The 125,717-nt window shown below is 32.1% G+C and overlaps 3 protein-coding genes across 9 annotated transcripts; 2 read left to right on the forward strand and 1 right to left on the reverse strand.

The window, feature by feature from the left end:
* Nucleotides 1-6,620: 6,620 nt before the first annotated feature.
* LOC148621334 (protein madd-4-like) lies at nt 6,621-81,425 on the forward strand. Of its 6 annotated transcripts, none has more exons than XM_088575521.1 (18): nt 6,621-6,645; nt 40,244-40,516; nt 64,972-65,148; nt 65,421-65,654; nt 66,142-66,289; nt 66,634-66,763; nt 67,298-67,508; nt 68,498-68,657; nt 69,419-69,451; nt 70,348-70,441; nt 70,728-70,858; nt 71,421-71,525; nt 72,336-72,465; nt 75,243-75,453; nt 75,920-76,726; nt 77,094-77,282; nt 78,611-78,758; nt 79,889-81,425. In XM_088575521.1, exons 2-18 carry the CDS (start codon nt 40,457-40,459, stop codon nt 80,017-80,019), a joined length of 3,099 nt encoding a protein of 1,032 aa, XP_088431647.1. In that variant the 5' UTR covers nt 6,621-6,645; nt 40,244-40,456; the 3' UTR covers nt 80,020-81,425. The 6 variants fall into 6 exon arrangements, with proteins under 6 accessions (XP_088431647.1, XP_088431648.1, XP_088431646.1 ...); XM_088575522.1 differs by lacking the exon at nt 6,621-6,645 and adding an exon at nt 10,829-10,850; XM_088575520.1 differs by lacking the exon at nt 6,621-6,645 and adding an exon at nt 24,741-25,082.
* Nucleotides 81,426-93,241: 11,816 nt separating this feature from the next.
* On the forward strand, nt 93,242-96,710 carry LOC148621335 (protein toll-like). Of its 2 annotated transcripts, none has more exons than XM_088575524.1 (2): nt 93,242-93,367; nt 94,257-96,710. In XM_088575524.1, the coding sequence occupies exons 1-2, from the start codon at nt 93,363-93,365 to the stop codon at nt 96,484-96,486; spliced, it is 2,235 nt and encodes a 744-aa protein (XP_088431650.1). In that variant the 5' UTR covers nt 93,242-93,362; the 3' UTR covers nt 96,487-96,710. The 2 variants fall into 2 exon arrangements, with proteins under 2 accessions (XP_088431650.1, XP_088431651.1); XM_088575525.1 differs by lacking the exon at nt 93,242-93,367 and adding an exon at nt 93,671-93,720.
* A 17,076-nt stretch (nt 96,711-113,786) lies between these two features.
* On the reverse strand, nt 113,787-116,529 carry LOC148621336 (uncharacterized). The gene has a single exon (XM_088575527.1). It carries the CDS (start codon nt 116,516-116,518, stop codon nt 114,275-114,277), a length of 2,244 nt encoding a protein of 747 aa, XP_088431653.1. The 5' UTR covers nt 116,519-116,529; the 3' UTR covers nt 113,787-114,274.
* Between the last annotated feature and the right edge of the window lie 9,188 nt (nt 116,530-125,717).

A 125,717-nucleotide genomic window follows, 5' to 3' on the forward strand; every position in this document is an offset into this window, starting at 1 on the left:
GAAATATATTTTTTGGGGCAGTTTAGATGCGATTCGATTCCCCATTGTGATTTTACCCAATCACATTTTATACATTTAACCACGCCAATCATTAAATTATAAAAAAGACCTTTATTTGGTTTGAGGAGTGCATTTGGGACGAAGATTTTTTCGTATATAACTTCTTCAATCCCGAACAAATGATCTTATCTGAATGTATGAAGTACAAAATATTCCCTTTGTTGTAATTGTCTTGTCATTCTTCGATAATTTTTGAGTTGTTGTCTTATAGGTATTTCCCTTACACATATCATTCGAGGGTGCTGTGGATGAGGGAAACTGTTGGTAAAGTTTTGTTGGTAACCAGCATTTATTCAGTTTTCCTTGATATCAAGATTTGATGTTATTCTTTTGTAATATATTTCGGCTTACACTGTGCAACCAAAGGATAGCTTATAATCTTTTCATACTAGAAAGCAGGGAATGAAAATCCAAATATGAATTGGAGGACAAATTTCCGAATTTTTAAATTTAGATAACACACATAGTCTATAGACATGTACATGTTCGTTGTAAAAGACTATAACATGATATAAAATTTTCTTCGCAAATTAATTCCCTGTGAATGAAGTATTCCGAAACAAAATGTAAATAGACGAATTAATGAATGAAAAAGACAAGTGCTACACAATTTATCTTGATTGTTTGATATTTTTACTCCCCAAAGAAATTGAACAATAACAAACTTGCAGATTGTTTTGGCTGAAACACTTAATTGATGTTCAACTCAGACAGAATAATCAAAGGAAATGTATCCCTTTTACTGTTTATCATAACAAACATATTGAAGGTAGAAGCTTGTGGTCTCAATTTGAAAGAGTAAAATGTTTTAAAAAATAGATGATGATTGATAAGGAAACTTTAAAATAAATAAACACAGATGCCCCTGTTGGATCATGCATGGCATAACCTGCTCATATATTTGATAGAAATATTTATATCTACAGGTACAAAAAGGTTGAATGAATCGAAAGTGCCATGCGAATCCATCGATTGATGTAAAGAAACAAGCACAAGTTGCCATACCTGAATATAAACTTTCGTATAATAACCCTTTAACTTTACAATGATCAAATAAGAGCTTGGAATTAACATATCGCAGTTAATTAAAAAACCAAACAAAAGCAAAACCATCTGATTTACAGTTGTATCCTTAACATCGTTTGTCACGAATAAGATCTGCAGCAACAGTCATTTTACGTAAATCAAGATACAAATGGCTTATCTTTATCAATGACGAAATGCGAATATAAGTGGCAACATCACGCACGGACTTTCTGTTAGGTGACGGCATTGTTACCTCTTATGTTAAAATAATTAAATACAGACATAATAACGTGTAGCGATCACAAGAACGGTCACCAATATTTCTGTTTCTTGGGCAAAATTTTACCATTTGTCACATTCAAATAATATTTCTCGATTTTCCGGTAGTATATAAAACATACATTAATTTCTGTTAAATTGTGTTATCTGTTAGTAAGACACAAGTTATTTTTTCATATAGTATCCAGGATTTAATTTTTTTTTTTTTTTGGGGGGGGGGGGTTAATTGAATCAAATGCCGTGCAAAGCAAGGCAAAAAAAATATTATGGGGTGAAACCGCGCCTAGTATCTCCATCCTCTTTTGATTAGTTTCCCATCGTCTCTATACTATATATTATTACAGCACATACAATGATGATATTCAGTGGTTATGCTTTGAATGTCAATCACCTGATAAACTGCATCGGGTAGATAACTGGACAATTGAGAAGGACATTTTATATTCCCGTCCCTTTAAAAATCTCTTCTTTTCAATTCTTACGAATTTCATTGGATGATTGTCATTTAGTCAAGGGAAGACCCAGGGACTCTTTCCTATGGACGACATCATTGTATATGCTGTAATTTTAATATTGATATACTTCTCGTTAAATCAACTGAAAATACAAAACTTATTAAACCTTATCTCTCAGTGAGGTAAAGGCATAAGACCAATCCGTCATTTTGTTTGATATTTAGACTATTTCTAGCTAATTGAACAATAACAATTCCAAACATTCCTTTTCAATTAGCCTTAATAAGTTTGAACATAAATCAGGAAAGTATTTCCTCGTTTTCTTGTATCAGCAATCTTTCAATGTCGTAAATATTGTAGTAAAAATGTAACTTCTTATCACTTATTGAAACTTTGATATATTGTAATACACCTGTAATCATTGCATTTTTGATTAAAAAGTAATATTCACTAATTTGTACAGTGATAACAAAAAGTAAAAAAAAAAATCTACAATTAATGCCATTTGCAGAGGAGTCAAAGAAAGTATGTGAAATTTTTACTTTATTCATTTGTCACCAAATGGATGGCGAAACCGGCATGGCCTCAAAATATTCTTTTACTGACAAATTGGGATCTTCCTTCCGTTAGGGGCTTAAACTATGAGATCAGACACCGAATTACTTTTGTTGCTTATTTTTCTTCATTTGAAAGACGCTATTTACTCTTGCTGACGTTTTTCATATTGTTTTATATGTGATGTTTTCGTCCTCTTTTCTTTAAACTCTCGTAAATTTTCATTTGACTGTTCTTACCTGCTAATTACATACTTTTAGAATGTACTTAACAATGAAATTACGTAATCTCTGCCGTCGAGGTATTGAGTACAAATGCCAAAGACTAAAAAGAGACGTTTCTACCCACGATTTTAGCTCAAGATTAGATAACTTTTGAAAAATTTTTTTTTTTTAAATGATGGATTGTTCGACTTCCTCCTCAATCATGGTATAAAAACCTAAATCTGATATTTGATAATTACCCACTGTTGTAACGTTATAAGATTCCTGTATCATCATGCATTATATTTTGATCGTATCTATTGTAACTGGAGGTTTTAGTGCATGTAGAGCTAATTAAAATGCCATTCTGAACAATTATGTGAAACCAGACGGGATGTATACAGGATGGAAAACAAATATTTTTTTTGACAATTCTAGGTAAAATGTAAGCTGTTTTGAACAAAGAATGGTCTATTTTCATGGTATTAATTAAATTATTAGGATACAGTAAATTGGAAAATTTTGGATGTATTTTTTTTAAATTTTTTTTATTTTGGCATACATGGCGCATGTCTTAAAAGCGCCAAATATTCAACACCCAAATATGGTGACTGCTACAATTTTCAATGATAAAATTTCGAAACCACCATAATTAAACACACCAAAATAAGACACCCCTATTTTGTGATAAACCACCAAAATAACCCGAGGTCCAAATATCCCAATTTACGGTAGCTCCAAAATATACGAAAATGTGTTACATCATTAACTTATGTTCACAGCATGAATTTATGAGTTGCATAATATGTTTAACTCTTGATTCATTTTTACAGGTCATTTTTTTTGTTTATAATGTCATTTTATTTAATATCGTTTTCTCTGTTAAAGCGAAAGTTAACCTTTTCATTAATTAATAGAATAACTTTAAATTAATTTAGCCGGTGAAATTAGTATTTCCATCAACTTGTTCTGTCTTTTATTTGTTATTTTCAATCTTAGTCTTTTTTGGTTTGAAAAAGATAAGGAGTGGCACTTACATTCAGTTGTTCTGAAGAGTTCTAGTTCAGAAGGGCACGTCCAGATGTGTTTCATCATGCTAATTTATTGAGCCTGCATATTAAAAAAGAGCTAACAACCAATGCAATGTAATATTTTCTTTCCAGTTAGACCGTCAATGGTTAGTTATATCGGATATTTTGTCTATTTCAAAAGAAGTATTTTCATTTGTATATAAATGAATATAGTGATATAAAGTGTAGAATATTTTTATGTTATATAAGTGCAAAAGATAATAACTTTTTCTGCCATATTTGAACTACCAACCTAAACTATTGCATTTGCACTTTACGATACATTTAATATATAAAGAAAATCATTTTTAAATGCATAAATATATATTTTGATATAAAGAGAAGGGTGTTCGAATTCTTTATCAAGTTTAGAAATTCTATTTCATAAAGGTTTTATTATGTTGTCATTATAATGATAGGTATTGGTTAATAGCACCAATTTTCTTTAACGTTGACATGCATATAGCAGGAAAAGGGTGTTTAGTACTAAACACTTTTCTTTTCAGATTAATCATATGTTATAGATTATTATATGATTAAATGGCAAGAGTGCCAAATGGAACATTGTAGAGAATCCACTTTGTCATTCAGCTATTAGTTTGTATATTTGTATAGTATTAGAGAATGAAAAGTCTTAACTTTGACACGAACTTTTTTGATAACCAGTATTTATAAATATAAGGCTTAATTTGTAAAATTTGAAAAGACATGCAGAGACATCTGAATCTAAATAATGGTCGAAATGTAAAAGCAGTAGACATGAAAGATACACGCACACACTGTATACAACGGAATAAAAATACGTATAAACGATACTGGAGAAAAACTAGACAGCAGACACACAAATGCAAGTTAAATCCCTACAAAAACCAGAAGCGCCATCAGGAGTAAGCAATACCTGCTCCTCTGGTTATTTTGTGCTTGTTAACAAAATATTAAATACCCATCAACCATACGTTGATGACTTATTTATATAATAATATTGTTTTGGTTCAGAAAAAAGAAAACAAAGTAGATTGTTATATTTAAGCGATTCAGAAGGTACCGTATGCAGTGAAACCTGTCTAAACCGAACCCAGATTAAACCGAAAACCCGTCTGAACAAACAAGACATGTTTAGAAGTCCCATTGTGTCAGTCCAAATGTATTTTGAACCTAGATGAACCGAACACCTGTCTAAATCGACCGAATTCTACTGTACAAACGGGGTTCGGTTTAGACTGGTATCACTGTATTACCCATATAATGAATAACTTTTTGACTTAATAGCAAAAAGTATCAAGAAGTGGCAATACCAAAAATACAAACGAGGAGAATCATTGGGATTGAACTCAGTTGTTTTGGAAAGGGTTTGCATTTCCTGTTACAAGGTTTCTATATTATGCGTTGGATGGATTATTTCTCTTCATTACAAAATGTATTTTCTATGAAAGAACTTTAGCCAGTTGAGAACATTTTTTTTATTCTTCGTGGTTTGGTCTAACCACGATTTTATATTGCCAACAAAAGGTAAGATTACCAATGGAAACATCAGAGCTCTACTAAAACCCGTGAATGTGAATTTAATAAAAACTGATAATTTTTTATAAACACGAATAATGATACCCACGAAAGAAAGTACATTCTAATTATACCTTTATCATTGACAGGACGAAAACAAAAAATGATGAATTACTTCAAGTTGGCAAATCATTTTGCCTCAAAATGTTCGGAATTCTGGAAATCTTGTGTTAATAGAATAAGAACATGCCTATAGAAATATTTAGCAACTATCTTCATTTATTGTTTATGTTAATTGAAAGATTACGAGATGATTATATCCTTATCTCACTATTATGTAATCAACAATTATACCCTGTTGGTAAGTTATACGTTTGAAGTCTTATTTCAAAGGAAAAATAAATATATTGCGCCCATAACAATAGCTTTTCTTGCCAATGTATGTTAAGAAAAAATACAATGAGTGCTAACACCTGAAACCACGAGACGAAATAAGCATTAAACCTTAGCATCTATTACAGCATCATGTGTAGTATATTGACTTTGGAAACGCAATATTGCATATTATCTCTTTATCAGAGAAATGAAGGGCAACACGATTAAACAGCCCTCATAATATAAATAAAACAGGGCGGTGTCATAAGAGGTACAAGTATCATGAAAGTTATAATATATAAACCAGATATCAAAGTGTAGAATCATATACTGAATAAATAAGGCAGGTATGGGCATCAATAATTAAGAAAAATGAATTATATAGTAGACTGACGTTTCTATACTTGAACGTTGTTGCTCGAGGTCTATGATAGTATGCCCAGTCATTTAAGATCGTACACTACTTATGTCAGTAAGGGCACACATCTACTGTTTAAAGAAATATTTATTGGTCTTCATAATACTTGATTTATTATAATATTTGGAATCTGTGCGTTCGAGCTGCTTTATTAGTCATGTTCGATAATTTCCATTATCGGACAAGATCATTTCTAGATATATTAAAACTCATTAATATGATGGTCAATTCTTATTTTTTGCTTTAAATATTCTTGGTGTGCATTATGATTAGAAAGCCTTGTACGACTTATCAAGTTAAAAATCTATCACTCTGTTCAAAAGGATTGAAAGTGTAATAGAAGACGAAACCTAAGGTAAGCCCTCAACAAATTGGTGACAAGCCGCACAAGTACCCTATTCAATTTCGTATTTTACCACAATCAAATGTGAACTCTAGTTTTATTAGGATATTCAAAGGATGTCAAGATAAATTTTTCACTTTTACGATACAAGCTTAAGACGAACCCATTTTTTAGTGTATTCATTATCAAACATGTACATTCTGATATGCACGTAATAAATACTATAAAAGTAAGCGTGAAACATATTAAGGGCAGGTTCTTTATATTAGAATCAAACTATCTGAAAGTTGCCTTACTAAATGATTAAGAAATACATTTGTGAGTAAAACAAAGTCGTCTTAATATTTACAGAATTGAGGAGGTATGTTATTTGTTTTTCAAGAAAATATTGTTCTGATGCGCTGCTTTTACTTAGTTCAGTGCAAGAATACGCCTTGATCTATCGATTAATATTAATTATAAACCAATGCACGTGCAATAATTTCTACAAATGTTTTCGAATATCTTGCAAGTTCGTTTCGCTTAAAATTTATTTGCCTTTTTAACGTTTACGTTATTATGTACTTTTATCTGTTAATTTTTACGTTCTTTTCTGTGATTCAATGATTCGACTTTATTTTGTATTCCCATATCCCATACCCTACCGGTGCACCTACTCCATGCTCCCAGTTTTTAGTGGAGTCCGAGTTGCTCATTTGCTTTTGTCACTTTGTATGTATGATTTTAGTTACTTTATGTTCTTTGTTGTGTATGACTGTTCTTTGTCTCTGGATGATATTCTTTTGATTACCGCTATAACCTTGGTTCCCTTGAATACTCTTTGAACATGACGCAGATACTATTGTGTACTAAGAAGGATTCTTTTAACATTCAAGTGAAAGTTCAATTTGTGTGACACATAACGTCCAATGTACAGCTATATTGATTTTTGTGATCATACGCAACTTCTTGATAATTAAATCATAAAACGTCACAGAATTACGACCGTCATATTGAGAACAGCTTTTTTTTTTTTTTTTTTTTTTTTTTTTTTTAAAGAAACAATCTAAACGTGGAAATTTGCGCGACGGATGTAATTTCGCGATCAGGAAATGTCCGCAAATGTAACCCCCTCACAATAATGTCATTATTTAATTCCTAATGACATGAAGACGCTTATTGAAAAATTAAAACCAAAACAAAAAAAATGATTTGACACAACACCCGCAAAAAATTATGCATTTACAGTATACCATTGACTATAACGACTTCTACTGTCAAATAATTGAAGGGCTTCTTTTCTAAGCATGTAATCTGCCTGAAAATTATGTATAACCATACTAAAAATACTTAGTTTATCAAGTACTGATTCATTCCTTCATTGAAGCGAAGGTTTGGATATTATTTGAAAGGTTCATCAGACCTATTACGAATGATTTTTTAAAAATCCGTTGTTGAGTGTAACCTTTGTCTGTCACTACTTTGTAGGAGGTCTCTTCACCATTACAAACAGGCATACTGAGAAGCAATAAATGATAAATTTGCGTTATGAAGGATAAGCTATCATCTCGGTTGTAAATACTAATGTTTTTCATACTTAAGATGTCGCATATTCGGAATCAATTGCTTAAGTCCAATGAATAAACTTAACTTAAATCTATAATATCCACCTAGGAGAGCTGAGATAGTAGACAAGAATCAGTCTGAAAGTATTAGTAAAAGGCTACACGGTTTAAAAAAAGTCGCATAGTTGCCTTTTTTAATTTATTTTTAAACTGACACTCTATGCATTTACTAAACCGATAGAGTGTAAGTGATAAGATTAGAATCATTCTTATAAATATGAGGACCAGATATGTATATATCTATATGAAATAGAGAGAACCCAGTGACGGAGAACGATCTTATAAGTAAAAGAAAAGGAAAAACGAACATATACATTATAAAACAAATTTTAATTACTAAAAAAACCCCCATAAAATCCAAAACGAACATGTTCTCGAAAACAGTATATACCAATTCATAGGCAGACGTTTCTTGTAATACAAATTCAATATAACAGTAAAGCTGACTGAAAGCCAAATTACCCACTATTATAACTATTCTGTAAATTGTCTTAATATAAAACTGCAAGAAATAATATATTTTACTTCCGCTCCATGTGGTGTATGTTACAAGCAGTTTAACATGTTGATTTTTCTATGCATAACACCTCCTCCCCCAAATGTTTTCATTCTTACTATTATCTACTATTAGATTTTGATCGACTCGGAAATGACTAATTCTGGCACCAATTAACATGTGTACTTAGCTGTACTAGGCAACTTTTCACCGAACCTTAGATATGTATCAACCATATTGAGATCCAGATGTATATTATCTACATCTACTTATAATAATTGCAAATAATGGTTTGCTTAGTTTTTACTTCCACATTTTTGACGACTTTTGAGTTAGAGTTATTCTATTAGCAAACAAACCATCGACATCTCAAGAACATAATTTAGTTTTTTTTTTGGTATATATTCATTTAAGTTACTTGATATTATGATAATACCAGTTGATTGTTCAGCTTTGCACAGCGAACCATTACACATGAGATTGTTCTAAAGTACTATTCACAATTATAGGGAAATCAGTGTTTTTGTGTTAACGTATAGCGCAGTTAGAATGGATTTACATTCAATTGATTGAAATAAAAACGTATCATAACTTTTATCAAATTTTGGAAAATGTAAAAAATAGATACTACTTTAACCCTAGAATACGAAGAATAGTTAATTTTGAAGAAGTTCTAGATGTAAAAAAAATGAAATATATATATATATGACAAACAGTATGTCCGTATGATTGTACGTTCATTGCCTGTGTGTTCGTTTGTTTATTTGTGCATTCTACAGGTCCTCTTAAGGAAATTTAAGTATCATTTGGCCGCCTTAGTATCAGTTTTATAGAACTTATTGAACCGACATAGAAGATTTCGTATATTGTATTTACTGTCGAAAAGAAATTAACAGCGAGTAATGAGGCTAACTATATACCTCGCTGTAAAAGCGAGATTTGTGATTTCGTAAGTTGAGTATTCCATTACAATCTGTGTTATTGAGGTTACTTGAAGTTAATTGAACAATAACATTCACATGCTTATTTCTTTGCACTTATCCTTGATTAATGTTTATCCGAACCTAATTATAAGTGTAAAATCGTTACCAATGTATTATATAAGCAATCGTATGTATAGTTCTGGTAAATAAGACGCCTGAACTCTCATTACTTCATGCTTTACTTAATTGCGGTCGGCTAATTAGGACTACTACTACATATACTTCAAAGAAGAGCAGGTTAAAGGGAGACAAAATGATAATAATTGTTTATATTTACTTTATGATGCATATAAACAAAAATTGCAAGTATTTTGAGCCTCAGGAGGGTCATGACGGAAAATTGAATAATGGGAACTATTACGATAGTAATTTGTTTTAACATAAAGGTGATACACTTACAAGCTATATCTTGAACTAGAAAATATCTGTCGGCAAATAACGTTGCATGAAGTGTGTAAGTTAAGTCTTGTGGGCATAGGTCACCTAGTAAATTGTTCGCCGTAGTGCAATTCAAACATATTTTAGGATTTTATACACGTATCATAATGCTGAAATTAGTTCCTTAACATTAACTGTATTGTTTAGATCGAATTCCTGCATTTCAACAGCGGATTTTAAAAAATGCCGTTGTGCATTTGAAACACAAGTTAACGAGTTTAAAGACAATTAAAGTTTTTATTTCGATTTGAATTGCGATGGAAATATTAACTTATATATGAACTAGAAATACTTTGAGCATACTCAAAAGGGGATGCATATCTACATATAGTCCCAAGACTTCATATAAATTTGGTTAAAACCCATTGAGCGATTAAGGAGGACTTGCGCCTACAATAATTGGGACAGACGAACAAACAGGCAGACAGACAGACTGGCAGACATTAAAGAATGCTGGGTCGATTCAATCAATTAGTTCTAGTTTCAGTTGAGTTATAGCTTCTTTCATTGTTGAAAATCGATAATTTCCGTTCAATTGGAATACTTATCTAGATTCATATGATTTGTATGTAAACAAAGCAAAATCCGCATGTTTTATATAATTTTTCTTTTATCGTGGGATTAACAAATTATTCGTTAAATGCATACATATATTTATATATGATGTAAGATCAGAATTAACTTTCAGAGGAAAAAAACTGTTTACAACATTGCTTAATAAACGCTTCTTGATAAAAGGAGAGTGAAAACGAAACAAAATTGAATCTTTTGAGTGTAAAGTACAAGCAGAAAATTGATTGCACAACAATTACATTACAAAGTTAACTTAAATGTCAAGAATATTTCTTAAGTCACGGATATTAATCCAATTTATCACATTAATGCAAACAAATATACACACTGAGAAAATATAACTGTTAAGTATTAGTTCGCGATACTTCAGTTGCTACACTTAGGGAATTATAAATTGACCACCTGCGAAACTTGCATAGTCGTAAGCAGGTATTATTGAACGCACATCTGTTTTACTTGGATTTTGATTAACGTAAGTATTTTTTTTCCAATTGTTCTCTTAAACTTTCATTTTGTTAATGTAGCAAACAACACTCATAAAACACACATTTTGACTATAATTGAATGTTAATGATTGGCGTAATGATAACTTGAAATCACCATTTTGTATGCCACAACTTCTGGCAAGAGAATAAAAGCTGGCGATTTTTAATTTATCGTTATTACCATAGTAAATACATGTATGACGTCATCAAATGATATCGTTATTTATGATGACGTATGTGTGTAGTGAAGTGATCGTATATATATAAAGAATAGATAATATAATTCCAGCATCATTTAATTTTAATTTCACTTCAAACGAACTGCAAAGGTTACAAAATACTTCAAGTGTGTACGGATCAATAAGTGTTCAATTAGAATTAAAAGACCGGTTTGAATTCGCATGCGTGTGTGCTGTGCCACCAAATAAACTGGTAGTCAAATTCACAATGATTTGTAAAGGTAACATTTGCGACGGGTTATTACGTCACAAAAGAAAGTACATTTTTACTTTGTGACTTATGACTATTTTTGCACTTACTATTTGTGTTTGTTAAAATGTCTTTAATAGGTTTCGTTCCTTGTATTGCATATGGTAGAATTTCTAGGTGCTGTATGTGGCATCCTATTTTGATATTTTGGTTTTGAACATTTCTCATGTACGTATTACTTTTGGATCTTAATCTTCCTATGTATTTAGTTTTATTACTCCTCGAAAAATGTGCACAGGTATTTTGTATTTTCAACCCAGAAATTTTGTTGTTTACGTTTCCAATTTTTATTGTCCGATTAAAAAGAAAACAAATTAATAATAAACATTTTTCACACATTTTTAATTGCAATTTCGCCTATAAAGGTTAGCATTTCACTGATTAAGCAGTAATGTGAGTGGAATTTATTAAACATACAATGAAATGAACCGATTTTTTATGGCTTGACAATTGTAATCTGAAATTAGGTTTCACACCTGATTTTTATCGTATTGTTAATAAATGTAATTTTTTTCTATGGGCGTAAGAAAAATAATTTGCTATAAACGACAATTGAAATTTCTAATATGTTTTGTCTATTATTAAATTACTACGAACTATTTCTATATTATCTTAACCATTTGACCTCTCCATCTCGTTAACCTAAACAACACTTGCTCGACACACCATATGGACTACCTTAATTGTGAATTTGATTTATGGTTTCATATTTTAGTGTTTTGACTTTTTTGATTGAATGACAAACACCTTTTTATAAAAGGGTACATATCTGGTTTCATGATAAATTACCGTGTTAGTGTTTAAAATATTCTATATCCAGAATTATGTTGTTGTGAAATCTAACCCTATCATTTAAACCTCCATTGTTGCTTTAACCGTAACCCTCGCTCTTTCGTTTGAGCTCAAGAGCTGGTGTACTTTTCTACCTCATCGAATATAAAACCGACTCCATGATGTTAATATATAATTCCACATACAACTGTACGATCTTCTTCGAATATCGGCTTAGAAGAAAAGACTTTCAAAATCATTTTGCTAAAGTACGATGACTGTAGAAATTCCTTACAAAATTTGCTTGAATAAATAAAACTGAAAATCAATATTTTTACCTTTTCTGCTGAACGACAGCATGGTGGATAATTACTCACACATGTAAACAATTTTCTTACACTTTTGTAGTAAATTACATATAGCATTTTACGTACAAATTTTTAGCTTTATTTTGACTACTTCTGATCATAATACTCACATATAATTCACTTACAATATATACATTAAGGTTCTTTGTGTTTTTTGGTACTACATGGGGGAGGGGAGTGGGTTAGTGAAACATTAAAACATTTCATGAGTTTTCTGTGTTTCTTCTTTTACATTTGATAAAAGCTTGTTGTATTGCGCGTCTAATAAGACCAAAAATATAAAAAATCAGACATAGGACTACAAAGAAATGGTAATTTTTTATTATGCCCCTCAGAGATATTTTCCCTAAATTACATAAAATGTCAATATTAGTTAGTCATACCAATTTGATATCTATGATAATCCAAGAAGTTGTAGTACTTAATATCATCGATTGTTATAAAAAAAGGACAGATTTCAACAATTAATATCATGCCTTATTCTCCACTGTGTGATTCTTAGTTTGTGCTGTATGGCTATTTGAGTACTTTGAATATCCAAAGCAGTAACGTAATGTATTTTAGGGTTTTACTGATAAAAATCTGTTGCTATGTTGTTTTTTCAATATCTAGTACAACGTACCTCTTAAACTATAGCCAGATTACCAATATCACTATACTGATATTATGTGAAAATGGAAATAATGACACGGAAAGGAAATTTTCATCAAATTATGCATTTCTCTGAAAAATGCCATAACTTAGCTATTGGTCTCACTAACAACTTCTAACATTTCTATTACTTTATATGTAAAAAAAAAGTAATTTTCAAAGTTTCACTGTGAATTCCCAGGACAAATGACATATTTAAGCTGCATACCATAGCGAAGCTTTGAAAATAAGGCTTTCAAAATCATTCGGCTAATGGTACGATGATTGTAGAAATTCTTCACAAAATTTACTTGAATAAATAAAACTGAAAATCCACATTTTTACCTTTTCTGCTAACTGACAACATGGAGGCAAATATTCGCACATGTTAACAATATTCATACACTTTTACAGTAAAATGCAAAGATGATATTAAAGTACACATTTTCTGCTTTATTTTGACTACTACTGATCAGAATACACAAAAATACTACACTTACAGTGCATAGATCTAGCTTCAGTGTAGTTTTGGTACTACATAGAGGGTGGCCATTTTAATCGGAACTGCTTAGTGGGATCTTGAGTGAAATAATACTTGAAATATATATATATATTCTTTGTTCTGTTTTCCTTTCATACGACGCTACAGTACGTTCTGATGCAAAAAAGGTTCTGAAAACAACAGTTTGTAAAGGAGTAATCAAGGGAACCAAGGTTATAGCGGTAATCAAAAGAATGTAATCCTTGGACAAAGACCAGACATGGAAAACAGACATACACAACAAAGAACATAAAGTAACTAAAATCATACATACAAAGTAACAAAAGCAAATGAGCAACTCGGACTCTACTAAAAACTGGGAGCATGGACCAGGTGCACCGGTAGGGCATGCGCCCTCTGTTTTTCTAGAAAAACGCGCCGAGTTGCTAATAAAAAGTCAAGCCCAGGGTAGACAAACGAGGAAAGGAAAACTATGACCTGTTGAGTAAATCAGTTTTCACGGTGCAGATGGATACACCATAACGATCCACGAGTTCATGATGACGACCATAAAACTTCAGTAGTGATGACTTCAATCTTGAAGCAACATAACCCTGTTCCAGAAGCCTATTTGTTAGAGTTCTAGCGCGATACAAAAAGACTGCGTAGTTTCGGCAAGTTGTGATATGAACACTCCATACGCAGGTGCTAAAGATACACTTGTATTACTATAATACAATTAGCGAAAAGTGTGATGGCGAAGGGGCGGCTAATTGTATTTTGAAAATGAGAATGGAATTAGTTAAAATGTAGGAAAACATTACTAAATTTTGTCCATGATAGGAGGTTAATTTTTCAATGTATATATGTACACACACTACACACTGTGAATGATATTGCATTTGTGTTGTTTCTTTAAAGTTTCAGATTTCGCTTATTAAATACAGTCTTCAACATTAAGGGACAGAAAGTAGCTAAGGTTAACATGCTAACTATTCAAAATTGTTTTATCAACTTTCTCCATAAGGTGTATATCATCAATATATAAAGAAAACACTTTGTCAAGTTAGAATAATATTAGTTTTTAGTTATTGATTACACAAAGTAGGTACCCCTAAGCGTGACATACGGACGAACAGACGGACAGTGTGCAAATTTGGAGAGTAGTTAAACAAAGTAACCCGTAATTGTGACGGACGGACGAAGTTGAGCTGCTACTATACTTGCTTTGCCTTTGGTGATTCAGATATAAACTTAATTTAACAATATTCGTATTTTCATTAAAACGTACCCTAGATATTTCAACTTTAATCAAAAGTTTTAAAGTCTAATTAAGTAGAGTAGCGTAAAAATGAAATTTAAAAAAAATTAAACTATTGTATAACACATGTATGCACATTATAATGATAATACTGCTGCTCTTCCCATCAATGCTATCGATTACTTTTTGTTATCATTTTGTTATCATACCTTTTTGACCTATACATTACTTGGTAAACACAAACTTTAAAATACACAGGGACTACTTCAATTTTGATTGAATACTACTATCAAAACTCTCTGTGATGTGTCATTAAATCACTTAAAATCATGACATGAAATGCATTCCCTCTTCAGGTCGCTTATGGGTTAGGATGTTGACTACTCTTAGTGTAATGATGGTAGCGGATTAGAAATGTTGTTCGGAGTGTTCAGTCATGACTTTTAATACTTAAGAACTTTTCTTTGTTGCAGTCTTCTCCGTAATACAAAAGAAAACAATTCGGCGGTTTCCGTTGCTTTTCTATAACTGACAGTCTATGACAGACATGTACACGCAACGGTGTCCATCATGGGTAAAATAGCCAATCGCTACTCGCAAAGTAAAAGTAGTCTAATAAAGTTCAGAGGGTCAATCAATAAATAAATCCAACCTTTTGTACGCAGGTCCACATCTTTGTATGACAATATATGTTAAATACTAAAATTATACAAAAAGTTAAGGCTTAATCACTATATGACAGAATAGTCGGGGATATTACCGTTAATCGAATGTGGTTAATCGGTGCCCAGTAATACGACACATATTTTATGCAAATTACTCATCGACCTGTTTTGTTATTGCACAGCTCTTGGCTGTTAAGCGGAATACTTACGTCATCATCTATTAAAGTTCTGTGATTTCTTCCACTCGCTGCGCTTCACTCTTCAAAAGACGGAGTTTCTCACACTCGTGGAAGAAATCCTAGACCTTCAGTAGAGACTATTGGAAAAACCTGTTACATATAAAGGATATTGCAAACTACTCAGCTGTCTTATTCAGTTGTTGTTGTCAGCATGTTTTATTATTATTTAGAAAACTATTTTTTGTTTGTTATCAAATTATTTGCAGTAATCTAAAACCCCCTTTTGATTGAAAGCGGAATTTATGAAATGTGAGGTATGTATTATTTTTCGTCTTAAACTTTTTATGTTTGTCTGAGAATTTCTTCGTTAGATTCATTAGAATACTTTCAGATGGTCTTTTATACGAATCATGACACAAAAATAAGAATCTTGAGTCGTGTTTCAACTTAAGTAAAAGAAAATTACTGGAAAGCGTAACTTATACCGTGACATCTCTTTGCCTCACCGAGGATTACTGGAGTTCAAAGTGTAATCTTGTGTCCATCTGTCCATTAAGCAGATGTGAATTTTATCTTATTCATAGGAAATTAGGAATGTCCGTTCATGTTACACCTATAGATCAGAACAAAATGCACTACTAAATCATACATCACATGAAGATTCTAAATAAATCATGATTATTGTCACATTTACAAATTGTCAAAGTTTAGATGTTTTACATGTTGGACCCAATTTGACGATCAACGACATTATGTATAATTAGTATTTTTGGAATTTAATAACCACTTGGTCGATGCCACAGCTAGTGGACCTAACATCACTGAGAGTATTCCCTAACCCAGTATTCAGGCTTGGCTGACCCCGAATTAATTTAGATTTTATTATACACATTTATCAGATTTTGCAGTATTACAAATTTCAAAGTACTAAAAACACTGAGCCTTCATTCCCTGTATACACCTAGGTTTTGTATTGTGATATCCCTACACATTCGATTTTAATGTTGTTGTTGAGATGCTACTCTTAGAAACACGTGTACAGCGTATCGAAATTTGCAATTTATAAATTTGGTATTTTTGTATTTAAGAAGCTAATAGAACGGGCATGCGTCGACTTCATAAGTTTCTAAAAGTTGTCATAAATCGGATCACGACAGCATGGAAACTTCTAAGCACTTAGAATATATCATATAAGTAAATGTTGACCTGAAAGAAAAGTACTGTAAACAAATGAAAACTATTGTGTGCACTAATGAATGCCATTATGGCATTTAATTTAAGTCAAATATGCTATTTTAATTTTGACGACTTTGAGAAAATCTAACATTGTGTATGTAAGAAATTCAATAATTCAAATGATTGCATTTTTTTCGAGTAGGTTGCAATTTTCGTAATAATAAAAATATTACAGTGATTTTTAAATGTTCAGTAGTTTGTTGGAGTGGACGATGGATATAGTTGCATCTACAAATTTTATGTAAAACAACTCAACAGAAACTGATTCAAGATTTCTGTTTGAAATACATATACGTTGTAAACGAAATATTCGGTAATGGATGATGATCTATGGGGAATGTAGCAAGGAGGCAATTCTCTTTGGAATATATCATACACAATTCATAAGTGATGTCATTTAGTGCATCATATAGTAAATAAGGCGTCAATCAATTTTAACAAAGTAATGCATACTGCGATAACATCTTCGTGAATTTAACTATATTACCTGCCAAATTGATATGTTAAAAAATGTGCCAAAAGTTGTAAATTATATTTTGTTATGTATCGGATATTAACATTTACATTTAATTGGTAAATGCATATATTTAACAAAAACCTTGGAAGCTAATGAGTTTTTATCATAAAAATGAAGTCAATAAAAGAAAATAAAGGGAAACAGAATTCGCGTTGTTATTAAAAAGGACATGATCAGAGATAACGATTAGACCAAAAAAGATACCCACACAACAAGGAACATGAAATAACCAAAATAATACACAACTTCGAAAAACTAATATATCAAAGAATATATATAAAAAAAATATTAATAAAAAAAAAATTAAAATTAAAAAAAAAAAAAAAACGTGGTGCATGCAGTTGATACTTAATTGTTGTTCGTATATTTTATATTTATTTAAAGACAGTTAAAATGGCTTGTACGAGTGTTTCGTCGGGCCTACGTTGAAATTAAACAACCGGATTTAAACTATATGTGTACACTGTTTGTGTATTACTTTTTCATTAACCAAATTGTGCCAAATATTACGTAAAAAAAGGAGTACGCTATGCACCATCGTGACTTTGAACATCAACACAATTGTAATTAATTACAAATAACATCAGATAATAACTAACAAATTGCAGGTGAAAATTGATGTTTTACATCAAATGCATGTTGGAAGTCTCAATTCTATATCACACTCGATGTTATTTGGTACTAACCTGTACTGTAGGTAAAGAGAAAGTAAAATATATAATTTTGCAGAAAATATTTTACTCAGATATACAGATTTCACATTTTCAAACAGAATTTACTATTTATCCTTAATGCTGTATATTTAAACAATAGGAAAATAGGAAAATTTTGTCTTCGTACGAGTACGATTTATGCAAATCTTTCTATGAGACCTTGAAAACGTTGCCCTTTAATGATCTTGCTTTTAAGTTCCATTGTTGTTTGATGAATCAACGCACACACTTATATTTGTACATTGACGTCCATATGGCGGAGAGGTTATCTAATAAAAAGTGACTTTTAGACGGATTTTAGATAATACTGTCATGAAACTCACAGGGGCGATTTGTATTTTAGACACTAAGTCAATTAAATGTTTACCTATAGAAAATACCGCTATATTGTTTTCACTTTTAATATTTCTGTTGCTAGCATACTGTTAGTAAAGTCGTGAATAGGAGCGAGGATTAGTGTAAAGATCCATGTTATTATTGGGCAGACTGTGCCTGGTTCAATACAAATAATGATACATATATATCCCATTTATAATTATTTATCGCTGATATGAATGAAAAGATAATGGAAACATAAACACATAAAGCACAACAAAAGAACCCGCATCTTTTTTACAAATACGATGTTTAAATCATCATGTGATTTTACCAATATTACAAAAAAGGGATATTTAAATGACACAAAGATATTTAAGGGTTATATTGGTATTACCACCTGACTGTCCTTTACATGGATGTGTACTTTGACCATTTACAAGACACGTATTCCACCTTGATTAGGTCATGTTTGTAGTTTTCATCCATTTGATATCCAATATAACACGTGTTAGATGTCATAACATTATTTTGGTGATGAATAATTGTTTGCAGTGTAAAATATTACTTTACTTTTTCAGGTTAGGATAAGGTACCAAATCTAAAAAGACATATAAAGTATTCAAAAATATGCATTTGAAGGTGTGAAAGAAATATCTGTCCTCTCAAATATATGATATATAAAACAAAACTGAATATAAACTATTATGTTTTACGTTTTTAATATTTTATTTACTGATTACCATTTGTTTTAGCAATATAGCAAGATAAGCACCATATCATGAAATACATTTCTTTTTACGTGAATAATGATCTGACAACCTACAATTACAAGCAGAATTACTTACAAGGTGGTAAATGTACACCAATTTCTAATAAATCTTCTTTCATTAGCGTTTTAGATATTCGCTCATGTGAGAATAAGGTGCAGGTTGGTTGCATTGCTTGTTTATGACGATTAAATAACCCTTTTTAGGTTATTCTATCTAGCTTAGTTAGGGAGTTTTTCTTTGTTGTAAATAAACAATTTAAAACGCCAAGTTCCACAAAATGACTGACGTTTGTTTTTCTCACTCATCGCTATATACTGACCTTTTGGAATCGTGGGGAAAATTAGATAAACTGTTGTTTTACAGTCTGATAAGGTCAGGTAAAAGTATTTAGGTTTCTTCTGCATTGCAAAATTGCAAAAAATGTTCAATTACTGAGAAGGCTGTCTTCAGAGTCTGGGCGATTTTTTAACGTAAGACGATTACGGTTGAACTGGCCAATTCTGTATGATTAATGTAAGGTCACGAATATTTGAAAATGGCATACCAAAATCATCAAAGCTCTGAAGTATTACTTTTCATCAATGTAACCTAATCTTAATAGTCCTCAGTCTGTGAAGTATTTTATGATCCCGAAGTACTTGATAAATACAAATCATAGCTTCTCCTGTGTTATTTGAATTTTCATCTAAATACATCGTAAAGTTTATAAAAAGAAAATTATGATGTGACAGAACAAACACATAAGAAAAAAGGGCTATAATTAAATTTGACTTAAATAACAATATCAGTTTTCTGTTTTGGTCTTGATAAATTTTAGCCAAAGGTCGTAGGAAACATAAAAATCAAAATTTGTATTGTATAAGATTATGATCGGGTTTGGATTGTTCCATGGTTTAAAAGGGTTCAACATGTACTGAAACTGACATAAGTAACAATCGACAGTCAAGCAATGTTAGTCATTAATGTGTCTTTGTGTCGCTATATTACTTAATGTTTGATTTTAAAGAATTGTCAAAAAAGTTCTGTTACCGTGGACTTTACTACTTTTGTTGTCGGGGACTTTCAGAACTTACTCAAAGATGCGTTTCACTTGCTGAAGGTTTCCTGGTGTGATCTGTGAAAGTATTTACTATTTTGAATTCAGGTTATATGAAGGAATATTTGTTACGTTTCACCATATCGGTTTTTTGTCTATAAATGAACTTCAGAAGTCGTCTTATGTAGACATGTACTTGAATATATCATACATTTGAACAATATCTTGCATGTTGAAATAAATAACTTTCTAAATGGTTGATTATTTATGGTTGCAAAGAAATTACTGAAGAGAAACCGACCAATTCTTTTTGTGTTTTGTTTTTATAAGCATCAGATGCATATAATTGAAAACTAAAACAAATTTATGACGTAATTGGCAAGCTTAATTCAAAACATGGATTCTTTGATCTTATGAACGCAGGTAATGAATTTTTTGGATATCTGATAATAATTACGTTTCGCATATAACAACGTGCAATTGCAGACAAATTTGTTAAAAAACTCGAAGCTGTTTTGTATTAAATAATTCTGTTCATAGGCAACGAATACAAAAGAGTAATCAAGGGAACCAAGGTTATAGCGGTAATCAAAAGAATGTAATCCAGGGACAAAGACCAGACATGGAAAACAGACACACACAACAAAGAACATAAAGTAACTAAAATCATACATACAAAGTAACAAAAGTAAATGAGCAACTCGGTAATTCTTGCCAAAAGGGGAAACAAATGCCATAAACTGGAAGTAGGAAAAAAAATAAGTCCCAGTGAATACAAATCATATGCATAAGAAGTGTTCAAATGTTATTCTTTTAATTTACTTTAATGAAACAAACGAGTTATATTTAATTACAGAAGCATCTGAAATAAAATTTATATTTAAATATATATGATAAAGGACAAACATTTGTACACTACTCATTTTCATACATTTTGTACTGAACATATTATTGACGAAAGAAGACTATTTTGTAAATATATGTAATATGAAGTTTCTGTAAATCAAACAAAATTAAACTGATTTTTAAAATCACGCAATTTGCCAATGTTTTTTTACTCATATTATTTTTTACAAGATTGAACAAATAGGAACATTTGAAGATTATTTATTAAAAAAAAAAAAAAAAAAAAAAACCGTCGTATTTGGTGCAGTAAGTAGGATTTCATCGTAAAAACGAGTAAATTGTACATCTTTGGCCTTGTTTGTAACTAGGCTGAAATATATGTTAGGTACAAAGTTAGATATATAACTTTGTACCTAACAAATATCACATTGACTATAGTCGAAATTATGAGACTGTGAAAAATAAGCCAACAAGTTCATTTACTGTAGATGTTTTTCTTCTTCCAAAACAGTATTATGCAACTTTAAACATAGATGCGTGAAAAACTTCTTAACAAATTTTTAACTCATGGTAAACTTTAGTATATGTCGCAAATTCCTGATGAAAAGATTTATTAATCTAGTCATAGTTGTAAACTAATTACACAGGTGTCATTTTAGTGAGTCGTTTCGTAATTATTTTTGAGAAAATGAACAAGACTACTTTTGCATAAAAGCTATAAAACTGGAATGTCAGTATTTGGTTAAAACTGAATTTCCACTTGGGAAGCTCCATTGATCATGTATGATGCTATGCATTTATACTAAATTGGAAACAATATCGATAATAGAACAGTTGATGATAAAAAAAAATGCCCAAAAATCTCATTTCCTTTGTTCTGCGTTTTTCCTCACCACTTTTATCTATCCCGGACTTGACTTTTTGTTAGCAACAGGGTGGATGTTAATAGAAAAGCAGAGGATGCTTACCCTACCGGTGCACCTGGTCCATGTTCCCTGTTTTTAGTGGAGTCCAAGCTGCTCATTTGCTTTTGTTGTTTAATATGTTTTATGTTTAGTAATTTCATGCTCCTTGTTGTGTGTGTCTGTTCTCATCGTCTGGTCTTTGATTTACATATTTCCGCTAGGATCTTGGTTCTGTTGGTTACTCATTGCAATCCATGATTTTGCATGTATCATTTTATTTATTTTATGCTCATTTTTGTGTGTGTCTGTTCTCATCGTCTGGGTCTTTGTCTTTGGTTTACATATTTCCGCTAGGATCTTGGTTCTGTTGGTTACTCATTGCAATCCATGATTTTGCATTTATCATTTTAGTTATTTTATGCTCATTTTTGTGTGTGTCTGTTCTCATCGTCTGGTCTTTGTCTTTGGTTTACATATTTCCGCTAGGATCTTGGTTCTGTTGGTTACTCATTGCAATCTATGATTTCAGTTTAGTCTGCATATTTATGTTGAAATCTAGCAAGACAAGACGTCTGGCGTATGACATTAGATAAGACAACACGTTAGGTGTTAACTGCTTGATTGTCATTTACCATCTGATATAAGTAAAACTAATATCCTAGTTATTTTATTTTAATTAACAGAATATTAAAAAGCATTGTGTAAATAAATGACATTGTCAAACAATAATAACGCACACATAGGGCGGCTAGACCTACCAGGAACTCTTATTGCGAACATGATAAATCCTTTAATTGTTTGTTACAATAACCTTATAATGGAAGAGTGTCAGATTTATTAATGACAACTCGAATAGTCTATTCGGCCATTTGTTAAAATATCTTCAAATAGCTCCATTTTAGATTAATAATTCATTAAAGTATAATGTGAACTTTATTTCAACAGACGATGTGAAAAAAAGTTTGAAAGTAAATATCATTTCTATATTTATTAGGACTGGGTTTTCACCATTGTTGGTTAGTACAAACGTCTCTGATGCTTTTCGTCAGCAAAGTTGTCAGACTTACGAAACTGAAAACCCCTAACACACTGAGGATTTCTCACTTGTATGTTACATTGTAGAGCATCTCGGTGTTAGATGTAACTTCCTTTTTGATTTTGTTTTTGGGTATGATTACAAAGTGTACGAAAACAATTTATGTATAAACGTCTTCATACGTATTTGATTTTAATGCTGCTGATAAGAGGCTATTCTTTGAGACACGTTTACAGCATATGAGAATTTTGCAATATATGTTTGATTGGTATATGTGTATTTATTCTATTGCCGACAAATGATACCCAATACCGAAATTAATCTAGAGTTAGATTTAAAAAAAAGGATATATATAAACTTAATTCAATTCGAGTACATTGATCTTTTTCAAATATTCATAACATTTGTTTGTGGAAAGCAAACCATGAACTGTACTACAAGAGTAGAAATGATAATTTGTGAGACAATGATTAAGTATAAGCGTTTGTAAGAATTAAGAAATTTTGAAAAATCAGAAACATGCATATAAAAAACCCGCCGATCTCACAATGTGTTATCACTCATGGATGCTTTCTATATTTCAAAAGGCCATTATTTGATCTCTGCATCATTGGCTGTGAAAGAGTAAACAAGGGAACCAAGGTTATAGCAGTAATCAAAAGAATGCAATCCAGGGACAAAGACTAGACATGGAAAACAGACATACACAACAAAGAACATAAAGTAACTGATATGATACATACAAAGTAACAAAAGCAAATGAGCAATTCGGACTCCACTAAAAATTTGGAGCATAGATCAGGTGCACCGGTAGGGTAGGCGTCCTCTGTTAGAAACACCCGTCGAATTGCTCATAAAAAGTCAAGTCCGGGGTAGACGAAAGAGGAAAGGAAAACTATGACACGTTGAACAAATTAGTTTTCATGGCGTAGATGGATACACCATAACGATCCACGAGTTCATGATGACGACCATAAAACTTTTTGAGTGATGACTTCAATTCTGTAGCAGCATAACCCTGCTCCAGACGAAGCCTATTTGTCAGAATTCTAGCGTGATACAAAGTCTGCGTAGTTTCGGCAAGCTCTTGCATAACGTATGAGTTGCGATATGAACACTCTATACGCAGGTGCTAAAGGGATGTTGCCACAGACGAAAGGAAAGTTGACAATTTTGAATGAAGTCATCACGTTTGTCGTAAAGTTCAAGTTCTTTGGGGTAGTTGCGATGTATCAAATCCCCAGAATTAGGATTGTTTAAAGATAATACGTCATCTATATAGCGGAAACTGAGATTAAAAGATCTAGCTAAACGATATTCTTTCTTTCGGATCAGATCAGCTATAAAGTCAGCCTCATTAGAGTGAAGGAATAGGTCAGCAAGTAGAGGTGCACAATTTGTTCCCATTGGAAATCCCCCAAATTAGGATTGTTTAAAGATAATACGTCGTCCATCTATATAGCGGAAACTGAAACTGTAACTCCAACATGCAACGGAATTATTGTCGTCCTTGATTCTGATGGTGCAAATAGTCAAATTTAACCATCAAAATGATGGGTTTTCATACCATGTTTCACCCACTGCCTGATTCTTACAGAGACTGACCCTTAAATTAGAAAGCTACATATACTCAATAGATTTGTCATAAGACGGCAAAGTGAACATAATAGTGTGTACATTACAGTTTCCATACTTCAAGTTCGGCTATATTAGTTTCTATGAGATATGAGAAGCTGTTAAGCTAATCGCTACAAAAGATGTAAAGAAGAAATATAATAAGGTGATTATTATTTCTCATGTAAAATAAAATCGTGAGAAATATCGCGGTTTTGTGGAAGGGAAGATTAAAATTGTGGTAATGAATTAAGCATTTTTTAATGAAATTACCTCAACTTGACCTTTGCTGATTTTTTTCCGTTTTCCAAGTGAAGCGTTTACTTCGATAGCGGTGAAAATATAGAAAGGAAATTTTGACAAAAAATTATGTTGCAGTTCAAGGTAAGATTCTCTTTTTTAAATTCTTTTTTAGTAAAGTTGTAATTATTTTTTTACATCATGAGAGGATATATTTTTCATACTGGCTTTATAATTATTATTATATATCTACCATAACTAGTCGACTTATAAAGACATATTATAACGCTTGAATTTCGGATCACTTGTTCAAGGTTTTAGTTTTTCACTGTTTCGAATTCAGTTCGATAATCCTTTGTACAGTTAGTTAAAGCTTATATGGTAAAAAAAAACATGTCGGAAGATTTGATGGTGTTTTTACGGTATCTTCAAATCGGAGCATTTGAACCAGAACGTTGTCAATAAGGAATAACAAGTCATCTTTGATCATAAGATCTTACATAATGTTTACTGTTTTATTTTGCGCTATGTTATCATGAATCATTTTGTGTGTGAAATACCTGATATTCTGGTTGCATTTCAACAATCCAAGTCACTCCGATAAGTTTGTTTCTAAAAATATTGTTTCATGCAGAATAGATCGAATATTTCGTCTTAGATACATTAACAATAAATAGTACAAAAAATAGAAATGGTTTCTAAATAGGTTCATTAGGTTCCTATTTTGCTTTGTCCTTTAAATGCTGCTTTATGAAGCAACACAATTTCCTTTTAACTTGATAGATATAAACTACAATATAGCATTGAACTTATCATAATGCTCAAATATTTTACCTACAACTTTTATTTTAATTTACAAAGAAAAAATGTATTATATAGAAACTTTTAAAGATAATACTGTGAGAATTTTAATGAAAAGCAAACAAAAAACTAAGCTTTTCTTAACTACATAGAATAAGAAGCATCTTGCCAATCAACCATTTGGTGCTTGTGTGTCTTTTAAGACAAAACAGAAGCGGTAACAATCATTGTACATTTGTTTGTAATTAATGTTCTATGCAGTAATGTCATAAAAATAAGAATACATAGAAAGTTTCGTGTCGGTAATTGCAAACTTTTAATACTTACATAAGAAGTGAGAAAAACATTTTTACTTCGTTAAATGCTTCGATGAGGTATATCAATTCTTCAACGCGTATTGGTTAGAAAAAAGAATTTAATATTACATTTATTCATTTCGCATAAAAGGAAAGTTGATGTGAATATACAAACATTAAACGAGTGCATTGAAGCCAAAATAAATAAATTGTTGAGATAACATTTGATACCTGCAGTTACCAAATGATTTGAATGTATGAGGGACTTCGTGATCAAATTGAAATAATCGTGTGTTTAGCATGACTGTTTAATTGGATTTACGGTAACAACGTAATGATGGTGTAAAGGTATGTTTTGTTTTTCTTTCGAATGTGAAGCTAGTTCGAAATCACGGAGCTTAAATCTAATCTAAAAGTAAGGAACTTATATGTTGAATTAGTCAGTAACAAGTACATATATAAGTTTTGACAGTGAACCATACTGACGCTTTGTAGGCATTATCAGTAACATTAACACGATCGTTGACAGTTACGCACCTGTTTGTATTGTGTATTTTTAATAAGGAAAGTTACGTTATTGAATGGCAGAAATAAGTAGCCGATCCAGAGGTGTACATACAAAAGGGGCCGTAACAAGGGGCCCCAAATCTTTTCACAGGGAAAATGTAAAAAAAAATACGCACAATTTAATAGAACAATGCTTAATAATGAGTCTCAGTGACAGTTTTTATCAAATTATAGTGTTTCTGTGGACTTTACAATGCCAGGCGGCCCCTTTGAACCCATCTATAAAAAAATAGTTTTTCGTTAGTTTTGTTTAATTACGGTCAGCCGTTTAAGTAAGATACTAATACTGCTAATGAAAATGTTTCATCAAAATACTAAACAGAATGATTACAACGCTTTAATGTCAAGACTGCATTATAACAACAATTAAATTTCCGTGTTGAAAGCCCTGGTAACCACTGAACAAATGACGATCGGCGAACGCAAATTGTTTAATTTTTATCTCGCCTATAACACGGTTATTTGAAATATCGTATTCTTGTAGATACATATATAATTTGGTTGTATAAATGTTTATTTTAAAGTATAAGAAAGGTGTTATTACTACCGCTTGGAACTATATTAATGAGCTAAGGTTCTGGCAAAGAGAATACATTCTGCGATTCCACTGAGTTAACGGTGCTAGATTCCTTGAAACATACAAAAGCGTTTGACAAAAACGTTCCTTTGAATAAAACAATAGCCCTTTTATAGCAACTTTGAGAAGCAGCGAACACTACATTTAAATAAGTCAAACTATCAACAAGTTTTTAAGGTTTGATAAATATAATTCATCATAGGAATTCTTATACATTAGCGTATCATGTAAATTTCCCTTGATAAAACTTGACACTAAGTCTTAGGCGATTTTTTTTTATATCACAGACCTCTTACAGATGAATTGAGAGAATAAAATACAGCCCACTACATCCAAAGCCTAATTCTTACATTTATCATCTAACAAATAAGATGTTGAAAACAAAAATGATACGGTTTAAAAGGATACGCTTACTAAATACGCCTTGGCTATGTTTTTAACTAGGAGACAGATTGTCCGAAAATGTCCATATGACACTCATAATTCGCTTCATTTTACCATGTCAACCGTGAGAAGTTGTTTCTTGTCATATGTTTTAATATTACTCTTATAAAGACTTTGATTTGAAAGATAATACAAATAATAAGCTTATCCAACGTGTATTAAATTCTTGACGATTATATATAAAATTACAAGGCCATTGAAGAAAAATGTGAAATTTTAACTGGTATAGACGATTGAAACAAGTCATTTGGAACGAGGCAGATGTATTTGAATTTTCCTTTTCCGAAGAAGAATAACAAATCTAGCTTTATTAAGCCTATATCTAAATTTATGTTATACAAGTACAAAACGTAATCAAAACCTGAACAAAAAACCCTTCAAATGGTTAACAATGATGCACCATGTTCACATACTTTTAGTGGTCTAGATTGTTTATATACTCAGTTTCGTTTTAAATATTTCTATAAGTTTTATTCATTTTCAAAGCTTTGCCATAGTCTAAAATTTAAAGCGATGGGTTCCTAGATTTACTTTATTTGTATACATTCCATACTATTTTACCGGTTAACATTTAACCTAAGGTCAATCAATCAAAACCTTTACACAATACGTATAACCTGGTCGGTTGTCTGTTTCAAATGAATAGAAGTAAATAACTGATTAGCACCAGATAATATTCTATTGAGATAAATTCCTTGTTAAATTGGATTTTATTTCGAAAGATTTGAAATGATATTACTGATGTCATTGGCTGATTAAAAGACACTCATACATTTACGAATCATTCATAATGTCAAGTTGAAGGACAAACAATAAATATATCATTTGCATCTTCATCAGTTTCTTTATAAGGGTGTATACTCGTGTAGTCGTTTTAGAATTTCTTGTCATAAGAACACGATAGTATTATCATATTTTATCGTAAATGTATCAAAAAGCCAATTATGATAAGTAACATGTTAGCTATACAACATCCTTACAAATATCCCAAAACAAATTTTCATCTCGATATGGGCATGAAATTCAAATTTGATTTACGGTGTTATATTTTTATAACTTGTCTTTTTTGACAGGATGACAAATCAGCATTTTAAGACTTTTTAATGGCATACATATCTTATTTCAAGATAAACTAGTCCTTGTTGTTTTTCCCTTGTTAATATTTAGGAACAGACACTGCATACATTCCTTGAAAGAGTAATCAAGGGAGCCAAGCCCAAGGTTATAGCGGTAATCAAAAAAATGTAATTCAGGGACAAAGACAAGACATGGAAAACAGACATACACAACAAAGAACATAAAGTAAAAGTTCATTACCTATTGTTGGTACAGTGTTGATGCATTTGTCACAGAAGAGATAGATGCTGGTTTCTTAAAAACAAAAATCTTTGCTTTGCGCTACTTAAATCAAAGCACAATATGAGTAAACAATTTTATAAACCCATATTTTATTATTTTTACACGCATTGCATGCGAATTACATTTAAAAAAAAAATCTCATGGACTGCCAGCCACATAGTACATTCTTGTACGTTCTTCTAATTGCTTATTTGCATTTGTTACTTTAATTTTGTATGTATGATTTTAGTTACTTTATGTTCTTTGTTGTATATGTCTGTTTTCCATGTCTGGTCTTTGTCTCGGATTACATTCTTTTGATTACCGCTATAACCTTGGTTCCCTTGATTACTCTTTAATGAACATGCATATTATAAATCCTTTGTCGTTTTTGTTTACCTGGAATGGTCATCTATCAAGTTCCCAAAATAATAAAAGCCATTGTTATGATAACATCCAAATAAAATTATATACTTAAAGTTAAATTTTAAGAAATTTTAAAGGACCTTGCCATCATAGCATGATAGCATAGATTGATTTGAGACTAATGCTAAAGAAAATATATCATGAGAAATGATAACTTTTTGTTAACGTCTAATGTATTTTGTATAGAATTAACAAATTGGTTCTCTTTGGCACAAAAATGTAAGTACGGAATTTATTCTTGAGTTGTTGAAATTTATTGTTCGTCTACTTACTGATACTTACTGATGTGCATTTGAGGTGGCATTCATAATTTAATTTTATCAGCTAAACAAATTTAAACAGATATGAAATTTCCATATGTCAAGGAAAAACGGTACTTTCGGGTTAAATTATAACTTATCTAATATTGGAGAGTACCTGGCGAGTTTTGATGACTGATACGAATCTTTATGTTGTTGGCTCTTGGATATATTCCATTTCCAATTTTCACTTTTCTCGGAAAACAACTGAATTTTACTTTTTAATTACATTCATATGTATATACGATTTACGTTACGAGTTGTTTTGCTATAAAACGAAACGAAATTAAAATAAATCCGCTGATTCAGTTTCATTCATGAAACAGATAAAAATATTAAATCAACAGCCTTTAAAATGAGTACTTGAAATGACCATAACAAAGTATTAATCTTTTATACAGCGCCAATACGAATACATAACCCGAGGTAGTTTAACTGAACCGTATAATAGGATAGATAAAATGGACATTAATATGATTGTCTATCACACAGCTCAGATCAGTATATAACATTTCAGGCGTATCTGCTATAAACACGAAATATAATAATTACTTTACTACTTCACCCTCATTACTGGACTGATAGTCAATTAATTTCACTGTCAAAAATGACGAGCATGGTAAATGAACCTTCTTCTTATCTACGGGTTACTAAGGAGTATATTTTATTATTTAGTATATTTCAACACGAATCAATCGAATTCTTCAAATTTGTCTAGTCTTGTTATATTTACATTATCATGTACAAAGGACATTACTTTTTATAGTTTATGAAGAAACTACTTTATTGTACATTGTACATTTGTTTACAATTATCTTAATTGTTTTCGATAAAACATTATCATTTATCCTATTATGAATATTTTAACCAGAGTTTTAATGATACTTTTTTTATATTTAAACAAATGTTTTACTTTTGTACGGAAATTTACTAATTTAATAAACAAAAACTTTTAAAAATTCCGTCAGGTTTACTATAAAGCTCAAGTGAAAATTACCTCTCTTTTCTTTCAGACTAAAATATAAAAACAAATGCAAGATATATTTTGCAACTCTTCTAGTGAGAGAGGAAACACATAATTTATTTAGCCTAATAGTGACATAAACTAGTTCATTGCTGCATATGCTTATTGATTAAGTTAAAAACGATTATTTTAAATGTCAGACATAAGTCGTGAGATACAACTTCTGTAAATGATATCATTTTTTACCAATTTACACCCCACAAATTTTCAACACCCATCAGAAAACTTTAACTGGTTTTGTACAATAACATTTTTGTTTGTTACGTGAAACTACTAATTCCGTTACGTGCGTGAAATAGAAATGCAAACATTTTAAACGACATGAAAATAGTTTGATCAGTCTGTGAAACGACGTGAAATAAAATGAAATGGATATTTAATTGTACATAGATTCTATTTACAAAGCATAAAGTATGTTTGTATGCAAAATTATTTAAAAAGTGCACCATAGCTTGCATATAAATCCTTCTTTTCTTCAAATATAATATACCTTTGATAACTAGATGTCTCATGATCCATCCTTTCAGATTGATACAAATTGGTTATCCATCCGTTTATGGATTTGACAAGTCTGTCACCACCCCGAATGTATCGTCGTTTTGTAAGAGTAATCAATGGAACCAAGATTCTTGCGAAAATCGAAAGAATGTTATCCTGTGACAAAGAACAGACATGAAAGACAGACACACACAGCAAAGAACACAATATAACCATAATAATACGTACAAAGTAACAAAAGTAAATGAGTAACTCGGATTCCACTAAAAACTGGGAGCATGTACCAGGTGCACCGGTAGGGTGAAAGTTGGTTTGTCTGAGCCTTTGAAGCAAGAACAAGAGTGGAATATAACGAAAAACGTTTCTATAAAATATTATGTAAAACTTAAACTTTGACTAAAGGTGCTTAATTGTACATTTTGTAATGTTATAGTTATATGTTTTGTATATCTTTCTAGAAAACAAAACAATGAAAGTTTTCCCACCGATGTACCTGATTTTTATTTTAATTATTTAATTGATTCCATGTTACTCTTTTGTTTTCTAGTCTTTATGTGTATTTTAGAGTAAATTTTGGTTGTCTATGATGTCTATGATGCTTGTTTTTTCTACATTTGTCTAGTAATTGCCTCAAAACCACGAATATTATTGTAATAATGGTCTCCTTTGTTTTACTTTCAGTTTAATGTTTATTTGCAGTATCAAGTTAAAATCGTCTTTTATTCATATGTTTTCTTTTCTTTCATGTAACTTACTATATACTATCATGTTGTATATGGAAATTTTATCCGTTCTGGACAGACACCATATGCCGACAGTGGGTCGGTAGTTGTATGTCGCATACGCTAAGTATATATCAACGAGTCCTTTAAACTTTTATATTTTCACACTATCCTTTCTTTATTGCTGATAAAATGGGATTTATACACATTACCTACAGCAATGTTTTGTTTTAAATCTCCATTCATAATAAACGGAAGCATTTAGATAAATTTCCATATCTAATTTCAAGAATATCACAATCCGTGTTCAATATATTTTTTTCGGATTGGCGCACGATCAGTTTCCATTCGTGCATCAAGTCTTACCATGAAAACAATGATAATAAAATAACTTGAAAACGATGAAAGCATAAAAAAATTCTATATTAACTTAAGTAATGTTGATTGCAGTTCTTGCCCACATGGTATGTCTTAAGATTTAGATTGACACAGGATATTTTACGGTAAGACAAACGTCGTCAATTGACTAATCTTAAAAACGATTTCAAAAGCTTGTCGATTAGTGAATGTCTTAAAAGATTCGCTTTTAATTTTGATATTGGAACAAAACTTTTTAAAGATACCGGGTAAAATAATAGAAATTTTGTTGTAAAATGAACGTTAGTTGATAACGCAAAATACACCATTGTAAAAAAGTAATCAAGGGACCAAGGTTATAGCGGTAATCAAAAGAATGTAATCCAGGGACAAAGACCAGACATGGAAAGCAGAAATACACAACAAAGAACATAAAGTAATTAAAATCAGACATACAAAGTAACAAAAGCAAATGAGCAACTCGGACTCCACTAAAAACTGGGAGCATGGAGCAGGTGCACCGGTAGGGTAAGCGTCCTCCGTTTTTTATAAAACACCCGCCGAGTTGCTCATAAAAAGTCAGGTCCGGGGTAGACAAACGAGGAAAGGAAAACTATCACCCGTTGAATAAATCAGTTTAAAAAAATCTTCATTTTTACGACGTAAACAAACTTTTGTGACCAACCATAAACACTTTATAAACGAAAAGATGCGTTGACAATGCAGTTAATTCGTATGTACATGATATTCAATAATTCCTTAAAAACTCATCAGTTATATCATAATTGATGGGGAATTAATTTATTTTTTAAGAAGGGTGATTGACTTTAAAGTAGTTCAAAGGATATGGCTCATCAATACTTAGAAAAAATATACAGGTGATCTGTTTTGTTTTAGATAAAGAAAATAGCACAAAATATATATAAAAATAAATAACTAAATTAATTAATTAATAAATAAAAACCCAAATACATACAATGCATTGCATACAAATATGATAGTCCGATTTTTATCTATTTATGTAAGATGGACTAGTGACAGAAAGACCCTTCACTTCCTTCTGAATTTTCTTTCGAAAAGATTGTACGTTTACTGATTGTTATGCCAGAGTTTCCCGAGTCTACGCAGACATTTTGTATCGCGCTAGAATTCTAACAAATAGGCTTTTGGAGCAGGGTTATGTTGCCACAAGATTGAGGTCATCAGTACAAAAGTTTTATGGGCGTCATCATGAACTCGTGGATTCATATGCGCCATGAAAACTGATTTGTTCAACGTGTCATGGTTTTCCTTTCCTCTTTCGTCTACCCCGGACTTGACTTTCTATGAGCAACTCCGTGGGTGTTTCTAGAAAAGCAGAGGACGCTTACCCTACCGGTGCACCTGGTCCATGTTCCCAGTTTTTAGTGGAGTCCGAGTTGCTCATTTGATTTTGTTACTTTGTATGTATGATTTTAGGTACTCTATGTACTCTTTGTTGTGTATGTCTGTTTTCCATGTCTGGTCTTTGTCCCTGGATTACATTCTTTTGATTACCGCTATAACCTTGGTTCCCTTGGTTACTTTTTGAATCATCACTGGGGAGGAGCGAAACTCAAAGTGAGTGTAATGATCTATAGCAAAGAAGCATATGAGATACAATGCAAAATTGGATATATTTCAGGCCAAAATAGAGAATATACTTCGCTATTGATCATTTTATATATCTTAGGCGAAAAAAAACATCTATCAAGGTGCAATTTTGACAATATCTTTTTGTTCAATCTGAATGTGGAGGCTGTACAACATATTGCATATTTGAAAAATTGGAACATTAAAAACGATTTAAAATGTTTTGATGCATTTAAAACATTTTGAATGAGATTTTAATTTGGACGAATTTAATTTGAAGGCAGGGAAGTAGGGAAGTTGAATGAATTGAATACATAACCAATAAAGAGATAGTATCAATACGTATATTCAAACTTTGGTCATCTCTGTTAAAAAGTATTACTCCTAGGTTGTAAATGTTACGATTCCGTGGCTTCCATTCAATTTTAACAGTATATTGTTGATTTTGCAGTTGTATTATTCTACTCATTAACATTACCCCCCTTAAGACATAGGGTTCCAACCCTTACAATTCATCACATTTGTACTTTTTCTTGATTCCTACTTCAACACGAATCATTTAATTCTGTTCGTTATTCGTTTTTATCAGTTGATGCATGTATCTCTGGTTTTCTGACTACACTTTCTTACTTAAATGACTGAAATTTACACGCATAATCTATAATTTGCTCCTATTAAAGGAATGAATACTTTAAACCATGGTTACTGTAGATAAATTCATATGATGATTATGTTAGCAAAGTTATTGAAATTGAACCATGAAATTCCTTCTATACTTCAAAGAGCTAGATCTCCACTGATATTGAAGTTTGTTATAACAGGAAGACTGACCATTATGATAACAATAATAACACATAACCATACAATGCCAATAATGCAAATGAGGGGATTACTGAGATAAAATCAAAGTAAAACTCCGAGTTACAAAGTACGTTCCTCCCATAGACATTCCATGTTCTAACAAACAAAAGCGACCCCACATAAGCGAAAGCTAATATTTCGTTGAGTTATGATGTAGTTTTTTTCTGTCCTTCCACTTCACATGATTCAAATCATTCATCATCAAAGAATTGGGAATGTACTGACCAGTTAGAAAAACATGTAGTAAACACAGTATTGATTCAATATTAAGATTTGTAATTATTTGACAATAAGTAGCCAGTATGGTCGCTACTGTTCGTAAAATACAGTAATTATATGTTTGTTATTCAAACTCTACAATAAAACAATCCTTAATTATCATGTTTGATTTCTGATGATTTGATGATTATAACCAATACTAATAATTACGATAAATTAAGGTTGTTCACAGGTCTATTTAAGAATATCAAGAATTTTAAATCTTTTAAGATCTTTCATGATATAACAGTATAAGATGAAAAAAATATATTAATCAGTGTGCTCGTTTTTGAGATATAAGTATTTGAAATTTTGATGGAAAAGGGATTTTTATAGATTGTCCATAGGTATTGTTTAAGAAGGTCTTATCTATTTAAACCACTGAAGAAATAACAAAGATTGTATAAAACTTTTCATATTTCAAGGTCTGGTATTATTGAAAGAAAAGTGGGGGTCACTTGGCAAAAAATATTAATACAATGAGATGAATAAAACCAGAGTCCGAAAATCTAACAAAGATGACTTATCATGACCAGTAAACGTCCTTAAACCCATTTCTCTACTTTGAACGTAACATGTTTCTTAACGAATTAATTTCACAATTGTTTTGCCACGACAAATACAAAGTGAGAAAATTTGAACCTGCTTAAATCATGTTAGTCTGTGATAGCAAATGTATATTGTATTTTCTCTAAGAAATTAATTAATTTTTCGTTTTTCTGCCAACCTCAAACTGAACGCTATTTTATTTTCATTCTCTTTTATTCATATCATTTATTTAGTTCAGTGACAACTTGTATTGCTGATGTGTTGTATATCTTTTCCACAGCATCTGTATTTATTTGGTGGTGTGCTTAATTTTTCGGATGTTTGCTTCCGTTCCCTAACACTCATACATGTAAACATTTGAAGCTTAGTCTTATTATGTAAGCAATATCTATTGCACAATCAAGAGACCGGTATATCAGTCGATATTTTTGTTAAAAAAATTGTTTCTTTAAATGTTCTCACACCTACTTATTACGTGCAAATTAACAATAAAATATCATTTACATAAAGGCACTGGTAGAATTTAATGAAGTTTAAAAGATATTTAGCTAACGAGATGCATGCCTTGGTGTAAATTATCGTTCAAATCGGTCATTACGATATTCAACTGTGTCTATTTAAAGACAAATAGTAGATAACACTTTCTCCTTCGTCTATCCGGGAATTGACAGTTTATGAGCAACTCGGTCGTTGTTTATTGAAAAACAAAGGACGCTTACTCTACGTGTACGTCTGGTCAATGCTTCCAGGTTTTTTATGGCCCCGGGTTTTCCTATTTACTTTTGTGTCTTTGTACGCGTTCTTTTGGTTATTTCATGTTCTTCATTGTGTATGTCTTTATTCCCTGTCTAGTCCTTATCATTGGAATTTATTCTTTCGATATCCGCTCGAATATTGGTTCCCTTAATTATTCTCTCATCACATACTAATACATTAATGTTTAACAGAACTTGAAAAAGAAAAAAAAGTTTACTATATAAAAGTTGATACTAAGGTGTAAAAAAAGTGATATAATGAAAGGAAAGGGTCTGATATTTTTTATTTCTGCATTTGTTTGTTTTAATTTAAAATCGTCACCGTCAACATATAAGAGTTATGAAATACGTACTTTCGTAAAGAATTATATTTTATTAATAAAGAGACTTCAAGAAAGAAAACTTTTATCGTAGAATGAAGTGCTCCAGATATGCAGCAATTTGAAAATAGTTGTGGATCAGAAGTTAAAATCATTCAAGAGCTGTACTGATGTTACCTAATCACTATCCTATTGTATAAATATTGAAGATACTATTTGCGACAAAACCGATTTAAATGTCAATCCCAGTAAGAATCATGCAGTGGGTGAAACATGGTATGAAAAATTTTGATAGTGTAATTTGAATATTTGCACCATAGGAATCAAGGAAAACAGACAGGATTTCCCATATCATGCTTGACCATTGATTTACAATTTCCTTGAAATGCAATGAACATTTCAAGGGCAGATAACTCAGTCAGAAACCTCATTTTTTAAGATTCTGTTGAAAAATTTCTAAGAAAATACATGATCATGATGCAGAGATCAAATAATGGTCTTTTCAAATAGAGAAAGCACCCTTGAGTGATATTTTATTGTCAGATTGGTTGGGTTTTGACATGCATGTTTCTGATTTTTGCCAGATTCTTATAAGCACTTACACTTAATGTCCTGTTATGAATTTAATCGGTGCTCTAAACCCATTTGTCTATTGACGATCACTCGTTCATATCCCAGTTGTTTGTATTAATTATAAGAGATACCAATTTGTGCCTATTTTTTTTGTCTGTATAATGTATCAAAGGAAAGATGGTTTGCTAACTTTTCTCACATGATAACAAAGGTCGCGAAAAAAAATTACAAGATTGTTTGTAGATACCCTTGAATACTCTTTATTCACTGTAGGTATGGGATATCATTAAACTTTATAACCCTTCTATTTTGGAAGGTAGAAATATTCTAGATTTTTTACTCACTGTCAAATATTTATTTAATGCAGTATGAAATATTTTCTAAACGGTCTATTTAACTCTGTATCAATTCAACTTTAATAGGAATTTAAAATAGAAAAGAATCGTATTCCATCAAATGTATACTTCAAAATTCTTGGGTCTGAATATCTGACAAAAGATGACTGCCTCCCAAAGTATTTTCATTTAAAACGACAAAATATTTTTTTTATTTGAGAATTATTTAAGCGTATTTATATCTTGTTAAAATATGGTTGTTGAGAACTATACTGTATATCGTGACAGTTGAATAGTAACTTAAGATTGAACTGTAGTGAACAAAGGTCTTTAATAACTCAAATTCCTGAAATGTAAGTGAAACAAAAAGTAAAAACTTATTTAACGTAACTTGCTAAGCATAACTGTAAGTGACATGCTATTCTTAGTTCTTCTTTCGAAGAAATTCAATAGTCCAATAGTTGTAATACACTTCAGTTGTACCGCTTGCAATTTTAATGACCTTAAAAACTTAGTGGCTTTTATAAATGATAGTCATAAAAGTATGATTGCTAACAGTTCATTTTTTTATTTAATAATGTTTTCCAAAAGGTTTATTCGCACCAGCTCACTAATGCAAGACCACCTTGTATTGATGGTCACACTACGTATTTTGCGTTATATTAGGTTTTGTTCATCTACCAAAGTATCATTTACCTGTGAAAAAGGTAACCACTCGCTTCGGATTATGTTTTAAATTTCTCTGATAAGCTATGTTAGTGTTTTACATCTGTAGAGTTGCACTGAGATAGCAACTACTTTCGGATTACATTTTACATTTTCATATAGCATGTGAGTATTACAGCTCTTCTTTGAATTTTATTGAAAAAAAAATTAAATAAGAAAATAAAAACAAAAAACAAAATCCCAAACAGAATTATGTAGTAGATTGTCTCAATTTTTGTAGCCACATATACAACTTTGTGGGATTTAATATGAAAATAGATAGTTTTGTTTTGAATATTATTTGTATCATACATATGTTGTTACAAATTTTTAGGTCTTTTTCAAACATTAAACTGCAAACAATTATCATGTGATCAGAAAGGGGTCATATTTTTTTTAAATACTTTGACAACGTCGTTCTGTAATAGGCATTCTTTCATTTCATTTTCATCCGTCTTGACTTTCTACGAGCAGCTCGGTGGGTATATGGCTAGAAGCATGCGCTGCTCACTCTTCCAACGCATCCATTCTTTCATTTTCTTATTATTCGTTGTTCTGGATATAATGGTTTGTGTTTCACAATTTGTTTGTCGTATGTTTCGGTATTATTTGTGTTTTCAAGATTTCCCATCGTTGTAATATTTGGGTTGCCATTTTGTAAATATTTTTCTAATAAGTTTCTTTCAAATATAATCCATGCAGGTCCGGGTGTTAAAAGAATAGGCCTGCAGCACCGCTAAGCTTGTCGTAAAAGGCGACTAAATAGTGCTCAGAAACCTAGTCGGGGGCTAGGCGCTCTGCCCACAGAGCAACTGGGATGTGTGCCCCTGGTGGTGAAATGGGGTACCCCTGGCGTGTTACATGCTGGGGTTGTCTGGCTATAATACGGAAAACCTGACCGCAAACCATAGTGGTGCACCGTGTTGGGAAAGATGTCACGTTCCTCGCACGTTAAAGAACCCTGCTGTGGTATTCGATAGGAGTAGGGACCTTTGCGCTCCGCCACAGGAGGCTAAATTGCACGACCTTACCCATCCCTCCCTTTTTCTAGTTGCAATCAAAATTTGTCGACCCTATTATCCTTGTGTCTCATCCCTTTTTTTCATTTCATCATCATTTCATGTTCATTTAATCATCCATTTCATGTTCATCGTCTGAATATAGCTGAAATATTGCTGCTCGGACGTTAAACCCCAACAATCAATCAATTCAAATATAATCCTGGGTCACCAGTGACGTATTATGTCATTTCATTGACCGAGCGGATATGACGTTGTTTTAAATATTTGTATACGTTTAAAAATATTCAAACTTAAAAAAGAAGTTTATTTTTTTCTTTCAAATTACTTTTATTTCCCTTCGATACAAAAGCACAATAATTTAGTTAATTTAGATAATTTCATCTTGTTTTTTATGTTATTTAATAAGCAGCAATTTATTCATACATTGTACATATCCATCGATGGATACCTGAGTCTGTATTTTTATGTATTTGTATGGTCGCTTATGATATTGACCAGGGAACCAGATTAACTGTTTCCTTTTCTAAACAGTCGATTATTCATTGCCACTGTGTTTGTTCACGAAGAAGTTTTGTCAAACTATGGTGAGTCACAACAGCATCGTAATCACATACTAATGTAAAGAAGAGAACAACCGAACCGAGAAACCAAATTGATAATGTGGACGAAAATACAAATCGTTTATCAAAACATTTTGGCCAGCACACCAAATTTCAGTCATATCAGTTGCAAATAAGATGGCTAATATTCCCTTAACTACACCTTTTTCATAATTTAGCTTATAGTCGATTAATTTCACTGTCAAATATTGAGAGGAAAGTTATTGAAGTTATCAAATAATAAGGTAAGAGTAATATTAATAGCAGAACGTACTAAGTACCATTCAATTTACTAAAGACCCTGTATGATACTTTGCCAAAACATCAAACTATTAAAATGAACACTGAAATATTTGTTCTTTATTTAGATGGATTGTTCCCAGTTGGAGCACAGATTTGTAAACTAACAAAGGATACAATGGTTTTACTTCATTGAGTTTAAAGTGATTGAGAGGATTTTAAGATTTAAAAGACGACAAATGTTAGGATACTATCAGATAGTAGAATGTGCGCTCGATTAGATGATGAAGAAAGGATAATGTGAACATTGACAATTCTGACTTTTAATGTTGAAGATATGAATGTCCTGGGATGTTGACATGTATATGGCAAATGTGTGGATAATTGTTATTCTGTTACAGGTAAGTACCTATAATTGATTTATTGAAAAATAATAATAATAAAATCACTTCTTTTGTTTAATTACTCAATATATTACTGTAAAGATAATTTAAGTGTTACAATGAATTTACTATAATTAAAAAACAAAACAAAACAAACAAACAAGCAAACAAACAAATAAAAAAGATATGGTAATACATGTAGACCTAAAACATCTTGCACACTCTTTCATGGTCGCAATATGGAACTAGAAGACAACAAAAAATAGTAGCCATTAAAAATTATTCCATCAATTGTTTCTTATTGAAAAGAACCCGCTGTGTTATTCGATAGGAGTGTGAACCTTGGCACTCCGCCACAGGAGGTTAAATTGCCCGCGCTACCCCCTCTCCCTGTTTCAAAATTCGTCCACCGTGTCCTTTTACTTTTCATTTCAGCCATGATGTTCATTTTATCATTTCATGTTGATCGCCCGTATACAGTTGTAATATTGCTGCTTGGGTGTTAAACAGCAATTAATTAAAATATGAATTGTAGGATTTTCTATTACATGAGTGACAAAAAAGTTGCAAGACTCAAGTCTTTTTTATTCTAAATAACGTTGCCATAAAAAACGTCTTAAATTTTTTTTCAAAGGTGAAAATCGATGTCCTTGAAGCTTGAAAATAAGCTCTAGCGAAACAGCAAATGCTTCGCCAATAAATTTTAGTAAAATATACTAATACACAGTGGGTATCATAATAAAATCATCGAAAGACGGGTTCATCAAATAAATGAATAATGGCATAAGCTTCCATTCATTCTGGACAATTGTTTGTAGGAAATAAGAATAATTATTCGTTCTGGCATTTGTTTTGCACAGAATAAACGTAAATTCATGGGTCTTATATTTAATGTATATAAGAAATATGACATGAAGATCTAATTGAATTATTAATGTTGTTTGGGATCGAGGTTTTACATGAAAATAATATATCATGTCAAGATAAAACATATCTAAAGAAATGTTCTCGCCAAGATACAACGGTATTACATGCTATGAACATATCATTTTCTCTACAGTTGAGTGATTAAGTCGTTACGCTGTCCTTAAATTATTCTATCAAATACTATTTTCATATGCATGCAATTAAACCAGTGTGAAACAGTTAACATTATTTCCCGAAGATTAGTAGATTTGTAATCAATTTGTAATTCAAAATTATGAAGAGGATTTTTTTAAACTGAATCCCTATAGCAGTTACCATTTATCGGTTGAAACAAAGATGATTCAAAGCAAGTAGAAAATGCATATACATAAGAAATTATTTTCGTAAATAGTATACAATTAAACTATGCTGATTTAGGAATTGATTATGCATTTTACAATGCATTTTTCACATTGTGTTCTTCTACAATTCTCGGTTCAGATTTTTTTTTCTAAATACACATGATTGTTTATTGCATGCTTATTCTAATAGACTTGATAATATCAAGAATAAGAACAATGTGTATCCATCTTTATATTGTTTCAACAAGGTGTTTTTAGTCCTCCTTTAACAATTAACATCAATCTTGTGGGTGTCGAGAATCGTATGTTGTTCATCACGACTGCCTCAATTATCTAATCTCTTAACAGATGATCCTTGTAATTAAACTGCGAATTGGCATTACAGGGAAAAAAATATCGAGCTTGCGAAATAAAGCAAACTACTGGCAGATTGTATAAGTCTTGTTTAAAGGCAATCGTCTTTTCCCCTTCAGACTCCAAAAACCTTTTTGAAAAAAGTATTTGACTTAATTAGATTAGAAACCAAGTAACTCAGGAGTGATTTTAAATAATATAATATTTGTTCAAAACGAAATCTGTAAGTGCTACTCAACGTCCGGAAAATAGAAATGCAAATATTGGCGACTAGCAAATAGATTTCGTGTTGTTAAATCTCTTCTTGAGCCAGTGTGAAACGGTATGAAATAAGGTTTTAATTCTTTATTAATTCATTTTCCATAAATGAAAGCTGACATGAATACACAAACATTTTGAATGTGTATTGTAGCCAAAATAAATAGTTTCTTATGATTAAGAGTTTTATTATAATATGACATACCAGCATCTAAACCACCTTGTTTCATTTAATTTGGACCTACTCAGGCAGTTGATTACTTGTATTCCATAAACAGAAGGTATCAAATTCTATTTAGAATCATATTTAATTTTAAATGATTCGTGCTGGTTATTTATTTATTTCGAAGATTTAAAATGTTTGTTGAGACTGTGAAATTTCTCCTTCCTGAACAAAATGGTAAACATTTTAAGCTATTTCCTCCTGGATTTGACTGAATCTGTTTAATAAGTTTTAGTTATGAGTATGATTTGTGCTGCTCGCTTGGGATGCTCGTTTCTATATATAATTTTGAAATTGTTTGCTTTTTGTGGTAATTGATCTTCGATAATTTCTTGTTACACCCGTAGTGGTATTAATTCAATGTGGATCCTGAACAATTCGACAGATCTTTTTGTAGACAATCAGTTCAAGACTATTATCAGAATATAATAGCATTAAAACCTATGATTTTTCAACACTGTATACTTCTATTCCATACACGCAGTTAAAATCCCGACTTAAATACATTATACATCGTTGTTTTTTCCAAAAAAGATGGTACACCTAGATACAAATATAAAGTTCTTGGTAGAGATTCCTCATACTTTGTAAGAAGTAATTCGAAATCATCTTCCAAATATACATAAGAAGATGTTTACAAAATGCTGGAATTTTTAATCGACAACATATGTGTTCAGAGTGGTGGACGCGTTTTTCAACAAACGGTCGGCATTCCAATGGGAACAAATTGTGCACTTCTACTTGCTGACCTATTCCTTCACTCTTATGAGGCTGACTTTATACTTGATCTGATCCGAAAGAAAGAATATCGTTTAGCTAGATCTTTAATCTCAGTTTCCGCTATATAGATGACGTATTATCTTTAAACAATTCTAATTGTGGGGATTTAATACATCGCATCTACCCCAAAGAACTTGAGATAAAGGATACTACAGACACTGTGAGGTCAGCCTCATATCTTGACCTACACTTAGAAATCGATGGCAATAGAAAACTATTGACCAAACTTTATTACAAACGTGATGACTTTTCATTCAAAATTGTCCTTTCATCTGTGGCAACATCCCTTCAGCACCTGCGTATGAAATGTTCATATCACAACTCCTACGTTATGCAAGAGCTTGCCGAGATTACGCAGACGTTTTGTATCGCACTAGAATTCTAACAAACAGGCTTCTGGAACAGGATTATGTTGCTACAAGATTGAAGTCATCACTATAAAAGTTTTATGGCCATCATCATGAACTCATGGATCGTTACGGTGTATCCATCTGCGGCAAGAAAACTGATTTATTCAACGTATCATGGTTTTCCTTTCCTCTTACGTCTACCCCGGACTTGACTTTTTATTAGCAACTCGGCGGGCGTTTCTAGAAAAGCAGAGGACGCTTACCCTACCGATGCACCTGGTCCATGTTCCCAGTTTTTAGTAGAGTCCGAGTTGCTCATTTGCTTTTGTTACTTTGTATATATGATTTTAGTTACTCTATGTTCTTTGTTGTGTATGTATATTTTCCATGTCTGATCGTTGTCCCTGGATTACATCCTTTTGTTTACCGCTATCACCTTGGTTCCCTTGATTACTCTTTCCCATGTTTCCCGGCTATCTTTAGCCCATGAATCTCCCCTTAATTTTAAACTATGGTTTTCTTTACTTTTTACCTCCATTTTGTTTGTGAACAAAATTCTTGCATTGATGTTATTTATTTTTTAGTAATATCCAATTGAATTGGCTTCGAACTAATTATACGTATTGGGGTCTTTGCTGAAACATACACACATTAACTGAACGAATGCATTAATGCACTCAAAACTAAAGAATGAATGAGCAACTCAGATTTACTAATAACTGAAATAATGGACACGTGTATCGACAGAGAAACGAATGCCTATAAAACTAGCAATAAAGGTTAAAATTCTTAGTAGGATGCATCGAAATAGAAAGCCATTTCATAATTTCTGTTATTAAATGCAAACGTTCAACAATGTACTAAAAGGGTGTCAAGATACCCTTATTATACTCGAGATCTATCATAATTTTAATCACTCTTTTGATATCTATAAAGAAATTTAAAACCTATTACGCCCATAACAAAACATGATATTTTAAGATCAGCCATATAAAGTATTTTATACACGTAATATAACATCCCAGATCCGACCTTCCTTTAATTTACTGCTGTTTACTCATTTGGCATGCATGCAAAAGATTGTTCTGTGTCCTGCCTTAATGCATTTTACAGAAAAAAGTCACCAAATTGCCTTAGGTTTGTATATGCAATAAGATTACTCGTTAAATACTAACTTAAAGTTTACCACTTGATGGCATTGAAGATGCTGTTCTAGAGGCGTATTGAAAATACTACCGAACATTTTGACATATTTGTCGCATTTATGATAAGTAATGAAAGTTGAGTTTTACCTTTTGCGATATTTGTTTCAACCCAAATATAAGGGGATAAGCGAAAAATAAAATGAAATAAAATAAAAAAAACAGGTGAAAAATTAACCAAACAAGCAAACAAAAATTGAGAAAAAGTGCAAAAATTCAGAAGCGACACATTTGTTCTACGTGAACAAATTTCCTAAAAAGAAAGTAAATTTAAAAAAAAGTAACAATGAATAACATCTTAATGTGTTTTATTCGACATGCCATTTTACTCCTCTAATAGGGATACAGGAAACACCCTGTCTAAGGATAGTTGTTGACCAATGCCTCCAAAGGGAGGTAACCCATGTTTAGGGTTTTATTTATGCTTCTTTATTGTAAGTAAGACTTCTATTGTCCTGATCTGCAATAAATAACAGACAACTGTTGTTAATTGCTTTCTTAGGTCAGACAGGATCACCCATTTTTAATGAAGTCACGACAACTATCAATCAGGACTGATTAAGAATAAGTTCCACCGTGTGGAAGTACAACATTTTGTTATCAGATGTACTAATTTCTTATATGAAATAGTAATGCCATTGGAGAGAAAAAAAATACACGCCCAAACTAAATTGGGATGACATTTCACGAATGTCATCTTAGTCATATGGAGGTGGTCAGTGTGGCTAGGTTAATTCAATTAGTTTAACATAAATCTATATAGTCATGGCAGAAAGTATTAAGACATAACATGAATGTCATCTAAAAGAAAATTTTTTTTGCCAATAGTTAAACGTTAATCTTCAAGTTCAGAATTGGAAGCATTACAAATAAAGTATCAGTCTTTGTAAGAGTCATGCAAATTTTATAATATGTGATACATCCCCCCCGCCATAAAAAATACACATTTTATTTTTATACCCGGAAATATATGTTTCATCCTATTTGTCTGTCAGTCTGCTGAAAACATTTTCTAAACAGTTTACAGCAGTGTTTTGGAACTTTGTTTGATGTCATATAACTGCATGCATATTGTCAGGAATTAATGTTGGGACAAAAAATGTAGAAACGATAATTTTTTAAGCAAATTTTGCTCTCAAGCGTTGTCAGTAACTCCTCTTCAATGACTTTCAGGTTTGTTATGAAACTTAATGGGGTGTTAAAGTAACATAATGGGACATGTATACTGTCAGGAGTAAGTCATATTCTGTTACATTGTTGTTTGAATTTGGAAGCTTTAGAAATGGCAGTAACGTGTGCGTCAAAAGTGCTTTATCTTGTCACAATAAAACTGTGCCCAATATGAATCGTATGTCCACTTCGGTCCCAAAATGCACAGGGTTTAACAGGTTGCGAGGTATTAGTCCCTTTAGGGGCAATATTTAGTCGTTATTGAATTTGTTTTGTGGGTCTATATTTTATAATGTACAATTATACATTCCAATCTGCCTTTAGTCAGGTGATATAACTGACTTTAAACATCTAATAGTTTTTACTCTTTTTCAGTGTCATTTACAGAGTTATCACCCATAATTTTGAATTATAAAATTCATTCTATATAATTATCTTCTTCTAACACCAAGGGTTATATGAAAAGCCACATGTTTATTTCTCTATATTAAAACATTTAAAAAAATATCAAAATGTAATCATGTAGGCTTTCCAAACATATATCACAATTTGCATGACTCTTGGCTGGAGTACAACTTCAGTAATTGTCATCCTACCAATCAAGCATTATCAGAATTAAAGGATTCATTTAAAAAAAATCACTTTTTGTATATCAACAGGCGTTTTGTTTTTAAACTGATTTATTCAACGGGTCATAGTTTTCCTTTCCTCGTTTGTCTAACCCGGACTTGGCTTTTTATGAGCAACTCGGCGGGTGTTTCTATAAAAGCAGAGGACGCTTACCCTACCGGTGCACCTGGTCCATGCTCCCAGTTTTTAGTGGTGTCCGAGTTGATTTTGTTACTTTGTGTGTATGATTTTAGTTACTTTGTGTTCTTTGTTGTGTATGTCTGTTTTCCATGTCTGGTCTTTGTCCCTGGATTGCATTCTTTTGATTACCGCTATAACCTTGGTTCCGTTGATTACTCTTACAATAGATATTGTTATTTTTTACCAATGGTAGCAGGCTACTTATTAGTAAGGATGCCAGATCAACAGTCAAGTATAGTTGTAAGGAAACGTGCAACAGAAAATATTTAAAAACAAATGGAATATACAATGTATTAGAGCTCTAAAATATAACTTTGCTCTCCTTTTTATGTATTCAACTTTGATTATTTAGGATAAATCATTCACTGCTGAATGATTGTATAAATTTGAAACTATTACAAAACATTATTTTAACAATGTTTATTCTCTAAATGTTTGTGATTTCAAGCAGTTAAGATCCAAAAAAATAGCCTAGGAATGTTTACTTAATGCATTTGAAGTAAAATGAAGCATACTGCTTTTTAAATTGTATAAACGGAACACAAATGAAAATAATTGTATTAAATGATACCAATTTTATGCTCAAAAGCATTTTACAAAAGATTGTCTATTTAATACGAGACAGTTTGTCAGCAAAAAGATTATGAATTAACTTTGATTTTAATATTGTATTAAGGATTAGGTTTATCCTTTTTTATTTTTGATACTGGTATTATTTGTTGTGAGTTTAATGTTCCAGCTCATTATTTCACCAAAAAATGTGAACACGAATATGAATCGTACGTAGTTACAATGTCATTTTCTAACGTCATAACTTACGGTAAAATGTGTACTTATGACGTTTTGTAATAAATGAAATGTCGAAATGAAGTTAGTTATAAGTTAATATTTAATAATTAAGATTGATAATAATTTTATAAAGCTGTAATAGTTTTGACGCTGATCTGAATGATACTATTCATGACGTGTAAAACGAAAAGACTACATAACATTTAAAATGTATTTGAGAAATCTCATCAGAGGTAAATCCAAGGTCATTTCTCGTTTGTGGACACCTGTCAAAGAATTTGTAAATAAACAGAAATTAGACATAAACGTATGAAGTAATCATGCAAACATTCTAGTTTAAGGGAACACCTGTTTTAATGTCCAATGTAATAAGTAGATTCTTTTTAATAAATCGATTAAAATTTGCCAAATTTTTTATGAAATTTTCCAGGAATTCGATGAAAAGTTGCAAAATTTTGCAATAAATCGATGAGAATTTGCAAAATTTTTGATGAAATTTTGCAAGAATTCGGTGAAAAGTTGCAAAATTTTGCAATAAATCGATGAGAATTTGCAAAATTTTTAATGAAATTTTGCACGAATTCGGTGAAATGTTTTCACCTAAAAAATACTGTAGGTCCATGTGATTGATTTTCCTCTAGGATGTTTTGGTAGGTGCATTGAAACATCACATGATTTATCTCTTGTATGTATCATTTAATATCTCATATACACAAATTTAATATCCTTTTTGTTAAATGTTAAATGTAATGATGCAATTATTTTCACATAGAAAATCTTTGCAAGTAAGCATGAGTAAGCTTTTCTTCCAGTTTACTTTATCTAAACAATGATGGTAATAAACAAAAAGTATGAGATATATAAGAAATTTAGGAAGTATTGTAGGAAATGGAATTTAATAAAATCGCACTTGAAAGAAGGAAGATATACATTGGAAATGGTGTAGTAGTTATAGTTTTTAGTGTTTGAAATTGCTGAAAATGACGTAAACTGAAAAAAAAAAACAAAGATGTCCATCCTTTCAATAAGCCAATGCGAAAATAATTATACATTTCTCCAGTACCGGCCATGTTATATCATGGCCGGAAGAGAATGATTTTAAAGTACGCAAATCTAAACCTGAACATTTAGCAAGTAATATACTATGGTAAACCACCCATAAAACAACCGACTTCGTGTGACCGCTATATTGATTTCTTCTCGTAAGCTGAAATATTGCTATTCGGGCGTTAAACCCCAACAATGAATCAATCGTAAACTTATTGACTTTATTAGAAGTTTAAAGGGAGTCACTTAGTACCTTATAATGTCAAAATGTTCCCATTAAAACAGAAAACGACCCTAATACTTTTAAAGTGATAACACAGCTAATTGTTGAAAACTAACATTAATGAACATTATTTGTACTGGTAATTCCATTACAATATGGTGTGTTGGGATAACGTATTATTGGAAATAAACCATTGTATCCACCGTATGAATCATTGTTCGTTCATTTGACTTTTGTGTCTCATGTTTTTGAAAAGATACAGAATATCCAGAGCAAATTTGAAAAAAAAATTACATTCTAATAAATCACCAACGATTGACTATAGGTCTTAACTAGAGGTCTATATAAGAACATGAAGCACTTTTAATACTCTACAAGAAAAGGTTGCTTTTCCTATTGTTCAAATTTATTTCCAAGGCTGCGTTTACTTGTATAAATCTATCGTAAACTAAGATTATTATATAACGACAGCCATTGCCAGACCCGATGGCCTAATGATCGACAAGTTTGGTTTGTTTCAAAAAAAAAAAAAACCTCATAATAAATAATTGGAGCAACACGCCCCTTAGGCTAGTCTGCGAACCCCCTTTGTTCGAAGTTTCTGGATCCACCAGCGACAAAGAACCAGATAATCGGTTTTATAGAATCACATTTATTAGCCAATATTTATAGAAATTTTTCAAGGTAATTACTAAATCTGTTCCCTTATTAAACTATAATTCAGTAGTGTTCATTATACTTATACAGTTTATTGCACTAAAGCGTCCGCAGATATTTGTTACAAGGCTACAATTTACTAAGAAAACATTTTAATTTGATTATAAACTTACATCAGAAAGAGGACGCTTAACACATCAGTCGGTTGTGGTGATTAAAATAAAATTCAGGATGTGTGTTGTGTATTTAAGACAGCAAACACGATTATGCATTCTTTAAAGGTTAATCCAGGTGGGTCACAAAGTAAGAAATACCGAAGTATAATTGCAATAAAGCCTTTTTCAAAGTTCGAAATAAAAATATTTATCATACTTAACTGATTCAGATGCCCCTTTATGACATTTCGTGAATTTAAAAAAAAAAAAAAACATGACTGTACAACCTTCACAAGCCTGTTTCCTCTTGAGCTCAGAAAATAAAACTCTTATCCAATTACAGTTGACCAACATCTTCCATCGTCTTTGTAATACCTAACATTTGTAAAAGATGAGGGGCAATCTTGAACAATTTGGCGCTTCTACATTAGGCTTACTTTATAACTAAACACCTGTTTTGTTTGTGAATAACAAACTTCAGTGCTTCTACGTTTTTCTCAACTCTTTACAAAAAGATAAAGTTTGTGTAAATACAAAATCAATTTGCCTTCATTTGGTTCTTTAACTGCCATCTTCGATGTATATTTTGACGTAGACACGTATTGTATTTACTTTTTTTTATCCTACTTTAAAGATATTTAATGTTTCTACTCATCATTAAATGAACATTTGAAGGTACTGTTTGATTGGTATTGAGACGTATTAGTATTTCAGTTAAGTTTGCCGACCCTTAAAGGATATAAAAAATTGTTTAGTACGCAAAGTAAAACGCCTTACTATTTATTTCGGAGAAACTATAGAGAAAACGACATTGCCATGTTTTCACTGAGCGTTAATAACTATCTTAAAAAGTAGTTTCATTTTAATCAGATAAAGTTTATATTTTGTTTGCAATTTAGTCGTCACTGAAAAAAAACAATAATAGAAAAAACAAACAAACGCATAGGCAACAAAAAGTAAAACCTAATCACGGTTATATTAATGTGTTACTCGGAAGTTAAATATGGAATTCACTACGCTTTTATTAGTCAAAATGTCCTCCTGGATACTCTCTCGAAAACCTTCACCTTATTCTCATAGTGATATCCTTTATTTTCTACTATATTCTTGCTCATAATTCTCAGCTGCGAATTGTATTACTTTCTATAAAAAAAAACAGCTTTGTCAACCATTTTATTGTAGTAATTAACACCAATGCCTCCTGAAATTAAAAACGGTACAAAACTTTTTTTTCAATCCAATATTAACAAAACACATGGGTAACATTTTTTTTTAAATACTTTAGCTCAAATCAGGTATGGACAGAGTTACAACGCTGGACACGGACAAAAATAAAAAAAATGAACAGTTAATTGGCTTTTAATTAAAGTTATGATATTGATTATGATTAACCTAACTACAGAATAGTAGTTTACGCATCAACATAGTTATAAAGTTAATCTTGCCAATGAATGAATAAATGTATTAACCAATCAATCAATAAAAAATGTTTCATTTCATGCGTATTTATCGTCATCATTGTGATGTGTCAAATAACGTGCGCTTATTGGAAGGTGAATGTACTTATTTAACGGTATGCAAATATGTGAACATTCCTCAATTTGGGTGTTTGAACAGTTCGTCACTTTATCTTTAGTTAACAAAATGCGAACAAACACATTAGTGCATTTGTGCAACCCAAAGTTGTTCTAAATTATTTACAATGCACTTAAGGGAACATCTATAAGGGACTTATAAGTGGGATTTTAAGATGCTCTAAATTTGTAATGTATTTACAGTGTGGGTTTAAATATCAATAAAAAGGATAAGTCAACTTTTCTTCCCTTTGAAAGCTCTAGGCAGAAAACGTATTTATTATACGTTCACGCAGTCTAACTTTATCTCTATGTTTTATTAGAAAGCTTCTATGTTTTCTTTATTTGTTTCTTGACTGGTCTTAAAAAGATTATCGAATATGTAAACGCACTTAGTTTGGTTGCAACCATAGTTCGATATATATATCTCAAATTCGATTTATAAATATATATCGGACGTGTTTTACATAACTATACAATATATCATTCAAGGCGTTCTATTGAGAATATTTGGGATCTTAAACGCAAGAAAATTAAGCCACAGAACCACAACACACATATACGCACAAAGACACATAATTTGTTTTAAAAAAGTAATCCATGGAACCAAGATTATAGCGGAAATCAAAAGAATGTAATCCAGGGACAAAGACAAGACATGGAAAGCAGACAAACACAGACAAAGAACATAAAGTTACTTAAATAATACATACAAAGTAACAAAAGTAAATGAGCAACTCGGACTCTATTAAAAACTGGGAGCTCGGACCAGGTCCACCGGTAGGAAAAGTTGCAAATTTATCCTTCAGATAATAGTATATATAAGTGAAAATTTTTCTATAAAGATAATAAGGAAAAATAATTAAAAACAAATATGCATCATTTGAAATTGATGATTCATTTGAATCAAGATTTACTCAAAGTATCTTCAGATACTGACTACAGTTTGGTCTTTCAAAATAGGAGATAAATAAATAAAGAATAAACTTTTCATCCTTGCAATTTATTAAAGATTAAAGAAAAGGATCAATATTATTCAAACTGAGTTTATGCTCTAAACATCTTTCCAAAAATTATGTACTAATCGTGAATATTGTTTAGGAATATAGTAACAAGAAATATGAAAAATCGTATAAAAAACAGTCGCAAAACAACAGCATTGTCTGACTCGAGACCAATACTTTTCAAACCTTTTAGTTCAAAGTTTAGTAATGAATTAGATGGGTAATACATCATCATGATGGGAGGTAGATGGACCTTTAATGCGTTTACCTTCACATCAATGTATCACCTTACCAATCAACTACTTCTAGGGGTTACCCTTCTCACCAACTGAAATTTAACGTATTTGTTACATTCGATCGGTTACGTGCAAATCACCGGTCATTATTGTTAAGGATTGGAGACAACAATCCTGTTCGTTGACCACAATTTTGATATGGGTTTGGTCGTCGGGTGTCATTTCCTATGCAAACTGATGCTGATGTGAAAGAGCACGCTATTATGAGGGTGTGTACAATGCATGAAGATAAAGATTATAATGGTAATAAAAGTAATATTTATTGTGACACAAGAAAATTAAATTTTCGTCTTAACTTACATTACAATAATATCATTTTAATGAAATCGATGCCAATGACCACAGAAAATACTTCAGCCGAGAAATAAATTTTGGTGGATCTTTTTTACAATTTCATTTGGTCTCTGTATGTAACCTTGACATATGTTTGGGTCCCTAATACTTTTCGAAATTGAAGTTTCTTTCCTACATACACAATGTCAAACTCCCGATATATAGTGATCATTGTGTCTATGCATACGTTTTTGTCCGTCCAAAACTTTTCAGTTACAGTTTTATTCGGTAATTAATTATCACAGTCTTTTGACTGAAGCTTCAAATAGATTTGCCATATACTGGAATTATATTTTAGGTTATTTTATGATCTTCCTGTTTGATAAATTGTTTATAATTGGGCTATATGGTTAATAGGATTAGAAACGGTGTACCCTTTAGTGATCTTTGCTTGCACTTTCCTGGGGGTAGTTAGTGACAATATGTAATAACACAAATACGACAAGCAGCTGATCACTTCAATCTAAAAAAAGAAAGATTTTGTGCGCATCAGATATCATTTTTTTCTATTTTATCAATATTTGGGAGATCAGAATATCATTGCACTAATTATGGAAAAGTATTTTGCTTTGGAATATTCTGATCACCATTAGTGCGGCATTCGATATGTTGTCTAAAACAATCCTGTGATTTTGTTTTTAAATTACGATATATCCGGAAAACCTCTTCTTTTTTACAAACAGGATAGCTATCTTTCAATTTTAATACAAACCCATAGTCGTCTAGACAAATCTGTTGCATTAGCTGTTAACACAAGTACTCATTGACTGTAATGAAGATTTGATTTATATGGTTACAGTCTAGTCTTTTCACCCCCTCGAGTAAAAGAAAAAAAAATGTCATTTTGAATTATTACTTTACTTAGGGATGACATAGCTAAAGGTTAGTGCACTATTTGATTTTGTCAATCTACACAATCTACTTTTGTTCAATTACATTTTAAAATCGTACAATTGTTAGGGTTTGGACAAAATGGGAGTAATAAGGTAATGAAATTTGTATTTAAAAAAATCCAGCAAAAGCAGTTATCCATTGTCACATTAAAATTTCCTTATATATTTTTTGACATACATATGAAATAATCATAACATAGGAAAAAATCAGTGGGGTAAAATTTACCATGTGCAAACAATATATCATAAGATCTGCCTGATTTTTACATGGACAGCCTAATAAGATTTATTCTTCGTTATAGAAGGGTCACATTGCACAAGGTCATTTACATACCACTTTGTACTGTCCATTCGTTAAATAGTGGAGGAGATATGAACAATTTTGTTTCTTTCTACACCACTCCAAGTCATCACTTCACAAACCATCATGGATCGTTACGGTACATTAATCTGCACCATGAAAACTGATTTGTTCAACATGTCATAGTTTTCCTTTCCTCTTTCGTCTACCCTGGATTTGACTTTTCATGAGCAATTCAGTGTGCGTTTCTAGAAAAGCAGAGGACGCTTAACCTACCGGGGCACCTGGTCCATGCTCCCAGTTTTTAGTGCAGTTCGAGTTGCTCATTTTCTTTAGTTAATTTGAATGTGTTTTTTCGGTCATTTTATGTTCTTTGTTGTGTTTGTCTGTTTTATGTGTCTACTGTTTTACATTGTTCCTGTATTACATTCTTTAGAATTCCACCAGAATCTTGGTTCCCTTGAATACTCTTAATAAAAACAGTTTAATGTAATATGTTTTTACATACATCTATTTAATGTTCATAACTAACTATCTATAATTCGACTGAAATATTTCCTTTTCGTTCATTTAAGTTATCTTGAAATTGCTACTTTTGCTAACTCGATTCCACAATTTAGCTGTGATTGTACTACAAATTACACCATCTTTCACCATTAAGTCTAATGCCCACAAAATGTTTTAAGCATTTTAAAATCTATAAATTATTAACTCTACATGCGCCTACTAATCGCATCATTCATAAAATGCAATTTCACAATTCACTTTTGTGCAAATGTCTATCAGATATAGAGATAATGTCTTCTAGAAAACTTAAGATCACATCTCAACCATTATCTACATATCAAGGCGATAAAGAGACAATTTACAACATAATAAATCAAATTCACATTACTTTCGCTTGGTACATTCTGATAATACTGTAGTTCCTACAAATGTATTTTTGCATACTACACACTGTGTTTTGGACAAATTAATCAACAACGCATTTGAAAAGCTCACCAAGAATCTTTCAATTTGTGTTTAGAAGTTTAGAAATAACACCATGAACGAAAACACAAAAGAAAACTTTAACAATGTGTCTAAAGTATATGAGACGGCTTTCTATCTAGATATTTCTATGACCGTAACTTAGATATATTCGTGAAATTGTACTGGGATTTATTTTCCGACAGACATTTCCAGAATATTTTTTTGCAAGAGTGAATAACCAAAATATGTTCAAGAGTGACAAAGAATGCCAATAGAATTAGCGACTGGTTCCGTGTATTAATTAAAAATTGACAACAGTGTTAATTATTTTTATCACTTGGCAGTGTTTTTTTTTTTTTTTGTCTTTTTTTGTCTTTTGTTTTGTTTTTGTTTTTGTTTTTGTTTTGTTTTTTCGTTTTATTGAACAAACCATTCTGATTATTATATAGTATGAAAATCGTTAAAAAGTTCGTTACATTGCGTAATCATAACTCTTTAACCGACTGGCTTTATTTTTGTGTGACTTGGTGATTGAGTACATCATTTTGGTTTCCTTCAATGATTTTTTTTTAAATCTAATTCAGTTTCGTTATTATATTTTAATGGTTATGCTCGTGCAAAGCAAACTGTATGAATTACTAGAAATACATTTAAAAAATGAAGCAACGCCCCATGTGTTAAAAATCTTATCTCATGATAAATGTGACTTCTTGTCTCCGGACATTAGTAGGTACGTCGGGAACTTGTACAATGTTTGTTTATACTGTCAGAACAAGTATTCCCAAGATTATGTCATCAAGAAATTAACATTTTTAATAAATGCAATATACGACTTTGCGTATCATAATAGCTTAAAACAAATAGATTTTGAAATTATCATAATTTCGGTCGCTCCGAGGCTCGTTCCTGATCTTGTTTGATAAAAGATGTATTAAGATGTTTGTATATGAGTAATCCTGTTTAATGCGGGGTTTCATTTTCCATTTCCTGGTTTTAGCAATGGTCTACACATAGACTAGATGTAAAGGGAATCTCCGCAACGGTTCAACATGTAGGAAAGTATTAAATTACACATACAAATATTGTTCTCGTGACATTTATGTAAAACGCGTCGACATCAAACTCAAATGAACCTTTACATGAAATTCGATTGACTATCACGTGAAATTTACTTATGAAATAGCACAAATTTCATGTGTGTGGCAGAGTTCACCGGAAATGCACGGATAGGCTCAATTTACATGAATTTCACGTGAACTCGTCACAAATATTTTTTATCAATTCACGTAAGTCTTGTGAGATAACTCTACCTGTGTTATACATTCGAACAAAGTTATACAAAAAGATTGTTTTTGAAACCTTTATGGGGAATCAATTTTATTCGGTTCGCTATATTTTTCGTGTACATCGTCTCTTTTTCATGTATTCACTTTAGGCCTTGTTTTGGGATTTTGACGTATTTGAATCATCCCAATGGCTTACTCTTTGGTAGTTCTTGCCGATATTTTGGACTAAAAACACTGATTTTTTTCATAGAAATCTGAATACTTTCCAATAAATGTAGAATACCAAAATTACAGCATGCTATAAAATGCTTTGACTTAAATTTTCATCAACATGATGAAAACAACATTGAACATTATCCAATGTAGTTTTGGTCGTAAATTGCCAATTATTTAAAAGGAAAAAACAAACGTTAAAAGTTATCAATCAAAACATTATGTTTAAATCACGAATTAAAGTCATTTTATTTCTAGATTAATATGAATCAAATTTCGTTTGGTAAAAATTTAGAAGTGTTCATGTGTTGATATATTTATTTATTTTTTTTCAAATTTAAAAAAAAAATTATTATCAGAATGTAAACAGGTGAAAATTCATTTTACGCTTCTTATCTAGAGTTAAGCAATTCTACTATTTTCAATATTTAAGTAATTTAGCGTTTTTATCTCAAATGATATTAATGTTTCTGATATACATGAAGGGACATGAGTCATGTAAAATCGCGTTTAACAGAATTTAAACTTTTTGTTGCACGTCGATACACACACACACACACACACACACATATATATATACAACGTCTCAGAATGTGACGACTCTATTTGCTACACTGCTCCATCGGATCAAATTGATACAGGGAAGATATATAAACGTATAGAAAGGTCTGAAAAAATTCCCAACGATGTTAGAACTGTCAAATTTGCGATGCAAATCTTTGGTCGTTCCCTCCGCTGGACTCGAACTCGTACTGCCGTGACATCTATGGCAACACCACCTGCACTAAGTTTCAGACCTATATATGTATATATATATCAATTAGAAACTGAACATTCATCTATCCAATTTGTATCTACTTGACGATTATTGTTTTTTAGTCCATAAACCATTTTTTGTTCAAGTGCATCTCATGCTCGCATAACTTATTTTATAAAAAAAAACAATTTTATATGCAGTTTTATTGTAGCGATGTTGAAAGATTTGGATATACGTTTTGCCTGAACACTGCAATGTTATTCGAGTAACCTTGAACAAAACTGAAAACTCTCCGATTATTTTGTTTCAAACAAGGAGCAGAAGATTATTTTTTTATGAATAGTCATCTGAAAAAAATAGTAGAATAGTTCAAAAATAATTGCATTTTTCTAGAACGTAGAATGAATAGGCGTCTCAAGTATACTAGACATGCACATGAGTTTTACTAAGAGCGAAAAAAATATCGTAAATGTCAGGCGTCGGTTTCACAAAAAGTCGTAAGTGTGAAATTTATCGTAAATTATGACGTCATTACTTACAATCAACTTTACACTTACGACTTTTTTTGTGAAATCGACGCCTGGTTCGGTGCATGGAATGTGTGCATATCGTACATATAATGGCACATAGTAAATAAGTTAAAAAAACAAATCCATCTATCATTAGTTTAAGATATTGCAACTATCAACTTAAATTGTGAAAACAATAGCAACGAAAACAATGTCCTACTATTGTGAATACATTATTCAAATTTAATGTGCAGTTGGTCAATCCACTATTAAGACTGAAAACTTTTAAAACATTTTTGTAAACTTTATCACATCATATCAGGTTGCTAATAAATGATAATATTTATTAAATCCTAATGCAGCACACCTGCAAAATGCATGTTTGATAAATTAGTATAAGATATATTTATTTCATCATATAATTTTTCTGTCTAGATTCAATTATGCAGAAATGTAAATTTATCATATAAGTAAATAAATAGCTTTAAAGAAAGTGTTATAAGTCTTGGTGCGATAAAATTGTTGTTCATGATCCATATACTTCATAAAAAGGACAAAGAATGCTTAATGGTATTATATTTCTGCAACATCCGGGTCCTTAAGCGTAAATTCAAAACCATGGATGGAATAACATAGGTAAGAATAATTATATTAAAAATAGATATTAAATAGCACTCCACGTAAGAATCATGCAAAATGTGATTCATGGGTGAAAAACCTGCATATTTTTATTTCTGATAACCTGTTTAAAACGCCATAGTAAACAGAAAGTAACGTGGTTTTTCGTATAATTGTTGTTCATAGGAGATGAAAATTATATAGAATGTACTGTAGAATTCAAAAATAAGGGAGATAAATCTGTAGTTGAGACCAAAATAAAATAGAAACTATTGGATTTTCATGTGGATTATCTCCTAAGAGCAGATAGATTGGGATGAATAATTATACCTTTCATCATATAGACTTATAAAGCAACTTAATAACAAAAATAAAAATATGTAGCCATTTTTTTTAGGTGTATCACATTTTACAGAATTTGCATGATTCTTAAAAAAGACTGCCACTTAAATATGGTGAAACCTGTCTAAACCGAATTCTTTTTTTAAACTTTAAATATTGTTCGGTTTAAGCATCAGGTATATTATTTACAAAGATTCTCAATAATTTAAATCGATATAAAGGGACTTTCAAAAGTGTTTGGTGAAGACATGTTTACGGATTATTCGGGAAGTGCTTAAGACAGGTTTTTCCGGACATAGAAATTTCTATATATTTGCAAGAAATGAGAATTGCAAGCAAAATATGTGTTGAAATGTGCAAGATTCATTTCTTCTTGCTTTGTTCAGCGAAACTTGTCCTAAGCAATCCCTGAATAAACCGAAGCCTTCTTTTCACAAAATATTCTTTTTTCTTTGTTTCATTTTAATGTGTTTTGGACATAGTAAAACCTAACATTTGTCTATACTGAACGAATTTTAGAGACAAAAAGGCGTCCGTTTCGATAGGTTTCATTACATTGCATTTTTGTCAACAAAAAAAACAAACAAACAAACAAACAAACAAAACAAAGAAAAAAACAAAAAAAAAACTTTTGAGTTATAAAAGAACGTTGAACCTTAACTATCATGAAATATCTGTGGAAGACATTTTATGTTATATAAACATTATATGAATTGTACAATTTATCATATATGCGCCAAAGAAAAAAGCATTTTGCATCTGTAATCTTTAAAAGATGTAATAAAATTATCATTTTTGGCAAAATATGTTGTTATATTTGCATCATTTTTCAACGTAATGGCATTCTTATCAACCAATAAAATTTCATTTATGTTTTAAGTTATGGTCTGATAAAAAGATATACATAGTTGGAATACTTTATTGGACCACGTTAAATCAAATTAATTTCTTAATTTCGCAGTTAAGGTTACAGACCACCAATTCAACCAATGAGCATTTGGAACGTACGCAAAAATAATCCTACGCAGAAATTACCCCTGTTCCTCATAGTGCTGTGAAAGAAGTTCTCATCTTATTTAAAAAATTTAAACAGTTTCTGAAAGGAAAAACATTTCTGTACATTTTATAGGTGCATTTTGCTTCTTGTGATGTGAAGCCTAATCTCCATAATGATTTTTAAATATACCCCTATCTTGTGAAAACACTGGGATTTCCCATGCTATTTATAGACCCTTCACTTCCGGTGACCAGTATTGCACTGCAAGTCTGCTAACCCCACATGCCATTCTGAGGATTGTGAACTGACATATGTAGAATCATGCTGATATATAGTCCTCTGCAGGTTAAAGTTAAGGTAAAGTCCAGAGAAGCCATTGAATATTGTGAAATTAGCATAGAAGCCTATGTGGAATTAGTGGTTTTTAGCCTTAAGTCGAGTGAAATACTTAGTTCAACAGTGGAATACTTCATTCCTGATTAATTACATGATAAGTGTGAGTGTTATTGATTTCAGATTTTCAGTTGAATACAATGAAGCCTGTCGATACCAAAACCCTTTGGTTTTAGACAGGTGCAGTTCGGTTTACACAGGTGAAGGTTGATTTACACAGGTTCAAAAAAAACATTGAAACTGATACGAAGGGAATTTGATAGTAGCTGGTTTAGACAGGGGTTTCGGATCATTTTGGCTTCGGTTTAGATATGTTTCTATGTACCTACCTAATTAATATAATAAGCAGAACCCATTCTTGTACTTATGTAAATTAATCGCTTTGACTTTGCCAATGGAAGACAAAGGCAGTTGGTGGCGCATGTTTTCATCTATTAGAAATCACAAACTCATGTTCTCTAAAAAGGAATTAACTGAAATGTTAAAATGAAATAAAATGACACAGAAAGTACTCGGAACCTTAAAGTAAAGGAAATAACGTTTTTAATTTTTTTCATAATTTAGTTTAAATGTTAGGGAATTTTGAACATAATCATATTCTGAGTCATCAACTTTATATATTATATAAAGAAAATTCCCCGTTTTCTTTAACATCATTAAATACGTTTAATGCACTATATTGAAACGAGAAATGGTGGGATAAAGTTTACTCTGTGACGACCATAATATAGGTTATTCCAGGTGTTTTCATGGACAGGCTCTTAATTAAAACCGTCAAAAAGGAAGACACCTACTACTGATCATAGTCTTGATTTTGAGTATCAGTCTTTGTAAGAATCAAACAAATTCTGTTAAATGTGATACACCCCACAAAAAGGCTACACATTTTAATTTTTGTTATTAAGTTGCTTTATTGGTCTTTACGGTGAAATGTATAATTATTCATTCCAATATGTCTGCTTTAATAGATAATCCACATTGAAAATCCAACCGTTTCTATTGTATTTTACTGTCATTTACGGAGTTATCTCCCTTAATTTTTAATTCTACAGTACATTCTATGTAATTGTTATCTCCTAAGAGCATGGGTTGTATGAAAAACTTCATGTTAATTTCTGTTCACTATAACATTTTAAACAAAATATCAATTTAAAAAAAATATGCAGGCTTTCCAACCATATATCACATTTTGCATGATTCTTAATGGAATGCTACTTAAATGTTTTATGTCTGAAATCTCTGAAACAAAACCTGTTCAAATCGAACTACTTGTGGACTGAAGAATGTGTTCGGTTTAGAAATGAACGGACTTTAAACAGAATCTGGTTTAGAAATGCTTTCGGGCCATTTAGGGTCGAGTTTAGACTAGTTTTACTGTATATAATATGCGTTCTTACTATTTTCGCAGTAATAGTTTGAATAACCAATTCTAGTGCAGTCATTTAACTCAAAATATTATATCAATTCCCACCAAATAAAATGTATGTTCGTCTGTTAATGTTCGTTGTAGTTGCTACTCATTCTAAACTTATGAAACGTTTAAGATATGGAAATTGATAATTTTGTAGATGTACTTGACACAAGTATCATATCATGCTTGCAAAGGGAGGTAATCTAACCTTAGGGTTTACATGTTTTAGACAAGGAAATAATTTGCCAGCTCACCCAAAATTGTTATTACATGTCTTTAACAATATTCAGTCTCACTTATCTGGGAAAAAATCATTTCCATGGCAATTGCTTCCGATTTTTTCATTCGATGAATTTTATCTTTGTTATGGTATGTATGCTCTCCTTAAATTAAATACTTATTGCTTGTCAGTCAATTTGGTACTGTTAAAAAATGTATGAAATAAAAGTAAATACGTCCTGGTAGTAGCCTTAATTGTACGGGATTTCTCACAAACTGCCTCATCAACATTTCTCAATGCTATAAAATCATGTTTGAATCTTTGAACTCTTTTGAAATAACTTACGGTAGGGCAATTTATTTTTTACAAACAAAAAATTTATTCTATTGAGAAAGTGATCTTTTGCGCGTTAGTAAAAATCCATTTTACCTCAATAAATTTTGAATTAAGTCGTAAAATTCTCATTTTTAACAAAATAATTTAGTTTATTTGCTTCAATTTTGTTCGTGATGGAATTTGTACCACTCTATAAAACCTCACGCATTGAAAGTTTATGGTGCATTTAAAGTAGCTTCCCCAATAGTTAATTTATTTTAATGTGCATAGATACGCATTATCTGCAGTTCAAACGAGCTTTGTTAGTCGACATCTACAAATTATTTTCCACAAAATGTGGATTTAATTGTCATTCTCACTACTTATGTGAAATATTTATGCTGGGCATGATGCGGAACTTAATTATTAATACAGAGATCAAACTAATAATAAAAAGCTAGTAAACAAGGCTAAACATTCATAATTCTTCCGCAAATATTTCGTCGACAACACGGGTGATACAAATCATCTTTAGTTATTTTTTTTCTCTTATAGCCTATAGAGCTTGTAAGTCTCGTTCTAGGTCTATTTTTGATCCGGAATTCCAAAGATTGAAAGCGTTTAGAACCGGAGACCGGTTTGTGTTTCGTTTGCTGCTTCTGGAAAAAAAACAATATGGCGCATTGTTATCAGAATTTTCTAATTTTTTTTATTACTATAAGAATAGATCCTTATGAAAACATTACTACAAGATGCCATACACCAAAAGAAAGCCATGGGTTGAATGAAGGGGTTGAAACTTGAACCGTTTAAAAATGAGGGGACAAAGAGCGGTTCGAACCAAGCATTTGCAAGATTTTTGGACAATAGCTTGATTAAATGAGAATGGGTATCGTTAGATTTGTACTACAAAATGTCGTACAACAGAAGGAAGGCTAGGAATAATGTTTAAGGTTGTGAATTAAACCTTCTACATGTAGGAATAAGTGATCAAAGAAGGGCAAGAAACAAACATCTTCCTTAAGTACCGAAGTTAACGTAAGTCTTTGAAATTGAAAGAAAATCTCCCATTTAGGAATCAATTTGTCGCAAAAACATAAATTGAACCATTTTTGTATTTATTTTTCACTTTTAAACCTCGAGGAGGCAAAAATCAAAAATGATAAAAAAGAAACAAGTAAAATGGAAGAAAATCTGAAATTCCGAAAATTCCTATTTCTTAAGATAAGGTCATTATTGTGACCTTAAAAATGAGAATTAAGAGCTTGAAACAAGCAGATATGTTGGATACTTCTATATCTTTAACTATAGTACCCAAAATGTCTTCTCTCATACAGTGTTTATATGAAAAAAAAAGCATTTTGTTCAAGTTGAGAATTTTTTTAGGCGTAGAAGGCAAATTTCAACTAAATGGAGTTGAAATAGTTCAAATATTTATTACATGGGGTCATAGACAGTCGATTTAAACGTTTGTTCAAACTACGGTATTTCAACAAATTGACAAGACCGGGTGAAATAGAAGAAAATCTGAAATTACCTTTCTACCATAATATAATAATTGTAAACAAAAACGAAAAACTGAGCGCCCTTAACTGAGCAGATATATTAGATACATCGGTATTTAATTATAAATGCCATAAAATGCGAGTTTTACTGTGTTGGTATGTTGTGTAATAACATTTTATTTCATACTGAAACCTGTTTTATAGGGATAGGGATAGTATTTTTAATATTCTGGGAAAACTTTAACATGAAAATAAGCTTTTCTTGATTTCATTATGTAGAAAATTAAATAGTCTATCAATTGATACCAAATTTAAGAAGTTTTCATCGTGCATTAACTTGAACAGTCGAATTAATAGGACTTTTTTTACGGAAAATTCGAAAATCCCAGTTCAGCCATTTTTGATAAACTCTGACTATAAAAATCGCCGAAAGTCATCATAGAAGTACCCCAGAAGTTGGTGAGTGGAATGGTACACGGTTAATCATCCAAGCACATGAACCAATGCTTTTTAATGGCAGTATTGTACCAATACCCTTGAATTCATATGACAAACTGACGAGTAGGTGTAAGATATGTCAGAAAGTTATCAATCGTATAATCGCTTCCTGGTTTACAATATATTACTCTACTAGATTATAGTCTCAGTTTGCTATACAGTTTGCAAAAAAAGTCAAAAGGAAGAGAAACACTATTCATTCCAAATCTGCTCTGTGGTTTCCGATGAGAGCGGTGGTGGTGGTGGTGGGGGGGGGGGGGCATTTCTTTTACCCTGTTAATTTGCTCCAAAATGTTAATAAGGTTCTTTATTTTTTATTAATTGTTCTTATAATCGAGAAATGGTTGGGGGACTGTTTTTCTAATATCATCTTATTTGAGATGGTAATAAAAATGGGTAATGAGACCCTCTCAAAAGAGATGTTGGCGGGCTTGAGAAGCTTGTGATGAATTTTATGAGGCCAGAGAACTAAGTGATAAGAGTTCTTCATATTTTTGCATTGCTCTTATAATCAAGAAACGATGGGGGAACTGTTTTTCTAAATATGGATAATGAGGCCCTCTCAAAGAGATGCTAATAGGCATGAGAAGCTTGTGAAGAGGCCAGGGAATCAAGTAATTAACTTTATGAGGTCTGAGAACTAAGTAATTAACTTTGTGAGGCCAGAGAATTAAGTAATTAACTTGTTGAGGCCTGAAAACAAGGTAATAAAAACTTTGTAAGGCCTAACCTCGAGGTTAAATCTTTCAGTTGATGGTACGGAACACAAACGGGTACTGGAGTGACTGGAGCGAGTGGAGTGTTTGTAGCCAATCTTGTGGCGGCGGGGTAACATACAGGGTGCGACAATGTCTCTACCATGATGGTCATCACTTGAAAAGGCCCTGCAAGGGAAAGCATACAAAATACAGGACATGTAATAACCAGGTATGAAAACTATAGTTCCTTGGTATGAACATGTATGTTTTGTTTACACAATCACTGTAAACTACTCTTCATATGTATCGTATCGGTGCAAAAAAAACAGGCACAAAAACTTTAATTGTGAATTTAACATTACGCTATTGACTATACCATTAAATTCTGAATAAGACAAATATATATTGCAGAATGATTGTTCATTTAGTATCCGATGCTATATGCCTTGTCGCCATTTAGAAAACTGCAATTACATGTAATATATTTTTTCCCTATTCCAGCTATGCGAGAAAGGGGCTATAGGGTTACGAAGCTTACAATGTAGTTCTCATAACGACGAAACACTCTATGGTAGAAAACTAACATGGATTCCACATCATGACCCTCTATCGCCATGCTCTCTGTATTGTAAAGCTAATGGGACCGATATCGTTCATCTCTTTTCACCAAAGGTGCTTGATGGAACGAGGTGTAACACTAAGGGGCTTGATATGTGTGTCAACGGTGAATGCTGGGTTTGTACATAATAATTATCATGTGTATCATTTTATAAATATTCTGTTATTAAAAGCGTTGACATTGCGTTAAATTGTAACCGAATTGATGCCACGAATATATTGACGTTTATGCATTTCTGTTGAAAAAATATGGGAAAGATATAATTCACTTGAATTTTAATATTATCGAACGTTCGATTTAACGATGTATTCTTTGGTAGTAATATTTTAGATATAAAGTATTAACATGGATGACCAAGATATACATAATGCATTTCTATTACCAACAGTCGAGCCGCGTTATTTTATTTTACGATCAATCATTTGTAAGTCAATAATAATAGTATGATTACTCAAATTTCAAGCATAAAATTTACAAACAGAGCAAACCAAAGATGATTCATTTCTTGTTCAAATTTGAGAAAAAAAGATATATAATAAAATTCGTAATTTTCCCTTAAACGCTATTTGAACGTTGACTCATTAACCATGCATTTCAATGCAGCCTGTTGGATGTGACCATGTTTTGAATTCTACAAAAGTCGTTGATAAATGCGGAAAATGTGGAGGTGATGGTGAATGTCGACGTCGACACCGACGATTCGATTGGACATCGACAGGTTATGGTCGGTGTTCTGCTTCCTGTGGTGTAGGTAACTTTCATTTTCTGTTCTTTTTACGGTTGCGCTTTTTTTGACTAGTGTATTTCATGTTATCCAAAACTAAAATATGAATTTGAGATTTGAGTGATTTGATTTCAGAGAATTTTTGTGTCGCAAATAAGGTCACATCTGTACATCTGTTCAACTTGTTTAACATTTAAAGGCCCATTCTTTTCCATGTTTTCTTGTTGTCTCTATCTTATACAATGTTCGAAGCTGTATATTTCGAACATTAGAAAAAAAAAACAAACAAACAAGAAAACAAAAATGAAAAGAGAAAAAAATGAAAGAAATAAATTTAAAACTTTTTAATTGCTATGATTATGCATCATCAGGAGTGAGGCAAACCCATTTTGTATGTCACAACAAGAGAAATAGAAGAGTTGTATCAAACAAATGGTGCACAAAGAACAGGCAGCCAATTCCAGACAGACAGGAATGTTTCCTTAAACCTTGTCCTCCTAGGTAATTATTCAAAAATCATTGAATTGCACTTATTGTATTTAGGTTAATAACCTAACGGCCACAAGACCAAAACAAAATTAACAAAAAGCAACGAAACAAAACAAACAAAAAAACAAAACAAAACAAAAACAATAAAAAAAATCCAAATAAATAAACAACCATACAACTAAACACACAAAAAAAAAGAAGAAAAGACAATTCTACATTCAACAAAGAAAGCAATACATGTAAATGGATAAATTGAATATAAAAGTATGAAGATGCAGTCTGTTTAGTGTCAGTAATACAAAAATGAATTATAGATACATGGAACTTTTAATTGCCATATTTAACAACAGAAACAATCTCTATAGGTTTAACGTAAATGAAGGGCATAGTAAAGACAAAAAAAAACCATTTCAACCATTGTGGATGCACTGTAATGTCGGACATTTTTATTTCATATATTATTATAATAAAACAGTAAAAATTTCTTTCCTCCACGATAAAAAATAAACGTTGATACTTTTTGCTTTCAAGTGTTTGGTATTTCAGTACATACGATTGGAGGGTTGGGCCGTGGAAAGAATGCACTGTTTCCTGCGGAGGAGGGTACTCTTGGCGGGCCGTCATCTGTATTGAAATGTTTGCCAATGCTACACAGATTGAGGTGGAGACAACTTTGTGTGGACATCCCATACCACCGAATAGAAGAGATTGCAACGAAAAGGCATGTCCGACATGGTTCGCAGGAGATTGGTCGGATGTATGTATAAGATTTATTTGCTACTAAAGTGGTTTTTTTGAATTATGGAAACTTTTGTTACGTTAAAAACATGTTAACATGCACGGAACGTTAAATCTTATATTAAGGAGGAAGATCTATGGTAAGGGATATTACTCTTGAAATCAGTGATATGTTTGTATCATATTCAATTTCACCAAAGCCTCTCAAGCTTTTGTTTGAAGCAGAATAAAATCAATCCAAGTTAATTAGATGCTTACATAATATTGATGTTAAATGCTGAATACAAAGTTTCCAATGGTTTTTATGAAATGTGTCCCTTACCCTAGGGTAATATATAAAGAATATATAAAACTCCAGTAACTTTTTTCACATCTATTAGAATGTAATTGCTCGCCCTAGATGAACATATTACGTATGTTGCACCTCTCATTTCCGGTTTTTATGTCTTCTCATCATTAAAATCCGAATGTCTTTCATCAGCCAATTTACGTTTAGAGCATACGTGCGTTTATAACAACTACAGAAACAATAAAGTTCCTGTGAAATAAAAGCTTGTCTGTGTTAGAACGAGGCTATCTTGCAATAAAGTATTAAGTAATCGTGATAACGAAGTGCCTCTTGACTTAAGTTATCGAACTGTTTAATGTTCATTCATAATTACGTCTTTAGAGCATAGACAGTCAATGCAAGGAGACGAAATTGTTATCATTTGGAGAGTAAAAACGCAATAAACCATAAACAGTTGCTACATGTATTGTAATTCCGCCTAATAAAACTTTCAGCGGCGCCTTCTTGCATTGGGTAAAGTTTTATAAAATGGGTGACCCCTTTCTCTTGTTGTTCAGAAGTAAAACTTGTCTTGGCGACCATCTTAGCGTAGAAAAAAACCTGCATTCAAAGGCTTGTACAAAGCTATTCTTTTATAGTAGATTGATATTCTACGTGAAGTTAGCCTGTATAAGGAGTTTAAGGCAATCACGACTTGTTTGACTGTACTTTGTTTACAGTGCAGCGGCACGTGCGGCATTGGATACCAAAGAAGAGAAGTAAAATGTCATCACGCTACAGATCAGTTCTGTGACTTCTCCATGGCACCATTAGCATACAGAAATTGCTCAACGAATATTCCATGCCCTCAAAGCCCTGCCATTCATGAACGGCAGAGTGGTATGTTTTTTATATTCAGTGTGATAAATGTGTAATAATTTATTATACTCCATCTTTTATTGCAATAGACACTTCCGTGTTATCTGTGGGGTAGATGATGAGCATGCGTACCATATAATTTCGCAAGAAAGTGGGGTATGACAAAAGAGGTTGGTATTAATAAGCATGCGCATCGACTATCCTGTACATGTGATCAACTCGGACGAGTTCATTTGTATAATATTTCATCTAAGTATTATGAGCGCTTAGAAATGTTTATTTGAAGCTTTGTTGTACTGACTTACGTTTGTATTATTCGCAATTTCTGTCTTGTTTTGCGGCTGCAGTTTTTTTTTTTTTAAAATTATGTATATTTTCATAAAATTTGAATACACTTAGTCAGTAGTATAGACTTAGAGGAAATGTATTGTTAGTTTAGTTTTCTTCACTTCCGTGCTGCACTGTTAATTGTTTGTTTTTCTAAATTTATTTTCATTTAAACCCGAAAAAGGGACAAATCTGACAGCAGCTTATTAAAATGAAATTTGGGAAATTACATGTAGTTCTAGCGTTCGTTATGCAGGAGATGGATATATTCAGTAAAATTCTTTACCATATGTTTGAGTTATTAAAATATATAAATGAATTAACAGTACGTTGATTTACTAGCAAAATGTGACATAGATTGTTTTAAAAGGAAACCTTTGCAGCACAGATTCGAACTTAATTGCCTAGCTAAGCTTGACATTTTTAAATTGCATATATTTTATTTTAATTTTAAGACAAACCAGTTATGGATATGGGTAGAAGAAAAGGTAAGAATATGTTGTGGCTGAGTACCAGGCAGATATCCAATGATATTCATAAGTTTTTACTCGGGAGGGGATAAGATTAGTTTTTCATTTCCTGTTTCATGCTCTGGTCATGTATTTTGGTTTTGACGCATTTGAATTGTCCATTTGTTTACGCTTTGGTATTTTTTGCCGAAATTTCAATATTTTTTTTGTTTTATACCACCACAAAGAGATAGATATATACTAGTAGTGACTATGCTGTCCGTCTGTCTCAGACTCTCAATTCTTTGTGTACCGTGTTTTTTTTCGGTAGCGATATGAATGACACCATGAGTTTCTTGTAGAGAAGCTGGGTATCAACTTGTGAGCCTTTGCTTTTTCCAGTAACATTGCAATTAACCGCAATTTCGGATTTTGTTTTGTAACAGAATTGAAAAAAAAAACCAAATAATTGAGAATGTGATCACTTCAAACATCATTAATATGACTAATATTATCATTATATGGTCATTCTTGTTCTTATATGAATTAACAAAAAAAAAAAAAAAAAAAAAAAAAAAATATTAAAGTAAGTGGCTGCTAGAACTAACAATTTCAGTGAAATTCATCGCAATTTGACGTGCACTTAATAAACCGAAGATACACAACGAAAAAGGTTTTTTTAATTACCATATACATGTATTGAGCTTAATAGTTTATGTATGATCCTTTTTAAGCGAAAGGAAAAAAAGGATGCCTTGGCCGGCTGTGAGGAAAAAAGGGTTGTTGCTCTTCTCTTATTTATTAAGGAAAATTTAAGCTGTTGTACAGTTGTATGATATTAGTTAGTACATGTATATGAGTTCATGGCAATTCAAGAACTTAATTCAACTTTAGTCTCTTTATGTAAATTTAATCATGGTTTTGTTGAATTCCAGATAAAAATGGCGGCAGAAGGTCTATTGTTGTAAGCAAAAATGATGTCATTGCGGACTATATACCAGATGGAGATGAAAGTTTAAAAACTCAAAGGTATAATTGAATTTAAAATTTACAGATTGATGATAATGCATGCCTGTATCGAAATTTGACTTAATGCTGTTTCATTGACAAGTGATTTAAACATGCACGTAATATGGTTGTTTTAAGAAATATTGACAAGTCGTTTTGCATATTGGCATGCATGACACGAATAAATTTGTTTTATATATTTTCTGAAGAATAGGCCCTATTTAACACGACGGCTAAACTTAAACATCGTTACGTTCCGTCGTTTAAAGGGATGAGTAATTGGCTCGATTCTTTTCGTACATTCTAGGTTTGTAGTTTCCGATTGGAGTCCATGCAGCGCCACCTGTGAAAACGGAAGTAGATGGAGAGATGTTCAGTGTAAAGTTTATCTCCCTTTCTTGAAAGCCACGATAGATCTGCCCGATACTGACTGTCAAGGTACATGTACATAAACCCAGCATCGTGTTGCTTTTGGTTATACACCTAAATTGTTTAAGGCCCTAATTGATTTATACAGAACTGTTCCAAGAAGGCGGGGTTCGGATGGTTATAAACCTTGATTTTTCAAAATATAGCAGTGTTAATTTCGTGCAAAGTTGAAATTTTGGGAAAACGAGTAAGTAATTAATAGTCTGAATCCCTTTCACAAAAAATATGAATCACCCTTTTTTAGAAATCTGGCCTAAGATTTGTTTTTGCCTGCCTTAATTACATTGTCATTTTTCAACAAGGCAGCACTATAAAAGCCAGAATGTGCCATCAAAACAAACCTGTCAAACACTTTTAAAAACATACAATGTAAACAGTTTTTTGTTACCTACCGACCTTATTTTTAGAGCATGTAAGCAGACGTACGTTATTTCGTCTTCTTTTCCTCTGAACAGGCAATCCCGATCCTTAAAGAATGATATTTGACGCAAGAAATAAGAAAAGACATGAAGTTAGATTCTGGGCGCAGATGAATTAATAAGTTTAAAGACAGACCAATTTCTCGTTTTAGGAGAAAAACCAATTTCAACAGAAATATGTACATCTAAACCATGCCATGAAAACTACGAGTACAGGGCATTTGGAATGACAGAATGTAGCAGGAGCTGTCTGGGAGGTTTGTTTCGGAGTTTTACGAGATAACTGCATTGCGTTGTTTTCCTCTTCCGTTTCAATTTGGTTTTATTCATACGTTTGACGTGATAGTTTACGAATATGTTAAATGATGATTTTTTTTGGGAGGCAGCTGCAGCCTGTTCCTGTGGTTTGCGGGTTTGCTTGTTCTTAAGGAGGTAGACCTAGGGTAAGGGACATAACTCATGAAATTAGTGATATGTTTGTATCATATTCTATTTCACCAAAGCCTACCAAGCTTACGTTTGAAGCAGAATAAAAAGAATCCAAGATGATTAAATACTTACATAAAATTGATGTAAAATGCTGAATACAAACGTTCCAATGATTTATAAAAGTTGTATGATCCTTTATTCTCTTTATATCTTATTATGAATTCGGAACCAAATTTTTTTTTGACTTTTATCAAAGCTGCACACTCCTAATCTCAACTGAAAACAATGGTCCTTGTATTTTTTCACCCTGGCTACCATTGGATACGCAATATTCATGCCAATGTATAAATTTTTCATTTTTGGTTTAAAAACCACCGTTATATGTTATTATCAGAATATAGGAATCGTGTTTACAGTTTTTATTTTGTGTTTCTCTTGTTTCACCAGTCATAAGAGGAATACAAGAAAATATCTAAAGTAATCTTTCTGTCAATACCTACAGTGGCCGTAAAATACAAGTACATATAATATTCAAGTTTAGTAAGAAAACATCAAATAAAAATTTTACCTGAAAATGTTTTAAAATCTTGCATTTATTATACATGTATGTAACTAAGCATACATACTCTACTTCGTAGGTGTCCAAGAAAATATTGTCAAGTGCGTTGACAAGACGACAAACAAGCCTGTATCCAGTAAGAACTGTCTGGAGGCTCCAACAATACCAAGCGAGAGACATGTCTGCAATGATATTAACTGCCCTCAAAGGTAAAAAAATGACCATCATGTTTCGTGTGTCTGTTATGTCACTTACTACATTATATGATTGATTGATTATTGAGGTTTAACGCCCGAGCAGCAATATTTCAGCTATATTCAGGCCATGAACATGAAATGTATGATAAAATGAACATGAAATGATGATGAAATGAAAAAAGAAATGGAACACAAGGATAATAGGGTCAACAAATTTTGATTGCCACTAGAAAAAAGAGAGGGGTGGGTATGGTCGGCCAATCTAGCCTCCTGTAGCGGAGCGCAAAGATTCCTACTCCTATCGAATACCACAGCAAGGTTCTTTAACGTGCTAGGAACGTGGCATCTTTCCCAACACGATGCACAACTATAGTTTGCGGTCAGGTTTTCCGTATTCAAGCCTGACGACCCCAGAATGTAACACACCAGGGGTACCCCATTCCACCGCCTGGGGCACACAACCTAGTTGTTCTGTGGGCAGAGCGTCCTAGCCCCCGGCTAGGGTTCTGAGTACTATTTAGTCGCCTTTTACGACAAGCTTAGCGCTGCTGCAGGTCTATTCATTGTTTTTCAACAAACGGTCGACATTCCAATGGGAATAAATTGTGCTACTTTACTTGCTGACATATTCCTTCACTCTTATGAAGCTGACTTTATAGCTGATCTGATCCGAAAGAAAGAATATCGGATGGCTAGATCCTTTAATCTCAGTTTCCGCTATATAAATGACGTATTATCTTTAAACAATCCTAATTTCGGGGATTCGATACATCGCAACTACTCTAAAGAACTTGAGATAAAGGATACAACAGACACTGTAAAGTCAGCCTCCTATCTTGACCTACACATAGAAATCGATGGTGAAGGAATACTATTGACCAATTTTTACGACAAACGTGATGACTTTTCATTCAAAATTGTCAACTTTCCTTTCATCTGTGGCAACATCCCTTCAGCAACTGCGTATGGAGTGTTCATATCACAACTCATACGTTATGCCAGAGCTTGCCGAAACTACGCAGACTTTTTGCATCGCGCTAGAACTCTAACAAATAGGCTTCAGGAGCAGGGCTATGTTGCTACAAGATTGAAGTCATCACTACAGAAGTTTTATGGTCGTTATCATGAACTCGTGGATCGTTATGGTGTATCCATCAGCACCATGAGAACTGATTTATTCAAAGGGTCATAGTTTTCCTTTCCTCGTTTGTCTACCCCGGACTTGACTTTTTATGAGCAACTCGGCGTGTGTTTCTAGAAAAAGCAGAGGACGCTTACCCTACCGGTGCACCTGGTCCATGCTCCCAGTTTTTAGTGGAGTCCGAGTTGCTGATTTGCTTTTGTTAGTTTGTATGTATGATTTTGGTTAATTCATGTTCTTTGTTGTGTATGTCTGTTTTCCGTGTCTGGTGTTTGTCATGGATTCCATTCTTTTGGTTGCCGCTGTAGCCTTGGTTCCGTTGATTACTCTTTGACATCCGAACCTGCACGGGACCTACATTATATGATAGAAGACTGCACAAATTCCCTGACCTCTATTTGTTCACATGCAAATATAGTCACACATTTCTCACTTTTTTACTAGACAGAATGATTTCATATTTAATTTGGTACGAATATTTTTAGTTATATTTTTCCTATTTGTAGACCGCAACTATATTATACAGTATTAGACCAATTTTATTAGTTATTTTGACAACTTTAAAGACTTTTTCCTGCAGATTGTAACCATTTCCAAGGCAGATGGTTGCATTGTCCTAACACGGATTCAAATTCAATAATACAAAAGAACGTCAGAACATAGCAACAACAGATGTTCCATTTTCACATGTTCAAAGTTAACAAAGTAAATTGCCTGGAGTTACTTGAGTATTTAGATTGCTTTAGTAGACCCTTTTGTGGTAAGTTGGTGAGCATGCTCAATATACACTTCCGCGAGGTAGAGCTTGGGTAGAATAAAAGAATTTTCTTCGCGGAAGTGTATATTGAGTATGCTCTAAGCATGCTCATCGACTACCCCAACGTTAGCACAAAAGGGTATATTAGTGTTTTTTTTATTCACCATACATTTGTTAATAGTAACATGTATTTATAAAAAGATGAGGCGAACTGAGATCCAAGTGGTTTTTTTCAACTTTTTTGTATGAAAGGATCTTGTTTAAACGTTAAAATGAGACATTTAAAATAAGATATTGAATACTTGTAGCAGCAATAGATAGAAGTTACGATAATACAAATGAGATCAGCTCTAATCTCTCAAAACCTGTTCTAGAATTGAGAGAAGAACAGTTCTATGACAAATTTAGAACAATTCTCGGACAAGTCCTGAGCCACCTCTTCTGACAGTTCTAGCAGAGCCGGGTCTACCAGTAGAACTGTTGTTCTCGTGGATATGGCTCTATCAGTAGAAATATTCTCGTTGAGCCCACTCTGCCAAAACCGTCAGAAGAGCTGGATCTAATAGTAGTTCTCTTAGAGTTTTTTTTTGCTAGTAAACTGTTATAAGAGCTGACTTTGAAACTGTTCTCTGACACTTTTTGAAATCTCCTAGAGCCGGCTCTTCTGACAGTTTCCCTAAAAATTAGAACTGATCTCAGCTGTAGTTTTATAAAAGAAAATATACCATATTCTAATGTACTGCATGAATATACTAGTACCACTGAGTTCAGGTAAAATATCAGTATCATTCGGTAAACAACAAAACAAAACAATATGAAAACAACCTCACCAATGAATATTTAGATAAGATGAAGTACTGACGTATTCATTTCGTGTGTTTTTACTTCAAGGTGGATAGTTGGAGATTTCGGGGAGTGTAGTGCAAGTTGTGGTGGAGGGGTAATGAACAGGCCTGTTGAGTGTATACAAGAGTTCGCAGATGGTCCTGAAAGTGTTCTAAGACTTCCTGACTTCATGTGTTCTGATATTAAGCCACAGACTAAAAGACGATGCAATGTGATTGAGTGCCCTGCTGGTTGGGACACTGGAAATTGGTCGAAGGTAATCATGTTAGTACCTGTAGTCACACACTAAGTCTTATTTAGTAAATTTTAGTAAATTGAATTATGATCTGAATTCAGATTTACGTGCTTCAACGATATTATTATTTGTCTATATGCAATGTAGGGAAACTAGTCGAAACAGCAATAACAGGATACACAAAAAAAAATGCTTTGGTTGAAAATGGAAGAGAAATAAAGAAGAAATTTCAGTTACACTATATACACACATATCGTCAAATAAGGTAATCTTTTATTAAACAATTAATCTATTAATGTTCTAATTTTTTTTTTATTGTACTGAAGTTTTCAATGTAACATTTTACTCTGTTAGAACAATAAGTCTATGAAGAGCACATTAAGTAAAATAAATAAAGACTAGTACGAATGCATATCTATTTTGCAAATAAGCTTGTAAGAAGAATGTTGCGTGTTTGTTTGTTGATTTTTACCTGTTTGTTTATTAGTGTTCGGTCTCCTGTGGTAATGGGTACAAAACGAGAGATGTAATGTGCACGAAGACATTGGCTACTGGAAGGCATATAAACACCACGGACTATTTCTGCTCAGAAATTCCAAGGCCTGAGTCCACGAAAGAATGTAAACTATCAAAGTGTCCGAAACCTGTTATCAAATCTACAGATGCACATTTCTTTCAGCTAAATAAACTAAGAAAAATTAAGCTGAAAGTCGGAATGAATGCGTCGTTGTTACCAGGCACGAGCCTGATATTACATTGTCCCACAAAGGGGGTAGACAAAAGAACGATCACGTGGTACAAAGATGGCATGCCGCTTCCAATAGGACGGCGTATAAAGTTGTCGAGGAAGCGTTCATTAAAAATAAAGAAATCAAAAGTAGATATAGATAATGGACTTTACACGTGCAAAGCTGGTACTTTACGCGCTAGCACGTACATAAAATTTTTGACTGTTTATGATATTTTTAAAGCTACAGTATTTAGAGAGGATTACTTAACTCATCTTTCTGATTCTCGTTTGAGGTCAAAGAGTGACTATTCTGTTGTACATAAAGACCCTGTTGATCGAAAATTTAAACATTTGCATCTTGTATATAGTAAATGGCAGCACTGTTCCGTTTCCTGTGGGGGAGGTCTCCAGGCACGAAATGTAACTTGTGAAATTATCACAAAAGACTATTTTGAGGAATTCCCATTGAAAAATTGCTTGAAAGCAGGGCATACTCAGCCTCTTGTTATCAGAAGTTGTAATATCCAATCGTGTGCTGAGTGGAAGACAGGGGAATGGAACGAGGTATTATGCTTAAAGAAATCGTTAGTAAATTAAGTACCATTCCGAATAAATAATACATGTAACAATATAGTGGCAATTATCGTTTTTTTTTTTTTTTTTTTTTGGATTTATTGAATTTGTATATTGAAGGAAGTTAAATACTTAATTATTCAAATCCTTGTCACGGACAGTGTTTAAAATCGTTCTCAACACAATTTAGTTACGGTACCTAAAACATATTGTTATCATTATATGTTATATTTTAATTTTTTTGTATTTTTTCATGGTGTCTTTTGACTTAACCTGTTCAAACTGTCAGAATGATGATATGGAAAACTCTCTCCATTCAAAATGAAGTCGGGTTAAATGGATTTACTGTATATTTTAGTGTACAGACTTGGCATGTGCTAGAAAAGGCGTAGCTATACAAACCCGTCAGGTAAAATGTTTAGACTCACTTAACAAAGCAGTTGTGAATGAAAGCCTATGCCAGCCAGCAAACAGACCTCCTGTAATAGAGAAAGAATGTATGCATGAAAATTGCACAGCTATGTGGAACGTATCGGCTTGGTCAGAGGTAATACAGTGCAAATCGGATATTATGTGTTTGTACTTGGTTTTTGATAAAAAAATTTAAAAATGTAGTAAAAGTTCATGAGTAGAATTAATCTTCTTTTTTGCATTTTAAACTATAGTATTAAGTAGCAGTCTTTCTAAAAATCAGACAGAAGGTGATTCATCCATTTAAAAAAAAAATACCTAATTCAGTTTTATTTCTTGTTCAGGGGCAGTCACTGATCACATAACCAGTCTTAGTTTTTCATTTGGTTGTTGGGCTTTTGAGAAAAAAATATATATAGATTGTACATGGAATTTGCACTTTGTTAGAGTTATCGTTCTTGAATTGGCTACATTTGGTTGATTTTAGTGGGAGATAAATGTATGATTTTCTAAAAAAAAAGGCAGATCTGAATGCAGAAAATCTTATCGTTATATGAAAGTATACAGCATATGTAGACTGGAAAAGCATCGTTTCTTTGGTGGGTTTTTCTGCATCATGAATCACTTTACCATTGGCAGTGTCTGAATTTTATATGGACTGATACTTAATTGAAACATATAGTGTAAATTACGGGTAGTATAATCTAGTGGGAGACAGTTTGTGCAGTTTCAGATTTTTAGTTCAAGCGTCCACCTGTTTTTCGGTCTTTAACGTATGCGGAGTAGGAGTGAGCTAAATTGAATTCACATTAAGGTTACTTATGTGGAGAGCATGATAAATTGAATGCTCGATGAACAGTGATATTGCCTGAAATGTTGATAATGCCTCGAGTCGCGAGTGAAGATATAAACTCTTTCGAAGAGCATACATTACATACTTCCGTGATATACGGCTTGGGTAGATCAAACTAATTTTCCTAGCGAAAGAAATTAAGTATACATTGAGCATGCTCCACGCATGCTTATCAACTATCCCACAGTAAAAACGAAAGGGTCTGTTATCAATGTTATGTTGAAAAAAATATCACTACACAAGGGCAGTCAATATATCGATAATACCATCTACATAAGCAACTGTTATGTTTATTTCAATAAAGACTCTGGAGCTGATATAAATATCATGTGGTAATGCACTGTGTGGAAATTACTACCAAATGAGCATGTTTTTGAACCAATGAGAGTAGCTCATTCTTCTCTGATATAGAATAAACAAAAATAACGCATACTTGTACATGTAGTTTTACGTATGGTTGCTTATTATAAATAAACAAGCGTTTTTACAACAACAACAAAAAAAAAAACAACAAACGTTTTATGTGAAAAAGTTAAAATACACTTTAAACAGCTTAACATTAAAATAATGTCTGTTATCTCCCTTACACCAGATCTCCTTCTTTTTAACAGTGTAAAGGGGAATGTGGAAAAAAAGGCTATGCTGACCGAGCCGTTAGTTGTGTATGGAAAAGTTCAGGATTACCCGCCGGTCAGTTTTGTAAACACCTACCTCAACCAAAGACACGTAACTCGTGTCAGGTTCCGAAATGCAAACCAGGTGAGAAAATTGAAATAGAAGTTGTCCATAACATACAGTCATGTATCAAAGAGTGTTGTAAGCTAAACTACTTTTGCAATATGTCACAAAAAGGAATACTGCCAAATCGAAGAATAAAGTCTAAACAATAGTGTTCTCAAAGTAACCATAAAAGTATTTAGTAGTTGGCAAAACAATTTGAAATGTGTCAAATACATGTAAGTATGGCCAAAAATAGCAAAGCATCAAACAGAAAGTCAGTTCAGAGATATTGGAATACAAATACATGGCCGAAACGTGAAAACATATATACATAATGAGTTGCAGGGCTCGGAATATAAATATATATTTTAAGCAAATTTTCGATTGTTTGGTCTGTGAAATGAAATGATAGCTAGTGTTTATTTACGTTGTTCTAAATTCACGCGTTAATCACATTATAAATTCCTGCAACCCATGTCCTGCCAGTATGAGAGAAAGAGAGAGCACAGGTCTTGAACCCAAATCCACCCGTGAACTCCACTGCAACATGATTTTATTTTAACATCATTATAAACAAAATCTTTCATTTTCCTCCTCATTTGATGGCAACAATCCTCAATTATAATAATTTCAAACGTTACACGCAGCTTAATATTTCCACGTCATTTTTTACATGTATGTATTCTCGCTACACATTTTCACGTGTGTCTTGGGGAAAGGGAGTGTGCAATTAAGTCCCTGCTTGAGATCATTGCTACTGCAGGTTTTAAAGCTTTCAAATTTACCCGTAGAATATATAATTTTCCGTGCTTAAAACATTTTTTCGTACCCATGTACAAGTTCTGCTCGATAAAACCTTCTTGTCCTGAGTTGCATAAACATTTAAATCTAAATCTATCGAAAACTGCATAATAATGAAAGTCCGATGCTCATGCAATATATATTGCCACTTTTATCGTCTATGTTGGTCTTGGGCAGTAGAGGTACAATACTGACTTTTACAAGACTTAGTGACGTCTCAGAGTTTTCAATACACCATTCAAACAAAGGACGGCCATTCTAACTTCTGAACGGATATCGAAAATGCCGTTTTCCGGAAGATCTTCAAGAACATATAAGTTTGAGTTAAATTGTTGATACCAATATCATATAAACTCGTTTTTTTTCAGAGTGCACTGATTATTCTACTTATTGTAGCATTGCAAAATTAATGAATTTGTGTCGGTATAGAAGTTTCAAGAAGAAATGTTGTGTGACTTGTGGCAATGATGAATCGGTAGCAGTTAAAGATGGCGCCTGAAAATTTGTATGACTTACACTGTATGCAAAAGTATTGATTTTTTATCTATGCAATTGACAAATGTCTGATATTTTGTAACTGTTTACATAAATCAATATCATAATTTGTAAAACGTACATAAGGCCATCTGAAAATATGCTTTTGTCTTATGCCCTGGGCTACTTCATCTTTTGGTTTCCGTATGCCTTATCTAATCGCCATAGTAGTGAATGAAAAAAAATGGTAAAGTTGTTGTTTTGTGAAAGTAATGCATATTGTGCAAAAAGGGGATACACGACGACTCGGATGAGGAATCAGTTTTGTGATCCACTTTCGACAAGGATGAGTAATAATAATTTGTGCACTTTCAGTAGTTTTTTTTTTTTTTATCTTTTTTTAATCACTTATTCAATTACAAATGTAAAAATCTTTGAATAATGCAAATTAATATGAAATAAAGCTCTCCCTCACGATTCGGTGTATACAAATACATCAAACAAGGATGCAGAACCGGAGACTTTAGATAAATGTTCGGTTTATAATGGGTTCAATTAAGATAAGTTTGAATTGAAACTTTATTGCAAATAACACATCAAACAGTGGTGGGTCCGGGACGGGGAGGGATCTGGGATCACGAACACCTCTGTTTTTTTTTCAGTTTTTGTTGATTCTGTTCAAAATGTGGGCAAACATGAGCCCTCATATCCCCTTTTTCTGAAATCCATCCATTGAACCCTCCTTTTCAAATTCTCTGGATTCATGTTAGTTTACAGTTAAAATATTAAATTGACGGAGAAAACCGGTTTTACAGGGGAATAATCAAAATAACAAGTGCTATTTTTTACAGCTATTTAAGAAGGTAGACCTAGGATAAGGGACATAACTCTTAAAATCAGTGATATGATTGTATCATATTCAATTTCACCAAAGCCTTTTCAAGCTTTTACTTGAAACAGAATGAAATCAGTCGAAGTTACTTAGATGCTTACATGAGACTGATGTAAAATGGTGACTGCAAACGTTCCAATGATTTGTAAGACTGAGTTGTGTCCCTTAACATAGGTCTACATCCTTAACACTATTGGCGAAATGATGTCATACTTACAATCTGTTGTACTGTATTTTTTTTATTCAAATTACTGCATTAATAGTATTTTGAAATTGTTTATGGGTACTCTAAAACATATAATATTTGTTTTACATGTTTTCAATAAAGTCGCTGGAAAAAAATTAACTTTGTTTGTATTTGCAATAGTTATTTGTTAGACGAGTATTCCGAGTTATTCTGGATCTATTGATATCTCGACTCACGATGGAGTTGTCTTTCTTTGCCCATCTGATCACTATTTTTCTTTTGCGTGTAAACATTTGTTTAATGGCATGTATATGTATTCTTATTGACCCTTTAGAATAAATACATATTTCTTTTTCTGTTTTATTTCTACTCTCGTTACTAAGATCTTACTGCATATGATTCCGTAAAAACAGTAAAAAAACGAAAGAAAGAAAAAAGAAATGCGTTCTTATGGTAAACTGTTGTTTTTTTCTGTTTTACATCGATATGAAATGGAGAATAGCATGCATGATCTAATAGAAAATTTCATATCACACGCAAGCGCAGTGATACACTTAATGTGTCTGCCGGGAAATTTCGCCTACAGGTTACAGACCACCAATTCAACCAATGAGCATTTGGAACGTACGCAAAAATAGTCCTACGCAGAAATTACCCCTGTTCCTCATAGTGCTGTGAAAAAAGTTCTCATCTTATTTAAAAAATTTAAACAGTTTCTGAAAGGAAAAACATTTCTGTACATTTTATAGGTGCATTTTGCTTCTTGTGATGTGAGGCCTAATCTCCATAATGATTTTTAAATATACCCCTATCTTGTGAAAACACTGGGATTTCCCATGCTATTTATAGACCTTTCACTTCTGGTGACCAGTACTGCACTGCAAGTCTGCTAACCCCACATGCCATTCTGAGGATTGTGAGCTGACATATGTAGAATCATGCTGATATATAGTCCTCTGCAGGTTAAAGTTAAGGTAAAGTCCAGAGAAGCCATTGAATACTGTGAAATTAGCATAGAAGCCTATGGAAAGTGGAATTGGTGGTTTTTAGCCTACATGTACTACATGTGCATATGGTTTTGAGTTATGTGCTAATATTTTCTGTGGAAGCAAGGTTGTAGCTAGTACTTTACAGACTTTACATCTAGTTTTATTTTGTATGTTTGTTGTTGGACTATTTCATTTTTTATCAATTTAGAACGATATCGAAGATCAGGATTTATATAACAGTCGTCAGACCCTATAGATTTGTAAAGCCTGTTAGCATCTGTAACAGTTACAACAAAAATGTATCTCTTACACCGCCACAACAAAGTAGCTACATTGACACATAACGTTAAGATTCAAATGCAAACATAGGTCCTCTTTACAGTTATTTCTAAATTTTAATTCAATGTTACTCACACCAATACACAAAACCAAAACTTTTATTTACTCCGAACTTAAGGAGGTAGACCGAGGATAAGAGACATAACTCTAGGAATCAGTGATATGTTTGTATTACATTCAATTTCACCAGAGCCTTTCAAGCTTTCCTTTGAAACACAATGAAATCAGTCAAAGTAACCCTGGTACTTACATGAGATTGATGTTAAATGCTGAATACAAACGTTCCAATAATGCGTGAGAGTTGTGTCCCTTATCATATGTCTACTGCCTTAATATGCTGATTAATTTGGTTAGGATAGACAATGATCCAATTAAAAGTAGTTGACTTCTAACAGTTGTTCATTTTTCGCAACCATTTCAACGTAACCAGTCGCTCAGTTGTTAGTTACCGCTTATAAGCCATTTGAAGTGAAGTTAAGAAGGAAAACCCTCTAAGATTAAAATAGTCATCAATGCTAGAAAGGAAAATATAAAGAGGGTGCTAGATGAAAGGTACATCACATCTACGGGCAATATTCATTTCAACGATTGTGGCTCAAGTTTAAATAATTTGAGAAACAGTTTCGACCAGGATTTTGTTAAATTAAATTAAGTTTGAATTCACAACTAGTTGACCTTTAACCTCTAATCAGTTTCTGTTATCCTTTCTTAAAGAAGATAACAAAAAATAGGGGTCACCGGGATATTTACTGAGATATATTTAAAATTGTCCGACCACCACCCTCTTTTTTTTTCTAAATTTGAATACTCGATCATATAAAATTATTGGATTGGAATTAAAATTCAAATAAATTAATTTTATGTGCATTTTAATACTTAGTAGCCATCAAAAATTTAAAAGAAGTAAATAAATGAATAAATAGCACTTGAAATAATGCCATTTTTGTGATATTTGATTATTTTCTTGTAATGGAGTTATCTCCCACTTTCCAGCCGTTTTCTTGAACTTTACAACACCATTGAAAAATTGAAATTGTATTCAATGGGCCACATTAACATGATAAATTCGCATGAAATAGTTTAAAGATTATCAATACCTGAAATGGTCGGAATCCCCTGTTTTGTTGATAACAGCCTGGAACCCCCGCCCCCCCCCCCCCCCGTACCTGGAACATCACGCGGACCCCTTTTCAAAATATCCGGATGTGCCACCCCTGTGGTTAAGTAACTATCTCTACAGTTGTAAATCTGAATAAACGAAACCTTTTTAGGATAACAACTTGTTGCCGTTTCTAATTTCCAGAAGTACATAGGTGACAGAACAAATTTTAATATTTTCTTCCCCATAACTTAAAATATTGTATTTATATATACAAAGATTAAAATTGAAAAAAAAAAAGAATTTCCAGCAATAATCGACATTATGTCTAATTTTGTTATTCCTGACTCTTGAGAATGACCGATTCTTGAACCGGATATTTGAATATAGTAACCATAAACATAGCCAGTCTTTTTGGAGACACAATGCTTACATGTAACAATCAAAATATTTACATGTAGAATTCAACAATGAGTTGTATATCACTTATGTATACATGTACATGTAACTATATTTATACATTATTAAATTACTTCTGTCAATATATTTTTTTTGACTTATTTCAACAGTCTTATAGTGCATGCATTCAAATGATCGCAATGCACGTATTTTGCGGTAGAGTTTCCATCTAATATTAATTCGCATTTAAAGGAATTAAGGAATAAAAACATGACCCGTTATTGCACTTTCTTTATAAAATATATATTAAAGTACCGTAATTATGATAACATAATATCATCTGGCGTGTCCGTTTTTGGATCTGCGTCTGGTGTCAGGGTTGTATTTTTAATAGCTTTTTTTAAGTACTTCTCTATCTAAGAATCAGGAAAATTGTGTACAAGGTGTGGCACATGAAGAAAAAAAATAAAAACAGATATTTTTTTTTTATTACAAAAATTTAAATAGCCTTTAAGTTGTTTTCTTGATATATTTGAATGTATTTGAGGCAAGAAATACCAAATTGAGATTTATAATGTACCAACCATTGCCTGACTCTTAAACAAAATGTTACTTAAGAAATGTTGATTAAATGATGCCCATTGTAGGAATAAATATAAAAAAGAACAATGTACCGAAGTCTTGAGAAAAATATTTATTTTTTATATTGCTGTAATAGTACGAAGATACACAAGGTGGTGGTTTTGTACTCAACAAGAAGAAGAAGAATAGGGGATAATATTAATAACTATGTCTATGACTTAATAACTATGTCTATCGCTTAATATTAATTTTGATAATGCAATTTTAAACGGCATTTAAATTATTTTTGAAAGAAAATTATATATTTTCTAAACATGACCTTCATTTTTATTTCTTTTCAAAGACGGTTTGTGTGATTAAATAATTTTGTTGATCTTTACACAATACCTCACATGGGGTAAACTTCATTATACACACTGTCTTGTAAAATGATTAGTCATATGCACAGCCAATCATTTGCGAATATATTCGTGTCCTTGGCCCTCTCACCGAATAAAATTTATAGTTATGTATTCAACAACAGTAGAGTTAAATAAATTGTATGTAATTCGAACTTTTTGACGTATGTAATGCTTTGAATTAACCTGAACTTCTATTCATAGTTGGATTGGAAAAAACCCGTAAATTTGCGTTGATTGTGGTCCCATCCGATTGGCTCCCGATAACAGCGGTCAGGGTGCATTTTACATCACCTACTTACTGTGAAGAACACGTAGTGGACTCATTTTTTTTTCGTTTTGGTTTTAAGGACGTATTCATTTTAGCACAATGCACTTTGACAAGTATACACACGTATTTAGTACAAAATTTTATCAGAACTTACAAATAAGTCTCAAGTAGTGCTTGTACTTGTAAATGAATATATATTTTATCACCCTTGAAAACTTCTCTCCTATTTGTTTTCGTCTTAGAATCCTGAGCTATTGAATGCTAGAGATTTTCCTCTTAAAGAACTCTCATTTTCTTGTACCTTTAAAACAAATGGTTAAAGGGCAATAACTTAGATAAGATATCCTGACTATACAAAGAAATTAGCCTCATGCAATTTTTGCTCTCTGTAAGGCACACATGTTAAATAAGATGTATTTCAGAAATATATCTCTGTTTTCTGTTTTCACATTAGGTTAATACATTTGGATTCCAATTGTTATGCTTCTGAACTGTTCGATATTATGCCGGACGCATTGGTATTTTTGCCGATATTTAGAAGAATGGGAAATTCTTGAAAAGAATGTTTGCGTCAGTTGTTCCTTACTTGTAGCATCGATAAATATCATTTATTGATATGTTAACATTGCTTATACCAGACATAAGAATGAAAGTCAGGTCTTAAATCAGCACTTCTGGTTCAGTTTCACGTAAATGCTTTCATTCAGTCGTGCGACGGCTCATTGCATGAGATACAGATGTATAATTGCCCTTTTCTCATTCGAAATAACCTGAGTATTTCCTTACCTGTTTTTTGTCTAATAATTTCAATATGACCAAACTTGTTATGGCAGTGAAATCTTTTTTATGAGAAACTGTAACATAATTTTCATTACTACAGAAGTTTCATGGTCGTCATCATGAACTCGTGGATCGTTATGGTGTATCAATATGCACCATGAAAACTGAGTTATTCAACCGGTCATGGTTTTCCTTTCCTCATTTGTCTACCCCGGACTTGACTTTTATGATCAACTCGGCGGGTGTTTCTAGAAAAGCAGAGGACGCTTACCCTACCGGTGTACCTGGTCCATGCTCCCAGTTTTTAGTGGAGTCCGAGTTGCTCATTTGATTTTGTTACTTTGTATGTATGATTTTAGTTACTCTATGCTCTTTGTTGTGCATGTCTGTTTTCCATGTTTGGTTTTTGTCCCAGGATTACATTCTTTTGATTACCGCTATAACCTTGGTTCCCTTGATTACTCTTTCAGTAATTTGTTTTACGGGTGTATACTTGCCAAAACCGAACCCTGAAAAATCCGGAAAAAAACTATCAAACCAAGACTATTACAGACCTTTTATATAAATTAAAATGTATTTTGAACCTTGGTAAATCGAACACCTGTATTAACTGCATCGATTTAAAGTGGGCTCGGTTTAGACAGGTTCCACTGTATTAAGCATTTTGATTAATAACGCAATAGCTTAGTATACCGATTCTGTTATGCGTAAGTTTTTGTAAGAATCAGACAAAATAGGAAAAAGCAGAAACATGCATCTTAAAAACCTACCCATCTGACAATATAATTTCACTCAAGTATCTCTGCTTTAATCAATTTCACTCATAGACAAGTATCTCTGCATTAATCGATTTTCTCAGAATTTTATTTCAATAGAATGTCAGAAAAATGAGATTCGTGACAGAGTTATCTGTCCTTAAAATGTTTATTTTCAGTGCATTTCAACTAAATTATAACTCAATTTACCAAACTGATATGGAGAATCCTATCGTTTTTTCCATAGTTATGATGATGCAAATAATCAAATCAAACTTTCAGAAATGGTGTTTTTTTCATACCTTTTTTCACTCTGTGCCTGATTCTTACAGAGACTGACACTTAATATATAAATTATTGGCATTGCAAAATTGTTCTATGACAGTAAAAATTTTGTGCTTAAGGGGGTAGACCTAGGGCAAGGGACATAATTCTTGAAATCAGTGTTATGTTTGTATCATATTCAATTTCACCAACGTCTCTCAAGCTTTCGTTTGAAACAAATGACAGAATGAAATCTGTCTAAGTAACTTTGGTGCTTACATGAGAGTGATGAAAAATGCTGAAAACAAACGTTCCAATGATGTGTGAGAGTTGATTAGATGCTTACATAAGATTGATGTAAAATGCTGCATACAAACGTTCTAATGATTTTAAAGAGTTGTGTCCCTGACCCTAGGTCTACCGCCTTAATGGTTGGTACTAGACATTCGATTCGAAATGAGCGATTTAGCTCATAGGAAAATTAGTTTTCATGTTCATGAATATATTGAATTCTTTTTTTTTTTTTTTATAAATCTTGTTTAATTCCTCCGTGTTTATTTAGATTTTAACAACACAACTAATACAAATAAATTCTATTTAATGATTGTAATGTATTTATTAATACTTATATAAAATACACATTTGTCTTTCAACAGTCTCTCAAAACTCTTTTTAGATTGGAGCATACAATACTAACGTTTTATTTGTTTTATATAGATTTTAAGTAGCATTCCAGCTAAGAATCATGCAAAATGTGATTCATGGGTGAAAAGCCTACATATTTTTACTTTTGATATTTTGTTTGAATTGCCATAGTAAACAGAAATTAACTTTCAGTGTTTCATATAGCCCATGTTCTTAGGATATAAAAATTATATAGAATGCATTGTAGATTTCAAAATGAAGGGAGATAACTCTGTAAATGACACTCAAATACAATAGAATCCATTGGATTTTCAATGTTGATCATCTTCTAAGAACAGGCAAATTTGAATGAATAATTACACATTTCTTAGTATAGACCCATAAAACAACTTAATTACAAAAATAAAAATATGTAGCCTTTTTAGGGTGTATCAATTTTTCAGATTTTGTATGATTCTTACAAAGACAGCTACTTAAATATGTATGTCTGTATGTGGTGAAACTATAATACAATATTGAATCTACAATATCGCAATTTTTATTTGAAACGAAATTGATGGAAATTGACATTGATTACCATGATTATGATTCCAAGTATCGTTTTGGTAAAAGGAGACAAAGTAATCAAGTGAAGGTAATCAATAAGAATCTGACCTATAAAATGAGGAACTTTAGTTTGACATGAAGCGAACTAAGGATACCAAGAGAACTTCGACTGTGTCTTTTATGTAGAAACGATATAGGAGACGAATACCACTATATAATGGAATGTCTTGCTTTTCAAACGGACAGAAATAAATATGTTTATAAAAGAAATTACCATAAATCATAATTCTGTAAAGTGTAGTGCTATAATGAACCAAACAAAACACTCAAAACTTCGAAAACTGTGTCAGTATATAAGAATAGTAAATGACAAACTAGATTTTCTCTAATAATTCAAAATTTCCTTTCAATTTCTTTGTTTGATAAGAGATATTTGTTACTCAACAACCTTACCAATGTATTGTTTATATATTTTAAAAATGCCATGTTTTTCTGTATACCACCAATTTATGGGATACATGGTTTTTTTTTCAGAATAAAATGATATATACTTGTTTTGTACTTTAAAAAAACCCAAATGTTCATAGCTCACTTCTTAAATTTTGTTACATTATGATTAGTCAAGAATAAATCTTGGTTAATTAAATGTAAAACTGAATTAAAAAGGCATAAAATATTAATACATATTCAACTGTGTCTTCCTTCAGGTTACACATACCTCATTGTTATTATCATGGAAAATCCTTTATAAGAAATAAAACAAATCAAGAAAAACAAATATTGATGATGTACCAATTAAGTAGCACTCCAGCTAAGAATCATGCAAAATGTGATTCATGGGTGAAAAGCCTACATATTGTTATTTTTGATATTTTCTTTGAAGTGTCATAGTAAACCGAAATAAACGTGTGATTTTTCATATAGCCCATGCTCTTAGGAGATAAAAATTATATAGAATGTACTGGATTTCAAAATGAAGGGAGATAACTCTGTAAATGACACTCAAATACAATAGAATCTACTGGAGTTTCATTGTTAATTAACTCCTAAGAGCAGGCAGATTTAAATGAATAATTACACATTTCATAGTAAAGACACATAAAACAACTTATTACAAAAATAAAAATATGTAGCCATTTTAGGGTGTATCACATTTTTCAGATTTTGCATGATTCTTACAAAGATAGCTTCTTAAAATTTCTAAACTAATAAAAAGAAAAAAAAAACACTTCGCTTTAAGAAGTAACACTTTAAGTTAAACCTTACACGTGTACACAGAGTATTTTCACCTTGTAATGACAATAAACTTTTTAAGGCTGCTGTCTACTCAATGCTGTTACTGTACCAAATCGGATATGGGTTCGCTTGAATGTTGCTGATTAAAGAATTTTGCCTGATTCTTTCAAAAACTTATAGTTTTAAAAACGTATGATCTTAATTCATTTTTAGTCTTTAGAGTTCTTAATCATTCAATGTCTTTGGAATTTCCATTCTATTATACAAAGACAACCTCTTTAATCGCTTGTAATTCGAAAGAAGGGATCTACTATCAGATAGGATGAAGACTTAATTTCGTTTTTGTATCATTGAAAATATTTATGATAGGTAAATACACGGAAATAATCTTACATTTATAAGTAGAAATAATTACTTCTTCGTGGAAATGCCACAAACGTCGTGGGGTTTTAAACATTCACTAGTAATTATGAATATGCTTACATTTATATAATACCGGTTTATTTTCATGATGTTTTATCTTGCAATTCTTTTTAAATATCAACACTTTATGCGCAGGTGCACTGGGAAAAGGGATCAAAAATACACTTAAGCGTAACAAAATGAGGGCGCCAAGGAGCCGCGGGACCGCTTATGAAATTGAAAATTTTCAAATGCGTTGTATTTTGTTTTACATTAAAACAAAAAACGCAGAGAAAGGAAAGTTCAATGAATTTAAAATGCAAGTTCATAACTTAGGATTGTACTATCACCTCAAGTGATTATAATTCCTGTACCAATATTATATAGGAATTATATTCACATATTCATTTTTAGGAAAATAATTAGGATCCCTGATTCTCTGGACTTTTGTACATCACGTTTTGAAAAATTCTATCTCCGCCACTGACAAGTATATCAATATGAATATTTTTTTTTTATTATTTAGCGAATATCTTTGGTGAATCCAGTGAACGAAAGTAACTAAGTTTAACTGTTGTCCGTATGTGTGTGCATACGTTAAATCGCAATTTCAGCAACTCTTTATCGATTTAAACTTGTAGAAGCTTTTCGACTTGGCTGCACATCAACTTCTTATACATGATTTATACCGGAATGGTCTTGTTGCTTAGGGTTACCTTAAAATTTAATAAATTTCGTCGCACAAATCTCTGCGACACAGTTTGAAAGTAGTACTAGTATGCTGCTTGTACTGTGTATAAACTTTTCTCTTCGGTCATGTTTCAACTTTCCTTTTGTTGTTGCTTATTCATTTTTTTTTTATACTTTTACGTGGCTTAAACCTTGGCAACCACTCTGCCATCATGGGAATAATAGAAATTTACAATTATTATTTTTTTTAGAAAACTTTCAAATTTTGTATTAAGCTTGAATCATTGTATTGCGTGTGAACGTTTTCACTAAGTGCCACATCCATCTCCTGTATATGATGTCAAGCTCCGAACAGCGTCTGACGTTCGAAATCCACTCTAAACGCTGCAGTCAGCCCTCTAAAAAATGGAAGAATCGTACAAGGTCTATAAAACGCGAATGATTTTACTCGACGTTATCCGACTGTCAAACAAAGCTTGATTTAAATAATGCCAGAGAATTTCGAAAGGCTTGTCTCCAGCGGTTAGTAAAAGAGAAAAAAAACCGTCTGCCGCTACGTGGAGCTTGGTATGATGTTTGAAGTTTAGGTATGGCGAGGGATCCGCGTGATAGCGATAAATACGTACATGCACATGTACAGTGAAATCGATCTAAACCGAACCGATTTCGTAATTTAAAATTCATTCGGTTTATACAGGTGTTCGGCTTATCGAGATTAAAAATACATTTAAACTGATATGATGGGACTTAAAAAGTGTCTGGTTTTGACAAATTTTGGATTATTCAGGGTTCGATTCGGAAAGGTTTCGCTAAAGTTGACACAAAACAACTGGATAAACAATGACAGTTAAACTAATATTTTGTATCACTGTGTTTTATAAAGCATGTACTGATAAGAGAATTTAAAAGACAGAAAAAAAACATATGTAACATATTAATTATATTTTATTTATTTTCTCTAAGGATGTGTATAGACCTAAATCAGCGATAGATGAATAAATCGATTGTGTGCTATTTTCGGTTCTTATCATGCTTCAGAAAATATATTTACTTTAAGGTTAATATGTAAAGTCCAAATCAAGGATATTAATTATCAAGATCATTTTAGTCAAGATGTTTAGAATGCAATTATTATATTTCTGAAAACTTTGCTTAATGCTCTTTATACAACATTCTGCATACATGTATATGCACGTTGCCTTCCTTCAAAGAACGTATTACTACAGTCATATTTTGCTATCAACAGAAGTGTAAACATTAAATTTTAAAATAAATGTACAGATTTACCAGAATATATTTTTATTCGGAGGTGCAAATATGCTGTAGCCTAAACATCTATTACAGTGCATGCTAATAATAATTTGTCACAAATTGCCTGATTTGAATAAAAATTTTAACATTTTATGTTTATCAATATTTGTATTTAGCTGGATTGTGGCATAAAATATCTCAATTCATCTAAATTTACAGAAACAACATTTTTAAAAAGAAAATTAATTCTAGTTTGCACTTCGCGCAATAAACAATATGCACATGGAAAATGTATGTTATTTTTCAATAGACAAAATTTTTATTATTGCCAATTCTTTAATAAAAGTTAAAAAACATGTTTTTCCCTTAGTTGGACTGGTGTTTGTGTGTTAAATACATGTAAAGATGCATTTAGCAATTTTTCAGCGCTAAATTTAATGTATCATCAAAACTATGAATAAAAACATTTCAATAAGAAGTGTCCTTCATTGGAGAAGTTAGACAAACATTTCTTTCATATACAAACCATACCCTCTTTGGAATTTATAATTGACTCGATTTAGACAGGTGTTTTGGTTTACCAAATATATTTAAACTGAAATGATTGGACATAAAAAAAAAAGATTTGTATTATTAAAGATTTTTAGTCTTTTCTTATTAAAAGTTTATGACTGTATAAGATTGTTTTACTTGCTTGCGTGCTGGACAGATTTTCGGCAAGTCTAAAACTCGGCCATCATTCGATCAAGCAATAATTTTGTACACAAGGATACTGATATTGTCAGTGCTGTACAAATATACGGAGACCCCGACGAGTCTCGTACAAACGGCGAACAAGAATTGTCATTATTATATATGAAACATGTTTTGTACAAATGTGTTGAATAGAGCTTAGAACACAATGTCAGATGCACAGATGTATATCTGTCAAAACTATTTTGACCCCCTATCAAAACGCATGACATGCAACTGCCACCTCGTAACATTCTCAATATCACACGAAAGACGATGCATAATTTCTATTTCATAACTTTGGACTTGTTTTGGTAATTTTAGACAGTAACCGATTGTCGATTAAACTCACTATGTCAACCGGTCTGACAACTGTGTTTATGACTGTCAATTGCTGCTAAGAATTGAATTTTAATTTATTCGACCTCTTTAAAGAAGATAGAATTCCTTTATGTCATAAAATGGAGAGCTTAAACAAGTTTAACTGCTCCATTTTCATTTTCAATCATCCAAACCAATTTTAACGCTGATAAAAAGCGATGTCACCTTTTGCAAACTTAAACACTTAAATGGTCTAGGGTTCTTTAAATTAAGTACATAATATACTAAGTACTACACAGAACCGTTTTTAACCACGGGATTTTAAAGGGTACTTGGTTAACAGCTTTAAACGTCACTTTAAACCAGTCAGAACTTATTTATTACTTTTACATAGACCCCTTCATACAATATTATCAAATTGGGAGGTGGGTTTTCCATAGATTTAAATATACTAGATATATATATATATATTGTTTTCTTATTCAACCAATCAATGCTACTTCCTTGACAGGGAATCATTCCAATTTATAATTATTTCCTAGGCCTTAAATCTACATTTCCGAATTGGATTTTCTAGTGGTGATACATGTATGAGGTAAGAAAGACACCACAGTATCTGACATTATAAATATAACTGTTTATTTTATATTTTGTTTGTACATGTATTTTATATCATTCATGCATTCAAGGTAAGTCAATGTTAGAGTGAGCGAAATGGGACATGCCTTCTTCCGTTGCTGATGAATAACCTTTCTATTCATTTGCTATGAATAATTAAGTATCATTTTTTGGTCATTTGTATAAGCAATGATTAAAAAACTTTGAATTGGCACCAGTTTGTAAAAACAAAATTGCATTTTATGCCTGTAATTTTTATATACAGTGAAATCTTTGTAAACTGAACCCTGAAAGAACCAGACGATTTTTGAAATATAGCAAAAGATAAAGGTATTTTTTACCTGTGTATACCTGTCTAAACCAAATAAATTTTACCATCAAAAAGAGATTCGGTTTAGACAAGTTTCAATATACTTTTAATTAGCTATATACAGATAAAGCGAAGGATAAATGAAGCGAGTGTGTGTTTTCCATATATTCCAACTGTTCTATTATTAACATTTAGATTTGGCGTTCCCTAGATATGGAAAACAGATACACACAACAAAATACAATCATGAAATAACCAAAATAATACATACACATTATTAACTCGGACTCCACTAAAACTGGGAGCATGGACCAGGAGCACCGATAGGATAAGCGTTCTGTTTTTCTAGAAAGAATGAACAGATTAATCGGAAGATATAATGCAACAGTAAATTTCTGTAAGTGTAATACAATGTGCATTATTCGTACATGGAACTTGATTGATTAATTGTTGGGATTTAACGCCCGAGCAGCAATATTTCAGCTATATTCAGGCGAACATGCAACTTGACGCGTATGTTTAATGTATGCAACTAATTGTTCTTTCATATTTTCAGCCGAAATATGGTCTTACAAAGTTTGTACTTATGTTTACTGGTTTGGGTTGTGTTACTGAACCTCTTCACACAGAGTCTTTGCTGTTCTCCAAGTCTTACTAGCCAAACAACTCTAACGAAAGGTTTGTTATCCGGTTGTGCACGCGATACAACGGTGTTAAACATTAGCGGGTGGTCTTTACAAACTGTTGAACAAGATGCGTTTGAAGGTTTCTACGCTTTAGAGACTATTTATATGGACCATAACGAAATAACAGCCCTACCGGTGGGGTTGTTCGATCAATCGTTCAAGTCGTCAATAAAGTACATCTATGCAAGGCACAACAAGATCACAACTCTGGATAATGACCTATTCAAAAACAATTTCAATCTCGTCAATATTGAACTATCGTTCAACAATATACACTTTATTGATACAAATGTCTTCCATGAAGAATTGAAAAGTATAATGATCGTCAATATTTCATACAACCAAATGACTTACTTCGAACCGTGGCCTTACATACCGAACACTTACGATCGACCAGAAAGAATCAGGTTGGAATTTGACATGCGCAATAACTCAATATCGACATTTACGAATACAATGAATTGGACTTATAACCTCAAAGACCCGTACAATTTCAGGGTCTATCTTCAGTATAATAAAGTATCAAATTTTTCAAACGAAATGGTATTTCAGTACAGAGACTCTATAGATGGGCAAAGTATATTAACGGAATATTTGAGTTTTGAAGTTAATGTCTCGCATAATCCATTTTTCTGTGATTGCAATGTGTACGACCTCGTTCGAGATTTGCACGAGTCATTTTTCCGTTATGTTCGAGTTGACGAGCATCGCTTACGTTGTGCTAGCCCATCTCATCTTGCTGGTCAGGATTTCTTGCATGACCTGTCACTAGATGAGTTCATCTGCAATAGAACCGACAATTGTCCAACAAATTGTACTTGCCAAGAGCTTCCATATATTTCAACACTAGCTATTAATTGTACCAATACAAACTTGAAACAATTACCGAAGTCTATTCCGTCCTTATCTAGTAATATCAAGTACGTTTCCTTATATTTAAAAGGAAATATGATAACCAAAATTGTTCAAACTAACTACACTAGTTTAATCAAAAACTTAACTGTTTCAAATAATTATATTAATTATATTGACGGAGAAGCTTTAAAAGAAATGGAAAACATAGAAAAATTAGATATTTCGGGTAATTCCCTGAAGTTCGTTCCAAAAGAAATTCAGAAATTGTCTTTTGATGATGTCAAAATCGGCAGAAATCCCTTCGAATGTGATTGCAACATGACGTGGATGGCTGATTGGGTCAAGCTGTCAAGTAACTCAGATGGGTCATCAATATCTTGCAATTTTGAAGGCAAGTCCAAGCTTATTAAGGAAGTAACAGAAGAAAACTTGAACTGCACTATTGAAGATTTTATCATAATTTTTAGCGTTGTCTCGGGCGTGATCGTTGCTTCTATAATTGCTGGGATAATCACCGCTAAAAGATGCCCCTACGAGACAAAAGTTTTGATTTACAAACTATTCCGAATTCATCCACGGGATCGGTATGTTGTTGATGGAGAAGAAACGATGGAATATGATGGATACCTAAGTTTTGACGGAGAGGACATCCAAGTTCGTCAATGGATAAAAGCCGTATTTATGAAAAAGCTTGAAGAAAATGGAAAAAAAAGATACAGGTTTTACTGCCCTTTACGTGACGCTGCTGCGGGAGAAAATTATGGCGACACTCTTGTTAGTGAAATGACGAAATCGAAGCGCGTGTTTATTCTGTTATCTCCAGGATATTTTAAGGATGAATGGAGAATGTTTGAAGCAGACCGAGCAGAGATGGAGCATAACGGAAGTGACGATTCACACCCCCGTGTCGTTTACATCATTTGGTATGATCAAAATATTGACATCAAAGAAAAAATTAAAGAAGAGCCATGGAAGTCTAGACTTGCTAAAAAAAGAGTTCTTTCCCCTGATGAAAAATTTTTCTGGTCAAAAATCCGTTATGAACTTCCAGTAAAACCTAGAAATAAACCTAACCGAGTTGACAATAGTTATACAGATATAAAAGAAGCTGCAAGAACAAATAAAAGGTACAATGAAAATATAAAGATTATCTCTAACCCAAAAGATCTCAAAGCGACTGCACCTCAGCTAAAGCAAAGTGTACATATTACAGATTTAAATTTAGAAGCATTGGAAGATGTCTGAGTCACAAGTGTAATTTCGTTCAATATATGAGCAGAACTTCATTTTATCAAAAGTCAGCTAATATTGTAACAATAAGTCAGAACAGTATTACGTCTTTTTCTTTCGTTATGTTTGTTTGTTTTCATATTGTTTTTACTAATCTTATTTTTGGTATTATTTTGTTTCACATAACATATGTACAGACCAATATTAATTTGTCAATATTATAAAATTTATACACACTACGAGATACAAGTTCGTCTTGACCGTAAGGTGAAACGTAAAAACTAAAGAAAACAAAAGAAAACAAAACAAAACACACACACACACACACACACACACACACACACACACACACACACACACAGAGAGAGAGAGAGAGAGAGAGAGAGAGAGAGAGAGAGAGAGAGAGAGAAAACAACAAACAAGCAAAAAGACGCCAATACTAAATGATCAAGGATGTCTAAATTTAATTCTAATAAGAGAGGAAAATCTTAAAGGTTATGTTAAATTACTTTGCCTCTTAAAACATTCTAAAAGCGTACACTATATATAAACAAAGCAACGTCATATCCGTTCAGTCAATCAAAAGAAAGACAAAATAAATCACTAGTGACCTGGGGTTATAATTGAGAAGAAATATTACCCGAGCTGTCAGGTTAAAAGTCATCCTGCATGTTATATGCACAGAAGAAAAAGTGACAACCTTTTGTTTCAAACATGTACCACATCAAATATACACCAATGAAAATGTACAATGTACATTTTGTAACTACCATAAACATTAATCTAGTTGAGCAAGGAAAAGGTTACTTTAACTGATGTGCAAAAGGAGAAGTTACTGTAGTATAACACAGCTAAAGCGCAACTTGTAAAAGTATCCCTAATATTAAGGATCAACGAAAACAAAGGTTGCATCGGTTAATTGTGGGTTATCTTCAGTTTTATTCGTAACCTATTTTATTCGGTGCGCTACAAATGTATATACAGTTTTTTTAACGTCTTTGTATCCTGTTTGCCGTTCATGCCGAATTTGGGATTTTGATGTATTTGAATTATCCCAATGCTGACAATCCGGTATTTTTTGCCGATATCTACATGTAACAAGTATGCAACTACAAGAACACACACACACATACACACACACACACACACACGATACCGTGAGGCAACGGTAATAATGTCACATTTAGGATAGTACCCAAGCAAGTGTACAACTTTGAAAACTTGTCTTAACGAAACTCATTAGCTGAAGAGTGTTCAAGAAAACACCTATCAATAAGGAAAAACGGTGCTCCTGACAAATATACATCATAGAGGTTATACATCTACATAGAAACACGTTTCAACCACATGCAGTGATATACTTTTATTATGGCGAAGTCATTCTAGAAGGTAATTCTAATCAACATGCATCTAGATTTAAGTAACCTAAGCAGACATGTACATCTAAGATGTGCGTACCCTAACAATTAAAAGTAAGGAGATAGTGACCGAAATAATCATCTGTCAACGATAAAATTACCTTAAAAATGTATACAATTTGGAAGAAAGTCACATTAAATACCAAATGCCAAATGTCGACGATAAAATTACCTTAAAAATGTATACAATTTGGAAGAAAGTCACATTAGATACCAAATGCCGTATTATCGAGAAGAAGCTGCAATGTGAATAACATCCCATGTTCTTATTTGACATACATTTTGTACTTTTTGTGTCTTATATTCACTTACCCTACCGACACACCTGGTCCATGCTCCTAGTTGTTAGTGGAATGTGAGTTGCTCATTTACTTTTGTTACTTTGTACGTGTTATTTTGGTTATTGAATATTTTTGTCCTGCGTTTTTTTTTTCAATGTCTAATCGTTATTCTTGAATTGCGTACTTTTTGATTATCGTTCTGGTTCCTTTCTTTTCCTCATTAATTGTTTTACACTTAAGTTTTTAATGGAATGCTATTTCGATACATACATTTCATTTTTGCGTTAACGGTACCTCTTATCTTCATTTACTATAGCAACGTAAATAGTGTATAATATACAATACGACAAAAGAAAATTAAGAAGAAAATTATAATTTAAAAAAAGCTTGACATTGCGTAATTTTCGACATCACCATTATGGTATTGGTGAATAAAGAAATATAGATTCCTTAGTTAATTTACGTTTTCGAGTACAGATGAGCTTGTACACTCTCTTCTTTGCTTGTACTATTCAATTAAAACAAGCGCCAAGGCGACTTCAATGGGGATTTGCAAACGGAACGCTTCACAATGAATACATGAATTACATATTTGCTTTATTGAAAGTTGTGAAAGAAGTCTTCCTGACTATTGGTAGATTGCCTATAAAATAAATGTTTTGCAACAGAAATAGGTTCTTATATTCCTCTCCTATGAAACTCTGAGATTTTCTACACTGTTCTTCACTCGTGCAAAAGACGGAATTTCAACACTATCACACTACATCATGTGTTTGGCTAACTTTACATATATCAATTTTTACTACATTAAGAGCAGCAGTCAAGAAAACCTGAAGCTATTTTGATAATTCTACATAATGGTGCATAATACAGGTTTAGATTCTTATGAAGAGCGAATAATACTTAGGAAGCAGTCTCTATAAATAGCAGACAGGAGGTGGTTCATGCATGTCAAAAAAACCTCTAAATACATTTTCATTTATTAATCACAATTGTACTTCGGTTTTTGTTTTTGTTTTTCTATGACAGACAGGTGCACGCGACCGATACGGTCATGGATAAAATAGCCAATCCGAAGTAGTCCAGTAAAGTTCGGAGGGTCAATAAATATGCCACATGTCTCGGAGGTTGACAGTTTTTTTGTGTTAGAATTAAACTGGTGCCGGTATAATTAGGTACCAGTTCAATCTGAGTCCGTTTTACGTTTGATGTTACTACAAATATACGCAACGTCAATATCAATTGTAACAGATATAATATGATGAAGGTGAAGCCTTTTAACTCTCCCGAAGAAACTTTAATTAAAAACAACATTGATAATGTTTGTCAGCACGATTTGATATATTATACTTATAACCTTCAAGTATGGTAAATTTTGTAATGATATATATTTATCCTAAAGCATTATACCAATTGTCATGGTCTGATATGTCTTTTGGCTGAAATGTTCAGCGTTCATAATGAATTATTGGTTATCATGATCCGAAATGTCTTTGGGTCGAATTGTCCGGCACTGGTTAACATTATGGTTCTTATAATTTGCTGATATCATATATTGTATTTAGTTTCGCTTCATTCAGTTTCATTTTGTATAGTTTAATTATGTTTTTATTACGATTTGATTCATTTTATCAAATTGATTAGTGTCGATTCTTTCTTTTATCGATTATTTTCGTTTCATTTTGGTTCGTCTTCGTTTTGCAATTTTTATGACTCGAGAATTATGGGTAATATTGATTACGTAATTTTCATAAACATCTGGGCGTCATACTGCAGACTGTAAGTCCAACCCTATCTTGGAAAACTATGATTCGATTTGTATTTAATTATCGAAACTAGCTAATATTTTCCGAGACTGGTTTGGCTCTCAATCGCACTTGTACAAGTATACGCAAATGATGCCGACAAAAAAAAGTCGAACATGCAAAACTGATTGTTCGGGTTTAATTTGTAAAAGAATGACAAAGGCACATTTAGTATAATAAAATAATAAGCCATAGCTTAGAGGGTGATAGAGAATTTGTTACCCATTGAAAATACATTGTCACCTTTTGCTACGCCCCGGGGTGACAATGATATTCTCGGGGTAACAAACTGCTCTATTACCCTCTTAGTCATATGTTAAATATTCAAAATATACAAAATTTTCGGGGTGGCTACTGTTAACAGCACGTGGCTAATTGGCGCCCAAAATTACGACACATAATATATGCAAATTACTCATTGACATTTATTGTAATTCCACAGCTTTTGGCCGTAAAACGGAAGATACGAGTTTTTACACTCGTCATCTATTGAAGATATGGGATTTCTTCCACGAATGTGAGAAATGTCGTCTTTTGACAAGTGGAGCGCAGCGGAAAGAAAACCATGTCTTTATTCATTGATTCTGATGGTACATTAAAGAATTGAAATATTTTTACCATGTTTCCCCATCGCATGATCCTTATTTAGACCTACAATTAAATTGCCTGATTTCTACACGAACCATCAAATCAAAAGATTACCTTTTGATTCATTTGAATCAATGCACAGTCAAGTAAGATTTAAGAAGAAATTAAGTAGCAGTCTTTATAGAAATCAGACAGGAGGTGATTCATGCATGTCAAAAACCCATCGAATTAACTTTATTTCTTGGACAGAAACAGTCACTGATCACATTAGAAGTCTTAGTTTTTTACTTGGTTGTTTCGCTTTTGAGATACAAAAATGTATAGATGTACATGTAATTGGCACTTTGCAAGAGTTATCATTCTTGAATTTGTTAGAATTGGTTGATTTTAGTGAGAGATAAATGTACGATTTTCTCAAAAGTGCAGATCTGAATATTGAAATTATAATCGTTATGACTGTGAAAAAATAGCATATATAGACTAAAAAGCATCATTTGTTTAGTGGGTATTTCTACAATATGAATCACTTTACCATTGACAGTGTCTGAATTTTATGTGGACTGGTACTGGAGGTAGACACAGGGTAAGGGACACAACTCTTGCAGATGTTTGTATTCAGCATTTTACATCAATCTCATGTAAGCATCAAAGTAACTTGGACTGATTTCATTCTGGTTCAAATGAAGCTTGATATGCTTTGGTGAAATAGAATATGATATAAATATATCATTGATTTCAAGAGTTATGTGCCCTACTCTAGGTCTACCTCCTGAAATATAGTGATACCTGTCCAAACGAAACTGTTAAAAATCAGAAAATCTGTCTGAACAAGACACATTGGAACGGTTTTTCTTATCTGTATAATGCATTTTTAATTAGCAGTCTTTATAAAAACGAGACAGTTGATTATTAATGCATGTCAAAAACCCATAAAATTCACTTTCGTTTTTTTTATTAAGAATCAGTTATAGACCACATAACCAGTCATACTTTATCATTTGGGTGTTGTGCCTTTGAGATAAAATTTGTATAGATTGTTCATGAAATTAGCAATTGGCAATAGTTATCGTTCTTGATTTTGTTCGGTGAGTTTCCCTTCACCATGAATCACTTTAAAATGGACAGTGTCTGATTTTTTTACTGGTACTTAACATTTTTAACATTTGGTGAGCGAACAACTGTCAACGGACTAATTTTAGAACCCAAAACGGTTCGGTTCGGTTAACACGGGTTTAAGCTGTTACATGCACATGCATGAAGAAACAGCTTGTTTTTTTTGGGGACAGATTAGAAATGATATCCGGAAATACTCGGCTTGTGAAATTCCTCGATTGCCATTTTTATTTTAAGAGCTTAACATTTATAAACAATAAATGATATAAGTTAACAATTAATCAAATCAGTAAAAATACTGAAGGTAGTAGACCGGGGCTATCCCCAAAATTTTTCCATGATTCAATTTTCTTTAAATTTGTACATGATATTATACTAACTGTGGTGTATCATCTGTCAATTTTTTAAGAAAATGCACCGTGCGGATTTTAAATAATGAGCTACAAAAATATTGCTATTTTTTAAATCTGAATCATTGGCATAACTAAACAATATCTTTTATTTAAGGGTCATTTTGACAGTATATTTAAATAAATAACTGAATATTATTAAGTCAAATTCACTTTAAAATGATTAATTTTTCAGATTTAACATGAAATTTTGTTCTGTCTATTTTGTATAGGAGATACTAGGCTTTTAATTTACCAACATAACAAAACACGGGGAGCAATTTTCGGCTATTCTCTTATATAAAAACTCTTTTTTGCAAGTTGGCAAAATCGATATTGGGAAACGTTTTTACAGTGAAACCTTTATAAACCTAACCAAAAATATGCCTAGGACAGACACTTTTAAGGTTCTTTTTATTAATCTAATTGTATTTTGAACCTTAGGTTACCGAACACCTGTCTAAACCAAACCAATATTAAAGTCCGAAATGTATTCTAGTACAGTAAAACTTCTCCACACCGGACCCTCAGGAAACCGGTCTTCCCTTCAAAAGCGTGAACATCATTTTGTCGGCAGTCATACAGTGTATCATTTCCAAATGATGCAAGCTTTGAAATGTAATAAAAGGCCCGTTTTAAATTGGCATTCAATATGCCTCGACCTGCAAACTGACAACGTGTATGGTTATTGAACACATTAATTGAAAGAACTCTTAGAATGTATTGCTATTTTTCACAATACCGGCCACACTATAAACCGGCCATTTCCACTTGTCCCAGTGGTGGCCGGTTTGGAGAGGTTTCATTGTAATACAAGTTAAACTATTCAACTATTCTAAATTGTAAGGATTAATAAGTATTCAGTACGGATAGATTCTAAGATTTATGGTGCCCTGTTTATTGTTTTTTTTTGTGAGATGGATAACAAAAGTATACAAATTGAATGTTGTGCCTGCGATGGTATCCCTGATTACAAAAGGTCAAATAAATTGGAAACCTCAAAACGCCCAGAGACCTAGTTACAAAATTTTGTAGATACTCTTATAATATCAAATAACCAACGTCAAATTCGAGTATTGTCAAATACAATTTTTGACATTTAACGAAACTGCGGTATATTGATGTATCATATAACTTGAGAGATATGGACTACAATTTTGTTTTCTCGTAGGCGATTTTTTTATATTGATCATTGATGGTAATTACTAGAATGAGTTGGACTTGCCAAATACATGTATGCTAAAAACCAATAAAAATACTTGCAAAAATAGCTTTGAGAAAGGCAATGAAGTGATAGAAATTACCAATGAAGCAAACTTTCAAGCGAAACCAGAAGCAGAAAATGTTATTTGCAAAGAAGTAAATAATAATTTATTAGAATTGTTTTAATTGTAGACTGCTCAAATTAAGTCAATGACTTAATTTTCCAAAGTTGTTTTTGAGACGATACACAATATCATATTAAACATGGCTTACAACAGAATAATCAGTGTTCATGCGAATATAACATACTTTTCACGAATGGAAATTCTTGACTTAAGAGGTAACATTCCTTCTCTAACAAAAGGTTCCGACGTAATTATTACTGAACATGGACTTTCTGATTTAAAATCACGAATCCAGCTTCTTGATCCGAACATTTATCATTTCTGATGCAATAGAAATTGGATTGGCGAATGGAGATCTATCATGAGAGCCTCACATGTCTTCACATATCCCCTGAAATGCTCTAATTCGAAAGAAATTCTGTTCGAGGGTGACTTATATAATAATCTGAAATGTGTCCCAGACAAAATTAATCTGCCAACCGTATTAGATGTAACGACGTTTCTTTCTTTTCTCATTTACATTATTTTTAAGTTTTGTTTTACATATGAAATAGTTTAGTTCGAAAGTTTCTGCAAACGAAATACATTAGAAACAAATGAGGGAAATTGATGTTTACATTTCGATCGAAGATGAAGAAATGCGTCCGTATGTTCTAGTAAATTTAGATAGGTTCTCCAAGAAGGAAAGAATGACGACATATATTCAGTGTCGAGATGCTTGGTTCGGTTGTCCCGAAGAAGATAATGTCAGAAATCATATGGAAAAGTGCAAAAATGCTCTTATTGTACAAACAAAAGGGATGTATACAAATCTTCGTCGTCATCAAACCAGAAGATCTGAGTTTAGACTTGCATGGGAACTTATTGTTACAGAAAACAATCGCGAAATGGGAAGCTTCATTCCCCCAAAAAGGACCACTGAAACGAATGGGGTTAACTCTTGACATTTGGGAAAGCAAACAAAGAGTTAATACAAGGAACTGTTGAAAGCGTTTGATACATCGGTCATTGTAGATTCTAAATACAATTTCTGAAGGAAAAGATCAGATCAAGACCAGTCTACTTAGAAATACCTGATCCCTGAAGTCATGTAATATTTGGTAATACTGTGAACGTAATAATTTTGGCGTTTGTTTTGCGGATTCTATCAGATGAATACATTCGTGGATATCAATTTTTGCGGTATGAAAAATGGTACGCGATATATTGTGTTAACAAATCCATTTTGCGGTTATTATTTTTAGCGGTTTTCATTCCATCATGGAAATAGCAAAATATGTTCAGCGCGAAAATCAATACGTTTACATTAATGTTAATGATTACTGGTATTACCAGCCATTCAATAGATTCGTTTTAGTCTGTAGCTGTAAACGTAAACATGATACATATTAGAGATTCTTTGACCGAAAGGTCGGTCTTTTGTTTCAAAATGTAAAAATAAAGTTCGAAATCTCAACTTTTAGCGATTTCCTTCATAGAAAACCAATCATGTGACTTTAGCAACCATTTTGCACCACGAACATTTGCTTATAGAAAATTCGTGAACTAATTGTCAAATATGCAATGTTTTGATGTCTTCTTGTTTACATGGCTTATTTTTGTGTTTAAAAGATGCAAACTGTATTTGTGTGAATTGAAATTTTATTTATTTCACATTAGTACGGTATGTTTTTAAATGCAACGTACGATTTACAATTTCCAAAGGTTTGATCAAAGGAACGAACTTTCACAATTGTAGTTAATATACACAGGCAACTCAGTCAATAATTACTCTAGACTGCACGTATTAGTTTTGATAACCATTTTTGAAGGTTAGGCCGTTTCAATTGTTCTAAGACAACAGGAGTATAACTAAGGGATTCAGTAAGAGGAGACAGGGGTTTTGGACATTTGTCGGCGATTTTTCCTTCATGACATAGTATGAAATTGGACCTTCCTGGGAATTTTGGAACGCAAAGTCTTGAATTGATAGGAATGTATTAAAAAAGAAACTATTTGACTCTTTGTCATTAAACGACATTTTCTTCCTCTATTCTAAATTTCTGCATTATGGTATTATGGTCTGAGTTTCCTTTATAAAATACATGCAATTTGAATTATCAGAGGGATTTGAAAAATAACAAAGATATACACACTTTACGTTAATCGTTCTATTCTGTTCCGAATGCAAGATGAATTTTCCTACTGCCACACATATCCCACCTTTTTAGCACTGCCTCTGCCTTTTCCTGTCCGACGTTGTCATTCCATTGAACATGGAGTATGGCTAAACCACAGGGACGACCCTCTGCCAGTGTGGCTTTGCGGCATATATTCAAACGCCGATCTCTCACACGAACATAAACCAACTGGTAGTGTTAAAATAAGTTTCAGTATACGATAAATGTTCGAATAGAATTCCGGGTCGGCAAAAGATATTACGTAAGTGAGCGTCTCAAAGACTGAGGCAAGCTTAACCTGTTGAATTTTGCTACCCATCTGTCTACTTCTTGCGGAAAGTCATGGGGGTAGTAAATCGTTCATGTGCTCGTTTTTCATAACACATTGAGATGTCAAATTTTGACGAGATTAGAAACTCAGACTGAAGAAGAATTGAGAGCTGTCGGATGTAGCCCAGTGTGTACTGTAACATAACTGTGACAATGATTAAATCAAATTTAAGGAGCATGGCATGCTACGATATGCATCGACTGCGGCTTGGCTTTAATAGTTTGACAGCACGATTTTAAGAACGTTGAGGGGGATTACAATGATCAAGAAGCCTTGATAAGCTGTTTATCCTAGATGTCCACTTAGTCTCTGCCAGTTTTGGCACCATGTTCTATCTCATGGCAGCTTCAAAATGTGATTCCTCATTTTCATAGAGTAGGTCGAAATCAACTCTTTATTCCCTTGTTGAACCTCATTCATCATAATGGCTTTTCGCTTACGCCATACAAAAACTATGTATTTCTAGCTTCAACAACTTTATTGCATGTGATAACAATTATTAGGTTGAGACGATGAGAATTGCAATGAACGAAATATTTGTCTTCTATACATGCATGGTGGCACAGTACAGCTTTCACAGCCTTGTCCCCTCAATTTAGTCAGATCAAAGCCCCACACTTATTATAGATTATTCAACACTGCATTACAAAGAATCTGTTTGTTCAACTTCTACTTTCCCAGAAATATCTTTATTTACTTGTTATTTGTCTTTCTCCATGTTCACGTCTCTTACACAAACAGATAACTGTTTCTTTTCCGCTAAATCTGTAGTCTCGTCAATTATCACACTGAAGAATTCTGACTCAGCACAGCGACTTCTAATGACATATAGAATTTCTGGTGATAGATATTAAGGTGTTGATATTATCAAATGAAATTTGAGGACATCATCCACTCAAAAAAGTATTGAAAGGTACCATCTTCCTTTCGTTCATCTTTAAGCCATTTTTCATGAAATGCAATATTTATATACCAGGCTCTCCTTTGACTGTCATCAAGAACATTTCACTTTTTCCTTAGAATTCTGAAGTCTTTCTCACTTCGAATGCCTTTCGAATGTGCTTCTTTTGTCTTCAGAAGCATTTTTACCATCTCTTAAGCCCGCCATTGTGAATTCTGGGTTCTTGTTCGATACAGTAGTCGAAAATGCTATTCAGTATAAACAGAATACACTGTAATCTGACGAAAAATACCACAATCAGGGACGTTTTTCTCCCATTTCAGATTGTATAGTCGTCCCCGAGCATTAATGGGATATTCGACTTTGCTGTCTGGCATCCATCTTGGGTGTTGCTGACGCTCATCATCCGACGGAGTTTTGTTGATGAGTTTGATTGGATCTTTTTTCCTAAGTAAGCGCAGATTGTGAACTAGATGTAGATTGTATTGGTTGAATACTCAGTAGTAGATGCATCGGTCAATAAAGTTTGCTGTTGCTCGTCTGTGTTTAGGATTCGTTTTGATTTACTGATTTATTCAGTGCACCTGGTCCATGCTCCCTGTTTTAAGTGGAGTTCGAGTTGCTCATTGGCTTTTGTTACTTTGTATGTATGATTTCAGTTACTTTATGTTCTTTGTTGTGTATGATTACTCCTACAGTCCAAAATGAGTCACAAACCAAATGCATTTAGAAAGCTCGATCAAATTTCATAGAGCTCATCGTTTTGGTAGAGAGTATTGTGTCAAAGATCCACAAAACGGCCCCAAATTATACTCAACTAGACCTAAAGTATGTCGATTTAGATGCTATAAAGATTGTGAAATAGTTGGAAGTGCCGCTGCCAATCTACAAGGATTCCGTTTCGGTGTAAATGAGCAGTACCCGAAAGAAAATAATGAACATCGCCAATTTCAATGGCCTTTCTATAAGGAAGCTGAAAATCCACGTAAAAAGAGCTCAGTTCAAGAAAGACAAATAGTTAATTGATGGTAGTAAATTTGTTCCACCTGTTAAGAGCGGAGCCGATATGGAAACAAATGAGACCATTCCGTGAACTAGGGGCTCCACCTAAGGCTGCATCTCAACCAACTCGAGGACGTGGTAGACCCGATAGAGGACCCAGAGACAGACATAGCACGGTCAAGGAGGATCGATGGTTAACAGACAGTGTTATGACGAAACACATTCTATCGTAAATGACTTTCATTATGAAAACCTTGTCAATAATAACAATGTTGTACTTGAACAGTGTTTACATTTCTTAGTCTTAAACGTTTGTGGTTTTAAAAAAAGAATTTTATACCCTGAATTTAGAGATCCTCTAAACGAAAATGATTTTATTTGTGTAACAGAATCTAAAATAAATGACCTAGATGTTATAAATTCAAATAATTATTTATTTTTCTACAAAAATCGAAAAACACCTGTTCGATTAACAAATCTGGTTGTATTATTGTTGATTGTGTAATGACGAAGTTAGAAAAAACATATACATGTAGTTCTGATCGAGACGAATTGCCCATACATTTATTAGTCTAAGTTGAAGAAAAATCTTGGAAACTTGCCTAATGATGTTGTGTGTGGATTATTTAACATTCCACCAGAAAACTCTCGATATGCATTCGATGAGATTGAATTGGAATTTCATATTTTGCAAAAGGATTTTTCAAACATTCGTTTTGGCGACTTCAATAGCAGGACCGGTATTTTGCCAGACTATTACATTTCCAGAGAGACAGACAAAATGATTGTGAAGTTTTGTTTTTGTGAACATTTTTCTGATACACAAGAACTAAACCTTTTGAATATCCAAAAGAGATAGAATTTCAGTTGCCAAAACTAAATTATTATGGAAGAAAATTTTTATCATTTTGTAAAATCAAAAAAGTGTATATATATTAAATTGGCGAATATCTGGTGATAGAAATGGTAAAGCAAGGAGCAGAAATACAAGTGTTTTTGATTGGTTGATTATACGTTTTGTACTGCAAATATGATGCACAGGGTAAACGTTTTTGAGGTGTTCGATCTTTGCAGTCTATATTCAAATATACAATGTCCTTTGCATTTAGTTATCGATATTCACAAAGACCAGGACTTCAACGAAAGTTACAAGGAAATGCAAACGAATCATTCTGACAAAATAGGTCACTGGGATCAAAATCGATTAAACGACTATAGAAATAATGTTGATCTCAATAGAGTTAAGAACTAAAACTACATTATCAAAAGATGATTTACAAAGTGTTGATCAGATTTGTATGAATAATATTGTGCTTAAAATAACGGATGTTTTGAACTTGAGATAAAGGATACTACAGACACTGTGAAGTCAGCCTCATATCTTGACCTACACTTAGACATCGATGGTAAAGGAAAACTATTGACCAAATTTTACGATAAACGTGATGACTTTTCATTCAGATTTGTCAACTTTCCTTTCATCTGTGGCAACATCCCTTCGGCTCCTGCGTATGGAGTGTTCATATCACAACTCATACTTTATGCCAGAGCTTGCCGAAACTACGCAGACTTTTTGCATCGCGCTAGAACTCTAACAAATAGGCTTCAGGAGCAGGGCTATGCTGCTACAAGATTGAAGTCATCACTACAGAAGTTTTATGGTCGTTATCATGAACTCGTGGATCGTTATGGTGTATCCATCAGCACCATGAGAACTGATTTATTCAACGGGTCATAGTTTTCCTCCCCTCGTTTGTCTACCCCGGACTTGACTTTTTATGAGCAACTCGGTGGGTGTTTCTAGAAAAGCAGAGAGACGCTTACCCTACCGGTGCACCTGGTCCATGCTCCCAGTTTTTAGTGGAGTCTGAGTTGCTCATTTACTTTTGTTACTTTGTATGTATGATTTTAGTTACTTTATATTCTTTGTTGTGTATGTCTGTTTTCCATGTCTGGTCTTTGTCCCAGGATTACATTCTTTTGATTACCGCTATAACCTTGGTTCCCTTGATTACTCTTGCTTAATTCAAAAGATTGGTTTGACAAGGGTTGTTAAAGAAAGAGAAAAGAAAAAGCACGAAGATTATACAAACATCATTGCTCTTCTATATTTAAATCATGCCTTTGGGCTAATGAAAAAATATGTAAGAAAACTTTACACAACAGTATTAGGAATTATAGTTTTGAACTAAAAAAAAGATAAAATCTGTGAAAAGTAATAATCCCCATGAATTCCAGATAATCCTGAATGGGGAAAGATTAGTGCTCAGAATAGTTATAGTAATTGATACTTTATTTGATTTTTTTAAGGAAAAAAATAAAATAAAAATAAAAATTACGAAGAGGTACAAAATGTAAATCATCCTGACGATCTTAACCAATCTATTACTATTGAGGAGTTATCAAAAAATGCTAAAAATAACAAGTCTCCAGCAAATGATTTTTTAATAAATGAATATTTATGTGTTACTGCTGATGTGATATCTGATGTATATGTGAATGTATTTAATATCATACTTGACACAGGAATAATGCTAGAAGCCTGGCATATGGTAACATTATTCCAATTTTTAAAAACAAAGGTAGTAAAACTAAACCTAAGAATTATAGACCTTTTACAATTTTATCATATCTTGGAAAAAATTGTACTTCGATATTATACCATGGACTGTGTTACTATTTAGAAAATAGTTCTATATTACTCGAAAATCAAGCAGGATTTAGAAGTGGATATAGTACATCTGATCATATATTTTCTTTGTATATCTTATTTGAATCACTACATGTTAAACGAAAGAAATTACGCTGTGCATTAATCGATTTTCAAAGAGCGTTTGATGAAGTCAGGATGAAAAGCGGTCCTTTCTAACAACCCGAAAATATCTATACGAAAAAAGTTTGAACTATATATGCTGTGTATGGTGTATTGAGAAAACGTAGATGAAGCAAGCTATCTATAGATTGTCAACTAGAAATTTTTGATAAATGCGTTTTTCCTATATGGATATGGCTACGAGATTTGGGCATTTGAAAACATGGACATTTTAAAGCGTCTACGTTTAAAATTTTGCAAACATATTTTACATTTAAAACAGCTTAGTTCAAACGTTATTGGATATGCCGAGCTGGGACGATATCCTTTAGAGATAAAAGCAAAGAGTCAATTAGTATTTTTTTTAGGTAGTCTTATAACAGGGAAAGACAGCAACATATTTAGTTTGTTGTGCAAATCCATGTTTATCAACTATGATCATAATGGTATTGACAAGAAGTGGCTATCAATTATCAAAAACATTTAGATAACTGTGGTCTGTCTTATTTATGGAATATGCAATATGCAGACAAAGGTGTTGCAAAATATATTGAACAGATTCTTAAAGATCATTTCACTCAATTGTGTTTATCTCAGATAAACGAATCACCAAAATTTCTTTGTTATAGAATACAGAAAAAAAAAATATCTAGAATTATTAACAAATAGTTATTTACTCTATGCAAATTCAGATGCGATAGTCACCGTTTACCAATCGAGACAGGAAGGTAACAGGGTGTTCCAAGGAACGAGAGAATTTGTCAACTTTGCGACTTCAGTGACATCAGTGACGAATTCCACTACACTCTATGTTGCAAATATTTTTCGTTATATATAAAAAAAACTTCCTGAGTATTATTTGAAAAATCCTATTTTTTAAGTTTGATAATATTTTCAACACAACAAGTATTATAGTTTAGAAAAAAATGAGCAGATTTTTAAAGTTGATAAATATGAAAGTCAAACCCCCGGACTAATCTTCTGTATTTATTAAGTTTTGTTTTTTTTCACACATGCATAAAATTGTTATATATCATTGTATATATGTTTCTCTTTAACTATGTAATTTGTAGTTGATGAGAATAAAGTTTTATTCATTCATGATATCGTTAGGGGCTGACCAGTCGATTTGTGGGGAAGATATTTTGAATAAATATTCTTATGCAGGATTTTGAGAAAATATTTGAATTTGAACTTTATTGATGTCTATTGCTCCATACCTTATGTAAAAGTAAAAACCTTATCAATAAAAGTAATAACCATACACACTACCGAACGAAAAACTAACGATTACAATGTACACCCAGCATCGCATGCGAAACCGATAGATTACACACAACAGAAACATTGTATTATATAGATCCGCAGAAATAGGCCAAGGAACGGAATTTAAATTGAAAGAAGCCTTTAAATTCAAATAAATATGAGATTTTTATAGTTCATTTTAAAACATCAACAAAAATCATATTCAATATCTAGATTCTTTTGTAAAGGACAATCGTTTCCTTATTATATATCCCCCCATTTCAGCTATCGCCCCATTTACTTAACAACGCAATTACCAGCTGCCATGCTCTTTTGTAGGATGTGACTGACTCATATGATATGAACACAATAAACTTTAATAAATAATTTGACCCTTTTTGTCACTACTGGGTTGTTTTTGTAAAGTTTGGAATTCAATATACTTTAAAAGGAGTTAATTTACCTATAAAATACATTTTCAAATGAAAAAAAAAATTCTTTTATAGGCAGTCAGCAAATAGTGGAAAAGTGCAGTAATTCGAAAATTTCTTCAATAAACATTTACATTTTGACATATGAAGTTAAAGGTACATATTTCTGTATACAACTATTAACGGGACTTTTTAAATTGATTATCCAGTATCTGTCATAACTTTATAGGTATAATTAATATATTAGTAATGGATTATAAATAGTCATAAAAATCGCGCTAATCTGTTGTAATTCTATTAAACTAGCCAATCAGTTCATTTTTCTTTTCAATTCTTTTGAGTTTTTATTTCAATTACTGTAAGGAATACGGACCAGATGAATCACATCTTCCTGATAATGAAATTGCAATGTAGTTCATATAAATTATTCCTCAAATTACTGACACTTATTTCGATTTATTTCAATCATAGCAGGATTTTGATATGACCTGATACAAAGCTCTTCAGACCACAGTCGTGGTAAAAATGTGATAAACATATGACCAGAGTTATAGACTTAGGACTTTTTTTCCCGATATCATAAACTTAACAAAATTTTACAGATGTCACAACAGCATTTTACACCAAAACAGTACGCACTTCTTGCTAAGCATATGCTGCCTCTGCTTAAAAAAATGGAGAAACTAGTCATACTATATATAGAATCGAAATAATCATTTTTTATCATTGTTTTATCATGAACTGTCGCTCGATAATAAAAGAGTAATCAAGGGAACCACAATTCCGTTAGAATTCAAAAGAATGCAACATAGGGACAAATGCAAGTCGTGTAGCATTGAACAGGTACACTGGTAGGGTAAGCGTCTTCTGTTTTTCTAGAAGCACCCATACAGCTGCTCATAAAAAGTCAAGTCTAGGGTAGACGAAGGAGGAAGGGAAAACTATTGCATATTGAAACTGTGAATATAGAAGTTAACATAACGCAACATAAATAACCAGCGGATGTTTGAACAGTAATAAAATGGAGATTTATATTTTAATTCATGCGCAAAGCATTTCTGTTACGTTTATTGTGTAAAACACAAATTTCCCAGCACGTTCAAGTTCAAAAGTTTCAGAAAACGTATGCAGCAAAATGCGTTTCGGTGGTATGTCTTTGATGTTTTTGGGACGTTATTAAACGACTCTCTGATAGGAGTTATCGAACACCTTTTAAAAAAGTGCTCATGGCGCTGTTCTGCATTGATGAACGGCTGTTTTTCTCTACAACTGGAGGAGATCCAATTCCACTGAATTGCCAGACACTGTAACATCACTCAAGGATGCTTTCTCTATTTGAAAAGACCATTATTTGACCTCAGCATCACCGGATATGCTCAGATTTTTTTCAATAGAATGTTAGAAAAACGAGGTTTTTTTACAGAGTTATCTGCCCTTGAAATGTTCAATATGTGATATGGCAAATTTTTCTTTTTTTCATTGATTATCATAGTGCAAATAGTCAAATTAAACTTTTAAAATAGAGATTTTTATTCCACATGATTCTTACAACGACTGTCACTAAACAGCTACTGAAACCTCTTGGTGACCTTATAGATATTATTTATAATTCAAACGTTTTCAGAACATTTTTTTCGTATCAAATATATTGTAATTTTGAACTCGCTTATCTGCTTCGTCTGCAATTTTCATGACGAAGGACCTGACATTTTGTCTCCAATAGACAATGAAATGTGTACCCACTTTGTCAAATTCATGTGTTTTGTGTGAGAATGGTTCATGTTTTTCTTCTATTTTGCATGATACTTACATATTCCAGCCTCAAGTTGATACAAATTCAAACTACAGATTCTGTCTTTTGTCTATAGTTTTAGGTATGTTTGTTTTGATATAGATAAGTTTTTACATATTATTTATTGAAATCAAATTATGATGTGTAACAATCGCATCACACAGAAAAATGACATGAAGTTAACATATCTTATTCTGCTGCTAAAATATCAACTTACTCTTGGCAAAACATTTCTATCAATATTAACATTGAAGGCGGTAGACTGTAAATATATTCTTTTCTGTATCTGTTTCCGGAAAGGGTGCTTCAAATTCTCGTTAATTGGATCATTAAAAACCTTCAGTAACTGTTCATAAAATGATATTTTTCTCTCACATATGTTAAGTGATAATCCACATCTCTTAAGTGCTTTTGATTCCGATGACATAAATTTTTCCATACCTTTATCAAATTTAACAACGTATACTTTTGCAATTTTTCTTCTCATCATTGAGCCCCATGCAAGCTCAAATTCAAGTCGCTTTGTCTTGGATAGATCGAGCGTTTTATACATACCTTTAGTCTGTAAGATTAGAACATATTTACTTTTATTCATATAAGTCATGACGTTTTCCTCCTCGGATGCTCCAAACCAAGCATCTCTACAAGAAATATAAGTTGACAGATTATTAGCCTTTAAGAATTGATCTAATTCTTTTAATACAAATGAACGAATTTCCTCGTTACTGTCTTCAAACGATATGTACACGTCAGTATCCCAATTCTCATTTCGTTGCGTTTTTGACTGCATAAGTCTTCTTGCGATAAGAATGTCATGTCTAAAACAAAAGCCTAAAATAATCAACGTAACAAATAGTAACATCATGCCTGAAATGACAAATATTAAGGTCAGATCTTTCTTTTTCATTTCACATTCAAGAACATGACTAAGCTCATCTTCGAACAATAAGCCGTTTATATTAGAGCACATCAAGGCATGAGGATACTGTTTTGAGGCTTTTTTAATTAACCTCCATTCTCCAATCCAACGATTATCGCACGTACAAGAAATTCCGTTTGATCCAAAGTGAAACACATTAGGATCTAAAAGTTTGATTGTTTTTGGGAGGTTGATGAGACTATGGTCTGTTAAAATTATATCCGTGGCTTTAATCAAAGACGAAATATCTTCCTCTATTTTCTTGATTAAATTTCCCGTCAGGTCAAGCACCTTCACTTTTAAGAAATAAGGTCTACCCGTATGGATTGTATAGATTTTGTTGTTACTCATATTTAAAATAATATTATGTCTCGTTTCAGGAACAACTTCAGGAAAGTCCGTACATGATTGGTTTGAACAATCGACAATTAAAATTCTTTTGGAAGGTTGTGATGTACAAGTACACTTGCAATCTCCATTTTTTGGGCAATAGTCAACAACGTCACAGGTCATTAAATCAGAAAGCGTTTCGTTATGATACACATCAAACAATCTGATATTAGCTAGTGAATCAGGACGTTCGCAGTATTGTTCTGTCAAACCTTTTCTAAATAGTCTATAAACGTCGTCTAAAGCTAGATGAAAATATTCTGCCAGTGTACAATCACAAGTATAAGCAGACCCATGCTGCTCAACTTTTCCACAGGGAACATATTCACTTATTTTCAAAAAATCTATTTCTTTCGAAATCATTAGATATGGTTGTTCACTGACTGTGACGTTTGACAAAATCGAATCCTGACAAATAATGTTTTTCTTATCAGGAGTAAGTTGATGGTTTTTAATGTTTGTCATTTGCAATCTATTTTTTAAATTTGAATAACTAGTTCGACAAGCGATCTTATTGATTTTTAACATATTTGAAATGTCTAGCTCAAACAAATCGTTTCCGTCCATATTAAATGTGAAGATATTACTGATATAGAAAACATTGATGTCCATACTGCGTATCCAGTTATATGATAAATCAACATATCGGAGTTTTGGTAAGGAATCAAATGTCGTGTTTGATATAGTTGTTATTTGGTTGTACGCCATAACTAAATAATCTAATTCAAGTAAACAGGAGATATTTCCAATTGTAGTGAATAAATTATGAGAAACGTCAACTTTTATTAATCTATAGTTGCAAAGATTTTTTGGAAAAGCTCGTAACCTTTGTTTGGTATAGATTAACTGATGTTGTCCATACCCCTCGATCAAAGTTATATTTGTTATTAACATGCTTTCGGTGCGTTTCACATCTAAAATTTCAACAAAAACATTAGTCACATTTGTTACATTTGATTGCATCATATAATCCGGGATGCCCTCACATGCACAGCAGTGATTTATCTCTAACTCGTTTTCTGAATTGAAGCACACATTTGGACACCAGACATCTTTTAAGCCATCCGGGCTTACTAGAGTATATTGTCCAATGACGTTAGTTATTGTTGCAAGGATATATCCAAACTTTGTTGCCCTGTTCATTTTTAGCGATATAACTGATTAAGATAGTTCAAATATATATATATATATATTAACCAATCATAAATGACTTAATATATTTAAAGGTACGTGGTGTAATGAAGTAATTACAAAACATTATCCGTCTATTCATTGGACGTCCATTTCAAAAGGATTCTCCTTTCAATGGAAAAGTTAAACGTTTTTTGGGGGATTGTACTTGGATAAAACAAACAAAACATCAAACGCACAAGATTGACTTATATTACATTTTTTCTCTTTAAAAGAAGTTTTCTGAATAACAATATTTCTTATTATTTATATGTACAGAATTTTATTTTCATATACCATCTATCATCGTACTTTTTTGTAGTTAATCGCAATTTTAATTCATAGAGTAGCCCAGCTTGGTTGAATATTTACAACGAAATAGTATGGTTCAGAGTTTTAACAACAAAGAATACTGTCATTTTACGAGTAAGGACAATCCATGGCTAATCAATAAAACTCAAAATATGATGATGTACAATACGTTTAAAAAGAAATGTATCATGCATGAATCTATTTCAATATCTTGTGAAATAAAAGACACGCATAAATATGTAATTTTCTCATCATATTTCATGTATGTTAAACAGATATTAACTTTGAAAGCAGTTTCATTTTATGTTAAAAAAAACTTAAATGCAATAGTAAACTACTTGCAACCAGCGTTTAATCGTTATGATGTTAACGACCAACGCAAATATATACCCAGTGAACAAACGACGCTTCGTCGACGTCAAGAATTGTGAATGAAAACATAAAACCATGAAAACACAACGTTACAACGTTGTTAGTACATATAGTAATAACGCAATCTTCTAAAACTTTTGATCCGACGTAATTTTTCTGTAAATACGTCGACTTCATAATATTGTTAATTTTACCAAGTTGTGACAATGTAAAAGAATTACTAATTCACAACATTACATTTCACTACGTTGTGACAACATTTGTATATTAAGTCATTATAAACAACAGCGTTACGTTGTTACAATATTCCCTATATTGGATTGAAAAAAAAAAAAAACAAAATCACATGTTATGTTTCTGGCTTTTAAAAGTATATAGTAAAAGAAACCTAAAGAAATGTCTCTCCGCTTCAGTCCGAAAGTTTACTTAAAGTTTTCCTAACATAATAAAAACACAAATCTATGATTATTTGTATACTTGTAACCCGGCATTTATTCATATATTGAAAGATCTGTGTTATAGAGGTTAGGCTAGCTGTTACATAGAGGAGCATGAGGAATGGTCCAATAGTAGAAATAAACGTTTTTGATACCTCAAACGTGGGCGTTGTGCATTCACTCTAATATTCACTCCGGCCTCATTGGAAAGCGAGAGTACTGAATGAAAAAGATCTATGATATTAGTAAGGTACAACAATTTGATCGATCAGGGTCGGTCTGTGAAACTTGTCAGAAAGCTATATTATCGTTGGTAGAATTTTATCACATTATTCTCTCTTACAAAATGACAAGGGTCTTTGGGGGAACAGGACTTGCTTGGAGCACTTGGAGGTGCTTTAGCGTGTGTGTGATGGATTTGTTTCCTTGATCTTTAGTTTTTATATGTAATCCATATTGTTCAGTTAACTTCATTATGTATGTACATCGTCTTTGTTCCCTGTTTTCATGTTTTTGGATTTTTATGCACATTTAAGTTGTCTTAAATCTAATTCTACGTAATTTTTTGACGATATTCATACCATTAAATCCCCATCCTCCCTATTCAATACCTATTTCCCCATACACTTTTTTCCATCTCCCATTCCTTTTCCTTATTTTAATCATCCTCATAAACAAAAATATGGGAAGTTTTCAACATACAGGTACTGTACATTATACACATGTACACTTACAAATCAACATAAATTGATTACATTTACCAGCATCTAGAGTTTTTTTGCAATACTTTAATTTTAGAAGTAACCCTCTCTTTGATTCGGTTAAATGTTTTATCCATAATCTCATAGACCAAATTTTGTATATTACTATGATGTTATCAACTTTTTGTCAATGGTTGACTCGTTGAATTATGATACTAAATTAAATTATAAGGAATACCTGTAAATTTTGTTCGGTGCACACTTGAAATTATGTTGCAACACAGTTAATTTATTGTGCTTGATGTAGGTGATTTCTTTATAGACTGGATATTAAAATTAACTGAATTATGTAGCTATTTTGTGGTTGAAAATGTAACATCGAAAAATTCATTCCACCGGAAAAAAAATAATATCAAATTTTATCCACAGATAGTTTATGATAACAAAATATTTTCTACTGTTGTTAAATTTTTTTCTATACATAATCATGATAAAACATTCATGTGTCTAAAGAAGATTCTTTTAGTGTTTTTATTATTGTGTGAAAAGGGGGCTTGTTTTTTTTTGCGTGGTAAAAAAAGTTCATAAATTTAGGTGATTATGATTCGGATAGCTTTTGATTTAAAATGATATCCAGTATTTCATGAAACAATAACTTTTTATGATAGGTAATTATCAATAACCAAACACTCTACATATTAATGAACTTATCCGTGTTAACGTTTAAGTACTGCCTGAATTCCAAACCAATTGACAGTTTTAGTGTGTTATCATTAATACACAAACAAATCCAACCAAATGGCATTTGACAGGATATTTCTTTTCATTTAGTGTTAACGTGTTTTAGTATTAATCTCTTTAAGAATCAGTGTTTGTAACAAGGTATAAAAAAATCATTTTAATAGTATAATTTAATATTTTCAATATCACGTTGCATGGAGTTCATAGGCAGATAACTAAGTCAAAAATCCCATTTTTCTAACATTTTATTGAAAATATTTTTGGCTAATTAAGTGAAGCAGTGATCAAATAATGATCTATTTAAATATAGAAAGCATCCTTGAGTAATATTCTATTGTCAGATCCATGGAAATTTGACATGCTTGTTTCTGAATTTTTTAACATTGTGCCTGATTCTTACACACACTAACACTTAAGGAGGTAGTCTAAGGGTAAGGGACACAACCCTTAAGAATTATTGGAACGTTTGTATTCGGCACTTTACATCTATCTTATGTAAGCATCTAATTAACTTGGATTCATTTTATTCTGCTTCAAACGAAAGCTTTAGAGGCTTTGGTGAAATTGAATATGATACAAACATATCACTACTTTCATGTGTTATGTCCCTTACCCTACGTCTACCTCCATAAACTAATACACAAACAAATCCAACCAAATAGATAAATAGTACTCCATTAAAAGACTGATATTTTATTCTTTTTAAACATTATCTTTTCGGTGTTACCATTGAAAGTACTGAGCCATGAGTTTATATTATAAAATGTAGGAGTATGAATTATGTTCATCATATGTGAACTATTTAATTGTATGAAATAATATCCTACAATTGAGAACATCTCTCGCTGTGTTATAAGTAACTTACAGTAATGTTATAAATTAAGCAATGGAAACAATATAATATGTGTTGACATTTTTTTTATAGTCAAATGATATCCTCTGGAAAGAATTGATGTGATATTATAATATTCAGAGGATGATATTTCATCCGGATAGAATTATGCCTTACAAAAACGTTGTCATTTTGATGGCGTTGTGGTCTCAGGTTGATACGGCATGTGATACAGATTTTTAAATGTAATCTTTAGCCTGTATATTTGCATATATTAATTATATGACGGAAATTAAAAAAGATATTGTTTTTCCAAATCAACAATATGCTAGATTTTGTTATTTGTCATTATGTAGTTTAACAGAAAATAACACTCCCAAAATTATATATGGTATTGTTAGTGTTTATCAAAGGAAAAAGAGTCTAACGAAAGAGTTTAAAATTGATACTCACAGCTTCTCAACCAATCACCCGATATTTAAGGGGATAAGGTGAAAATGCACTGAAATGCAACCAGTGATTATTCAGTGATTAAAATAGTCAACTTTAGTCGAAAAAAGTTCTTTTTTTACATTTTTAAAATTCTACACATGCGATCTTTACATGTTACTTGTTTTCCAATACCTATAAGTACGATTTCACTTACATTTTTTTATCAAAGTGTATTGGGGTCAATTGATCTTTGACCCCTCTTCTAATGAATGCAAAAAGCAGAAAATAAGAGAAAATTTTATCACTTTTCAATTAGAAAAGAATGATTCTCAAAAAGTACATTGATTTATCTTTTCATTGACATATGATGTAGTCGTATACCCTGAAAGCCCATTAAAGTCCACTGCACCCTAGGGTGACATGCCTATCTGCTGGCTGGTGCTTCTGTGAGCTAGCACACTATAGTTTCTGCTCAGCGTATCGAACTAATACAAAACAGGGTTTGTACGGTTGATCAATTGTTCTCGTCCTGAAATGTAAAAAGTATCTACCATATGAAGTAAACCAATTATCAACCAATCTTAAGAAGAACATGACGCTTTTAGTAGAACGATGTAGTCGGGCAGGGCTTAAATCGATTTTTCTACATACTTTTCTTATCTGAAACTCTGAGTTTATTGGTTGGTCAAAGATTTGCTGTTGGCTAATGAATATAGATTTTGTGTAAATGATTAAGGAACGGCAATGTGATAAGACATCATTTGTTTGGTCTACGTCATATAAAAATAAAATATCCAATGGTTGTTTTTGTTTCATGGTGGTCATCATGAACTCGTGGATCGCTACGGTATATCCATCTGCGCCATGAAAACTGATTTGGTCAATGTGTCATAGTTTTCCTTTCCTCTGTCGTCTGCCCCGGATATGACTTTTTATGAACAACTCGGCGGGTGTTTCTAAGAAAGAAGAGGACGCTTACCCTACCGCTGCACCTAGTCCATGGTCCCAGTTTTTAATGGAGTCCGAGTTGCTCATTTGATTTTGTTACTTTGTATGTAGAATTTTAGTTGCTTTATGTTCTTTGTTGTGTATGTCTGTTTTCCATGTCTGGTCTTTGTTCCTGGATTACATTCTTTTGATTATCGTTATAACCTTGGTTAAGTCAATCGACTTCAAACAAACTTTCCTGATGGTTACTGAAATAATTATTAAACCATAAAGTGTTATCGGTTATTCAATTCGGTTGATCAAGTATTCGCAAAATCTTTAGTAGTATATAGTTTTGAAGTAAATTGTAGTCTTTTTTTTCACTTTACTCTCACAAATAATTTCCATTTTTCATTGCAGTCATACTTAGAAGTGAGTATTCCTCTTACCAATTGTTGGAAAAAATAAAAGCATGTTTGAACGTCTACCCTGACAACACTTATTTGAATGCTCAATCGAAAGCATTCTTGTAGTATACATTATCTATCTTTGATGACCATATTGTAAATCATTAGTTATGTATACATTGTGTAGCTGTGGTTACTTCTTAAATCTTAACAAATAAGATTTTATATTTAAGTACTAAGAAAGACGTTTTCTAGATTAAATTGCGTAAACTATGGAAACATATTTAACGTATATTTCGTATTTGTATTATTTCATATATTTCATGATGGATTAAGTTATTAATTATTTAATCCGGATAAATTAAATGATTTATGGTGTCCTAGATATTGTATTGGTGATAATTTTGACCTGTTGTTAGTGTGAAGACATTTCTGATAACGAGATGATAGAAAGCGTTGAAATCGTTATAAATGTTAATGTAGATGATTGATTATTGGAATTAACGCCCGATCAGCAATATTACAGCTATATTCAGGCGTACGTAAAGAAAATTATACAAAAATGGCACCTCAAGCAAATTTTAGCATACCAGTTTCTAAATACAGGAGTACATTCGAAAGGTTTACCAGTAAACATATGTCATATAAATGTAGTAAAATCGACCTTTCAAGTAATTCGTTGACTGAAGTAAAAAACATTCCATGCTTACATGAATTAGAAACACTTGTAATGGCCTTTATCCGAATAAAAACGGTAACAAGCATTTCAATTGCTAACTTAACTATGCTAATTATATAAAGTATGCAAATTTGTCATATAATATGATATGCAATAATTTTTTTCAGAGCAGCCATATTTTCACCATTTTAATGGACGGCATTTATTGGCAGAAAACAACTCGACATTGCAATATATACGAAACAAACAAACCTGCTTGCCTAAGTAGTATTGCAAATAGCAAAACTGAAATAAGCATAAGAGACGAGGCTAATTTTCAAATGGGTGGGGGTGAAATACTCAATGAAAAACAGTTGTCTATTATACCTTTCATCATAAGTCAACCTGTCCTGGTAGTATCAACCAAAGTTGATATTGGAAAAATAACAAAGCATTTTCCACGTTGAGAAACGTTACAGTATGGATCTGCATTTGACTTTGACTGTGAAGCTGCTGTAGAAATCTTTCATCATATAATTGAAGACTTTGTCCGTTAATTAAAAAAAAGAAGGTAAAAAAAATTGTGACACTCCTGATGAGCTTGCAAATATTTTTCTAGTTGAGATGTACAAAAGCCAAACGTTGCAAGATTTCATTACATGCGATATTTTTGATATTTGTAAAAAAATATGAAAATTGCAAAAGCACGTAAACAACCAAGCAGAAATCTCTTTATTGTGTATTGTTCAAATCAGTAATATGCTGACTTTCTTGAAATTATTTCTGAAACAAGTTACAATATGATACTAAACATGAATTACGATGGAGTAGTCAATATTCACACGAGTAGAACATTCTTTTCACGAGTAAATATTCTTGACTTGCGGAGAAACACAATCAAGAAAATGAAAGAATACATTCGAACTCCTACATTTGTTACTGACGTCATTATAACTGAACATAAACTTTTTTTTATTTACCTAAAACTGTCTTCTTGATCTAAACATTTTTTTTTCATTTTGGGTACAATCGCATTCCTTGTTCGTGTGACAACCATTGAATAGGAGAATGGAGGATTATTAAAAAAGCATCGAAAGATTTTTAATATGCTTTGTCGTTTTCGAACTTCGACGGACATATTGAAAACAATATTTCTTGGAATGTGAATCTGGAGGAACATATTTCAAAACTGCTTCTTGTATAGTTGTATTCCTTTTGTGTTTATTACTTATACTTATTCTAAGTTATGATTAAGTTAGTTACGACATTTTAATATGGCGACGTTAACTCAAATCGGTCACTTTTAAGGGTGAAATATGGGAAATTGATGTGTACATTTTGTTTGAGGAAGATATTGATGAAATTTGTCCGAATGTTTTATTAGCCAGGAGAAATTCTTCCAGAAAGAACAACTTATTTTCAGAGTCGAGATACCCCGAAGAAGACAATTTAAAAATTCGTATGCTTAATTCAAAATTTTAATTTAGAAAAGGAATTGAAATGAAAGTTACATATCAATAAACGGGGTAACAGAGTGTTGATACCCGATTCTGATGTTAAACATTTACATGGTTTTGTATGAATTTGTTTCGATAACCACGTTATAGAGTTAAAGGTACTACACCGATGCTGTTTTGTGTTTTTCTTTGTAACTAATATTTATAAATTGAATATGCAATCGATTATATTGTTACATTATCGCTTTGGGCGGATTAGCTTATGCTTACCAAGTAATAAGAGTATTGGGAAATCATATTATAGATTTTTTTAGCGAAAATTATACCTGGCAAAAAATTGAAACCATCAAAACAATGAGGTTCCGATCCCCCTTGGAACATTAAATGGTAGCTACAAAAATGTAACTACTTTGACATAATTTTGTATAAAATATCGGTGCTTCATTAAGCCTCATATTTCGATTTGTTTTGTATGAGTACTTCTTGTATATGTATAAGTTTAGGATCGTGAGCGTCCTGAATCTTTCATTCTAATTTGTGAGAGATAACTACTTCAAACACGTGTAAAGCATACCGAAATATGCCCTACTTATATCATGACTTTTTGTGTGTTGAGAACAGTTATTATATAGTATGTTTAAAAAGACTGTGTCGAATTTTCACGGGTCGGCGATTTGGGAAGTCATAACATTATTGGTCAAAGTAATATCAAATGAATACATATCATTTTTCCTTATTAACTTTAATGATTTAAATAATTATCTAATCATGCAAATAACTTGGTATGTCTTTCATTTTAATGGTAAAATTTGCTTTGAATTTTATCTAAAAATATAAAAGAAAACAAATAAAACCAAATAAATCAAATTCTATTTTTGTATATCAAGGTTTCATGTTAATTGATTCTTTGCCTTTAAATTTATACTAAACATTTTCCCACTTAATTATCCTTTGTATGACACTCCTGCACATTTATTAAATCACCAGTCGTATTTGATCGGACTTGTTTTTGTACTGTTTGAACTCGGAAGTTTTCTAATTGAATACACGAAAATTACATCGGTCAAAATCTAGAGCATTTAAATCCAGCGAATCAAATATTTGTCTTGTCCTACTATTTTGAAGTTTGGATCATCTATTTGACTAGGAGATCCCAAATAAAGTTATGAAACGAAACAAGCGTACAAAATATTTGTTTTGGAGATAATATGATTAAATAAATGATATGAGTAAATTCTTCATAGGAACAAAAAAAAAAAACAAAAACAAAAACAAAAAAACAAAAAACAAAAAAAACAAAAAAAAAACAAAAAACAAAACAAAAAAACAAAACAAAAAACAAAACAAAACAAAACAAAACAAAACAAAAAAAAAACGACACGTAATTTTAGAAAGGAAAAGCCCTTTTTGGTACAGATTGAAGGATTTATAAATGAAAATAATTGGTGCAAAATGGAACCAATGCCGTGTTTTGCTAAAATGTGTGTAATGATTTGAAATGTAAAACCAGTTGAGTTTTTACAATCAATAAAATGTTCGGAAGTTGTAAAATAGTTTTCTTGCGTTTGCATTAAAATGCGATAATGTAAACCACGCTGGTCTAGTAAACGCATTTAATGACACCAAGTAGATTCAAAACACAGTTTGAAGACAAAAGAATAAAACAGAAAAATACAAAACAAATAAACGAAGACTGACGTATAGATTACATATGGATAATTTTAGGCGATCAGTAAATATACACTAAATTAGCAACCTTAACGGCTAAGTTGGACACATAGACATGCAGAGGTAAACGATATGTCGTCTTGCTTATAGATACAATGTTTTCTAGGTAAAAATTCCTCACGTTTTCAGCACAAGTAAAGAACAGAAACGAGAAAATGATTCATACGT

Source organism: Perna viridis, chromosome 3 (genome assembly GCF_037379345.1).
Source record: "Perna viridis isolate PV_CMFRI_1.1 ecotype Kerala chromosome 3, ASM3737934v1, whole genome shotgun sequence".
NCBI lineage: Eukaryota > Metazoa > Mollusca > Bivalvia > Mytilida > Mytilidae > Perna > Perna viridis.

What these genes read in the sequence shown, in the direction of transcription:
- LOC148621336 (XM_088575527.1), bottom strand. Translation starts at nt 116,518, where the DNA reads ATGAACAGGGCAACAAAGTTTGGATATATCCTTGCAACAATAACTAAC.
- LOC148621334 (XM_088575521.1), top strand. Translation starts at nt 40,457, where the DNA reads ATGTCCTGGGATGTTGACATGTATATGGCAAATGTGTGGATAATTGTT. An exon ending in TCGCAGGAGATTGGTCGGAT is followed by an intron (nt 67,509 to 68,497) that starts GTATGTATAAGA and finishes CTTTGTTTACAG; the next exon opens with TGCAGCGGCACGTGCGGCAT. An exon ending in CATTCATGAACGGCAGAGTG is followed by an intron (nt 68,658 to 69,418) that starts GTATGTTTTTTA and finishes TTTAATTTTAAG; the next exon opens with ACAAACCAGTTATGGATATG.